This window comes from Salvia hispanica, chromosome 3, assembly GCF_029641045.1.
Source record: "Salvia hispanica isolate PSC_SH4W2 chromosome 3, Shi_PSC_v1, whole genome shotgun sequence".
In the NCBI taxonomy this organism is placed as follows: domain Eukaryota; kingdom Viridiplantae; phylum Streptophyta; class Magnoliopsida; order Lamiales; family Lamiaceae; genus Salvia; species Salvia hispanica.
Window position 1 is genome coordinate 65,310,607 of NC_142694.1, and position 144,179 is coordinate 65,454,785.

The 144,179-nt window shown below is 36.3% G+C and overlaps 9 protein-coding genes and 2 long non-coding RNA genes across 18 annotated transcripts; 5 read left to right on the forward strand and 6 right to left on the reverse strand.

Annotated features, from left to right (window-relative positions):
• The first annotated feature begins 5,790 nt into the window (after positions 1 to 5,790).
• Positions 5,791 to 11,216, forward strand: LOC148931243 (putative phospholipid-transporting ATPase 9). Its single transcript, XM_089068569.1, has 11 exons — positions 5,791 to 6,641; positions 7,049 to 8,394; positions 8,525 to 8,635; positions 8,728 to 9,004; positions 9,102 to 9,190; positions 9,294 to 9,402; positions 9,491 to 9,694; positions 9,772 to 9,897; positions 9,964 to 10,062; positions 10,141 to 10,332; positions 10,401 to 11,216. Exons 1-11 carry the CDS (start codon positions 6,249 to 6,251, stop codon positions 11,031 to 11,033), a joined length of 3,579 nt encoding a protein of 1,192 aa, XP_088924695.1. The 5' UTR covers positions 5,791 to 6,248; the 3' UTR covers positions 11,034 to 11,216.
• A 474-nt stretch (positions 11,217 to 11,690) lies between these two features.
• On the reverse strand, positions 11,691 to 15,681 carry LOC125205341 (proline-rich receptor-like protein kinase PERK9). 2 transcript variants are annotated; one of them, XM_089068370.1, is made up of 10 exons: positions 15,551 to 15,681; positions 15,241 to 15,359; positions 14,099 to 15,146; positions 13,603 to 14,010; positions 13,438 to 13,524; positions 13,009 to 13,079; positions 12,857 to 12,933; positions 12,610 to 12,757; positions 12,191 to 12,352; positions 11,691 to 12,096 (listed from the first exon to the last, which is right to left on the reverse strand). In XM_089068370.1, exons 3-10 carry the CDS (start codon positions 15,108 to 15,110, stop codon positions 11,887 to 11,889), a joined length of 2,175 nt encoding a protein of 724 aa, XP_088924496.1. In that variant the 5' UTR covers positions 15,111 to 15,146; positions 15,241 to 15,359; positions 15,551 to 15,681; the 3' UTR covers positions 11,691 to 11,886. The 2 variants fall into 2 exon arrangements, with proteins under 2 accessions (XP_088924496.1, XP_088924497.1); XM_089068371.1 differs by lacking the exon at positions 15,241 to 15,359 and having other exon boundaries at positions 15,551 to 15,671.
• Positions 15,682 to 35,049: 19,368 nt separating this feature from the next.
• On the reverse strand, positions 35,050 to 35,508 carry LOC125210561 (uncharacterized). The gene has a single exon (XM_048110103.2). It carries the CDS (start codon positions 35,506 to 35,508, stop codon positions 35,050 to 35,052), a length of 459 nt encoding a protein of 152 aa, XP_047966060.2.
• A 54-nt stretch (positions 35,509 to 35,562) lies between these two features.
• LOC148931244 (uncharacterized) lies at positions 35,563 to 36,333 on the reverse strand. The gene is made up of 2 exons (XM_089066765.1): positions 36,304 to 36,333; positions 35,563 to 36,252 (listed from the first exon to the last, which is right to left on the reverse strand). The coding sequence occupies exons 1-2, from the start codon at positions 36,331 to 36,333 to the stop codon at positions 35,563 to 35,565; spliced, it is 720 nt and encodes a 239-aa protein (XP_088922891.1).
• A 4,727-nt stretch (positions 36,334 to 41,060) lies between these two features.
• On the forward strand, positions 41,061 to 41,444 carry LOC125210560 (RING-H2 finger protein ATL80-like). The gene has a single exon (XM_048110101.1). The coding sequence runs from the start codon at positions 41,061 to 41,063 to the stop codon at positions 41,442 to 41,444; it is 384 nt and encodes a 127-aa protein (XP_047966058.1).
• Positions 41,445 to 43,175: 1,731 nt separating this feature from the next.
• On the reverse strand, positions 43,176 to 45,949 carry LOC125211686 (ASC1-like protein). 2 transcript variants are annotated; one of them, XM_048111583.2, is made up of 6 exons: positions 45,624 to 45,949; positions 44,391 to 44,620; positions 44,163 to 44,318; positions 43,901 to 44,086; positions 43,628 to 43,812; positions 43,176 to 43,527 (listed from the first exon to the last, which is right to left on the reverse strand). In XM_048111583.2, exons 1-6 carry the CDS (start codon positions 45,759 to 45,761, stop codon positions 43,496 to 43,498), a joined length of 927 nt encoding a protein of 308 aa, XP_047967540.1. In that variant the 5' UTR covers positions 45,762 to 45,949; the 3' UTR covers positions 43,176 to 43,495. The 2 variants fall into 2 exon arrangements, with proteins under 2 accessions (XP_047967540.1, XP_047967541.1); XM_048111584.2 differs by having other exon boundaries at positions 44,391 to 44,642; positions 45,624 to 45,764.
• Positions 45,950 to 49,179: 3,230 nt separating this feature from the next.
• LOC125215736 (Acyl-CoA N-acyltransferases (NAT) superfamily protein) lies at positions 49,180 to 49,861 on the forward strand. Its single transcript, XM_048117266.2, has one exon. The coding sequence runs from the start codon at positions 49,217 to 49,219 to the stop codon at positions 49,745 to 49,747; it is 531 nt and encodes a 176-aa protein (XP_047973223.1). The 5' UTR covers positions 49,180 to 49,216; the 3' UTR covers positions 49,748 to 49,861.
• Positions 49,862 to 59,045: 9,184 nt separating this feature from the next.
• Positions 59,046 to 65,237, reverse strand: LOC125210639 (ubiquitin carboxyl-terminal hydrolase 15-like). 5 transcript variants are annotated; one of them, XM_048110192.2, is made up of 15 exons: positions 65,105 to 65,237; positions 63,268 to 63,318; positions 62,874 to 63,191; positions 62,265 to 62,682; positions 61,729 to 62,134; positions 61,507 to 61,658; positions 61,252 to 61,340; positions 61,063 to 61,148; positions 60,822 to 60,984; positions 60,566 to 60,689; positions 60,320 to 60,477; positions 60,146 to 60,230; positions 59,845 to 60,057; positions 59,704 to 59,765; positions 59,046 to 59,630 (listed from the first exon to the last, which is right to left on the reverse strand). In XM_048110192.2, exons 3-15 carry the CDS (start codon positions 63,158 to 63,160, stop codon positions 59,210 to 59,212), a joined length of 2,664 nt encoding a protein of 887 aa, XP_047966149.1. In that variant the 5' UTR covers positions 63,161 to 63,191; positions 63,268 to 63,318; positions 65,105 to 65,237; the 3' UTR covers positions 59,046 to 59,209. The 5 variants fall into 5 exon arrangements, with proteins under 5 accessions (XP_047966149.1, XP_088925228.1, XP_088925229.1 ...); XM_089069102.1 differs by having other exon boundaries at positions 65,069 to 65,182; XM_089069103.1 differs by lacking the exon at positions 65,105 to 65,237 and adding an exon at positions 64,807 to 65,049.
• A 10,422-nt stretch (positions 65,238 to 75,659) lies between these two features.
• On the forward strand, positions 75,660 to 78,091 carry LOC125215742 (uncharacterized). Its single transcript, XR_007175299.2, has 3 exons — positions 75,660 to 76,034; positions 76,645 to 76,768; positions 77,820 to 78,091. It is a non-coding gene; the product is annotated as an uncharacterized LOC125215742 (long non-coding RNA).
• A 660-nt stretch (positions 78,092 to 78,751) lies between these two features.
• LOC125215783 (WPP domain-interacting tail-anchored protein 2-like) lies at positions 78,752 to 82,597 on the reverse strand. 2 transcript variants are annotated; one of them, XM_048117326.2, is made up of 5 exons: positions 82,389 to 82,597; positions 81,078 to 81,621; positions 79,873 to 81,005; positions 79,566 to 79,763; positions 78,752 to 79,295 (listed from the first exon to the last, which is right to left on the reverse strand). In XM_048117326.2, exons 2-5 carry the CDS (start codon positions 81,613 to 81,615, stop codon positions 79,092 to 79,094), a joined length of 2,073 nt encoding a protein of 690 aa, XP_047973283.1. In that variant the 5' UTR covers positions 81,616 to 81,621; positions 82,389 to 82,597; the 3' UTR covers positions 78,752 to 79,091. The 2 variants fall into 2 exon arrangements, with proteins under 2 accessions (XP_047973283.1, XP_047973284.1); XM_048117327.2 differs by lacking the exon at positions 82,389 to 82,597 and adding an exon at positions 82,260 to 82,369.
• A 10,242-nt stretch (positions 82,598 to 92,839) lies between these two features.
• On the forward strand, positions 92,840 to 94,435 carry LOC125216098 (uncharacterized). The gene is made up of 2 exons (XR_007175355.2): positions 92,840 to 93,950; positions 94,085 to 94,435. It is a non-coding gene; the product is annotated as an uncharacterized LOC125216098 (long non-coding RNA).
• The last annotated feature ends 49,744 nt before the right edge of the window (positions 94,436 to 144,179 follow it).

Here is a 144,179-nt window from a genome sequence, read left to right on the forward strand (position 1 = left end):
GGTTATCTTATTTTTAAAATAGTAGTATTGCTTAAGCACTTGTTAACTTTGAGAGATCTTGTTTTTAAAAATACATTTAGAAACTTTATTGAATTTGATATATTATAACTTTATAAGTATAAATAACTAATAGGTAACAAATTAAAATAGATTTTTTTGACATTGCAAATATGCAATATGAGACTTTGACAAAATTTGGAAGTAAATTACAGATTCTATTGTGACAAAGTTTAAAAGTAAATTACAATTTCTGTTATTATTAATTAAAAATATAATTGAATTTAAAATTATTTATAGTTTTAACTTTTAACTTTTCATCTACTTTTTTTATTATTATTATTATTATTATTATTGTTATTGTTATTATTATTATTATTATTATTATTATTATTATTATTATTATTATACTCCTATTTAAAAGTAATATATAAATTGTTTAGGCACTTTAAAAGACTTGAACTTTACCTGATCTATATTCTATACTTTAAAAACTTGTCTCCAATAATAAGTGTTTAAAATTAAAATAGTAATTCTTAAGAACCTTATTGACTTTGAGATATAAATTTATAAGTATAATACTCTAATTGATAGTGACACAAATTAAAATGGACTTTTTTTGACATTGATTTAGACAAAATTTAGATATAAATTACAAATTTCTTCCATTGTGACAAAGTTTGAAGTAAATTATAATTTATTCTAATATTAAATAAACATATAATTGAAACTAAAATTGAATTTAATTCAGTTACCGGTTATAACCGACGGTTATCGGTTATAACCGATAACCGTCGGTTATAACCGATAACCGACTTTTAGCAAAACTTAAAACCGGAACCGAACCGATAACCGTAAATGTCGGTTATCGGTTAACCGATAACCGACCGGTTTCAGTTCGATTCTCGGTTAACCGATTAACCGAAAACCGTTAACCCACCCCTAGTTTGTTCCAACTAAGATGACACATTTCCTTTTTTGGTAACTTTCTCTCTTCAATTAATACACTCAACCACTATTTCTCACTCTTATTAAAATATTCATCTTTCTTTATCTCTCTACTTTAATACTTACACCCACCTTCTCTCTCCCCAATTAAACATTTTAACCAACAACTCCTAAAATCCCGTGCCGGCTAAACAATGTGTCATCTTAGCCGGGACGGAGGGAGTAGTATTCATTTAAAATGATATAAGAATTAAAACACAATTAGTAAAGTAAGAGAAAAGTAAAAGAATAATTAAAGTAATGTTACCGGAGAACTCACATTATTATTAGTAGATAAATGGATGTATATGAGTAATGAGTTGGAAACAACTTTCCATACGCATGGAAATGCTCATATTTTTATGGAACAGAAAAAAATAGAAATCACAAATATTTTTATGTGACGAAAAAAAATAGAAAGTGTACATATTTTTATTGGACAAAGGAAGTATTCTTTTATTAATTTTATAAAGAAATTAAGTGAAAATGTAAAATCTATTCACTTAAATATACTAAGAATTAAATGAGAAATGTAACTAATGACCTTTCAAAATGACAAAAAAATATATTTTGCAAATGAATGGATTATAATTCTATAAGGGGCTTCTTGGTATGATGGAATGGAATGTGATTCCTATTTCCATTCTATTCATTTGCTGGGTGTGATGGAATGAATGAGTGAATGGATGAAAATGCAAAGGAATCCAAGGAAATCGACATTTCATTCCTATCTTTATTCCATTCCAACCTCCATACTATTCTACCCTCATTCCATTTCATCATACCAAGCATGCCATAACAGAATTACGTAAATCTAAATATGCATCAATGCATACAACTTACCTGTTCATAGCCATTACCACAAAGCAAATTAATAGCGCCATTATCTGGACATTTCATTAGCATATATATATAGCGATTTTAATGAAAAATTCCATCAAACTTGTGGACTCAAATGGGAGACTATAGATAAGATTATCTAGTATGAGACATAAATTAATGGTAAGCCTAATTCCACCGACCAAAAGCAAGAGATAATTTGGCTCAAAATAAGTGTATTATATTCCCTCCGTCCCAAAATCAATGTTGTTATGGAGTAATAAATTGAATATAATCACATGCAAATAGTGTGGCTTGTTATACATGACTTAGGTTTTTTATTCATATATATTTACATTTTATTTTGGTTAGGAATTTTTGATTGAATTGAGATTACTCATTTTATTGAGTAAGTTGATTGAAAACTAACATAGGATTAGTTAAATAAATAAATTGAACTTATATAATGATCTCAAATTACGTACTAAAGAAATGAACTATTTTTCATGCCCGTAAGAAGGATGTGTGTCTCTATGTATACGTAGTTTTCATTATCGACAACAAAATTATACTTTGATCATCCCAATTAAAATGACATGTTTTTATTTTTGAACTGTCTTAATTACGATGATATATTTTTAATAATACAAACAATACTCTCTATACTACGTACTACCTTTTACTTGAAACATTGAATAATACTTACTATATAAAACTATTTGTGATGAAATTAAAATGATTTCATTTAAATGAAATAAGAAAATAAAATTATTTCATCGAAATGTAGGCATTACATAGATTTGGTAAAAGTATATATACTCATTCATTTTACTTGACACATTAAACATACTATATAAAACTTTTTGTGATGATATTAAAATTATTTCATTTAAATGAAATGAGAAAATAACATTTAATTCATCGAAATGTAGGCATTAAATAGATTTGGTAAAAGTATACACATTTCAAGAATATGTTACTCCACATATTCCATTGAAAATGTTCACAATGTACCATTTTTATAGATTCCACACGAGTGTACTCCCTCCGTCCTATAATAAGACAATTTCCAAGGATAAACCAAAACTTAAAATATGATAGGTAATTAGTTCCAATAATACTCCAAAACAAATTCTATTTTTGGTTTTTAGAAAAAAAATACTTATCTTTAGGTTTACACTAAACTCAAATCCAAAAGTTTTTCAAATTTTGTTTATAAATAAAGCATATTATAGAGAATATTCTTTTAAGTTTGGGTTTAGCGTAAATGGTTGGAGTAAAATCATATTTGATGTGACATTTACACTAAAATACGTTTGAGTTTAGTGTAAATGGTTGGTGATGCTCTAAGAGTCCTATTTTACCATTTCCGTCTGTTCCACAATTATAATCCTATTTTACTTTTACCGTAAATGGTAAGTAGGTCTCACATTCCACCAACTTATTCACTCCTATTTTATTATAAAACTAGTATAGTATATACTACATTCGTCCCATAGAAATAGGCTATTTGGTATAGGCACGAGTTTTAATGCTTAATTGGTAAAATAAGAGAGATGTAGAAAAAGTAGTTGAAATTGTGTAGTGGATACTATTTGTATGGGACGGACGAAAAAATGAAATATGCCCTATTTCTGTGGTACGGAGGGAGTTAAGTGAGACCCACATTTCACTAACTTATTCAACCCATTTTACTTTACATTTTCTAAAATCCGTGTCCATAGGACTTCAATTATGAAATGGACGGAGTAATAAATTAATTTGCCATTTTTGTCAATTCTATGAGAATGTGTCATTTTATTTTCAAACAATTTACCATTTATGTTTTCACTTCTACATTTCGATTTGTTCACGGTAAAATTAAGAACGAGTCGCACTTTTTTTTATGAATAAAGAAATTTGATACTCCCTCGTCCCTAAAAAGTACTATGAACATTTGGTTTGACACGAATTTTAATAAATAATTGGTAAAGTAAGAGAAAGATAGAAAGAAATTTTTTTTAAATATTGTTAATGGGAATAGGTCCCACCTCATTAAAGAGAAAAGAGTTTCTAAAATTAGAAAATTTATACTTTTTAGGATCGAAAAAAAAATAAAGAGTTCATACTTTTCGAGAACGGAGAGAGTGACAAAAAATAAACGTTAAAAGGACAAACTTGGGCACAGTGAGGAAAAAAGGACTAAAGTAGATAGAGTTGGTTAGACATTGATAAGAGCGTCTCCGGTGGCGCCCCTCCCACTAGGACTTCCTACTAGGACTTCCCACAAAACTGCCTGCCACGTCATCACTAGCCCTTCCTATTCCACTGCCACATCACTAGAACTTCCCACTGCACTAGGACTTCCCACTAGGACTTCCCACAACTATTCAATTTACGGACTTATAATTTACGAAATTAAAATGTCGACACGAAATACGGGAAAATTCAAAAACTTCATTAAAAAAATTACATAATTAAAAAAAAATTACATAATTTAAAAAAAATTACATAATTTAAAAATAGGGCTACATAATACCCTCGGCTCTCACTCCTTCTCGTCCTCGTCCCTGTCCTCCTCCCCGTCGCTCGTGCCGCTGCCGCCTCCGACGTGCCCGCCCCCAATCTCGACGCTATAATCATCAATGGGTGGCAATCCTAAATAGCAAATTTAGTTTAATTTTTAGGAATGGAGGAAGTATACAGTAGAATGTAATGTCGGAAAACAAGAAATACAAAAATATTTTCTTAAGATCCAAACTTAATCTTCTAATACGAAGTCACAACAGCTTTCGAGTAATTAAAATACAAAAGATATTTTAGTAAGAAAATGAAGCTAATTATTGAGATTATAATCCATATCCAAATTTCCATAATCTAGATGACGATATGATTTTTAATTATTGAATCGATGAGCAAAGCAAATATGTCACAGCTTAAATATGTGTACCCCAATTATCAGTCAACTTCGTATTACTCAATTCAGTCCAAATATTTTAAAGAAGTTACTCACGTAGTGTCAAAAATGTTGTTACTAGTAATAACTTTCGGTTATAGAAGACTCTAGATAAGATGGTGTTTAATTTGCGTAAGGTAAATATCATACGTTTACTCTTAAATGAAGTAGACAATACTAATCACAATTAATCCCTTCCATTTCTTTCTAGAAGCTCAAGATTCACAACTCCCGCCGAGAATTAGATTTTATAGTAATGAATTACTAAAATTAACTGAATTTAAAATTGAAAAGTCTACTACCTAAATACACCAAATCATTTTCAAGATTTTTTTGCATAATAATACTCCCTCCGTTCTAAAAATAATTTCTAATTTTATTTTTATCCGTTCTATAAAATTTAATTACTCTACTTTTTATGAATTGAGATCATATTCAATTAACAATATTTTAATTATTATTTTTATTTTCTTTTACTAAGTTTTCATAAAAATTTACTCCCTCATGTCTTTATTAAATGTCTCATATTTTCTTATTTGAACGGTCCATTATAAATTTTTACTACAACTTTTAGTAAATGAAACTCACGTCCCACTTACTAATTCTAGTGACAATTATTATAAAAATGAGGTCTACCATTTACATGATTCCAAAAAGTTAGTATAATTTTTTAAATAAGCACGCATTTATTAAATACTCCCTCTATCATATTAAAAATGAAATATTTTCTAAGTTGGAAATAACATTTTCTTTATTTTTTTTCTCTTTTATTTTATTCTCTATTTATTAACTCACAACACTAATATATAAAATCTCGTGTAAAATAACAATATGTTTTATATTTAATAGGACGGATGGATGGAGTATTATTTAACCAGGATTAAAGGAAGTACTTATGTTTGTTCGATTGGAAAGTCTCTATTTTTATAAGATAAAAGGGAGGTGGAATCAACAGAATCGTTGGAAGCTTTATCATTTTAGTTTTTAGACCAAAATACTGAAGACTCATTCGAAAATAAGTAGAAAATGATATCATGGGATTATATTTTATGACCCACTTGTCCTTTTCCATATTTTGTTTTCGGAAAATTTCAAGTTTATGCGCATTGATTACAGAAGCTACTTTCCTGTGGATTTTGTGTATTTAAGGTAGTCAAACTTTCAAATAACTCATTGTCATCTCGGAAATACTCTCAACACTTCTGAGCTATCATTTCTCTTCAAAATCATAGTACTAATATTGTTTCAGCTGATTTCTGGGCCATCTCCATTCTCTGTTATTACTTCAAAGATCGAATCTTTACAAGATAAAAGGTGGAGCTGTCTTTGTTTATTCATCAGATTCTCTGAAATATGTCACTGTTAGAGTCTGCATCCTCTTCTTGTTTGTTTGTTGGGTAAAGTTTTAATACTCCTCTAAAGGTTTTTTGTGATTTGAGGGGCTGAATCTGATTGACAGAAGCCAAAGTTGTGATTTTGAGGTAGAGTGATTGCTTAGCATTGTTAGAAAATGGGAGGAGAGAGAAGGAAGAAGCTGCATCTCAGCCAGATCTACTCATTCAAATGTGGTATAGGAGGATTCAAAGATGAACACTCACAGATTGGGAGGCCTGGTTTTTCAAGAGTGGTTTTTTGCAATGAGCCAGATGGTGCAGACACCAGCATTAGGAGTTATGCCACAAATTATGTGAAAACTACCAAGTATACAGCGGCAAGTTTCTTGCCTAAGTCTCTGTTTGAGCAGTTTAGGAGAGTGGCTAATTTCTACTTCCTTGTCACCGGCTGCTTGTCCTTCACCCCCCTTGCTCCGTATACTGCCTCCAGCGCCATCCTTCCGTTGATTATAGTCATCGGAGCAACCATGGTTAAGGAGGGCATTGAAGATTTTCAACGGAAGAAGCAGGTCAATTTCATTTTGCCACCTACATTTCTTGTTGTTGATGATCTGATTAATGTTCATTCATTTCTGTGTTATGTATCTTTGGAAGCTGGAAATTATTTTAGGAAATATTGTGCTGTAGAAAGTAGATGGCAACTATTTATGGTCATATTGTTTTCTGTTTCATATGCTTGGCCTTGATTTCTTTTCGTCGTTGAAACGAGTAGTAGTGAAGTTAAGGTTTCTTGTTGTTGATGATCTGATTGATGTTCATTCATTTCTGTGTTATGTATCTTAGAATGTAGATGGCAACTATTTATGGTCATATTGTTTTCTGTTTCATATGCTTGATTTCTTTTCGTTGATGAAACAAATAGTAGTGAAGTTTAATGTTTCTTTTTGCTTATGATGGTCTCTTATGGGATTGTTAGGATATTGAGATCAACAATAGGAAGGTAAAGGTGCATCAGGGTGGTGGGATTTTCAAGCAGACTGAATGGCGAAATCTGAGAGTGGGTGATTTAGTGAAGGTGGAGAAGGATCAGTTCTTTCCTGCAGATTTAGTCCTGTTATCTTCAAGCTACGAGGAAGCTATATGCTATGTTGAGACGATGAATCTTGATGGGGAGACAAATTTGAAGCTCAAGCAAGCGTTGGAAGTGACTTCATCGTTGCAGGAGGAGCATGACTTTGGTGATTTTAAGGCCATTGTCAAATGCGAAGACCCTAATGCTAACTTGTACAGCTTTATTGGGAGCATGGAGGTCGAGGATCAGCAATACGCTCTCTCCCCTCTACAGCTTCTACTCAGAGATTCCAAGCTACGAAACACGGATCACATATATGGCGCAGTGATCTTCACTGGCCATGACACAAAGGTGATTCAGAACTCCACGGATCCTCCCTCAAAGAGAAGCAAGATTGAGAAGAAGATGGATACGATCATCTACATTTTATTCGGTGTGCTTTTCTTTTTGGCCTTTGTTGGCTCAGTTTACTTCGGCATTGTTACTAGGGATGACAAGGAAGGTGGGCACCGAAGGTGGTACCTCAGACCTGAGAGAGCTGACATCTTCTTTGATCCTGATAGGGTTCCGATTGCTGCTGTGTATCATTTTCTCACAGCGGTGTTTCTCTACAGCTACTTCATTCCAATCTCATTGTACGTCTCAATAGAGATTGTGAAGGTGCTTCAGAGCATTTTCATCAATCAAGACATACATATGTACTATGAAGAAGGAGATAAGCCAGCTCACGCCCGTACCTCAAATCTAAATGAGGAACTCGGCCAGGTTGATACAATTCTCTCTGATAAGACAGGCACATTGACTTGCAATTCCATGGAGTTCATTAAGTGCTCAATTGCTGGCACTGCGTATGGTTATGGTGAAACGGAGGTGGAACGGTCAATGGCAAACAGAAAAGGGTCGCCTCTGGCTGTGGGTGCAAACCATTCCCTTGAGCAGCACCCTGTAAGCCCTACAAAGTCCTCGGTCAAAGGCTTCAATTTTGATGATGAGAGGATCAGCAATGGGAATTGGGTGAATGAGAGTCAGTCGAACGTGATCCAGAAATTCTTTCGTTTATTGGCAGTCTGTCATACAGCAGTGGCTGATGTGGATGAGAATACTGGGAAAATCGTATATGAGGCCGAATCACCTGATGAGGCTGCCTTTGTCATTGCAGCTAGAGAACTTGGCTTCGAGTTCTTCAAAAGAACACAAACAAGTGTTTTAATCAATGAATTGAACCCCATCACTAGACAACGTGTTGAAAGGTTAGTATCGTATCATTCTATTAGGAAATGTACTTGACATCCATATTGTTAATGTTGGTATATACTTGCTGCAATCATACATTGATCAAGCAATATCTTTGTTTTCTGAAAGAATTAATGTTTTATGCAGATCATACAAGCTCTTAAACATTCTAGAATTCAACAGTGCTAGAAAGAGAATGTCCGTTATAGTAAGAGACGAGGAGGGAAAGCTACTGCTACTTTGCAAAGGGGCTGACAGGTTGGTTTTCACTTTGCTCTGAAGTAAAAAATGTCAATGCCACGAACAATTTTTAAATGTGACTGATTTGCTCATCCTCCTGTTGTATTCAGTGTCATGTTTGAGAGGCTTGCTAATAATGGGAGGCAATATGAAGAGAAAACAAGAGAACATTGTAATGAGTACGCTGATGCGGGCTTGAGGACCTTGATACTTGCCTATAGGGAGCTCAGCGAAGACGAATTTCAAGCGTTTGATTCCAAACTATCAGCTGCCAAAAACTCAGTTACCGCTGATCGCGAGGCGTTGATTGATGACGAGGCTGAAGGTATAGAGAGAGATTTGATACTTCTAGGCGCAACGGCCGTTGAGGACAAGCTCCAACAAGGGGTAAGTGATGAGACCATCATGCACTACTATGCATCCTCTCTCTCTCTCTCTCTCTCTCTCTCAATTTTATTGAGTTTGCTGCTGCTATTCCTTTCAGGTTCCGAAATGCATCGACAAACTAGCTCGTGCAGGAATCAAATTATGGGTTTTGACAGGGGATAAGATGGAAACTGCTATTAACATAGGGTATATGTATAATTAACTATATTCTTGGCCTAATATCTTGAAACTTTAGTTTTGAGCTGTATAATTTCCTATAGATTTCTAACTACAAGAATCAATTTTTCAGTTATGCTTGTAGTTTGCTCAGACAAGGAATGGAGCAAATTATTATCACATTGGAGAGCCCTGGGATCAAAGCTCTGGAGAAAAATGGCGAAAAGAGTGAAATCGCTAAGGTAAATTTTTTATCTTGTCGGATAATTTTTCATGTTAATCTAAAGATGTTTTAATAGGAGATTCTTGCTGCTTCGTTTAATTTATTAGGCTTCGAAGGAAAGTGTTCTTCGACAGATCACCGAAGGAAAGGCTCAGGTTGCTAAGATAACCAATGAGGCATTTGCTTTGATCATTGATGGGAAATCTCTTGCATATGCATTGGAAGACGACGTAAAGAAACTGTTTCTTGAGCTTGCAGTCGGCTGTGCATCCGTTATCTGCTGCCGCTCCTCCCCTAAACAGAAGGCGCTGGTGAGTTTATTTCATCAACATTCTTATCTTGTTCGGGTTTATTCTATCATGTTACTATGTTTTTTGTGATTGTTTAGGTGACAAGGCTTGTCAAGGATGGAACCACGAAGACGACCTTGGCCATTGGTGATGGAGCCAACGATGTCGGGATGCTTCAAGAAGCAGACATCGGAATTGGGATCAGTGGCGTAGAAGGAATGCAGGTAGAAAAAAATCTGATTGCTCATAATCTGATGCAAATAAAATCTGACATACTTCTGCAAATTTAGGCAGTGATGTCCAGCGACATAGCGATAGCTCAGTTCCGATATTTGGAACGCTTGCTTTTGGTGCACGGACACTGGTGCTATAGAAGGATTTCCACAATGGTGATTTTCTTATAAACAACCTCCATTGCAGTTTGTATGAACAAATCTCTAAAAAGGCCTCTTCTTTTTTCAATGCAGATTTGCTACTTCTTCTACAAGAACATCACTTTTGGTATCACGGTCTTCTTGTACGAAGCTTGCACATCATTTTCCGGACAACCTGCATACAATGACTGGTTCCTCTCCTTCTACAACGTGCTCTTCACTTCGTTGCCCGTGATTGCTCTAGGAGTCTTCGACCAAGATGTCTCAGCTAGATTCTGTCTAAAGGTATCAAAATTCACACAGCATCTGTATATAATTCAGATTCATCAATGCTCAAATTTTGGAATATGCAGTTTCCGATGCTGTACCAAGAAGGCGTGCAGAATCTCCTCTTCAGCTGGCACCGCATAACTGGCTGGATGTTCAATGGCCTTGGCAGCGCCGTCATCATCTTCTTCTTCTGCGTAAAGGCGCTGAGCCCTCAGGCGTTCAGCAAAGAGGGCAAGACCATGGATTTCCAAATCTTCGGAGCCACAATGTACACTTGTGTTGTCTGGCTCGTGAACTGCCAGCTGGCACTCGCGATCAGCTACTTCACTCTGCTACACCACATTCTGATTTGGGGGAGCATTGCACTGTGGTACCTTTTCCTCTTGGCGTATGGGGCTCTGTCTCCCACCGCATCCACAACTGCATACCAAGTCTTTGTCGAGACTCTTGCAGCCATGCCCGCCTACTACATTGTCACCATCGTCGCTGTGGTATCTGCCCTGCTGCCCTACTTCATCTACAACGCGATCCAGATGAGATTTTTCCCGTTGTACCATGGAAAGATACAGTGGATAAGGCACGATGGGTGGTACGAGGATCCCGAGTACTGCAACATGGTGAGGCAGAGGTCGATTAGGCCTACAACCGTTGGATACACAGCGCGTTCATTGGCACGAACGAACCCTCTGCAGGGACAAAGCCATGGCCGCTCGTAGCAGCTTGGCATTCTTAATCTGTACAGAAAAAACTTCTTGTGATTGTTGTAAACCCTCATTATTTTTTTATTCTTTTGATTTTACTAACTCTGTATAATTTTCTTGTAGTTAGAAATTAGAATCTTGTTGTAATAATTGAACAAGCTATAATGCAAATAAAGAGAAAGAGAAGGAGATTTTTGTTACTAAAATTCTGCTGTTATAAAAATCTTATTTTGATTTGCATTTGAATGGTTTTATCATGCGTGAAGCTATAAAAATGGTACACTCAGAGTTAGAAGCTAGAAATTAAAATGGACAAATTGTCATATACTAACTATACTGGAATTCCTCAGATAGAAATGAGTCAATTTTTTATATTTGTGATCTTGTTATAGACCTGTAAGATGTGGCTTTTCTAATTGAAAAATTTAAGCTGTCCAAAATCCAAATTTTATAACTTGCACTCTGCATTTCACATGGATTTTTTTTGGAATTATCTCATTTTGTTTTGCAGAATTCTGTTGCTTTTTCAACTTTTTCTTTCACATTTTGTTGCTTCCTGTTGGAATATAATTAGATCTGAAAAAAACAAAAATAGTGAAAACTATGTCCGTTTGAGACCAACTCTGTATATAAAATGAAATTTGCATAAATTGAAGAATGGGGCAAAACTGATTGCACAGAAAAAAAAAACCCTTCTATATACAACAAAAAATTGGTTCTAGAAATAGAATACACAGAAACTACAGAGCCCAAAAACAAAACTAAGGGCATCCACAATGCAGCTGTTACCTCTCATCAGCATCAGTTGCCATTTTCATTTACTTACAAAATAATCGCTTTTGATAGAAAATGGGATCTCAAATTTCCATCAATCTCTCTGGCCACTTTGCCGGTTGTGTTCGCTGCTCCCTCTGTTTTGACTGAAGAAATCAGTACTAAATTCTTGACTTCCAAATGCCATCCTCCGAAACAATCTGATCTCTTCAGATTGTTCAGCAGAGTTGAATATTTCACTTTCCCCGACTCTCATCCCATTTGTCAAATCTGAGGTGACCATGTTGTCGAAAGCCCTCACAACCTTGGTATAAAAACGACATGTTTGAGAGACCCCATCAACTCACCAAAGAGAGCCGAGCATAAATTTAGATCGTAGTATGAGATTAGTTCTTTACCTGTCCCATTGTGGGCCTCTTTGTGGATGAATGGCGAACACAAGCTGCTGCAGCTTGAATTAGTCGGAACATCTCGCCAGCAACAAAATTCCCGGCTAATCTAGGATCTGCTAGTCCCCCAACTTCATCTGTCTCGACCGCGTGACTTAATAAAGGCCGTGCCTGATAGAAGCATAGATAGGGAGAAAATGGTTTTGAACATTAAATGTCATGATGAAACATGTCATATTAGGTTGATCAGCTTTTTATGATTTCCCGGGACAAGCAGTTCGAACTAAGGGTAAATCTAAAGAAGAGCCTTATATTGTTTTGCAAGTGGGAACTTTGATATTGACAAGCTAACAACAATCTAAGTGTAAAATTAGCAATTTGAGTACATGAATCACATCAATGAAGGGATGTCTGGTGAAAGAACTCACCCATTCAACGAGACTCTCATCCCCTAGGGGCTGAGATGTGTCTACAGGCTTTCGTCCAGTTATCAACTCTAGGAGTACAACTCCAAAGGAATACACATCAGATTTTTCTGTCAACTTGCCACTGGATGCATACTCAGGAGCCATGTATCTGAAGAAAGCCGCTATTACAAATTAGACTACGAATAACAAAAATGATTTCTTGATGACTTCATTTAACCCTAAACCATGTTCTCGCCTGACCACTTACCCAAAAGTCCCCATTACGCGTGTGGTGACATGTGTATTCGTATCCATAGCTAATTTAGCTAGTCCGAAATCAGAAACCTGCGGGAGTAGTTGTTATATATGGTGTAAAGAACAAGGAAAAGAGAAATAAAGCTCATTGGATATCCATCATACCCGAGCTTCAAAGTTTTTGTCCAGAAGGATATTTGATGACTTGATATCTCTATGGATAATACGAGGATGGCCTGAAAGATTAACAAAATTAGGAAAGCACATATGCCTCTCTAATGAAAAGCAAATACTCCCTCCGTCCGCCAATACTTGTCACACTTTTAACTACTTTTGATTATGGACCCCACATTCCACTACCTCATTCCCCTCACATTTTATTATAAAACTAATATATAAAAGTAGGACTCACATTCCACTAACTTTTTCAACCCACTTTCTATTACATTTCTTAAAACCCGTGTCGGGTCAAAGTGTGACATTTAATGGCGGACGGAGGGAGTATAATTATCACCATTCAAGTAGTCAACTACACAAATCATGAAACCTGAACAGGTCCAGTTTGGGATGCACATGTAAAAGTAAAGAGCTTACAGTCTTCGTGAAGGTAAGCTATCCCACGAGCTGCACCAACCGCAATCTTAACACGTGTATCCCATTCCAAGACACGCTGGCCTTCAGCTGAGCAGGAAACACTAAACATTAACAACTACCTTCTGGAAAACCAATAGACTCCACATTCGAAAAGCAACAATTTACCATGAAGATGAAAGGAAAGGGTATTATTAGGAAGATAATCTAATACAAGCAGTCTTCTTTCCCCAGAAATGCAATAACCTACAAGTGAGACTAAATGGCGGTGGTGTATGCGACTAATTATCTCGACTTCAGATCTGAATTCCCGCTCACCCTGCCCTCCACCATTCCGTAACTGCTTAATTGCTACTTCTGTACCATCTGGCAGAGTTCCTTTGTACACAGAACCGAAACCACCTTCACCCAAGAGATTCTGGGCTGAAAATCCACTAGTAGCATCAACGAGTTCCTCGTAGGTGAACCAAGACCTTGAGTTCCCCAAACCAGGCTCACGGGGTGAATACATAGTGCCATTTCCAGAACCACTTCCATTATCAGGTGATGATAGTTGTACTTTGAGTAAACTAGTACCTATGCAAAAAAAGGATCACATACATATTGAGTTGGCTCATATACAGGTCCATGCAAAATATAGAATAAGCAAGTGCTAACGGTTTACCAGATTTTGGAGAAGAACCTGAGGTTGGCATAATGTAACCACCATTATGGCCAGAACCCTTTTTCATTCGCTTCCGGCAACACCAGATTATAACTCCAAGTATCCCAAGAAATAGGAGACTACCCACACCAATTGAAATTAAGACTCTGTTGTCAACGCCACTGCCACCACTTGAGGGCTGTGAACTTTGAGGTGCATTATCATTGGAGTGGGTATCACCTGGTGGATTACGCGATGGGGGAGAAACAGAGGGTGGTGACAAGACCGTGGAAGGAGGGGGTGGTGACGTTCCTACTGAAGGCGGTGGCAGTGGTCTTGGAGGAGAAATTGGGGGTGGTGGAGACTGAGATGGTACTGGAGGAGTGGAAGGGCTACGTGGTGGCACAGCTGCTGGTGGTGGTGGTGAATTTTTGGGGGGTTCATTTGATGGTGGAGGAGGGGAACTTGCAGGAGGGTCACGTGATGGTGGTGGTGGTGGTGAATTATTAGGAGGTGGACGTGGAGGAGGAGAACTGCGCGGTGGTGGAGTTGATGGTGGAGGTGGGGGGCTTTTTTCGGGTGCTGGTGGGACCGGGGGCGGATTTGTCGAAGGAGGTGGTGCACTAGGAGGAGGACTAGTTGGTGGTGGATCGGGTGGAGGTGGAGAAGAGGTTGGAGGAGGACTTGATGGCTGAGGAGGAGGAATTGATGGAGGAGGCGCGTTGGCTGATGGAGGAGGAGAAGATGTTGGTGGTTGTGAAGCCATGGGAGTTTCGATCTCGCTGGGGGTTTGCAGTGGTGGTGGTGGTGGTGAGGCGGCAGGTGGAGGTGAATTGGCCTTAGGTGGTGGGGCAGCAGCAATTTGTGATGGTGGTGGTGAGGCCGCGGGTTGAGGTGGTGGGGCAGCAGCAATTTGTGGTGGTGGAGAATTCAATGGAGTAGAAGAAGTCTGAGGAGGAGGAGGAGGAGAGGTGGAGGTTGGTGGCGGCGCAGCAGCAACGGGAGAACTTGGGGAAGGAGATGCAGATGACATATCACCACCCTCCAAATCAATCAAATTCTACCATTCCTACCAAATCAAAACCAGTACATCTAATCAACTACCAACTATTTACATAAATCACCAGAGAAACTGAAACAAGAATCACAAAATCACCATTTACCTCCTCAAAAATCAAATCTAGCAGCAAAAAATTTCCAATCCAGTGCAATTCCAGCAGACAGAAACCTCAGTTACCGGTATCAAATTGCATAACTTTCTCCGACGACAAAACCCACAACCCTAAAATTGCTAATTCTTCACTACTACTCAAAATCTTGACAAAAAGTAAATCAATCCTATTACTCTCGAGTGTTCTACAACTTCAAAACGGCAAAGTTACAACAGAATAAAATAGACAGCAGATGTGTATACAACTCAAAAAGAAACAACTTTTAATTAATGGAAATTGTCCAAAATTGATACATATATACCTGTGATCATCAAATATGGAGACTACAAGTGTAGCCAGCAGATATTGATGAGCGCACAATAGAATAGTACTCGAAAGATTGGGGCTTTTGGAAGTGTTAAAATGTAAACACGGAAAATGGGGTCTCTCAATAATTTCTTTTTTTTTTTTAATTAAATGACAAAATCAGGGTTTAAAACTCATTGTCCCAACCGTTGATATCTGAGTAAAACTGGTTTGGTGGGTCTAAATTATATGCTCAAGAATACTAATCTTGAGTTGAACGTCCAAATCAAAACGTAGGACTAGGAGTATAATTTGTTTTTTATATTCATGTCCCAATCACATATCCGTGTCAATTATGAATAGATATTAAAACAGAATAGTTATCTTGATGTATGGAAAGTAAGTTTATATTCATTAATATACTGCTCCTTCTGTCTCCTTTGAATAGAGCATTCCTAATTCAGATATAAAATATTACTATATATTACTCCCTCCGTCCCAAGAAAGATGACCCCTTCCTTGGGCGGCACGGAATTTTATACAACTTTATTTTGTGTGTAGAGAGAAGAGAGTAAAGTAAGAGAGAGTGAATAAAGTAGAGATAAAGGTGTTTCCATTTTAAGTAATGGGTCATCTTGATTGGGACAAACTAAAAAGGAAAGTGGGTCATCTTTAGTGGGACGGAGGGAGTACTTCTTTCATATACAAAGAACATGAACTTTGAGTTCATCACTGATTTTAATGTAAAATTGATAAAATAAGAGATATATAAAGAAAAAAATAATAATTAAAGTATTATTAGTGGAAAATGGGTCTTACGTCATCAGAGATAAAAGATTTTCTAAAATTAGAAAGTGCATATTCTTATGGGACGAACTAAAATGGAAAGAGTGCATATTCTTATGTGACGGATGGAGTATTATTTTATGAGTAAAGTAGAGAATGTGATGTTCCCGTATATTTAAAATGTGTATTTAGAGTAGACATCCCAAAAAAGAATGTTTGTCGCACTTTCCACCGGGGGCACGGAGGCAGGATTGGGGCAAGTGGGCCCATAGTTCCCCCATTAATTCTTAAAAGAAACTAGGGGTATTTTAATAATATCATATTAAATAGAAATTATAATTATATATTTTATAATACTTCCTCCGTCCCATAATAGATGTCACACTTTCCTTTTTAGTTTGTCCCACAAAAGATATCGCATTTTCTTTTTTGGAAAAAACTCTCTCTCATATTAATATAAATATACTATTTTCTCTCTCCACCTCGCACACAAAACAATTTCACCTAAAATCCCATGCAAATCTCCCCAAGTGTTCCATCTATTATGGGACGGAGGGAGTATTAAAAGTTACCTTTTGAACACAATTTACATGGCGTTTCTCCATAATTTAGCTTTTTCCTTCTGTCGTTCTGCGCCGTAAGTTTGTAACATAAACCTTTATCTCTCGCTCTCTCTCCAACCTCATATCTTGGGTCGAACATCTGAAAAGAAATCTGGTTATCTGGAACTAGATATATTTCAAAATTCAAATACTTCCTATGTCCATCATTTAAAGAACTATTTTGCGATTTTAGATTGTCCATGATTTATAGAACCATTTATTTTATTCCACTTGTGATATGCGGACTACACATTCCACCAACTGGTTACACTCACAATCCAATGTAAAACTAATACTTTAAATGATTCTCATATCTCACAACGTCAAACAATTTCTTAAAATTCGTATCGAGTCAAAATAGCTTTTTAAGTGGTGATGGAGTGAGGAGCAGATCCTCTATTGTGCCATAAATCACAGTCGAAAATGTTGTGCTTAACACGCAAAAGATATCAAATGAAACACGGACAATAAGCGTTATCTGCGGGCGCGATTGGTAGCAATTTTGGGCTTTTACACATTTCCTAGAAAATGTGTTTTACAACAATTCTAGATTATTAATGTGGGCTAAAACGATGTTTGGTTCATCAACTTAATCCATCATTTGGTAGCCCAATGACAATTTACTGGAAAGTCATAGTAAACATTGTGATGCCATTGGCCTTGCTTTTGAATGCAAATGACTCCCTTGTCCTCCGTCGTCCTTGCGTCTCTGCTCATTTGGCGCGGACTATTTGACCATTTCGCGCCATCTTCTTCTCAATGCATCCATATAAGCAGCTGCAACCTGGTTTCCTCTCAACCCACACGCCCCCCCAAAAACCATACTCGTGTTCTAATTGTGCCGATGGGAGGAAACGGTCAGCGTAAGCTCACGTACGAGGGAAGTCCGAGTGGTATCGTTGAACCTCTATAATTCCACAGCTTTGTATTGTGTTAGTACCTACGCTATATGATTTGCTTGCTTTCAGGAGTTGGTCGTGGCCATATCGCCGACAAGGGTAAGAGCGATCGAACCCGGCGGTCCTAGACGAAACATGAGGAGGAGGCTTTGCTGGTGGCTTTCCATGATCTCGTTGCAGGTGGGTGGAAATCCGACAACGGCTTCTGCAATGGTTACGCCACGAGAGTGTTTCAAGTAATGAAACGCGAAATCCCCGATACCCAACTCAAAGTTAATCCACATATCAACTTGAAGATAACAATGTAGAAGCGCGAGTATGGAGCTCTGTGTCTCATCCTAGATCATAGCGGCGGGAGTATGGACTCCGTCTCCTTTCTTTTTCACCGGTTGTCGTTAACCATACTACAACAACACAATGTGAAATCATATGAACCATCAAAGAGGTGAGTTAATCAACAACACAACCACATGGTGATCGTAATCAGCAACATAGTCGAACCTAATAGCCTGATGGAGCGAACTCACAAACTAGGCATCAGACAACATAACCCTATAGCCCCACAAACTAGGTATCAGACAACATAACCCTATAGCCTAATGGAGCGAACTCACAAACTAGGCATTAGGCGAATATCATTAAAACAATCACAGGCATGACATCACATTTTAAACCACCCTTATAACACCATAATCATGTTTTTCAATATAAAAGAGTTTAGGAGAGTAAAGCCCACCTCGACTGCTCAAATTTCAAGTACTTTCTTCCCTTTGCTATCACGCTTTGAGCGCGAGTTATCACCTTTAAATTAATGTGTATCACAAATCAGTCTTAATCAATGACTCGAAATCATGCATGTTCCCCACGTTTCCCTTTTCCCATCAATTTGTTTTTTTTTAACAGTTACAATCAAGACATGCTCTTCATATCAATTTATTCATACTACAACCCCAGATCTATCATCAAATCATGGTCGCGCGTGAGTGTTCTTCAACACACATCACACGCACACGCACGTCGATCCACACACACACATGCATCCCATTTATAAATTGGTTTCCCCTTTTCACTCGATCTATATGCATGAGGGTTCAAGAACACCGATTAATCGGTTAGATGAGAGAGATAGATCAAAATACCTCTTCTTGATAGAAACGATCGGTAGAAACAAAGTCAAATCTTGATTCTTCAATAATCCTTGAGGCTTCAACGTTAATTCTTCTCAGAAGGTGAAGAATTCTTGGAGAAAAATAGAAGAAAAATTGAGAGAGAGTGGGAGGAGTGGGGGCGTGAACTTCAAGAGTGAGGGAGGCATGATTTTGATTTAGGTTTAGGTTTTCTCCCATGTATTTATAGAGTGCAATAATTAAATCCCCAAATAAATAAATAAAAGATTTGGGAAGATTTGATGGGGAGAAGTTAGCGTGAATTAGGGAGAGAAAAATAGGGATTTCAAATTATATGCTATTTAATTAGCATATGATTTAATTTGGTATTTTACGGAGTAGAATAAAATATCACGGAGCAGAATAAAATAATAAATCCCACTATTAAAATAAGAAGTAGGCGATTTCTGCCCATTAAGTTATGCGTAGGATTTATTTAGATTTTCACAGAGCAAGCGATTTCACGGAGCAGAATAAAAATAATAATTCTCCCAATAAAAGTAGGAAAGTGGCGTGATTTTGAGTCTCTCTCACAAGGAATCAAATTCAAATCCTAATTTAAATAGGATATGGCAAGATCTCCTTAGATTTGGTAAGATATGCTAGGATATTTATATTTATTCATGGAAGGGAATAAATAAGGGATCAAATAATATAATAAATAATTCATCCTCTCCATAAATAGGAGATTTTCGAAATCTCCTTGGAAATATCATGGGGATTGATTTTTCTCATAGAGAAATAAAGAATAATTGGGTTTTGGATTTAATTGGATAAATATCCCAAGCGATTAATTAATTTCAAGAAAATAAGATTCCTCTCGAATAAATCATAGTGGTCGAAAATTCCAATAAAATGGGTGGAATAATTATGGATGAACCTATTCAATCTCACTCACCCTTAGGAAAATAATTCATCACAATATATTTCACCTCGCATCAAAATATTCACACAATCATGTCGCAAATTTCAACCATTTTGACTATTCCACCTCCACGTCACATTTTCAATGACATTGAGCATTCCACGACCATGTCACATTTTCAACAATATTAACTATTCAACAACCACGTCATATACTCAACAAATTTGACTATTCAAATCAATCTCAACTCCAAATTGCAACTAGGTCACAAAGAAATCATGCAATTAATTCACTCATCATTTAATCCACATACTTCATAGCATTAAAAGCATTTAATGCAAAAATTGTATGGTTCGAAAAGTGGGGCGTTACACGGTTAGAGATGCCCAAGGTTTTCGGTTCCGGTGGTTAACCGCGAAACCGGAACCGGAACAAAAATCTTGAACCGGAACCGTCATAATTTGAACCGCGGGCCGGTTCCGGTTCCAAATTTAATGAACCGAAACCGTCACCGAACCGCCGGTTAACCGACGGTTTCACGGTTCCGGCGAGGTTTTCGAGGCGGCCAGCTTTTGGCAGGCATGGGTCGGTTGTTTCAAGCGGTTTTCAGGCGGTTTTTGACCAAAACCGGCGGTTAACCGTGAAAACCAGCGGTTTCCGGTTTTGGTGCGGAACACAAGGCTGACACGTTGCAGGTTCGATGGGATGGTTGAGTGCAGGTGGTCAGACGGTTTGTTGACCAAATCGGCGGTTTCGGGTGTAAAACCGGCGGTTCTGCCGGTTTTTTACCGTTTTTCAAATTTTGTTTATTTTTTTTTTAAATTCGAATTTTGAATTCAATTTCAGATTTCCCCCCAATTTTTATTTATAAATACCCCCCTCTATCCTCACTTACATTTACCCCACTCTTGTGTTAATAAGAGTTTCTCTCTTCAATCTCCCAATTCTCTCTCTTTGTCTCCCATTTCTCATTGTGCTATTTGTGCTTACATTTGAATTATTCAAGTGCTACTCTTATATTACGCATTGTTATACTTGATCTATAGTTCTATAAGTTGTCTTTCTCAATTACTAAAACAAAAACTATAATTCCATATTTCTACTATAATTCCATATTTCTACTATAATTCCATAAACTATCAAGATGTCTTCATCCCGAGAAGGTCGTATTGATAAGGGAAAAGGAAGTCCAAGAGGCCAAGTCGAAAATCCGTTATTGATGAGATTTCTCAAAGGAACATGGATATGTGGCAGGTTAATATTTATTATATACTAATATTATTAATTATGAATTACATTACATTATTGTTCATAATGTTATTTGATATTTACACTACAAATATTATTTTGTAGAATCGAGAAGAGCAAGACATGGCCAATGCTATTGCTCTCTCCCGCGCTCAATCCCAAGGCGGATATGGATATGGAGGCGATGCTTACGTTGGTAGTGGCAGTGGTGCTCCCGGTCCCGGTGCCTATTCTCAACAAATTCCAACCCCGGTGAATTTTGATGACGATGATGATGATGACGAGGAGGAAGAGGAGGAGGAGGCGGAAGAGGAACAACAACAAGAAATGCCACCCCCACCACCACCAAGGAGTCGTCGTGGTGGTGGTCGTGGTCATGGACACCCTCCTCAACCTCCTAAACCAGTTGAAAGGACTTTAACCTCATATATCATGGTCAAACATTTCAAGAAGGTACGAGATAGTACCGATCCGAACACTTTTAATGTGTATTGCAACTATTGTGAAAACGTATACACATTACGAAAGAGTGGAGGATATGGTACATTTACCCGTCACATGGAGAAAGCGCATCCGGTCGAGTTTGGTATCGCTCCAACCCAAACTCAACTCAACTTTCAACATGGAGGCGGGACTGGGAGTGGGACGGGTTCATCCCAAACATCAGGTATGTGTAGCAATACTCTTTTAAAATATGATCATAAAAATGCTCTTAATGTGATGTCTAGATTTGCTGTGATGAAACATTTTCCATTCAATGCTTTTGATAACGATGCTTTTGAGTCGAGTATGAAACAAGTTTATAATGCCGCTGCAAGAAAATTGAGTCGAACTTCTATGACTCGAGCTGTTGTTAGACCATGCATGGAAAAGAATGTGCAATTAGGTACGTTTATTGTTAACTTGGGCCATAAAGTTTCGATTTGCTCTGATGTGTGGACTGATTGTTTTTGCAAAAATTCATATATGGGCATTACTGTGCATTTCATTGATCACAGTTGGACTTTGAACAAACGTTTGATTGCATTTCGGGAATTTCCGCACCACACACTGCACAAGCAATTGCTCAATTGATCATTCAAGTTTTGAATGAATTTCAGTTGATCAATAAAAAATTTTCTGTTGGTTTTGATAATGCAAGTGCTAACACTGCTAGTATAGATGATCTCATCAGTGCATGTTCTCCTGTTATTGATGGCAAATATTTTCATGTGAGATGTATTGCTCATATTTTGAATTTGTGTGTTCAAGATGCGATCGGTTTGTGGCAAAAGTATGTTGATCCTATTAGAACTGCTGTTAAATTGATTCATAACAAAGCTCCTATTGGTAGAGCTTGGAAGAAATATTGTCATAGCAAGCAGTGCAGGTACACCAATTTTCATTTGGATGTTTCAACTCGTTGGAACTCGACGTACGATATGTTGGAGTCGACTTTGAACCACATTGAGTATTTATGTGATTTTTTTAGAACTTGCCCGCATGTTCCTTCTGATTTGCTTTTGATACCCTCTTGTTGGGACCACAACATGGATTTGTTTCGATTATTCCAAGCTTTCAAAAATGTCACTGTTGAGTTATCCGGTGTTTATTATCCTACTTTTGTGCGCGTTTTGGAACATTGCATGTATGTGGCAATTGGTTTTAAGACATGTGTGAAAAATACTCAATTCATTGAGTTGAAGGCTATTTTGTTTTATATGGTTGATAAATGGTTGAAATATTTTGCGCGTATTCCAAATGTGTTTTTGATTGCAAAATGCTTGGATCCAAAGTGAAAGTTGCACGGTGTGCATAAAATTTTAGACATGTACTATGGTTGTTTGCACGATTTGGATTTTTCTCAACTTCGTGAAATGGGCTTGACAAGAGGAGAAAGCTTCGAACTAAATCTTCCGAATGTTGAAGAAATTAAACTAAGGTTAGATAGTGCGCTTCGTGCTCTCTACGGGGAATATGAAATGCGATATAACACCATTCACCAGGTACGTGCTCCTCCTAGTCCTTCGACATTTGATTTTGGTGGCGGGAATTATAGCAATGTCATGATTGATCCCGACGTAGTATCACAATTGCAATATCTATACGGTGCTACAACCAATAGGACTAGAGCTACTAGTGAGTTAGATATATATTTGGAATCGCGCTCTATTTTTCAAAATGCAGGTCCCCCTACTCAACAAATTGACGTCCTTGATTGGTGGGGAACACATGACAAAGAGTTTCCGATACTCTCGATAATGGCTAAGGAGATTTTCGCCGTTCCCGCTTCCACCGTCGCCGTGGAGCAAGCTTTTAGTGTCGGCGGTTGTGTCCTAGACGACAAAATGAGCAATCTCTCCGCCAAAAACATGGAAGCCACTATGTTACTTGATGATTGGGCAAAGGCGGACATGAGAGCACAAGAGCCGGATTTCGACTTCCGTGTAGAGAGTGATGGTGAAGAGTTTTCCACCGATGACGAGGTCGGAAGCGAAGGCGCTCAACAATATCAATGACGGGGGGCGGTGAACGGCGAGCACGGCCGGCCAAAAAGGTAAGCAAGGTAAGAGAACTACGTGGGCTTTGATTCCTCAATAAAATTGTGGATACATAGGCAACTCAACTTAAATTTGAAAAGTTTTAACTTTGAAAGTTTAAGTTGAGCTCAAGCCCTTTTCAATTTTTTTCTTTTTCCCCCCATTTCATGGTTTTTTTTATTTATGTTCTGACGACACTTGTAAATTATATCACATTGTTGTATTATTGTAATGTATTGACAATTGTATTATTGTAATGTATTGTTGTCCGTTACAAGTTACAACTCAAATTCAATATAATTGATATGATTTTCACCTTATTCGTCTTATTTCAATTTAAATTATCCATTGTCTTGTTCCAATTTATTGTATAAATCCAAAATTCCAAATTATATAGCAAAAAAAAAAAAAAAACAAACAAACCGCCGGAACCGCCAAACCGAACCGGAACCGTGAGGAACCGTACGAAAACCGGCGGTCCGGAACCGCCGGTTTTCGAACTGGAACCGGAACCGTCAAAAAGCCTCACGGTTCAGTTCCGGTTCCACATTTCGCGAAACCGGAACCGGAACCGCCGGTTTACGAACCGTGGGCAACACTATACACGGTGGTACACAGCAGCAACTCAAAAACGAACCCCAAACCCCATGAATTTTCGATTTCCCCAAGTGTGTGTAGAAGTGTGTGAAAGTGAGCTAAGAGCAGAATTGTGTGAGATCCTCTCATGTGTGTTGAGTGCTCTCTATTTATAGATGTGGAGGTGATCTTCTAGAATCTTCGCTTGAATTCTCTTCTTTGCCCTCCATCTAGCGATCTCCTCCGTCTGGTAATTTTTTTCCTTTCTGCTCACTTTCTTGCCAAACTCCTTATCACGCAGCCCTAATCTTGGCAAAGTCAAAATAATTAACTTAAGGAAATTCAGTATTTGATTGAACTAATTTTTGGCTTTTCCATAATTGGATGGAATTTTAAAGGAATATTCTCTCTAATATCCGTTCATGTTTTATTTTATGTCTTTGTTGAAATTGTCTTTATTTTAATTGGCGGTTTGTGGATTTATTTCCTAGAAGTATACCTTGGCAAAAGACATAAGTCTTTTCAATTATTTAAAGGCTTTAAAATTTCAAAAATTATATGTTAATAATTGGATGAATTTTAATTGGAATTCAAATCCTAGATTAAAAATTTTAATTTTATCTTTAATTTGATGAAGGTGAATTTTATTTCATCTAGAGAATGTCAATTTAATTTAAAGATGTTAGAAATTCATTTGGCATTGTCATGCCTCAATTATTAAAGTTTGAAATAATTAATTGGATTTTTATTTGAATTCAATTCCTAGATTAAAATTTTAGTTATATATTTTATTTTGATGAAGGTGAATTTGTTTCATCTAAAGAACGTCAAATTTAAATTAAAGGTACGAGAAATTCTATAGCATTAATTTGCTATTAAAATCCTTAATTATTAATTTAAGTTGAATTTTGTCTTTAATCTTTGATGAAGGTGAATTTTATTTCATATAGAGAACATCATTATAAATTAAAGATGCAATCAAATTCTTCTTATCATGTGATTTTATGAAAGCTATGATAATTTTAATTTTCGAATTTAATTGGTGTTTTTAAATGGATTTAGTCTTAATTGGATAAGTGCGGATTTATATATTCAAGTAGGCATTATCTTATTAAATTAAAGACGTGACTAATCTTTAATGATATATACCTAGACATTAATTTAGGATAATGATGGATTATTTCTATCTAAGTGAATTCTAAGTATATTAAAAGGTACTAATAATCAACAACGTTGTTTTAATTAATAATGTACTCCCTCCATTCCTTCATAGTTGAGTCATTTTTCTATTTCGGGAAGTTCCCTCATAGTTGAGTCATTTCCATATATAGTAACTTATTTCTCTCTCTTACTTTACTCTCTCTTACTTTATTCTCTCTACTTTATTCTCTCTACCTTTTTCTCTTTCTTACTTTTTTATCTATTTATTTAACACACTCAATATTCATTTCTTAAACTCCGTGCCGAAAAGTTCTGCCTCAACTATGAGGGAATGGAGGGAGTATGATTATTTAAGATTAGACTTTAGGTCTATATAATCTTGTTTATGCAACGGTTGAATTTTAATTTATTTTTATTTTTATTTTTATAATAAAAAACACCCATATTGGGCGGGGGGTTTAGGCAGACCCCCAACCCCAACCCGTGAATAGATTCAAAACATAATGTTCCCCGACCTTAGCCCAAAAGTGACTAGGGTCGAAAACAAAAACATGAAGAAAAAAAAACTGAAGTTCATACATACCAGAATATTTTGTGCTATTAAAACTAAACTAGGAACCAAATGGACAAAAGGAAGAAATAAACTAAATAGAACAACCATAAACCCACCATCAATCCATATCTCTGCATCAGAAAAGAAAGTTAGGATATCCCAACTGGTCCATCCTAACAAGCGCCTTCAGGTAACGAGGTGCAGAGACTGAATCATAATATGTTATAGTAGGGGTCTGAACCCCCCTACCTTCAAGGAAATCGGCAGCACGGTTTCCTTCTATATAGATGTGTGAGAATCGAACCTGCCGTTGAGAAGTCATTCTACGGATCAGAGCCATATGATGTCTAAAATCCGCAGAACCAGGTTGTCCAGATGACAGTAACGTAACCAGACCCATTGAGTCAAGCTCTATACAAATGTGTGCAGAAAAATCCATGGCCATCTGCAAGCCTCGAATAAGAGCCATAAGCTCCGCCTCAAAGCTTGACGACGCATCCACTGGAGAACAGAAGGCCCGCAGTAGACCTCCATCAGTACCACAAACCAGTCCTCCCTCTCCCGCCTCCAATGTCGCTGAAGAGAAGGCACCATCTGTATTCAGCTTCACCCAAGGGGCATCTGGGGGATGCCAAAGGACCATCTACATTAGATGCTTAATTAAATAATCAAGTTTAGTCATTATGTTTATATAAACTATTTGTAAGTGTGTTTACATATTCTATGATGATTGATATATTTAATTGTTTGAGTTAGTGTTTTTATTTGTTAAAATCTAGTTTAACTTAAGCATCACCAATGTATTTGTTGTATGCGATGGTTAATTTGCTTTCAATACCTTAGAAACTTGCATGCAAAGCTAACATGTTTAGTTATCCTTTGAATGTGGATGCTTGCCAGATCAGCTTAAATGATAATTGAACAATAAAACCTCAAACTCCAAAATATAAAACGATAATTACAATATGTTTATATATGACCTCCATAAAATTGATTTAAGTACAAAATAGTGACTGACCTGTCTTTATGGGGAGAAACATTACCAGTTTATATGTTTAGATTTCTCTAAATTAAGGTTATTAAAATCGGTAAGAGCATCCACAATGGATGCCCGATCTCACGCCCGATCGGTTGAGATCGGGCTCGGGCATGATCGGGCATCCATTGCAAGTCTCGGGCATGCCCGAGGACGACCGAGAGTTCGTTCGTGCCCCATCTCTCGCCCGATCCATCGGGCGTGAGATCGGGCACCCATTGCAGGCCGATGCCCGAGCTCGAACCCGATCATTTTCCGTTTTTTTTTTTAATTTTAAATTATTTAAACCCTAATTAAAAACACTATAAATACTCCATTTTTCTTCACTTTTCACACACCAAATTTAGATGACTAGCTTGATTTTTTTTTTAATTTAGTATTTTAATTTTAATGTAGTTTTTTTTTAGTTAAGTATGATGTAGTTTCACTTATAAATTAAGCAATGTAGTTTTTTTTTTTTTTTGCATTTGTAGTGTTTAATATAATATATTTTGGTATTTTAGTTTAATTAAAAAAAAATTAAAATAATGATTTAAAATTGAAATGAAAAGTGAATAAGAGATAGGACATCCACTAGGGCTCCACCATGTGGATGCTGTAGAATAAAAATTTTGGACTACACGATTTAAATAAAATACAAGTATCTTAGCATAAATAAAATCAATTAAATTATACTAGGATCTTTGTCTTGTGGAAAAAAGAATAAATAAGCTACATGCGTTTTTCTCCTTTCTCCCATGATCTGCAATCTTTATTCCAAAATTAAACCACTTACCAAAATAAATCATCAATCAAATGTCAATTAAGCGGTATATTAATCTCAATACCCTAATCTCTCAAACTCTGCAGTCGCTCTCAATTCACTTTTGAATCATCAGAAAAGAGTTGATCATTCTTCCCACCTAATCCTAATTCCTCACAAGACAGAAATCGGGATCCAAATTCAGAGGTCACGAGCCGTTTACTACTCGTCAGTGAAGGTACACACTTCTCCCACCCAATTCCAATATCATTCACACATCTGAAACCATCTAATAATCGGCTACTTGAAACAAAACCGGATAAAAAGATTGAACTTTTAACGAATCGGAATCAAGTTTAAGAACTTTTAGCAGCATCGATTCTCTGTTCTTGCTCTTTTTGTGAGAGAAATCGGGAAGGAGAGAGATGAATTTAGGGATTTTTGTTTTGATGGTTTTGAGTTTGAGAATGGAGGTATTTGATTTATTTTCTGTTTTATACTTTAAATCCCTATTTTAGTGGTTGATGTGTAAATTAAAGTGTACGACTTCTGCCTCTGTTATTTTAAAATTCTTATGCAAACACTTTACTCTTTATTTTATAAAGTGGAATGGCAGTGTATTCGTTACTTATTTTGGAAAAGGGAGTATTTTAATTTTATTTGTTAATATTCTTTTGATTTAATTTTATTTGTTAATACTCTTTTAATTTTGAGTATTTGATTCGAAGCAAAGTGAGGGTGTACGAGTGGTTTAAAAATGGCAGTACACTGTTTTTCTTACGTTTCTTCTTTGGTCAATATCTTATTTAAATTGGGCTTGGGAGTTTAGTCATATTAATTGTTGGACTAGTTGGTGTGTATTTCCTTGGGCTAATATTTTTTATTAAGTTGGGCTACCTTATTTTATTTCTTTGGGCCACTGGAAGTAATTGTTTTGTGCTATGGAGTTAATTAAATCCTTGTGGGTCGACTTATCTAAAAATGTTGGGGACGTGAGCGGCCGGCCGGCATCGCCGCGACGCCTTGGGCGGCCAAAATTAATCGAAATAAGAAATATCTAATTGGAAAAATTTGTAATGTTATTGATAAAAATAATCGAAGCCCTAGGATGCATGCATCATATATATTACTTGATTATTTGTGTTGATAAAAATAATCGAAGCCTTAGGATGCATGTATCATATTTATTTACTTGATTCCTTGTGTTGATCTATGCATTATTTTAAATTCGAAATGTGATATCTCGCAAGTGAATTGTTATCGTAAAGGAAAGAATATAATTTCAGATTAAGCACTCGAGGTGATATCTCTCAATTATGTTTTGAACCTCATTTACTCTTGGATTATTAACTATGATAACTATTGACTTTTAGATTAAATTATTAAGCATTAGTCTGATTATTACCTTCGTTATTCGAATATTATTTATTTTTTTCAAACTGTTATTGAAACCTTAGAATATTTCTCTTTTTAAAAGTCTCATTAGTCGGACCGCCCGCATTTATTAACTCTCAAAAAGGGCAGTCATGACAACATTGCTTCCTAGCCGAAGACCATTTGTGCTTGATTTTTATGGATGTAAGATGTATTAATTGTTTTGTGGTTACATGCAATTTTATGATATATTACATGTTTGTATTAGCAGTGTTTATTCTCAGTTTGAACGAAATGTGCTTATAGCTTGGAATATTTATAGTGTCATTCTTAAATCAAAGGAATATGATTCTAATGTATATGTGGAATGAAAAAATAGACTCGATACTCACTGGTTGGGTGGTGATATGAAATTGATCCTCACTAAGGATCATCGTTGTGCTTTTCATTCATCAGACAAGGATAGAGAAGCTTATGATCGGTGGAATGCTGCAAGTAGTCATGTCAAGCAATTAATGTTGGCCTTGGTCGGCAATGCTCGTGGCTAGATTGACAAGCCCGACCAACCGTTGATACAAGAGACCAATGGTTTGCTAGGGTGTCCACCAAGTGTCTTATGAGATCGGTAGTGAACATACTGGGGAAAATTGTTTTGAAAGAAGACAGTTTAATTCAAGTTGGAATTCAACTCTTTTGAGATCATGGTGGTGAACACATTTAATTCAATGGAATTCAACTCTTCTGGTCTTCCTTCAAGACAATATTCTTCAATGTGTTCACCACTATCTCATAAGAAACTTGTTGGACACACTATCATACCATTTGGGCTCTTGTATCAATGGTCGGTCCGGCTTGTCAATCCAGCCAAGAGCATTGCCGACCAAGGCCAAAAAATACTGCTTGACATAACTACTCGCAGCATGCCACCGATCATAAGCTTCTCTATCCTTGTCTGATGGATGAAAGACCGAAGGATGATCCTTAGTGGTGATCAATTTTAAATCACCAGCCAACTGATCAGTATTGAGTCTCTTTTTCCATTCGACATATGTATCAGAATCATGTTCTTTTGATTTAAGAATGACACTACATATGTCTCAAGTTGTAAGTACATTTCATTCAAGTTGAGAACAAACACCAATAATATAAACATGTAAAATATCATGAAATTGTAAATAACAACAAAACAATTCATACATTTTATATCCACAAAAATCAAGCACAAACGGTCTACAACTAGGAAGCAATGTCATATTCATGCAAGAAATTTATTAGGTTTACTAGCCACAATATCGACAGATTGTCTAGATACCACTAAAAATGGCATACCTGACTAATATTGCTTAAGCGTTTTTTAACCATAAAATTAAACACTAACAATTCCTTACTTATGTTTGAACTGGAGTGCGTTATATTACTTACTTTCCTTTAAATGACTAACTACAACTAAATGATATGCATTAGATCTCCAAATCAAAGGCCAAGATCATTCAAATCCGAATATCAATACATTGTAAAAAAATGTCAGTAAGGTTATTAATGTCAATTAACAACAAATTAGTTATAACTAACTTCTGAATAATATCACAAAACTTTAAATGTGTATACCTATCACAATTTAAATTATTTTTGCACACAACATATATCAAATTAAAGATAATTTTATAAGGATTCCAACGATATCTCGATTGCATATGTTTCGATGACAAAATTTGAAAAAAATTTCATGAATTTTCGTTTTTTTGACAAACAGATAATGTCAACATAGCAATCAAAATCAAAATATGTCAATGTAATACATATACAATATGAATGCTAAATTGTAATGACATATTAAAGGAATCGTATTGATATTTTTTATACACTAAATTGACAATTTTTTTCAAAACCCTAAATTTGGTGATTCTAATCTTTTTAAATTTAAATAGTAATAAAATAAAATTACACATGGCCGTTTATAAACCATTGGATTTCTACAAATCTTATAGTTTCAGATTAGTTATAGTTAGCAATTAATTAAGGGATGAGTTAGCAATTGATCATACCCCTGCGTGAACTCCTCTAAAGAAATGTCGAATCGGGCTAGCAATTTCTCCTATAGCTCTTTAAGCATTATTAAAATACAAGTCATTATAATTCTGCAACAATATTGCTCCTGTAAAGACCAGTCGCGATATTAATGAAAAACTGACCGTAGCATACAACAAGTACATAGGCGATGCTTAAGTTAAACTAGATTTTAACAAATAAAATCACAACTCAAACAATAAAATATCCATTCATCATCATAAAATATGTAAACACACTTACAAGTAGTTCACATAAACATAATGATGAAACTTGATTATTTAATTAAACATCTAATATAGATAGAATTAAAATTTTACCTTCACATAAACAATATTATTTAGACCTAAAGTCTAATCTTAAATAATCATACATTATTAATTAAAACAATGTATCTTGATTATTAGTAATTTTAAATATACTTAAAACAATGTATCTTGATTATTAGTAACTTTTAATATACTTAGGATTTACTAGAAATAATTTGTCTCCTAAATTAATGTCTAGGTGTATATAGTAAAAGATTAGCCAATTCTTTAATTTAATAACGTAATGCCCACTTGGATTTATAATTCCACACTTATCTAATTAAGACTAAATCTATTTAAAACACCAATCAAATTCCACACTTATCTAATTAAGACTAAATCTATTTAAAACACCAATCAGACTTTTGCAAGTAACGTTTAAGCAAGCACTAGTGTGCTTGCTATTGTTATTAACGAACATCTTGTTTTATATATTGAGCTAGCACTAGAGGTGTAACGACCCGCCCATTTAGGGTATAATAAATGCGGCGTTCGCTAACTGGGTAGACTTAAAAGCATCAAAGATCATAGGCTAGGGTTTCATTTAAAAGGGATTTGACCAAAGCATTTAAGGAACAACTAAGTATAGGAAGAATAATGCCTTAGCAAAGGAATCCATCAAAAGATTTATTGAAATAAAAGCTTAACCAAGTTCTTAAAAAAAAAATATTTCTAACTGTTCATATTCCAAAACATACCCACGAAAATAAAAGTATTTATCCCAACAAAAGATCATAAGTTTTCATAAAAATAGCGGAAGCGACCAAGAAGGAAGTGAGGCTATGTATGAAGACACAACAACACTTTAAGTACCATCAGTTCATCTTTATTAGTTCCTACTCAACAACGCCGCCCGCTCGTCACCACTCAACCTGCACATAAGGAAAACACATGCAGGGCTGAGTACGATAATCATACTCAATGGGCTCATTGCCGAAAACAGTTTTATCACAAATATAGTTATTATCATGCCATTTTCAAGTGTCCGTCGGGGTTTTAACTTTAGAAAGACCCGAGGCACCAAAATATCTTCTTTCTCAAATATCACGGTCGCGCAACCATTTTTCTCATAGACGTTTACCATATCCTCATTCTACATGACAAGGAATGCGGCCGCAATCCAGGTCACTAGACCGGCCAACCCGTACGCTGACTCTCGGTCTAACATTGGTGTACACTAACCCAAGTAGAGTTTGCGGCTCTACAAGGATCCGAATTTGATTAAATCAATAGTGGCATAGCCACGAGGGATAGGCACGACAAAACAAATCAAGGCATGATAACACATATCTCATTCTCATCAATATCAGTTTAGGACAATGTCCTTATTTTAAAAGAAAGCCCACCTTGTCGGCTTAGCTCGAAAGTGTTCTCTTCTCCTCGTTTATCACGCTGAGAGCGCGAAGTATCACCTTTAAATTAGACGTATCACAAATCAGTTTCAATCATGGATCAATATTATGCATGATCTCACGTTTTCCCTTTTTCCCCTCGATTATTTTCAAAATCATTACTATCAAAATCAAAGTATGATTAACATACCATTTTTATTTAAATAAACATTCCAAAATCACCAATAATTCGTATCACGCATGAGTGTTCCACACACACAACACATGCACACGAACACAACAATTGTGCACGCCGATCGAGGCGTGCACACACACACACTCTCGGCCACACACACACACACATCCATGCATCGCAAAAATCACCAATTAAAACCCCTTTCACTCGTTCTAGATGCATGTGGATTCAAGAACACCGATTGATCGGTAGAAGAAGAGAAGATCAATATTTAAAGTACCTTTTCCAAAAGAACGAACGGTAGAAACAAGGAATTAGTCTTGATTCTTCAATAATCTCTTGAATTTCACTTGAATTCTTCTCAATTGATGAAGAAATCTTGAAGAAAACTTGAAGAAAATATGGAGAGAGTGGGGAGAAGATTTTCGAAAATATTGGGGAGAGTGGGCGCCGGTTTTGTGATCTCTAGGGTTAGGGTTTCTCTCCTATTTATAGAGTCACAAATAATAATATCCCATAATTAAATAAATTAGAGATTTGAGAAGATATGGAGAGATTTGAGGAGATTGGCGTTAACTTGGTTGAGAAACATGGGGATTTCGAAAATTATAGGCTATTTAATTAGCCTATAATTTAAATTCAAATATTTCACGGAGTAGAATAATATATCACGGAGCAAGAATAAATAATTAAATCTCCCCAAGTATAGCCAAAAGTGGCGTGATTTTCCAATCTTCAAAAGGAATTCAAAATCAAATCCTAATTTAATTAGGATATGCAATATCTTCTTAGATTTGGCAAGATATGCTAGGATATTTTAGCATATTTATATTTATTCATGGAAGAGAATAAATAAGGGATCAAATAATTAAATAATTCCCTCTTCTCCAATATATGAGATTTTCGAAAATCTCATGGGAAAAATCAAAGTGGAGTTCGAAAATTCCATGTAGGAATTATAGAGTAATTGGACTTTGGATTTAATTTTGATAATTATCCCAAACAAATAATTAAATCCAAGAAAAATAGGATTTCTTCTCCAAATATTATAATGGCTGAAAATTCCACATGATTTAAGAAATGCTCCTATTATTTTTCTCACTCATCCCTTAGCAAAATAAATAATAATTCCCCCACAATTATATTTCTCCGCATCAAATATTCACATATTCAGATCAATCATCTCTTCACTTCCACTCCATTTTCTCAACGTATTGACCTTTCAACGGCCACATCATTTTTCCACATCTTTGACTATTCAATAGCCACGTCAACATTTCAACAAGTTGACTATTCAACTCAATCAAAATTCTCATACGCAATTAGGTCACATAGACACTATGCAATTAATCACTCATCAATTAATTCACATATCATAGCATTTAAGGCATTTAATGCAAAAATTTTATAACCCGAAAGTTAGGGTTTGAAAAAATGGGGCGTTACAAGAGGTGTTTACTAGTGTATATTTGTAATTTTGAAGCTGCGTCGTATCCCAACTTATTGGTTAGAAAGTAGGTTGGTATCATTGATTTGGCAACGTGTAGTTACTCAACATTATTAAATAATGTTGATAGTGATGGTCCAAAATAAATGAATAGAAATGAAAGAAACATGTGGTGTGCTCGAATTATTTAATTAATACATACACATTTCTATAGTATTAAAATTAGAATGTCTGATCTATTTGGGATTCGTGTCGATTTAGAAAGCTTTATTAAATATGAAGTTAATGTCAATTCCATACTGCAGTCGTTTCGCTTGATGGAATCAAGGCGCACGCATAAATTTGTTTTGTCAGAGCATTGGCAATGTTGGACCCTCCCATAGGGTCCTCCCATTCAACGTCATCATTTGTCCAAAGTACCTATTTCTCTGCAATAGAAGGACTCTCCTATTTCATTTCATTTCCACATCATCACCATTTTATTTTAATTTTTTCACACTTTTATATTTATTATGCTATCAAATTAAATAAATAAGAACCAAAAATATTAATACGCAAATCTTTGTTGTATTACAAAATTGGAAAATAGAATACAACGAGAAACAAGTTTTACATAAATCTAAAAATAAAAATAAAGCATCAGCGCCTACCCCTCTGTCCCCAAATTTCTTCAATCATATCGTGTTGTAGACGATTGTGGACCTCTTTTTGGCGCATATCAACAAATACCCAAAGACAGTCGGCGAATCCGTGAGGGACACCCTGCCGATGGGACTCTCTAGCGACACCGTGGCTGGAGCCTGCAATGTCTTCGACGGGGACGTCGGCGACATCTTCATCTTTACTCTCCACTATCATGTTATGCAATACGATAGCGGCGTAGATGATATCAGTGATATCACCCTTGTAGAAGAATCGCGTCGGACCTTTGACCAATGCAAAACACGATTGGAGCACACCGAAAGCTCGCTCCACATCCTTTCGCGCCGCCTCTTGCCGTTGGGCAAAATAACTCCTTTTCTCTTCAGTTGGACAACTAATCGTCTTCACGAAAATGGGCCATTTTGGGTATATGCCGTCCGCCAAGTAATACCCCATCTGATGCTGGTTGCCGTTCGCGGCGAAGTTAACCAAGGGGCCTATTCCCTGGCACTAGTCGTTGAACAGAGGCGAGGTTTGCAGAACATTAAGGTCGTTGTTCGACCCGGCCACACCGAAGTAGGCACGCCAAATCCATAGGCGCTGATCGGCAACGGCTTCCAGAATGATGGTTGGGTGTGTGCCCTTGAACCCGCTCGTAAATTGGCCTCTCCAAGCGGTCGGACAGTTCTTCCACTGCCAATGCATACAATCTATACTTCCCAACATACCCGGGAAGTCGTGCACCCTCCAGTGCAAATCAAGCACGAGCTGGCAATCTTGTGCGGTCGGCTTCCGTAGATAGGTGGGGCCGAAAGTCTTAATCATGCCTTTACAAAACTTCTTCAGACAATCACAACCAGTTGTGTCGGCGACGTGAAGATATTCGTCGAACATGTCGGCGCAACCTCCGTATGCCAACTGCCTAATTGCAGTCGTGCACTTTTGTAGAGGTGACAACCCAAGCTTTCCGGTGGCGTCCCAACGCTGTTGGAAGTCCGGGTAACGCGCCGACAACCCGTTAACGATGCGCAAGAATAGCTCTCGCCGCATTCTGAAATGCCGACGGAAAACCGCTGGGCCGCACCGTGGGTCATCGGCAAAGTAATCCGCGTAGAGCCGGTTGTGAGCTTCAGTGTGGTCACGGTCGACAGATTGACGGCGATGGATTGGCCTTGGAATTGCCTCCTGGTTCGCTTCTTCCTAACGTCGAGCTGCCCTTGCAAGGACTCGCTGCACCACTCGGTTTATGACTTCAACGTCGAAATCGCTACCGGAAGACATTGATTAAATGTGTTTAGAGAGAGAAAATGTATTGAAATAGAGAGAAGATTTAAGATGTTGGTGTGGAAAAGTGAAGAATGGTAGGTTTATTTATAGTGTAAGAAATGGAATAAAAAACAAAATAAAAAAAATGAAAAAAATAAAAATAAATAAATATTAGGTGAGAGGGCCGACCGACGACCCTTCCTCCACAATGGAGGGCCGATCGGAGGGCCCTTCTCAATGGCTAGGGCCGATACATCGGCCATATGGGGGAGAGAGGGAGGGGGCGCTCGGCGGCCCCTTTTCCACTATGGGGGGCCGATGGGGAAGGTCCTCCCATCGGCCCTCCATTGCTAGTGCTCTTAAGGCTAGAATTCAATTCTAAATTTTAAGCATATAGTAGTTACATATTAGTAAATTTAACACGATTGATAGAAACTTTTGCATAATAATTAATACAAAATATGATAGGATAAACCTCCTATCGGGCTGATCGGCATCCGTGGATTGACAATTAATAAATGCCTGTCGCGGGAAAAGATGTCCGTCAAACAAGACGGTTGTCTCACTTTGGAGAAGAGATTGAATGATAATATTGATATTCTTGATTGATTTCTTAAATGATTACAATAGCTCCTATTTATAATGCTAATAACTAACTTAATGAACAAGAGAACAAAGATATGAAAAGATATGCAAATCCTAATTTATCTAACTAATAATGCTCGTATCAAAATACTACTCCCTCCGTCTCAGCTAATATGACACATTTCTCGGCCGGCACGAGATTTTAGGAATTATTGGTTAAAGTGTTTAATTAGAGAGAGAAAAGGTGGCTGTAAATATTAAAATAGAGAGAGAAAGAAAGATGAATATTTTAATAGGAGTGATAAAATGTGGTTGGGTGTATTAATTGGAGAGAGAGAAAGTTTTTATAAAAAAAAAATGTGTCATCTTAGTTGGGACAAACTAAAAAAGAAACGTGTCATCTTAAGAGGACGATGAGAGTAGTAAAATTTAATGATATTGTGTCAATGAAAATAATATTTTTTTAATTGAGTAGTAGCTATAAGCCCCTTATCAATTCCATGAGGTTCCACCATTGGATATAACAAGCATATACCAAGCTTGTCTCTCTATTTGGAGATTACAGGGATCCGCGTTCTGCCGTCTCACTCGTTTAGTGAGACTGATAGAGTAGCCTTTGTTTATACTGTTTGAAATACATCTGAAGCTACTCTTATCTTTCTTGCATTGCTTTATATATTTATAATATACAATGTTATATCGTACTCCCTCCGTCCCATTGAAGATGATCCACTTTTCTTTTTAGTTTGTCCCAACTAAAATAACTTATTACTTAAAATGGAAACACCTTTATCTCTACATTATTCTCTCTTTTACTTTACTCTCTCATCTCAACACACAAAATAAATTTGCATAAAATCTCGTGCCGCCTAAGAAAATGGTCATCTTCCTTGGGACGGAGGGAGCACATTGTAATTATCTCTCCCTCTAGCTCCCTTGTTTGTCCTAGATTTATATTTTGGTTAGTTCGTTATTAATTGTTCTACTTTTCTTTTTACTACTTTTAATAATAGACATCATATTTCATTAAATCATTTTAATCACATAATTTTTCAACTCACTTTACATAAATTTCTTAAAATCCGTGTTGAATAAAGTGGAACACATATTTGGAGACAAGAATAGTACTCCCTCCATCCCAAATTACTTGAGGAATTCCTTTTTGGGTTGTCCCAAGTTACTTGAGTCATTTCTCTTTTTGGCTAAAAACAAAACATCTATTCTCACCTATTTTATTCTTTCTTTTACTTTACTCTCTCTTCTTTCTCTTACTTTATTTAATTCACTTAACACAATATTCTTAAATCTTATGCCGAAAAGAAATACCTTAAGTAACATGGGACGGAGGGAGTAATTAGAAATTGCAACCAAAATTTGGTTTACAGGTTATTTTAATTTCTGTATTCAATGTGGGAGCCTTCTGTAATAGCAAAAAATACGCTTTGACAAAAGTAACAAATTAGCTTTAGAAATTCATTTCGTAAATTTGGATAGATTACTAAAAATACTGATATAAGTTTTCCCTACCATTCACTAGTGAATATTCCTTTTTTAACAAAACTGATCAAGAAATCATCCCCTAATTTAAAATGGGTGACAAATGGACGAATGATAATCATTCAACTAGTCAATATTTTTATAACAAAAGAGATCTAGAAATCATCCCCTAATTTAAAATGGGTGACCAATGGACGATTAATAATTTAGTACATACTTTGTATACGAAAGGTGATCAGAACTACTTTTTATTAAATAGATAATGAGATACGCTTTAATAACATGGGACGCCCTAAGCGACGTCCTATGCACCGCCACGTCAGCATTTTATCTTCCTCCTATTTCATCTGCAGTGGGGCGAACTATAGCCCGTCCTAAGTGACGCCCTAAGCATTTTATCTATTATTTGAATATTTAAATACTTCAAAATTTGGGAAAATAACTCCATTTCATTAAAATTCAAACATTACAATACGAAATAAAAAAACTACAATATCTCAACGGCGGCGGTTGCGGTTCCAAACTTCTTCAATCATGTCGGTCATGAGCTGAGTATGGTCTTGTTGGTTGCACATTGAGGCCTGTCGCTGTAGAACCGCACCGAAGCCAGTCGGTAATCCTCGAGTGACAGGCGAGGTCGTCGTGCTGGAGTTAGATCCGACTTCATCATCCACCCAATTGGTGACATGTCCACGTTATTATTCGACTATCATGTTATGCATGATGATGCACGCATCCATGACGTCGACGATGACTTCCTTGTACCAGAAACGCGTCGGACCTTTCACGATTGCCCACCGCGATTGGAGCACCCCAAAAGCCCGCTCCACATCCTTCCGCGCGGACTCCTGCTTTGCCACAAACAAGACTCTCATCTCACCAATTGGGCAGCTGATCGTCTTCAAAAAAACAGGCCACCTTGGGTATATGCCATCGGCCAAGTAGTACCCCATATGATGTGTGCGGCTGTTGGCAGTGAATTGAATGGCCGGACCGCGACCCCTGCACTGATCGGCGAATAGGGTGGACGAGTTGAGGACATTGATGTCGTTGTTCGACCCGACTACACCAAAGTAGGCATGCCAGATCCAGAGGTGGTGGTCAGCGACGGCTTCTAGGATCATCGTCGGGTGGCTGCTCTTGTAGCCGCTAGTAAATTGGCCTCTCCAGGTCGTCGGGCAGTTCTTCCACTGCCAATGCATACAGTCGATGCTCCCTAGCATCCCAGGGAAGCCGTGCACCGTCTCGTGCATCCGCATCATGCTTTGGCAATCATCAGCAGTCGGGCGTCGCAAATATGTGTCGCCAAAAGCCTCCACAACTAATTTACAAAATTTCTTGAGACATTCGCGGCCAGTTGTATCCCCGACGTAAAGGTACTCGTCGAACATATCCGATGTTGTGCCATAGGCCAACTGACGGATCGCAACCGTGCACTTCTGCAACGACGTAAGTCCAGGTCTGCCGATCCCGTCTTCCCGATACTGGAAGTACTCATCACGTCCCTCCAACGTGTGCACAATGCAGAGAAAAAATCTCGGCTCATTCTAAAACGTCGGTGAAAAACATTCGGGCCCCACCTTGGATTCTCGGCAAAATAATCTGCTCCCGCCGTCGCCTGCTCCCGCTGCATTTGTGCCAAGCATTCTGCCCTTGGCTTCATTAACGGCATCGAACAAGGCTCAAGTCAAGGCCCGTCTGCAACCATCCGTTGTACTCAAATCGTAGTCGTCGGGATTCATTTTTGAGACGATGAGAGAGAATAATTGAAGAGAAATTGAAGAGATGTGAAATTGGAGTGTGTGAAATGGTAGAGAATTGTAGTGTTTAAATAAGAAATTTTTTTTGAAAAAATTAAAAAAAAAACCAAACGCGTGACCATCGTCCGTCGCATCATCCGCGTTCCGACGGACGATGGGTATCCTCCGCGCATCGTCCACGGTGTTGGTAACCCATCGTCCGCGATGCTGCAGTGGCGGACGATGCATCGTCCGTCGCATCGTCCGCCCCATTGCGGATGCCCTTATTTCTTTTAAAACTCAGCATCGACTTTTTGAATTTCCGGATCCGTCGTTGGCCCGAACCATTCGGATAAGTGAGGCTGTGAGGGGAATTGAATTAGTATATAAGTGATATCAGTCTCTAATTAGTTTGAGACTTTTTTAGAGTGACCCAAGAATAAATCCGTGCGCGACTTGATCTAAAGCGGACAATATCAAACTAATGTTGCATTCGACGATCCTAACACTAACTACGTCCGTGGCACCTCCTCTGCCTTCCAATTATTAATGTTGGCGACAAACATTTTGGCTACAAACTCCACAAATTATGAATCAGAACTCCATCGCTGATCGTATACACAAACCACCTTGGTGGTGTCGGACACAAAGTTTTCTAAAAATGTTGGCCATCAAAATTCACATGAGAAGTTTCCACGTGCAACTATTTAATCAATATTGTATAAACATTTAATAATTATTGTGGAACATTACTGTTGAATAAATTTGCAATTGAAGCATGAACTTTCCCAAAGTTGTCAACATAATATGTATAGTAAAATAGAGTGGCGGGCCTCATCCGTAAGTATATAAGAAGGAGACTACCAAAAAATGTTACTATGAATTGAAGTTGTGAAATTATTAAATATGATGTCTATCACTATGAAATGGTTTGATTTCATAATCTCTCACGTGAAAGAGGTCCAAGATGTCCTTGTCCAGCCGCACCAGCTGCGCCTCATCGACTCACACACTGTGAGGGAAACTGTATGCAGCTCCGATCCCGATCCCGATCGCGACGCTGAATGTGCGGTGTGTCTGTGTGGGATTGAGGCCGGAGACCAAATCCGACGGCTGAGGTGCAGCCACGTGTTCCATGCGGCCTGCTTCGACCGGTGGGTCGGATGTGGGGGTTGGACCTGTCCGCTCTGCCGGAATCACCTCACCAATATACCGGGAAGCGACGATACTCGTCGAGAAATCGTGCTCTCCGGTTTTGCACACGTTGGATCGTCGGGAAATAAGGATAATTGGTGGCTGCGCTAGACAACATGCTATGTAGGGCTTTTAGAGCTATTTGAGAACTACTCATTATTGTGCAATACAAACTTTAATACATGGGTGTATGCGAAAAACATTAGTGAAATATGAATTTTATTTTGATATATTCATTTTAAAATTAAATTCGAGTAAAATAAGTTTGTAAAATATGTCAAATAAATATAGTAAAAGTGAAACCAGATTTAAATGATTTTTCCTTTGTTAATTGGTCTCTCATTTCTTTGTTTGATTTTGAAGTAATGATCCATCGGTCTAATAAGGAATATTGGTTATTGAGGCAAATTACAAAGAAATTAACCGTAAAAAGGAAATGATGAAATGTGAGAAGCTTGAAATTGCAGAAGAAAAAAGCTTCAAAGCTCGGAATTGTTTAGCTGCGGAAGAAAAGAGAAAAGCGTTGAATGGGATAGTGATAAGTGTATTTCCCTTATTACGATGCCGGAGACGATAAACAAGATAAAAGAGAAGTCCCGCGAGGCGGAATCATGTCGACAACTCAAGTTTAAAACAAAGTGCGTAAAGTAAAATAGAAAGAGACGTAAATTCATATATTCATCATTCGTTGAATGAAAAGAATAACAATGACACCAATTTATAATGTTAAATACCATAACTTAAAGAACAAGAAAATATCCTAAACATATATGGAAAAGATATGACAAATCACTAATTAACTAATTAATAAAAATATGGAGATCTTCATATAGATATGCACGTATCAGATAGCCCCAACCTTGCATTTGAAGATCCCAACTTTTGTACTCCCTTTGTACCCACCATAAGCGAGTCACTTTCCTTTTCTGAATATTATACTATAAGTGAGTCATTTCCATTTTAGGTAAAAAAATCACTCCCCTTACTTTATTTTTCACATATTTTTTTTCTTTTCAGCTCTCTACTTTTCACTCTCATACTTTATTCTCTCCACTTTAACTTTTTAAATGTCAATTTCTTAAATCTTGCGCTAAAAGAAGTGGCTCACTTATGGTGGGACGGAGGGAGTAACTTTTTCCAAATTAATTGCCCTCGGTTTTCAACTTATTTTCCAAAATGACTTTTTTAAAAAGAGGAATTTATATATTTTGCAAATGCACACATTTTTTTCTTCTTCGAAATGTATTTGAATTCAGAGAATAGTTATAATAAATTCAGATTATTTTGAGGTAAGTAATTTGAATGTGTATTAATGGAGAGTTATATCGACTTTGATTTTCGTAAAATGGAACATTTTTCTAATATGCATTTTAAATGTAAGAGTAAAAGTTAATTTTGGTTCAAAATACGAATTTGTTTAAAAACATTCACTTTTTGAAAAACATGTGCATAAGAAATGAAATTTCTATCAACAACATTTTTATTTGTTATATACATGTTTATAAAAAAAAGTGAATGTTTTAGATCAAATTCGTATTTTGGTCATATATTTAGGACTAAAATTGCATTTTAACTAATATTGACTAAATGCAATTTTGAAATTTATAGTTTCATATAACTGAAGTCAGATTAATTAATTTAGTAAAATTAAGAGGGGATTTTTGTTTTCATTGCTCCATAATGTGTTTTACATAATAATTACTTGACCGAATAAAGGAGGGAGTTTTTACCTCCATTTACAAACTGAAACTCTCTGTAAAATATTCAACACAACATAATTTAACCAAATTTTATAATTAGTGTGACTATTTGTCACTTTTTATACATTTTCATATTTGAAAGTTAAAACCTTCCAATTAGAACTCATTTATTAGTAACTCATTTTACAAAACATATTTGACTAGTTTTTCCGAGATTACAAATTCAGTGTATAAAATGATGAAAATTTAAATTTACTCTATACATGTAGTATTATAAGAAACACACAAATCCAAAATTCACAAATTGTGAATCATATAAGCCTCCTCTTTCAAGTAGTGCTCATTTTATACCACTCGATTCTTGAATCATGGACAAGAACAAAAGCCAACTTAGCAATAGCAGCAGCAATTGAAAAGAGAGTGCCTACTTCCATTGTATATCGGTCTCTGACTTTCTCGACTTCAGTCCTCGTGTGGATCTTCATCCTCCGAATCTGCAGAACGAGACAAGACATCCCGTGCTTGTATATCATTTGAGAAATCAACAAAACCAGAAAACTGGGACGGGATAAGTGGTTGTCAAGATAAGTTTACCAGATCGAACATCATCACTTACTGCACCGCCTGCCTTGATTTGGGCGACTAGCATCCGGAACATCAGAACCCACCAGTAGACATGAAGGACGAGAAGGTAGAAAAGAAGCGTGTTGAAGACATAGTAATAGATTGGCCCTTCGCCTTTTAGAGTCTCCTTATCTAAGTACTCGATAAGTTCATAACTGCCACGATATAATCACCAACAACATCAATATGCAGAATTATCGAGACGAAGAAAAGCAAAACACAAAATCATTCAGAGAGAGTGACCTTGTGCTCCATAGAATCCAGAAGGGATAGTAAATGAGACGAAGAATGATCCAGAGAAGGACAAACATAACGAACGAGCAGCTTGCTAATGCTTCTGCGCCACTGTATTTGGACATCTTGCCTATTTCCAAGAAAACATCAGTGGCATCATGAAGAGCTAAAACCATCGAACCAACTCGCCCGAACCTGCAGAAAGAATATCCAAAAACGTTATTGTGAATCTACAATAATAACTCATGCTCAGCTTCTAAGAAAAACATACCTCAGTATATAAGATAATACGATGAGAGTGGATGATACGACGTGGTGGCCCATAGAAACCCAAAAATCAGAGCGTCGCATCTCCCAAAATATCAAAGCGAATATAGAGTAAACATAGAAGCCGCCAGTGTACATATAAAGGCCTTTCAATTTCAACCTGTCGAGTGTGATACAAATCTATAACTACCTCCAATCAAAACTAGAATGGTGAAAAGGAATGGAGCCTTACTTATACTTTTGTTTGGGCCAGGTCTGATTTCCGGGTCCTTCCCAGAAGTGCTTTGTCTTTGTGAACCACGGCTCGTTGTAGGTCACAGAAAGTGCCAAGATCTCAGCTGAAAGAAAATATACACATTTCCACGCTGACTCCTTGAACTTACGTATCTTCTTTTTTCGCTCATTGCTTTCGTTTTCCACCACTTCCATTCCCTTCCCAAATACCAATCGTCTTCCCACCCACTGCACCGTATAAACGAAGGCACTAAGCAACAAAAAAAATACTTAGAAAGATCATTCATATGCTGATTAACAGATCAAATAGCCAATGAGATCACTAACAAAATGAAGCATCAGTTTTCAGTATAGAATTTTTGCTCCAATCACAAAAGGTAGCATCTTGCTTACCGTAACTGCATCAGTGAAGCAAAACCTAATCATACTTCTCTAACATAATCTTTGCTTCAGAGTTAAAACACTAATCAAATTCGTATTAGACCAAATTCAAACTCAAATCCAATTGTGAAAACTCCATAGCCATCACTTTCAGCTTCCAGATTTTGAGATTCACAACTCAATCCTTGCTACCAAATAAGCATTCCCCGGAATCTACTACTTGATTTAATAATGTTGGGATGAAACTGACGGGTACAAACATTGGAGGCAGTATATATGTGTTGTCCAATCCCAATTGGTTTAAGGCCTTTTGGGAGTGACCCAAAAAACAAATACGTGCTGGTTTGACCCAAAGCGGACAATATCAAACTAATTTGCATTCAACGATTCTAACAAGTGGGTCAAGCCTGGATGAGCCCCAGTTAGGGTCGCCCAGGTGGCTTTGGATCAGGCGTTTGTTGGGTACAAACCCATCACACATCGGATGAGTAGGGGAAGTTGCTTCACCCCAGCGCATAATATCAAACTAATTCACAGTTGACGACCCTAACAGAAATTCGAAGTTGCTTCACCCCAGCAGCAGATAATATCAAACTAATGTGCAGTCGACGATCCTAATAGAAATTCCAAATCCGTGCGGGCTTGACCTAAAGCGAATAACATCAAACTAAATGTGCAGTCGACGATCCTACCAGAAATTCTTGAAAAGTTCCAACTTGAACCAGTACAGTGACATGAAACAATCCGAAAAGCACTAAATTCCAACAAGGGTCATCGAGAAATACATAAAAAAGTACAGATACAAAACGATTAAAATGTGCATGATCACAATATTAAGGAAAAGAAATACCTCAAATACAAATCTGTCCAGTAAAAACCTCAGAATTGGGAAAAAGACAGCAAAAAGAGGGAGCACGATGAAGTCTTCATATTGAGGGTAGGATTCGTGCTCCCAGTCCATGGAACTCGCAATTTCAAGCAAACCCATTTGTCCAAAACGCTTCAATTTACATAATTATGGTCCAAAAAAGAAGTTTCTTAAAGTTCTGGATAACTTTGTTATCACAGTTCTTGGTAAAGAAGCAAGTTTTGGTGGCTGCTTATTTGGTGGATTGCAAAAAAGATTTTTGTAGGAGTTGAAAACAGAGTAATGATTGACTTGGGTCTCCTTTGTCACGCGGCATCTCCCAATAAAAAGCTGGTGTTACATTTATATTAATCTTACTATAAGAAATTCAAGTATTTTATTAATTTAGTTCAGAAGTGGCGCTGAAGAATTTTGGGGAACAGAGAAAAATAGTAAATTTCCAATAGCTCTACAAAATTCGGAACGGTTGCAAGCTCAAAAATTACAAACCGTAAGCATCGAAGGTTACTAAAGGTTAATTTTTTTTAGTTTGTCTCAATTAACAATACATTACTAAATTTAAAGAAATATATTTTTTCCGTTTCATATTATTTGAGGCGTTTCTTTTCGGTATGAGATTTAAGAAAATTGTATTTAGTGAGTTAAACAATGTAGAAGAGGGAATAAAATAAGAGAGAAGAGAAAGGCTAAAGTAAAAGGAAGAATGAAGAAAATGTGATTATATATTTTGTTTTTAGCTAAAAAAGAAATGACTAAAGTAATTTGGGACAACTCAAAAAGGAATACGACTCAAGTAACTTGGGACGGAGGAAGTATATTTTTATATTATATTACCTCCGTTTTTTAAAAATAGCAACTCTTTCATTTTTAGTCCGTTCTTTAAAAATAACAACTTTCAAACTTTCCACTTTAGGAAATTTTTACACCCCTAATAAAGTGGACCCCATCATCAACTAACATTAATTTCATTACTTTTTGCTCTCCCTCTCTGTTACTTTACCAATTTTTCTCTCCATCTCTCTTACTTTACCAAATTATGATTAAAACTCGTGTCGTTTCAAACCTCCCTATTTTAAAAAAATGGAGATAGTATTATATTTTTTATTTTATTCTCTTCATCTAATATGTAAAATAAAATTGCATAAAATCTCGTACCACCTAAAAAGTGATCAACTTCCTTAGAACAAAGAAAGTGCAATTTATGTAAATTACGATGATCTTCCTAGGAATGGAAGAAGTACAACTTATGTAAATTACGATAATGAACAAGTGCGTTTATATTGCTTCTCGTGTCCTTCAAAATTAGCATTTTCTTTACTTTTTACTATACAATGTTATTTAATGTATTCATTTAACGGAAGGAGTATTTGTTTACACGACACGAAAACGGCACAGACTTAATTTACACAATTAAACATGATTATTGAACCTGATTTACACGATTATAACTTTACTTACACGCATCTAGAGAATAAAACTAAAGTATATTTTTTAAAAAGGAAAAAATAATCAAAATAATAATATTATTTTTAATGGGTTACTAGAACTCAATCTAACCCAACCAAACTCGAAATTATCAGGTTTCTAATGGGTCGATCCGATAAAGACATGAACCAAATAATGTTTGACCAAAACCCATTACTTTTGTGCGTGTTCATATTAGCCATTAGGTTGTCATGTCGTGAAAAATGGTTGGCCCTATATTTATGTCTGGATGTGCATGAAAAGTCTAAAAATCGAAATCTTCTAACACCTTAGGAGTCGCAACGAGGGACAGAGCTAGTGTAGAATGAGAAAGGGCAAATGCCCCACCTCAATTTTTCATAGCTATATAAAAATAAGCATCTATACTAGTATATTTTTTTAATATTCATAAATTCACACTATTTGCTCCATTATATTTAAAAATAAATAAATATTATTTGTCCGTCGCCTAAGATACACACCACTTTACACCTTTACTCTTAGGAGAAAAATAAATAAATATTATTTGCCCGTCGTCTAAGATACACACCACTTTACACCTTTACTCTTAGGAGAGGGGCAATGTTTAATGCGTGAGTTTTTCCCAACATTTTTGTGCTATGCAAGAAATATATTGAGAAGTGAAAACATGTTTTTCCTATGTTAGTTTTTGTGAGAAACATCAAATGAATGACCTTAGTTATATGAGACTAATGAAGGATACTTTAGGATGTCCATGATTTCAATAGACTTAGACATTGTTGTTACATGGTAGGAGTAATATTTTCATACTCTGTCCTGCCCATAAAATAGTCTCCCTCTTTATTTGTTCAATTCCACTCAATCAGCCACTTTTTACATTCGGTGTATAAGTTTTTCTTTTTTTTATTAAGTGAATCTCAATCTCTACTAACAATACTCTAATTATTTTCTAATTTTGCATAAAATACATGTCATCCATCCTTGAAATCAATATTTTTATGAGCCGGATGGAGTAGTAAAAAATTGAGCAAAGTATCCTTCATTAGTCTCAGTGGAGCTGCTGAACTCGGGTTCAATTAAAGTACTACTCCCTCCGTCCCAGATAATTCGTCCCAGTTCATTTTTCACACTCATTTTGCAAATATAATAATAAATAGGTAAAGTTGAGAGAAAGTAAAATAAGAGAAACAATAATGTAGATAAGACTATTCTCTACATTATTCTCTCTTTTACTTTACTTTCTCTCCACTTTAACTATTTATTATTATTTTTGCAAAATGAGTGTAAAAGAGGAACTGGGACGAATTATCTGGGACGGAGGGAGTATATTTTTCGTCCCCCAAGAAATATGCACTTTTTCCTTTTTAGTCTGTTCTAAAAGAATATGCAATTTCTAATTTTGAAACTCTTTTATCTCTAATAAGGTGGGATCCATTCTCCATTAATAATACTTTATTTACTTTTTCTCTCTATCTCTTTCTTACATTAACAATTTTTTACTTTACCAATTTTTGCATTAAAGTCCTTGTCAAACCTAAAGTGCATATTCTTTAAAGAGTGAGGGAGTATTAAATAATGTGTTGAATATTTTTACAGGGAGTTTCAGAGTTTGTAAATGGAGGTAAAAATTCCCTCCTTACGTAAATGCCCTCCTTTTAATTTTGTTAAATGAATTAGTCTGACTTACTTCAAATATATTCACGTTCAAAATGCATATTAAAAAAATATTTCCATTTACAAAAACAAAGTAGTTATCACACTCCAATATTTTTACAAAAATATTTAGTAAAGTATCCTTCATTAGTGATGTGCATCTTCAGTTGCGAAGAATTATATTTTTCTTTACCGGCATTTTATTCTGAAAAATGAGTATGTTGAATACCTAATGAGATTCCTTAAACAATTAGATAAAATCGTGCAATTGAGTTTTAAGCTAGAATACTCTTTCGAGTTGTTGGTATAATGATATTCTGTAGTTCCATATTTAAATATTATCATAAGCTTTTTTTTATAATGCAAAAGTTTAGAAAGAGAGGTGGCAATATGAAAACCACAAGTTGTAAAAACTCATTTATCTACATATATCTATCTATATCTTATCCATCAAAAGTTTAGAAGAAGAAGAAGAAATGCTCCTCCACCATCACATCCTACCACTCCGGCTGCCGAGCAGCCGCAAACGGGCAGCGACAACGGGAAGCTTCTCGTTGTCGGACGAGTCGCTTTCCTCCCGCGGGTTCACGTTCCACCGCAGCGCAGAGAATCTGAACCTTGAGCAGCTGAACTCAGTGTTCGCAGCGGTGGGATTCCCGCGTCGCGACCCGGAAAAGATCCGGGTGGCGCTGGAGCACACGGAGCCGCTGGTGTGGGTGGAGTACGAGAAGACGAAGAGGCCGGTGGCGTTCGCGAGAGCGACGGGCGACGGCGTGTTCAACGCGATCATATGGGACGTGGTGGTGGACCCCAGCTTCCAAGGCTTCGGCCTCGGGAAGGCTGTGATGGAGAGGATCCTCACAGCCCTGTTAGACAAGGGTATTACCAACATCGCCTTGTATTCGGAGCCTCGGGTTCTCGGGTTCTACCGCCCGCTCGGGTTTGTTGCCGACCCGGATGGCATCCGTGGAATGGTCTACTCTAGGAAGAACAAATCAAAAACTTAATTATTATGAAATCAATTCTTCATTCATACCAACCTACAGCCTTTTCCTTTATTGAATTTGTAAAGAAATACTTAGAATAAAATTTGTTATGTAATATTAGGATAATGTTATTTATTTGAATTTTATTTTAAAAATAGAAAATATATTTGTTAAAAATTTTATTTGAATTTCTCTTTAATTAATAGAGTAAAATGCCGCTTAATGGGTGAAGCGTATCTTGAACTAAAAAAAAGTTTAAAAGTCCATCTAGCGATATTAAATCAAAGTACGTGTGCTGATATTTTTAAGGTGTGTAGCGCGTTTGGTACCAATCAATAGTATAATTATGAAAAATATAGTTCACTATTACATTAAATTATATTTAGAATTTAATTAAATTGTAATCGTAAAATAAGCCATAATCATAGTTACTCTCTCTGTCACATAAAATTATGCACTTTTGGTTGAACACGAGTTTTAATACACAATTGATAAAATAAGAGAGTTAGAAAGAAAAAGTAATTAAAGTATTAATGTTGGAGAGAATGAGTCTCATCACATTAAAAGAAAAAAAGTTTCTAAATTTAGAAATTGCATATTCTTGTGGAACAGATTTAAAAGAAAAGAGTGCATATTCATATTGTATTGGATGGAGAGAGTAATTTAATCACTTTTTTTTCTCCGAATTATATAGATCCATAAGTGTGTAGTTTTATGGAGCACATATTTTTTTTAGTTCTCATTGAAATTTGCATTATTCATACTGACAAATATTAATCCATTATTTTGGAATTAAAAGTTATAAACCAAAACACAAGAAAGAAGAAAAATAAAAGAGGAAGTACAAGATTCAGGAAAAAAGGTACAATTCTATCGAAAAGGAGAAAACATAAATAAGATTAAAGGAAAAAAAAAAGTAACCTACTTTCTGTGCATGAGGAATGAGTGGAAAAGTAACGGACTTGCTTACTTATGAGGTGAATAATTTTAACATTTGTGTTCATGTTTAAGAGACTATTATTATTGGTGAACTATGAATGTGCAGAAATTAGTTGTGAAAAGTTGAGATATAGATCATTTCTGTATGATCTTGTTAGAAAAATACTATTGTTAGTGACAATATTTCGCAGGATATGACAAAGCTTTCTTGAAAATGTTCTTTGTACTTGCAACTAGAGCCTAGAGCTTATGTAAAAGAAAAATTTGTGTTGCTACGTTAATAATATACTCCCTTCGTCTCCAAAGAATATGCACTTTGAGTTCAACACGAATTTTAATGTAAATTTGATTAAGTAAGATAGAGGTAGAGAGAAAACGTAATTTAAGGTATTGTTAATGGAGAATGAGTCTCACCTCATTAGAGAGAAAAGAGTTTTCAAAATTAGAAAGTGCATATTCTTATAGGACGAACAAAAAATGAAATAGTGCATATACTTGTAGGACGGATGGAGTATTTGTTATTCTTTTGTTAAAGATCGGTGGAATATTTCATTCTTCTATTCACTGATAAAAATGTACAGAAATTACAGATCTTATATAGGCTAGACATTCTCTACATATGGTAACCTAATTTACATTAATTGATATTCTATCTGTGGTATAATATAATACATTTTCAATCACGTATCATATTCTTGATCTCGTGTGATTTCTTTCCAACATCTTTGATAGATGCAGATAGGTTTAGTAGCAAGTAGCAACACCACAAAATTAATTGGGTTTAGTAGCGATGTGAAACAAAGTTCCATTTTGTGATTGATTTACTATATACTACAACTTTTTACTACAACAAAAGTTGTAGTAGTTGATTTTGTAAACTTGCGCAATTTAAAATTGGCACAACCAATTGTGTCTTGATAAAGTAGCTCGGCCGGTCTGGACATTGAGACTGTTGGAATAAAAGAAAATAAACTAGATTGTTTTATTTAAATTCATATATTAGGTGGTTGAATTCTCTAGAAATATGTATTAGAATGTCCATGTTAGATGATTGTCATTGCTGAGCAGAAATGAGAGCTGAATCAGCAGCTCAAGTCAAAGAGGAAGAATTAAGAGAAGAATGACTTGTTCTTTAGCTGTGACAAGCAGTAGCCGTTGGATTAGTTTTGATGCTAAGATTAGATCTGAGCCGTCAGATCAGACTCAGTTTTTCCTATTCTTTTAGTCGATTGCTCTTATTCTTTTTCCCCAATTTTTTTTAATCACTCTCACTGATATTGGAATAACAAGATTCACTTTCTCTCACAAAAATCTAGTTCTCTCTCGTTCTTGATTGTAGATTCAAGCTCAGAAGCTAACAATTGGCGCCGTCCGGTGGGAATCGAATCTACGATCAAATATTTGCAGCGTTCATCATGACATCGCGATTGGAAGCTGAGAAATTCACGGGCAAAAATGACTACGGCTTGTGGAAGATGAAAATGTGTGCAGTTCTCATTCAACAAGGGCTTGATGCGGTCTTGACTCAAAATGAAAAGGGGAAAGAAGCGGCGCTTGATGAGAAAGCACAAGCGAAGCTTGATGAGATGCAGATGAAGGGGCATAGTGCGGTCATCTTATGTCTCGGCGACAAAGTTTTGAGGGAAGTTCAAGAAGAGACCACCGCGGCTGGGATTTTGAAGAAATTGGATGAATTATACTTGGCAAAATCGCTAGCCAACAGACTCTACCTGAAGAAGAGGTTGTATGCGTATAGTTTTGCTACGGATAAATCCATCATTGAGCTATTGGAGGATTTTAACAAGATCATAGATGATCTTGGATCTGTTGATGTCAAAATCACAGATGAAGACAAAGCCATTCTAGCCCTAAATGCATTGCCGAGCTCGTATGACCAGCTGAGTGACGCCATCATCTATGGGAGAGATAAGCCGATTACCTACTCCGAAGTTCATGCTGCTTTGATGGAAAAGGAGATGCAAAAGGGAGCAGTTAGAGGCTTGGATCAACAGGCCGAGAGTCTTAATGTCAAGAAGTTCAAGAAATTTAAGAAGAAGCCTGATGGTGCAAAGCTCTCTAGCTCCGAAATGAAGGAAACTCGGTCTTGCCACTGGTGCAAGAAGCCGGGGCATCTCAAGAAAGATTTCTTCGCGTGGAAGCGGAAGCAGGCCGCTGATGGTGGAAAGGCTGTTAATACAACTGAATGTGGTGAAGAGAGTGAAGAGTCTCTTGTTTTAAATGTCATGGAAAGAAGTGATTGTGGACTCTGGATCATGGATTCAGGGGCTAGTTTCCATATGACCTCAACTCTGAGTTGGTTTGAGGAGATTGCTGAGACAAATGGTTCTGTGATTCTTGGAAACAATCAGGTTTGCTCTGTTCGAGGGATTGGCACAGTGAGGATGAGATTGAATGATGGCAGTGTGAGACTATTCAATGAAGTAAGATACATTCCTGAGGTGAAGAGGAATTTGATCTCATTGGGTGTGCTTGAGAAGAAAGGGTGTATGATTGTTTTTGTAGATGGAAAAATGGTTGTCAGTAGGGGAGGCAAGGCATTATTGCAGGCTGAGAGGAATGGGAGTTTGTATTATATGAAGGCTTCTGTTGAAAAGAAGAATTTCAGTGAGATACTCTCTGTGACTGATGATAGCTTCAAAGCCTGGCATGCACGTTTGGGCCACCCAGCTGCTGGCAGTGTTAAGGAACTAGTGAAGATGGGAGTGCTGCGAGGAGTGGGCGCAGATGATCAGTATCCTTGCGAGGAGTGTGTTCTTGGAAAAGCCAAGAAATTGCCCTATCCCAAAGGTAAGCACACTTCCTCAAAACCTTTAGATTATGCCCATACTGATTTGTGGGGACCAGCTCAAGAAAAATCTATTGGAGGGGGGAAGTACTACATGACTGTGGTAGACGATTTCTCTAGAAAAATGTGGTTATACATTCTTAAAGAAAAATCAGAGGCTTTTAGTAAGTTTCAGGAATGGTGCTCTGAAGTTGAGAGGGAAAAAAGGTGTGCGTTGGGTTGTTTGAGAACAGATAATGGCATTGAATTTCTGTCAAGAGAGTTTGATGTTTTCTGTAAGACCAAAGGGATAAAGAGACATCGAACGGTTCCACTTAATCCCCAACAAAATGGGGTGGCTGAGAGAGCAAACCGAACGATAGTTGAAAGGGTTAGATGTATGCTATTGGCTGCTGGTATGGAGAAAAGATTTTGGGCCGAAGCAGCAGCCACAGCGGTAAAGCTACTCAATAAATGTCCATCTTCAAGTATAGGTGGAAAGACCCCTGATTTTCTATGGTATGGGAGTCATGCAGATTACTCAAAGTTGAAGATTTTTGGATGTAAAGCTTTTGCACACATTAAGCAAGGAAAACTGGAAGCTCGAACCTTGAAATGTGTCATGCTAGGCTATCAATCAGGAGTGAAAGGGTATAGATTGTGGTGCATTGAGCCAGGAAATGCAAAGATCATCATTAGCAGAGATGTAATTTTTTGGGAGAATGAACTGCCATTCAAGACCAAGGCTGATGTTTCTGTGAAAGAAAATGTTACTTCTGGAGTTGAGGTGGAGCCTCGGGAACAAGAAGTGGAACATCAGGAAGTTAGTGCTAGTGAATCTACTGGTTTGCAGGAGGCTCAGCATGATGCATCAGAGGATCTTAGTGACTATATGCTTGCAAGAGACAGGGTCAGGAGAGTTGTGAAACCCTACTCAAAGTATTCTGACAGTGAGATGCTATACTTTGCTCTATTTGTAGCTGAAGATGTGGATTATGCAGAGCCTTCTTCATACAAGGAAGCTATGCAGTCTAAGGAAAGTGATAAGTGGATGAGGGCTATGATAGAGGAGATAGAATCTCTACTGAAAAATGGAACTTGGGTTCTGGTTGAAAGAGTTCCAGGAAGAAGAGTTGTCACTTGTAAGTGGATATTCAAGAAGAAAATTGAAGGTGGGGAAGCAGATAAAGTCAGGTTTAAGGCCAGACTAGTGGCTAGAGGTTTCACTCAAGAAAAGGGTGTAGACTTCAATGAGGTTTTCTCACCGGTTGTTAAGCACACATCCATTCGAATATTGCTAGCCATAGTGGCTGAAAGGAATTGAGAACTCGAGCAATTAGATGTAAAAACTGCATTTTTACATGGTGACTTGGAAGAGACGATATACATGTCCCAACCCGAAGGTTTCATCAAAGCTGGACAGGAGAATAAAGTATGTCTGTTAAAAAGAAGTTTGTATGGACTCAAGCAGGCAAGTAGGCAATGGCATAGAAAGTTTGATATGCACATGTTACAGAATGGTTTTGTGAGATCCAAATTTGATGAGTGTGTCTATATTAAGAGTGAAGGTGGAGCTCCTGTAGCATACCTTATACTCTATGTAGACGATATGTTGATTGCTGGGAAGTGCAAGAAAGTTGTACAGAAAGTTAAAGATGATCTTGGGGTGGCTTTTGATATGAAGGATCTGGGGCCAGCAAGAAGAATTCTTGGCATGACAATAATCAGAGATAGAGAGAAAGGAAGTATTTGGCTGTCACAATCAGATTATGTGTCAAGAGTTCTTGATAAGTTCAAGATGAATAATGTAAAGGAAGTAGGAGTACCAATGGGGCAGCACTACAAGTTGTCTGTTCAGCAGAGTCCCAAGAATACTGCAGAGGAACAAGAGATGCAAAGCATTCCCTATGCTAACATAATTGGGAGTGTGATGTATGCTATGATTAGCACACGCCCGGATATTGCTCAAGCTGTGTCTGTAACTAGCAGGTTCATGATGAATCATGGAAGAGAACATTGGTCTGCACTAAAATGGTTGCTAAAGTACTTAAAGGGAGCTGCTGATGTTGGAATTTTGTTTAGAGGCAGCGAAGGATATGAGGGAGATCCATTAAAAGGTTTCTCTGATTCAGATTTTGCAGGAAATGTAGATAATCGCAGATCTCAATCAGGCTATATTTTCACCCTTTATGGATCAGTCATCAGCTGGAGATCTAGCCTTCAGAGTGTTGTGGCATTATCAACGACTGAAGCAGAATTCATGGCACTAACAGCTGCTGTAAAAGAAAGTGCTTGGTTGAAGGGAATTCTGAATGACTTTGGTGTACAGCAAGACACTGTAGCTATTGGATGTGATAATAGCAGTGCTCTATGTTTGGCAAAACACCAGGTTTATCACGAGAGAAGTAAGCACATTGACGTGCGAATGCATTTTATCAGAGAAAAGATAGAAGAGGGGGAAGTAAAGGTGTTTAAGGTTCATACATCAGAGAACCCTGCTGATATGTTGACAAAACCGCTGCAGAAAGGGAAGCTTGAAGTTTGTATGAATCTGATCAATCTTTGCAAACCAAGTTTAGACAGCAAGTGATCAATCAAGGTGGAGATTTGTTAGATGATTGTCATTGTTGAGCAGAAATGAGAGCTGAATCAGCAGCTCAAGTCAAAGAGGAAGAATTAAGAGAAGAATGACTTGTTCTTTAGCTGTGACAAGCAGTAGCCATTGGATTAGTTTTGATGCTAAGATTAGATCTGAGCCGTCAGATCAGACTCAGTTTTTCCTATTCTTTTAGTCGATTGCTCTTATTCTTTTTCCCCAATTTTTTTTAATCACTCTCACTGATATTGGAATAACAAGATTCACTTTCTCTCACAAAAATCTAGTTCTCTCTCGTTCTTGATTGTAGATTCAAGCTCAGAAGCTAACAGTCCAAATACTTTTAGTAGAATTATCTAAATGTACAATTCTCTAGATATAGATATTAATTGATAAAATATCATATTTTTATAGAGAAAAATCTAAATATATAAAATAAAAGAATTGAGTATGAAAATCTAGAATATGTGAGTAGTAAGTATATACATGGGTGTGTGGTACCCCCTCTGTTCCTTGTTAATGGAGGCATATCTTATCAGCACGGAGTTTAAGAATGGTGTGTTAAATTAATGCTGAAAAAAATAGGAGAGATAAAGAGAGAATAAAGTAAAAAGGAGAATTACTTTTTGCCAAAAATAGAAATACTCAATTAACTTGAATCTTTCCAAAATAGAAGTTGAGAAGTTGAAAACTAAAGTGTTTCTTAATTTGCCAAAATCACCGAATCTCCTAAGTCATTTTCTATTCATTCGACCCCATTATACTCTTAAATATTTCCTAAAAACTATATTAATCTTTCCACATATCTATTATATTCCGACATGGACTTATAAGTGCATCGGCTACTCTGTTCCCTTCCTTATGGATGTGTTACACAAAGCCTCCAAATGTGTTGCAAATGGCCCAAGACTCGCTTCCACGCCACCTTATACTTCTCAGCCACGTTCGCAGATCGAGAATACAATAGCTCGATGACTCGTGTGCAGTTAGATACCGGCCGTAGTTCGTTCCATCCTTTATCACTCGACATAATGACTGCATTAATGCATGCAATGAGTTCTGCCTCGAATGCAATCCCCTCTCCCAGTTTAATGGAGAAGCAAACATCACGTTCCCTTTGCGACCGAACCAAGCGATAGTGGGTTAGACGGAAGCATTAAGGGCACTGACAAGTTAGAGTAAGATGGGGATGGAAGGTTTAATATGAAAAATATGAACATAAAATATACTCCCTCCGTCCCATTGAAGATGACCCACTTTCCTTTTTGGTTTGTCCCAACCAAGATGACCAATTACTTAAAATGGAAACATTTTTATCTCTACTTTATTCCCTCTCTCTTACTTTACTCTCTCCTCTTAACACACAAAATATAACTGCATAAAATCCGGTGCCGCCCTAGGAAGGGGTCATCTTCTTTGGGACGGAGGGAGTATTTGATATATAAATTGGAAGAAAAAAAAAGATAATTCTTTTGCGAGGCTACTCCTCTCACGAGGCCCTACCCGGGGCGAATCCACTTGAGGACAAAGGGTACCAAAAACAAATAGTGCATGTCATTTAACATTTATCGTGGGTTCGAATCTCGGCCAGTGCATGATTTTGTATCATTTAACATTTACCTTCTTATTTTCAGTTTTTTAAAGCATTTATGGATTCTAAATCATTTGTCATTTATAAATCAGTTATCTCTCCACTAATTATTATACATTTATGGAGTACATCTATTTGTTTAGCTCATCAGCGTCTAATATATTTCATTCTTATATATTATATTTTTATTTTTTTTCTAGTACAATTCATTTTTTTTTTCATTTCTCATTTTCTTATGAATTAATTTAATTATCGTCTAATACATTTAATTTCTTATCATTTGAGTTAGTAGCATTTAAAATTTTAATCTTATTATTTTTTTTAGAACAATAGAAGTGCTTTCAATTCCTAACACATTTAACTTTATCCAAGAAAAATTATTTTAAATAATGAAAGTGTTCACACTCATTGGATACTCAATTGGAGAAAAGGATGTCAAGTTCGAGGGGATTGCAACTGAGATGCAGACAAGAATCGGCCACGAAAACAACAACATTGGTTTGCCATTTGTACATGTTGATAATCACCCGTGTTATAAATTATAACATAGTTTGTTAATCAGTTTTTGCAAATACTACTATCTCTATCCACCAAAAATAGACTAGTTTTACTATTTCAGAGACCAATTTCTAAATATAGAAAGTTATAAACATTAAAATACTATTCCCTCCGTTCCATAGTAATATGGTCATTTTTTGCCATTTTGGTACGTTCCATAGTAATAGAGTCATTTCCTTTCTTAGTAAAAGTCAACACATTTTTCCACACCTACTTTACTCTCTTTTACTTTATTCTCTTTTCATCTCTCTACTTTTTTCATTTTCCACTTTATTCTCCCTTTACTTAACTCACCTAACACAGTTTTTCTTAATCTTCGTGCCGAAAAGAAACGCCTCCGTTACTATGGAATGGAGGGAGTACTAATAATGTGGATCCCACAATCCACCAACACTACTTCTCACTTATTTTTTCACAATCTCTCTTACTTTACCAATTGCACATTAAACTTGTATCATACGCAACTATGTTTATTTTTGGACGACGGAACTAGTAATATTGATTTCTGCTCTTAGATACGTTCTCTCTTTTGCAATAAGATGGATGTTTTGGCAAATAATATTGCATGTTTTTCTTGGAAAGTCATTGTATTCATAATTTGGCATGAGGAGAATATGAAAATTACTTAAAATTTGGCATGTAAAATTTTGTAGGCAATGATAAACATAATATATTTAGAGAATCTTAAAATCCTAATAATATCATAATTCATAATCATACCATCCAAGATTCGGTAAAAAGGTATGCTGATCACAACAATGATTTTTAATCAACATTCAGATATCCATTTTTAGCAGTGGGCATGGCATGTTTTCCTGCAAAGGAAATATGTATATTTTTCCCATAAAAATAAATAATTTGCATGTCCATGGTTAGAATTAATTGATAATTAATCATATCCAGCCTCTGCCCCATGCCAATATTGGAAACCAAAAATATGAGGCATCCATCCTGTCAAACTAGCTACTTTTAGCAAATTCAGAAGATTATTAAAAATCCTAGGTACCTTCTTCATCACCATATCCTACAATCAGCAGAAGAAGTTTGAGGAACTCCTCCTTTCCACTCCCCACTACCATAACTTACACTTGAAAGGGCATTGCTGCACGAGACAGTCCTCCTCGATGGCGAATCCACTGGGTACATCGACTGGAAGATGGATGAGAACGCCAAGTCCCCGTGGTCTACCGAGTCCCTTGTGCTCTCCGTTGTGAACGATGAGTCGTCGGAGCTCGTGAACACGGACCAGTCGCTCGACGTAGCATCCGAGAACTCCATGTAGTTACTCAGACTCGACGCCCTGCTTCTGATTTCTCTTATCAGCACCCCATTTGCCTCCCTTCCAACGAGGTTGTTTGGTTGGCCCTTCGACAGGCCATTGCAAGCCGCCTGATGCTGGCTGGACTTGCCACTTCTAGCAGGGCGCGGATTCGATCTGCAGAAAAATGTGGTATCGTATCTGTTTCTTTATCACAATCTCAGAAATCATCGTTCTTTTCAATGCTTACCTCATGTAGAACAGAATATATGCTCCTTCAGACATGACATGACTCAGTTCGACTGGTTGAACCTACGTATAGAGAGACAACAATTGTGACAAAGGGTGGTGAAGACGAACAGATGTTGAGTGAATGAGGGTTGATTTCTACCTCAGTGTCGTCAACCCTGAACCAGTTACCCTGCAGATCTTTCACGTACGAGATGTAGTGACCAGAGAACGATGCGTTGGATGTGTCCAGGTGGACAACGACAGCATAGAGCATGTAGAGTGGGGGAATGTCATCCGTGCCGGTCATGAATGGAATCATATCCAGCATTTCAGGAAAAGTTATGCACTTATTTATCTTGCCATAGTTCCCTTCCTATATTTTTTGAAAAAATCAAGTTTAGAACAACATACAACGAATAAATTTAGTGCATGCACACCAGCACAATGGTCATAAACAATACCTGAAATCTCTTCAATACTATAGTGAGGATATTTGGAGCCTCTTTTATGTGTAGTTGCTTCTGAGCGTGAACGTACGTAGCACACCTTTTATTCAATTATAGGAACAATAACACGTAAGATGCATCATTATAAAATTTGTATATTCAAAAAATGTGATGATGAAATAAGTATACCTTGCACATCTATACATATTGTCCCCATCAAGATCTTCTGAGCTGGTATACTGCGTTAGTGCATCCTCCAACGACTTGACCCAACCAAATATCTCCAGCGTAAGATCCATCATATTCTCGTACCTCTCAGATTCATGTTGACATCTCAAACATTTTACCTATTTTGTAAGGGATGCTAAGTTATCGAACGGGAAAGGGGCATCTAGAGAAATAAATTTCTGGTAGTATGTAAGCGAGACCAAGCACCTTTGATCTGAGACTTCCACCAAATGTATGTTGTATGAAAGTTGTATCCTGCAGCCTGGGATCAACAGCCTTTTCCCCACCAAAACCCTCGAGACATATTGTTTGCATCGAGGCCACGAGAAACCTGAGTATGCACAGCATTGACAAGTTGGCTTTAAAGGAAATGCACAAGTTTTTCTTTCACAGCGAAAGTTGTTTAACTGAAATACCTATAGCAGTTAGGATATACGAGAATTTTAGTTAAATGATAAAAGACCTTAAAAATTCATGAGCGTCTTCCTGACTTCCATCACCAATCTGGGCATTAAGACTTCTAATATACATAAGAATATTTACGGGCGATAGAGGACCCCCATTTTGTCTCAGCATCATTACGAGCCGCTCAAGCTCACAGGTGAGACACCAATCTTTGGCACATCCTGACATGCGGAAAGGACATCAACAGATTATTACGAAAGAGTCTCATTTAGCAACTTCATGATACAGAAAATACATACCTGCTCTGGAATGTGTTTGATGAAGAAGGTAAATGATAAGTGGCTTTGTGAATGTTAGACACTGCAATACAGCATTCGCATAACAGCTGCAGAAGAATAAAGATGACCATCAGTTTGTAGCACTCGCTTTCACATATTAGTATTTTCCAAGTGTTCATTTTGTAGGAGAGCGCAAAACATATATTTTACCTATTCCCACAATTTAGAAGCCCTCTAGGACTCACGTTGAACGTTTCATACTGAAAGCACTTCACAAATTCTTCATAGGGGAAAATCATCTGGAAATTAAGAGAATCCCGACATGAAAAAATTGATTGTCAACGTCTATATATGATACATCTTTCATTAATAAAGGCAGCTGGGATCAAACAGAATCGATCCCATATCGAACCTTAGTGAACAGTTGCCTTATAATTCTAGCAAAAAACTTTTATGTGAACTCACGTTAACTTTTCTTTTCTTAATTGTGCTATCTTCTAATTGTTGATGATTGTCAACTTTTGCTGACTTCTTCATACCCTTTGTCCTCGTCAAGTCCATGTTTGCTACTCGGTTACTTTCCTGCAAGGGGAAGTTGTCCTTTGTAGTGGTAGCTCCTGCGTCAAAAACACCATGGTAAAGGGAAGAGCAAATGGTGCCTGTGACGAGAATAGTATATCAACCTACCTGACTCCCTTGCAGTTTGAGTTTTTGGTTCTGCATCTGAAGACAGTTGTTCTTTCGATACAGTCATTCTTGATTTTTGATATTTAAGCTGCTCGATTCCGTTAGAATGTGAAACTACTTTAGATTTGCAACTCCTTTTCATTGTAGTCCTTTCAGAAGAGCAATTCAAGCCTTTGGTCTCATCAGTGCAGGGGATCTTTCTCTGAGATGGGTATTTATCTTGTCTCAAGGTCATTTGAGCTTGAGTCTCATGAGTCTTTGTGCCACTAATTGCCACGGTTGACGAGTTCACTATCCCACCATCTAATGCATTTCCACATTCTATTTCTACCCTATCAGCTCCATCCTTGGGTGCACGAGGACTGTTAGCATGACATTCTGAGAGGGAAAAGTTACCTTCTCTCAGCTGCAACAAACAGTAATCGAACTTTTCAGATAATAAGTGTTCCAACATATTGCATCTGATTTCCAGTCTATATGTACACAAAGATATACACACACACAAGTATCAGAAAAGACGGAGTAAAGCTTCTTACATAAGGATCTTCTGATGGCTGAGAAAAAATAGGGAGAGTGAAACTACTGCCACAGACTTCACCGCCGCCTACTGTTTTCGAGGAGTCTATCTGGCCAGTAAGAAATGCGCCAATTACTTCAGATCGTTGATTAATGATAGATTTCTCAGATACACTTAGTCCCATGCCTGACGTAGTTGGAGGAGCCAGTGCAGTTAGAGGATGCAACACAAAGTCCTTTGAAGAGGCACCATTAATGCTAGGAAGCGGGACTTTGTATTGGGAGGCACATTGTTCGGTAGTTTCACCACACAACACCCTCGCACGAGATACTTCCTCCGCACCACACTTAAGGGATGATCTAAGACAGTCTTTTCCCAATTGCTGGCACTCAAGCTTGTGAACATTCCTCCAATGATCGATCTGACACCTTCCGGAACTGCAGAGACATTTGAGTTAGTAACGGCATAGTGATAATCCAGCTGACTATTGATGTAAAATAGAAAAGTGTCCCTGAGTCTCCCGGAAGCTTTTGAATTTTTTTGATGAATAAGTTAATATTATAAGCAAAATTGTTGAAAACTTCTAGTAGTATTCATGAATTCATGTTGCAGTCAAGAAATTGCATACCAATACCAAACAGACTTGCATTGTGAGCAACGGGTCCCAGCTGGGCCGAAGCATCTTGCACATTGATGAATCACACTGTTTGGCATATGTACTGCAGGCATAATACTACCAACAGCCATATGGTCGACTTGCAGAGCTTCCTCAGCTGCTCCACTAGCAATCAAACTTATCATCTCCTTTCTTCTGGATGTCTCACTACATTTTCCTAGTATGAAATAGGTAAGCAGGGGAAGGAGAACAAAGACGAGAAACAAAGCCGGTATATCAGTTTCCCTTGGCTCAAGCATGTCCTATCAATCATACTCATGTCCAGTGTAACTGCAACAAATGGTGTTCTTCAAACAACGAAATTCCTTAGCTACAACTCAGTCCCTTTAAAGATCAGGTTGATTACCCACGATATGTAGCACGAATAACCATCTGTTAAGCTTCAATGTAGGAACTCCTTCAAAAAAAAAGGTTAACTCATGAATGAATAACGAAACAGGAAAAAAATCCAAAACATAAGCTAAACAAACTGCATCTTAGATTTGCAATTTTGAAAGCAAGATTCTTTATTTTCATTATGTAGACGACCAATCAACATGGTCAAAAAATTCACTCCATCATAATACATAAAAGATGTAAAATGAATAAAATTACACGTAAGCAAAAATGTTGCATAATAGCACTAAAAACCAAGTGTTTAGATAAAAAGTTTTCTCAGAGGATTCATCGTAATCATTCAGAAACATGGAAAGGTAGCACATTCCTAAGTAATGATGTGTCACGAAGCCATTCCGTTGCAAGACAAAGCAGCAGTTTATATGTACTTATTGCATACAATACATTGTTTCCCCATCATGGTATTAAAAAGCTCGAGCCGCAAAGATAAGGTTACGTCCCAAAAGGAACCATCATTATCCAATAAATTTACGATTCAGAAACTAGTGTTGCCACCATGTATAGAGAAAAACAAGACATGCATCATCATTTATGGACCTCTGTGGATCTTGAAAGACAGAATGCATCAAATAAATCCTTCTAGAGGTACGACAAGGGGTGCGACGAGATTCCCCAGATTATCGAAGCAGATAAAGAAAAATCACACAAAAATGATTAATATGACAACTAGATATCTGCCTCCAAAGCATGCCTTACACGTGTCTCTCCAGATGCACACGTAGATAAAGTTACTATTTTAGTTCATTCGTAGGAACACATAATGGGTAGAAGTAACTCATTTCCACTGCATTTGTTGATACTTTTGTTTTGGCTTTTGGAGTATTTCATACCATATTCATCTAATACTCATTTTGTTATAAATAGAAAGATCAGTGTACAGAAAACATGAAGAGTTCATGAAGATTTTTAGCATTTTTGCCTAGGCTTCAAAAGTAAGTGAGGACGGAAGACGTATCTCCATATGGCTAGAACGAACAAACAACAGTGTAGCCTTTTCTAATTTCTACAACAGTAACTTGTTCGAAAAATGTTATTAAGAAAAGCGTGTGATAAGATATTACTTCAGGCTCATTTTGGTAAGTGGATCGATCATCTAATGCATCTTCCTTAGCTGCACACATTTTATTTTACCAGAGCCAATACTTCATTAATGACTTAAGAAAGTTTGTACTTCTATTAAAATAAATTCTATATTCCAATGACAAAATGTCGATGATTCAAACATAAGAGGTTGGTCAAGAAATAAGTTCAGGGTCACATTTGACTGTAGAAAAGCAAATAACAGCTAGAGTTTGCAAAACAAAAAAAGAAGCAATTATAATCTGCCATAGAAATCTAAATGAGAAGACAAGAGTTTCAGGTGAACAAAAAATAAAAACAAAAAAACGAAGTTGCATAACAAAACAATTATTCCAGTGTGAACAACCATGTAAGAGGAAATAAACAAACAATAGAAACTCATCAACTTCAAAATGCTAAACTGAATTACCACATTAAACCTTAAACAGAGAATTCAGAGATATTCTCTTTCATGGGAAGCTCCTAGCAACGAATTAAACCCAAGAAATGTATTTCCTCTTAAAGGTTCAATTTTTTTCCCACATAACGCCATTAAAGTTTCAATCTTGGGGCAGATTTCATGAAAACAAAGAAAACCCACATTACAATAGAATTCAATTTAAAGATTTAGTCACATAAAATGTAAATGCAGGCACATAAATGTAAGAATGAATACAGAAAAGAAAGTTAACCTAGCTTTGGAAAAATGAGAGGTGAAGAAACGATACCATTTCTTCGGTTCTCAATTTGTAGGAAAAGAATAAAATATCAGAGTTAAATGAGTCTTTCTTTCATAGCAGCAAACCAGTTTCTCACTTGAGCCTTGTTCAGTTGTTCTTTCTTTGTTAAATTTTTAAGGCAGGGAAATGATTCCATGTGCATCCTCACAGTGCACCCGAGCCCTTTCATGGGCTCGAAAGTTGCGAAGGTGGGTCCAGCTTCGGTACTCACGAAATCGCATAAATACCTTTTTACAATTGCAGAAAAATAACATTAATTCCTCAATAGTCAATACTCTACTTTTGTTTAATTATAATACTCCTCCGTCCCCCAAATTTTGTCACCATTTGATCCGATACGAGTTTTAAAAAAGAGTGAACTATAAAAATGGTGTCTGGACTATGGGTTTATCTCGCCCATAGTCCCTAGACTTTAAAAATATCGTCAGTAGTTCCTGGACTAAGGATTTATCTCGAAATTGGTCCTTTTGGCTTTTTTCCCTTTGATATTATTTTGGGGGGTTTCGGCAACTTAGTCTTTTTACACTTTTAACATTTTAAATCTGATATTATTTTAGTTATGTACTAACTTTGATATTATTTCAAATTTATCATCCTTCACTTTGTTTCTTTATTTCAATATTAGATTTAATTTTACAAAATTTTAAATTTTAATTTTTAAATATCAATAAATTTTTTTAATTATAAAAATTATTAAATAGCAAAAATTAATAGTTATAATCAATATTTGATAGTGTATAGTACTATGTAATCAATAAGGTATGACAACGCCTTAGTTTTAATCAATTTAATACTCCATCTGTCTCACGTTACTTGAGTCATTTCTTTTTTGCACTCGTTTTGGAAAAATAATAATAAATAGTTAAAATGGAGAGAAAAAAAGTAAGAGAGAGAATAATGTAGAGAAGAGTATTAACTATATTAATTTTTTTTTACTTTATTTTCTCTTCACTTTAATTATTTATTATTATTTTTTCAAAATGAGTGCAAAAAAAAAGTGACTCAAGTAACGTGGGACGGAGGGAGTAGCTTTAATCATAAATAGATTATATAACACAATTTATTCTGAAATAAATATGCATCTAATGTAAGACTAATATAATTTTCGTTTATTAATTTGAAAACAATCAAAATTTACTAGAAAATTTCAACAAAAATACTCCTATATAAAATTTTAAGTAGGATCAAAATTTTAGTCAACTCATATTTAATCACAAGCAATTATAACAACCGAACGAGGCTAAATAGAATAACTGTTACTTTTCCATCATGATTAATATTATTTTTCTGTACTTCTTCAATTCAATTGAATATTATATTAAATAACAAAAATTAATAGTTTTAATCAATATTTATAGTGTCCATAAATTAATAGTTTTCATTAAAAAAATTTATTGATATTTAAAAATCTAAATATTAAATTTAATTTTATAAAATTAAATCTAATATTGAAATAAAAAAAAAACAAATTCAGTGAAGGATAACAAAATGGAAGAAGAATGATAAATTTGAAATAATATCAAAGTTAGTACATAACTAAAATAATATCAGATTTAAAATGTTAAAAGTGTAAAAAGACCAAATTGCCCAAACCTCCCAAAATAATATCAAAGGGTATTTTCGTACCAAAAAAAGCCAAAAGGACCAATTTCGAGATAAACCCTTAGTCCAGGGATTACTGACGATATTTTTAAAGTCCAGGGACTACGGGCGAGATAAACCCATAGTCCAGGGACCATTTTTGTAGTTCACTCTTTAAAAAATATAATAGAAAGTGGGTTGAAAAAGTTAGTGGCATGTGGATCCTACTTTTATATATTAGTTTTAAAATAAAATATGAGTGAGAATGGGTTAGTGGAATGTAGCTACTAAAAATGGTAAAATTGAAAGGTGACAAATTTTTAGGGACAAACGTAAAAAGAAATACTCCCTCCGTCCCAAGGAAGATGACCCCTTTCTTGGATGGCACGGGATTTTATGCAGTTATATTTTGTGTGGTAAGAGGAGAGAGTAAAGTAAGAGACAGAGAATAAAGTAGAGATAAAAATGTTTCCATTTTAAGTAATGGGTCATCTTGATTGGGACAAATTAAAAAGGAAAGTGGGTCATCTTCAATGGGACGGAGGGAGTAGATGACAAATTTTCAGGGAACGGATGGAGTATTACATTTATAATCATATGTTATTTTAAGTAATATTACCCATCACTTTTTCTCATTTTCGTATACATTCTCCTTTTTTTTTCTCATTTATTCTACCATATTGTTAATGAAGACAGTAGTAAATTTACTTACCAACTAGATATGGAAAGATAAATATCTTTGGACTTGTTTACTCAAATTTATCCATAGACTTTAAATCCAGCCTTTATATCAATTAGGACTTCATTTTTCAGTTATCAGATAACAATAGTTTCAATTTCATGATTAAAATCTCAGATCATTATGCATGCAAAATGAATTTAAAAAATTTTATGCCTAAAATTCATAAATTATACTACTACTTCCGTCTACTAAAAATAGACATAGTTGTGTTAGACGTGAGTTTTAATGTGCAATTGGTAAAGTAAGAGAGAGTGGAAAAAATAAGATAGAAATATTGTTAGTGGATTGTGGGATCCATATTATTAATATATTTAAATGTTTAAAACTTTCCATATTTGAAAATTGATCTAATTTTGGTGGACGGCCAAAATAGTAACTTATTTATTTTTTGTGCAAAATTATTATTCTATGGTAGGAGTGGGTAGGTACGGTATACCTTACCGAAATCACGATACTGTATACTTTACCGTAAATTTGGTAGTCGAAAAAAATCATACTTTTACCTTACCAAAATTTTTGATATACCGAACTTCGGTATACCTTATTCTCAGTATGGCGAAATTCCATACCAATACTGTACCTCATTTTCGGTATACCGCAGCGAAGTCCGGTATACCGAAAATTCGGTATTTTCGGCATTTTTTTGGTACGATAAGACCGGTATTTCGGATTCCGGTATATTTCCCCAACCCTACTATTGGGACCTTAGGTAAAAACATTGATGTTTGATGTAGGAATTTTGATTAAGTTCATTATGATTTGTTTAAGTCGTATTGATATTTTAATATATGTTACTCCATTTATTCCTCATTAATTGTCCACTTTGTTTCAGCACGGGTTTTAAGAAAGGTAAAGGAAAGCTAGAATTTAGCCTTTGAATCAAAGCCCCCTTTTCGTTCAACTGCTTAACGCAGTCTTGCAGCATCAGTTTCAGTTCTTCTTCCCTCTTATTCGTGCTGGAAACATTTGGATCGAAAAATTGAAGTTTCAACATCAAACGTGTACTTTATTAAACACTTCGGCTACAAACTAATACGTGAAAATACTCATTTGTTATGCCACGCACGTATGCGTATTTGTTTAAATGTTACTATAACCTTAGTCTATCAAGAAACAAAATTTATAAATATGTATGTATGTAAAGTACGTACATGAATAGTACTCCATATAATCCAATTTACACATGCACACTTTACAAACATTCACACTTAACAACACATGCATACACATTTATATTAATTATTTAATATATATAAAAGAAATTTATAATTATATAGAATATATATTTATCTATAAAAAAAATTATAATAAATCGAAACTATCTATTTATTCAACTGTAATGATTGATTGTAACACTAAATATATCCTCTGTGACACACATTTAATATGTCTATAATAAAAATGACAATATAATATATAATGCATATTTTTCGGTTACGGATGTCACAGTTATTGTCCATAAATAGAATTTTAGTAAATAAAGTTATTATTATTAATGGTTAATAGTCTCATTTAATGTTCAAATAATTTTGCACTCCTATCCGTTCTATTCAATTATAGTTACTTTTTCAATTCTTTTATTTGATTTTTATGTTTCTGTTTTTATAATCATTCATTATTTAGTTTATTAATAATTTATAATATTACATATTCTTATTTTTATTTGTTTTACAATTTTTTTTATATATTGTAGTAGTAAATTATTTATATATTCTCATTTTATTTTACTATTTTATTTTTATTTTGATTTATCGGATGGATCTTATTGGTGACTTACCTAGGAATATTTCAACTTAGGGGATTGAAGTTACGATAATTTTTAAATATAATCAAAATTTAATTATATAATGAATTCATATTTTCTAAAAAATATAGATATTTCATCATTAATATTAATGAAAATAACGAAAATTTAGTATATTTTTTGCACTCTAAAATTATTACCATTTGTAATTAAGTAAAAATAGATCGTTTTGTATGTAAGTACTAAAGTTAAGCAAATATGATCACATATCGTTTAGAATATATATTTTTAAAATAACTATAAATAAATTACTATTATAAATCAATTTTACAGATATAAAAATAAGTTTATTATTATAATTATTAATTCTTAATGGGAGAATGAATAATAAATTATATTTTAATTCATTTATTTAAATAAATTCATTGTACCCATATTTAGTGCATATTTAGTGGAGTGTATAACTCAAGCAGGGATGTTAATCAGGCTAACTCGTTCGGGTTCGGGCTAACCCACTCGGGTTGCCGAGCTATTTGGATGCGGGCTATTCGGAAATTTTTCGGGTCATAAATTTTCAACCCTAACCGTACCCCCCCAAATTTCGAGCTAACCCATTAGGCTATTCGGGCCTAAAAACTTTGAAAAATAATTTCTTGTAATCAAATTTTCCTCATTAAAATGATTTTAAATTTTTTATTTTTTTTTCTTCTTAGTGATATAATCATATAAAATCTTCAAATTTTTCATAGTTTTTCTCAATAATAGTTGGAAAGAAGTCTTTCATCTCAATCAACTATAGTCTAAACAAAGTTAAATCAAAGTTAAATCAATTAATTTCAATTAAAGCTTGTGTAAGTCTCATTATTTTGGCATTGTTCATAATTAATTTTTTAAAAATTAAAAATCATATCTTACGTGAATCACTATTAAAATGATAAATATATTGAGATTTTGATGGGTTAATTTTTAATTTTGTATTGATTAGCATTGGTGATAGTAAGACAATAGTGACACATGATAAGACAGTGGAATAATGAGTTGAGGTGGAACTTGAAAGTTGATAGTATGAGATTGAGTGGATATGTGTAGAATATAGATTGAAAAAGACGTTATTGTGCCACGTGAAATTCAAAAATACAAAAAATTCCTAAAACTCAATATTTTTTAATTAAAAGTTGCAACCCGTCGGGTCAACCCGCAACCTGTTCGGGCCAACCCGTTTGACCCATCAGCCCATTCGGGCCAACCTGTTTAGCCCATTCTGTATTCGGGTTATAAAATTATAGCCCTAACCGACTCATTTTACCGGGCTATTCGGGCCGGCCCACGAGTTTCGGGTTGAATTGACATCTCTAAAATCAAGTAACTAAAACGTCTATTTTAATAAATTTATTAAATAGACACTAAATTTATTCGACTTAGAAAATTTAATTAATTAATGTTATTTTTTTGTAATAATTTGTTTAAATCTTATTGATATTTTAATTTTTGTTATTTATTTTCTGAATTGTAAATTTAAAAAAATATGAAAAATGGTGAAATAAAGTACTAACTAAAAATGAGATTATCTTATTGCAAGTATTGTGTTTGAATTAAAAGTACTGATATTATAGTTGAAAATGAGACTGATTTTCAGGATATTACTGTGGATATCCTATTTGGGCACTAAGATATAAGGGAATAATTGGTGTTGAACAGTATACAAGTCAAACATTGTCTTATATCGAGAACATGCCCAGGTGTGGGTCCAAACATATGTTTTCTACTTTTTATTATTGTTGAAATAATTGCTTGATCACGTTTTTTATTTCCTAATATAAATTCACCATACATATTGCAGTATTGATGCGGTTATGGATCCTAGTATAACATGTGGTCTATCTCATAATTTTATTACTATTTCAAAAAAAATAATTCATGTCACATTTTTGGGACCATCATTGGGTAATGAACCTTAGATGAGCAATAATAATTATTAATGATGGGATCTAAAAGATATTGAAATAAGTAGAAGAAATAGCATTAGTGTCTGATGAATGAATGACAGAAACATGCAATAATAGGGAGCATATTATGAATAAGGAGCATTATTAATAACCAAAGTAAAAGACATGGACATGTCCTAATAAATTTATTTTTGGTCTTCAATTAATTTTATTCGTTATCATATTCTATTGGTAGCAAATGAGTTATAACTTATTTTGATAGTTGAGTTATGAAAACTAGTCTTCTCCAACAAACTCATTCTTGTACAAGTAGCCATACTAAGTAAGTGCATAAATAGAATATTTTTATATAACATTAATTTATATTGTGAGGATGTAAAATTTAATTAGTTGAACATTAGTGGATCTACGAAAGGCCAGGTACCAATTTTCTTCGTTCGTACCTAGCTAGGTAGCCAAGTGATGTACTTCCCTTATTCAAATAATTTCCACTTTAGGAAAATTATTTTATTTTAAGTTATTAATTCTAGTACTAAATAAAAATGTTTAGCTCATGACCAAATCTTGCCGTTTTGATGGGACCATTTTGACCTTGGAGAAATCTTATATTCAAAATTATTGCCATTATATTCTCCTCAACAAATATATACTTCAATAAGAATCTATTAAGATTTTTTTTGGGTATTAGAATACGTAATCTACTCCTTTTACTAGACAATTTTAGTTCTTAGTCATCATCATTTTGCTTTATCCAATTATTCTACTCGTGCCCATCCTTTTCTTTCTCAAATACTTCCACAATTATAATGAGTGAACTGAAAAGCAACCCGTATAATATATAAAGAAGCCAATTTACTCTTTTAGTTTATTTGGAATTCAAATTTAGAACATTATATCATAATTTATCATCGAATTATGTATTTAATGAGTGAACTGAAAGCAACCCACCAAGAGCATCTCCAACAATATTGCAAAACCTAAACTGCAGTAGGAAAATCTCTCCAACAGTACTGCAAAACCAATCCCATTATTGATTTTTGAAGAAAAAATACCTATATATAGGTTTGCACTAAAAGTATACCAAAACACTTTTCATAGTTTGAGTTATTGCATTCAAGTCCAAATCAATTCATATTTATCAAAATAGAAGAAGTAAAGGATAGAAGAAGAGAAGGAAGAGAAATTAAAATACAGAGAAAAAAAAACTTACAGAGCATAAAGCGGCGTGGAGAAGATAATACTGTGAATTAACCTAATCTAATCTTATTAATATTTGATTTAGTTATTAAATAGTGGGCTGGCCCATATTAATATTATATTATTCAATATATTGGAAAAAAGTATTTTATTATTTATAATCTAACGGTACATATAACAAAAATAGTTAACATTAGTAATTAAAACAATGCATAATATAGAAATTCTAAAATAGAGAAACATAAGCAGTAAGCCAAATACATAAAATAAAAATAGAAGACTGATAATTAAAATTGCAACAACTAATAAAACCATAATCTAATAATAATCCGGTAAATTAGAATCAGATCCTCCAATATTGTTGAGCAAAGAAGAGTAGGTTCCAGCCACATAGTCATTTGGTTGATCTTGAACTTCAAAATGCACTAGTTGACCATTTGTTGGAACAATATGCAAATTTCGAACATTGAGTTTTAGTTATTTTATCGTAGTATGTTTTATGTACTTGTGGTATTTTTAAATGAATTTTAATTTGAGTTTTAGTTATTTTATGAGTACGTTGTAACTTTTTTATAGTATTTTTATTGTATTTAAAATTTATAAATTTTGTAATTTATTATTTAATGAATACTAGATTTCATATTTAGTTGTATTAATTAATAAATCTTATATTATATTATTTAATTAATTTAAGATATTAACAAAGTGTCATGGGGTTAGTGTGTAATTTAGATAAAACATACAGGTATGATTGAAAAGTATAAAAAGTTGGTCGGAACAAAATCAATATTTAATGTGAGATTTTCACTAAAATAGATTTGAGTTTAGTAAAATGGTTGGAGATGGTCTAATACTACATTTTGCAGTTTACGAATAATAGCGCTTAATTCAAGATCAAGGGTTTCATCATCAACTTTTAGTGTACAACAGTTTTAAGTTATTAGAGGTGTCCCATTCTTTTGTGGTGTCTTAAATAAAAAGAAAAGAAGATTGTCTGTTTTTTTTTTAATAAAAAACACTCATTTTGGGCGGTGGATTTAGGCATACTCTTAATCCGTAAATAGATTCAAAATATATCATCCTTAAACATGATTCAAATCCAAAGTGACATCAATCCAAAACCATACAAAGAACTAATAAACTGGAAGGAGCCCTACAAGTTGGGTACTCCATTCCTTCAATAAAAGATTGTCTCTCTCTATTTTTTCAAATTATCCTACTAAAGCCGTCATACTTTCATTTCTAGAAAATATTCTCTCACATTAACAAAAAGTTATATAGTTTTGATATTGTGTTTATAATCAAATCCCATGTTAACGATCATTTATATGATAACCGTGGATTTGAATATGCTAAGAATAATAGTGAAACGGACTAAAAAGAATAAAGAAATAGATGTTGAAACACTTGACTCGAGTGGTATTTGTCTTGTAAGGGTACTCGGTCCAAGTGCAAATGCAAGGCTAATGCACTGTTCCCTCTCCAAGAAATCACAGTTATACTATGTAGCCCATGACCCACTGTTGTATCACATTCTATAACATTTTAGAAGTTAAGTCCATGACGCATTATTGTATCACATTCGATAAATTTTAGCATTACTTTCTAATTTATACAAATAAACACGGACCTGTGTTTGGTTTGAGTCATTCTAACTAGGGCCAGGAAAAAAATCGAAATACCGGACTTGTCATATCGAAAAAAATAATAAAAATATTAAATTTTTGGTATACCGTGATTTTCGGTACGGTGTGATACCTAACCGAAAGATTTCAGGTAAGGTAACAGTATGAATTTTCATATACCGTGACATGCCGAAATTCGGGATATACAGTAAAATATAAATATAATTATATATAAAATATAAAATATAATTATATATAAAAGATACTATTTAATAGTATTTTTTTGTATTATAAAATATAAATAATATTGTTTAAACCAAATATTCTTGCAAGTCATGTATAACGTAAGAAGAGCAAGATATACCGAATTTTGGTACAGTATACCGAAAATGAGGTACAGTATTGGTATGAAAATTTGTCATGCTGAAAATAAGGTATATCGAAGTTCGGTACGCCGAAAATTTTGGTTTTAAAGTTATGATTTTTTGCATACCGAATTTTCGGTAAAACATACGGTATGATGGTTTCGGTAAGGTATACTGAACCTACCCACCCGTAATTCTGACCACAGGGCATATCAAGGGTATTCAATACAATAAAACATACTCCCTCCGACCCACAAGAATATGCATTCTTTATCTTTTAGTTCATCCCACAAAGAATATGCACTTTTTAATTTTAGAAAGTCTTTTCTCTCTAGTGAGGTGGAGCTCATTATCCACTAATAATACTTCACTACAAAAAAGGTGCTCTTTGCTACCAAAGGTGGTGCTCACAAATTACGAAATATTTTCTAGCACATTTGCGAGCATAAATGGAAAAAATGACCATTTTTTGAAATATTGAATGGTATTTCGAGCACTGCTACGTGCTAGAAAAATTGTGAGCAACTGATGCTAACAAATTTACCAACTAGTCAAATTTCCTTCCGTTTGCGAGCGGGAGTAACCTGCACACAATAGCCGATAATGGCCGAGACATATCCAGCCATGCTCGCACATGGGGGCCGACACATATATGGTGGCCGAGCCATGCTTGCCTATGGTGCCGAGCCATGCCCGCACATGGTGGCCGAGAGCCGGGTAGGTGTCGTTACAAGTTTGGTATCAGAGCTCAGGTTTAGCCGTTCCTAGGTACATGGTTTATATGGAAATATGTTCGTCCTACAAGGACTATATGGATCTCGCCTTGTACGGGCTATATGTTGCCCATTAAATGGGCTATATGGAAACATGATGTTTGTCCTATGAGGACTATATGGATTTCGCCCTATACTGGTTATATGTTGCCCACTATGCAGGCGGCCGTGTTGGGCGGGGGGCGACGTGTGCCGATTGGCGCCCGGTGCACCCGTGCCTCTTCGGCAGGCCGTGCTCGGCAGCTTGGTGCTGGCAGTCGGGTCTGGGCGCGGGGGACGGCGATTGGCGCGCACAGTCTTGTTTCTCCTCGGCGCCCCGCTCTTGGAGGTTTGGTGCGGGAAGCTGGGCTAAGGCGCGGGGCGACAGGTGGGCTGAGGCACGGGGCAGCGGGTGCCTGTTGGCGCCCCCATGCCTGGATGGGCTGGTGGTGCTAGGCGGTTGGGTGCATGCGGTCAGGTTGTAGGCGGGGGCGACCGGCGGGAGTCCATAATTTCTTTGTTACAAGTCCTTTTTGACCACTTCAACTGGCATCAGAATTCATTTTAGATGGGAAACAGTAGGGTATGGTCAAAATCCCGGTGAGGAACACTGGAAAACTGTTAATACTATTCTTAAGTACTTTAGACGGACTAAAGAATACTTCTTAGTCTATGGTGGACAGACAGTAAATGTGCGAGCACAAGTAGAGGTGCTAGCAAAATCTTTAGTTCTTTCTTCGTCCTAATCTTTATCCATTCCCAAATTATCGTTCTTCACATTTTCGCTGCATTAATTTGTCTAACTTAATCATTTCTCCTAATTCCCTTGATTCCTCCCAATTCTCATTCAATACCCCTCTTCGCCGCCAGCCTCCAGCCACCGATCAATTCTCTCCGCCGCCAACCACCAGCCAGTCGCTCTCTCTAAAATTCAGGAACAACAGTTTCAGTGAAGATCGCTAGAAAGTAAGATCGCAAAAAATTCAACAGCTATGTCTTCCTCTTCTTTTTTTTGAAATTCTATCTGTTCGATTGCATCAGAATTGAGCAATGTATGCTATATTTTAGCTCATCTACCAATGCATGCTATTGTTTTAATAATCGGACTGATTTGGATAGTTAGGGACAATGGTGTCAATTTTACTGTTTCAATTTCGTGGAGAGCTAAATCAGGTGTTATTGAGTCACTTTTGCTTTGTAATTATATTTCTGCACACCTCTACTATTGTGTTGCTGCTTTGTGTGTTGACCAGCTACACCTTAAAATTCAAGTTGGCAATGAGAGTGATAGACATTAGGCTCTTATTTGATCATATATTGTGAAAGAGGATCTTGACTTCTATGTTCTTTTTTGTTCTTATATATATGACATTTTATGTTTGAAGTCTTGTGTTGTTCATGACAAACATGTCAACAGAGACATAATAACCTCTCTTATACATAAAAAGGTACTCCTACTAACAAACCTCTCTTATGCTTTGAGTTTTTTACTTTGAATTTATTGCAATGTTTAAGATGTATTGATAAATTTTTTTGTTATGTGTTTATAGTTTTGAACTTATTTGCAATCTTGTAGAATTATTTGAGAAGCATAGAAGAACTGACCCCTGGTCTTGCATAAGCTGGAGCTTTGGTCAAGATTCTATTTGCATAGTCTACGACAGAATAATTTAGTTGATAAAGATTGAAGCATTTGATAGGTTGGTGAGAATTTTGGTGTGTATTTGTGCAATCATTTTTATCAGTTTCTCAATGCCTCTTTCCTGCTTTGCGAATCCCAACTGAAACTAAATAATGCTATTACATATTTTGCCTGCGTGGGATATTCTGTCTCGGTTTATCAAATTCATTTCCAATGAGTAGTGTTTTGAGTCGTATCCTCTTTTTCCATGGTCTTTTTCACTAGCTATCATAAGTAATCATATATTCCATCATCACTCAACTGGCTGTAGCATGAGAAATTCAAACTTCATCTACATGTTTGCAGTACTTGATGCCAACCGGTGTATTTCATAGTTAGGAAGGGGAAGTGGGGCAACAAGTGTTGTAACAAGAAGAATAATAAGTAACAGAAATTTTGATATTTTTGTTTAGCTATTTTTACTCTTAGACTAATGTTGTTTATGGTTATCTCCTCGTGGCATCTTGTTTAATCAGCTGCCTTAAACTTGCTCCTCTTGGTTACATTGCTTGTATTGCATATATCAAATGATTTGAGAACAAGTATTTGCCTTTGGAAGTATTCAGCTAGAATAATTAGACTTGTACGATTGTTGGTGTTTGGAATATGTTGAAGTTAAGAAAAGTCAGAACTTAAATGTATTGCCAAAAGAGGGGTACTGATTTTGAGGTTTAACTCTGCCTGATTTTGCTTAAATTGAAGTTAGAAGATGACTCTCTTTCATAGCTACTGTCTGAAGAAGTTGATAGGAATAACTAAACACACTCCAACTGTTAACTTGCATCCCTGATATGATACTTAGTTTTATGAGATTGTGTTTGTTTATATATAGATCAAAGGATATTTTCAATGTGGACTAGAAAAGCATATTTATTTCTCGACCTTGTAATTGTTTGTTCAGTTTGAGTCCCTCTATTTAGAAACTTATTGTGATGCCTGTTTGATCAAATGCATAGATGTTACTTCAGTAAGTTTCTGGCTTATATAGACAGGATGGCTCCCAACATGAATACGCATTCCTAACATAAAGGTGATAGTATGTCTTATGGTGAAGAATGGTGTTCTTGTAGGGTGGGAGAGGTACAAGCAATGCAAGAGCAAGTCACTATCAAGGTGTGCGAGGACTTGGAGAAGCAAAATGAGGCTTCGCCCATCGAGTTGGAGAGGCAAAATGCAGCATCTCGCGCTGAGTTAGTGAGGCAAAATGCGGAGTTGAGCGCATATTTTGAGAAAAAGTGAGAGGTTGTTAGAAAAGATTATGAACCTTGGTGAACAAGTTAACGAAATGAGAAAAAGTGTAAAACAATATTATTACTTTTATGTAATTTTTGAGTTTTTATTATTTTTTATTTTATTGCATTACAATTTTATTTAATGTATTATCCACATAATAATTTGTAAAAATAATAATATTAAAAATTATAATAAAATACTGATTTGCGAGCACAAAAGTGCTAGCAAAAGAGGTGAAACTCCAAGCAAGGCAAAATTTCTAGCACAATGGAGGTACACGCAAAACTTTTAGCACAATGGAGGTACTCGCAAACTTTCTAGCACAATGGAGGTACTCGCAAATTTGCGAGCACAACATAGCAAGGTCCTGACTTCGCCTTCTTGTGCTCGCAAAATCCCACGCAACTTTGCGACGAGCGTTATAGCTAGCACACAAGTGCTCGAAGTGTGCTAGCAAATTGAACTGTTGTGAGCACGTTTGAAAGCTTTTTGCTAGCACGAGAGTGCTAGCAAATGGCCGCATTTATTGTAGTGCTTTAATTATTTTTTTTCTCTTTACATCTTTCTTATTTTACCAATTTTACATTAAAACTCGTGTCAAACCCAAAATGCATATTCTTTGGGGACGAAGGGAGTAATGTTGACTTTTTCAAATACCATGGTATAATTTTTTATTTAAATCCAATGTCCTTGGTCATTCTGAACTACTTCTATCGTTGCTAAATGTGCTTTTTGCAAAGTAGATATTGAGCTTTTCTCACTTCATAACTAACATAAAACCTCCCACTTCATTAGTAAAAATGACTTTGAACCAAAAATTCATGCATCAAACCCACACATGTTGCACAAAGAAATACAGTACATTTGCTATGATAAGAAATAAAAGGATCTCTGTCTGAACCTACCTAAAAAAAATACAATGAAAGAATTGCAGTTGATTGAGGCTAGAATTAGTTTGCATATTCACACTCACTTTCCATATTCATAATACAATCATGCCTACATCTGATGGGATCCAAGTTTAGCAGTATCACAGTAAGTCCCGAGCATCCGAGCGCATCATCTCACAGCTCGAAGAATCAACAATCAATGGGTCCGAAGGCAACAAATCATTCATGGAACAAAAGCGCTGCCAAAATGGGTACCAACACAACAAGAGTTGTCATGACTAGATACACTTTTCGAGATCTATGTTCCGAAACCAAGCTCTCAGCCTCCACGTCGAGAACTGAACTTGTGCTTTTGTCAGCCAAACTGGACAACCCCGCCCCACTCTCATCAAGGGAAGAAGAACTCGTGTTCGCCTTTTCCACCTGGATTTAAGGCACATTATAATCACTAGTAACAAAATGGGAACACCTTAACGAAACAAAAGCATAAACTATTTCCTTTTTAATCCATCACTGTGAGACCCATTCTTTACCAACGATACTTTAGTTACTTTTCATTCTCTCTCTCTCTCTTACTTTACCAATTATGCATTATAACTCGTGCCGAACTAAATGTTCAAACTTTTAAGGTCGGAGGGAGTATAAATTAATGAGGATTAGTTTTGATTTCAACTGCAAAAAAAGAGAACTTGCCTCAAAATTTTCTAATGTAGTCTCTGTGGCCTTATCTGGAGAATTCTCTGCATATTCTACATTACCCGAATCAAGCCCCGAAGACAGTGATTCTCGATCATCATAACTTTTTTCGTCTTGCAGGATAAGAGGTGCGATCTTTGCTTGATTCCGTAGTGTTCCTCTCAACAATTTGTTTTCCTTCATCAAGGAGGCTAACTGCATTAGATTACGCGATTCAGATTCAGTGTTTCGTTTATTCATATTCACTATCAGATACAGAAAGACAAGTTAAGGAGGAACAATAACAAGCAAAGAAACACTAGACCTGTTTGTGTATACGTTCCCTCTCTACTGCTAACTGCATAACCATATCCATGATTACACTACTTTTGATGTTGATGTCTTTAGCAATCGATCTTTTCTGAAGAGCAGCTTTGTCCAAAGATGCCTCCATGAATCCCAATTTAGATCGTCGAAAGTCTAGTTCTTTGTTCAGGTCCGAATTCACTTCAGACAAAATGACACGCTGCTCCTCAGAAATCATAGTCTTACTTTCAGCTTCTGTGACCTTTTGTTTCAGCTCATCGATTAATGTTTCCATATCCCAGATAGCAGTATATAACATGTTCTGCTGTTCTTGGCTTGCTTCTGAGGATGCCCTAGCATGCTGCAGTTGGATATCTAAATCCCTTAACTGCTTCTCGAGTAAGCTAATCTTCTTCGTGTTGCTACCATTGCTACCTTTGAGAAAGTCGACCTCTTCTGTCAACTCCAGATTTGAGTCCGTTAATTGCGAAACTTTTTCCTCTGCACTTTCAGCCCTAGTTTCTGCAGCATACATGGTTTCCTTTACAGACTCGATTTCATCGTCCCTTATTTTGAGTTCCTGCTGAATCCTTTCGCTCGAAAGGTTAGCTTCTGCAAGTCGGGATTCAGTTTGCCTCAGCTTTCCCTCGAGCGTTTGAACTCTTTCTCTAAGAGCTGTCACTTCGGCATTATCAGCTGCATGTCGTGCGTTGCTAGAATTTAGCTTTTGAATCAAAGCCCCCTTTTCGTTCAATTGCTTAACGCAGTCTTGCAGCTTCAGTTTCAGTTCTTCTTCCCTTTTGTTCGTGCTGGAAACATTTGGATCAAAAAATTGAAGTTTCAACATCATTTCTTTTGAAATTCCCATCAGCACTTCAGCTCTGTTATCTGCCTCCAAGAAGCTGCCCCAAGCGGCCTCCGCTGCCTCCTCCATCGCGACAGCAACTTGCTCTCTTAAGCATATCTTCGATTTGAAATCTTCTTCGTTTTGTCTGACCTCCATCAGCTTCTTTTCGAGCTCCACCTCTCTCGCAAGAGAGATTTCCAGCATTCTGAGAACACGTCTCTGTTCAACAATCCGCATTTGAGGTTTCCATTCGGCCGTTGCAAGATGAAGTTCTTCCTTGACACCCAAATCCCAGTCATGCTTATCTGTTAAACAACAATTCATTACTCAAAACCGAAAAAACACATCATAAACAAGTCACATTTGGTGAGACTTACATTCGCTTTTGTTGAAAACGAACGATGTCAACTGCAACTTAGCTAATTGAATCTTGATCCGCAGAACACGATCTTGGAATCGTTTTAGTACATTCTCAGAACCGTGCAATTTTCCTGCCACTTCCGCTGAATGTTCGCTAGAAGACATCTTATTAAGGGCGTCAACGGTGAGATCTTGAAGACCAGCCATTACATGGTCAAGCCCTCTCAGTTCAAAATTCAGTATGGCATAAAGCAGATCAAATGTGAAAGCCTTTTCAACGAATTCAGCAGAGATGTTATCATCCCGGAAATTGACATCACCGATATCAACTTCCGCAGCTAAGAGACGCAGTAGAAGATTCTCCAAGTTTGCTAACTTCTCCGAAGAGTATGCTAAGCTCGTATCCACTTCAGACGACACCATCATGGCATTCTGAAACGCCCCGTCATCCTCAGGCGTGTTCGGGAGGCCTTTGTGCAAGAACTTTTGCACGACTGGATCAGCGATATCAGATGTTAAATCCGCCATGCCATTCGTAACCATTCTATAGCTCATTCGAGGCTGCAACGATTATGCAAGAAATGTTACCAATATTCATGTAATTTAAGCATCTGGTGAAGAAACATACACATTGTACCTCTGTTTTTTCAGTTCATCAAACAGAAATAGGGCTATCAATTACCACATCTAATATTTGACATTTGACTTAAATATAGTACAAAATTAACTTCCAAAATTTAAATTAACCGAACAATTGAAACTACAAAGTCTTCAACTGATAAAACGAAATTAGTATCATTTCACATATAACTAAAACTATGCCATTTGAAAAGCTATCGCCAAAGAAGCAACCTATGTTTGTCATGAATCTTAGCTCCCAAATGCAGAAACATATACCAAAATCTATGTCTCATTTTTCATTTATTTCGAACAGATTTCCAAACCCTAGGTATTGAAAATTGCGATAACCAAAATAATTAAATAAATAGCAGTAATAACCAACCCCAAAAACACACACACAGAGAGAGAGAGAGCACAAACATACTAAAACTAGTATAATTTCAACAAAATATGCAGAGCATCATAATTCATAAACACCAAAATCCCTTACAATTACTAAAATTAGAAAAAAAAAATAAAAATCGAAGAGAAGTTAATTCAGTTGTAAAACTTAGCAAATACAAGCTCAAAGTCAACACCTCTCATCAGAAGAGAAGAGAAGAGTAGAGAAGAAATCTTCAGTTTCCGTCCATTTGTTTTTTTAATTATTTCAAGTGAATTACTGAATTTGTGCCTAAAATAAAGAAAATTAAAGTAGATGATGATACCTTTGCCGAAATCAATGAGTGAGTGGGTCTCCTAGAATTCCTCCTTTCGCATTTAATTTAATGATTGTCGAAATTTATCGACAACCGTTGGTAATTGGTATAGAGACTTGAGCGCACGGGCATCTCCGGAGACTCGTGGATCTGCTAACATGCGCCGTGGACCTGACTTGAGCAATTGTTGGTGGAGCACAGTTGCTTCGATATTAGCAGCTGCCAAAATATATTCTTACAGCTGTTGTTAACTTTGGAGTTTTATTACCGCGGGAGGATTCACAACAATTTAAAAACAACACCACATTTATTTATATTGCATGGCTATTTTTCACAATTGATAACATAAAATATTTAGGCTAAAATTTATTCTTCATTACTCCAATTCTATATATATATAATAATTAGCCAATATAAAAGAAATTGTCACTAATCTTTAAAATCTTAAAACACAATCTTAACGATTAAAATAAAGGATGACGTATGTTGTTTTAACTATCTAGTAAACACATATTTTGTGTTTTGATCAAATTAAAGCTATAGTAAACATATACTAGTAAGCGCTCCTTTTGTTTTTGTTTTATGATAGTGGAAGTGTTCTTTAAAAAATTGTGTTAGGTGAGTTAAGTAAATGAATAATAAAGTAAGAAATGAAAAAGGTGGAGAGAATAAAGTAAGATAGAGTAGAGTAAGTAAAAAAAAATGTATTGACTTTTACTAAAAAAAGAAATGACTCTGTTAATATGAAATATATACTAAAATGGCAAATGACTCCATTAATGTGAAATAGAAAGAGTACTATATAATGATTGTCATTGCACACGTGAAGAAATTATGATAATGTGATCGATCAATTTGTTCTAAGTTGTCATTACAATCTTTCAATTTTAATTAGATCAAAAGTAGATTATTTAATACGGAGTATCAAATTTGTACTACATGAGTTCATGATTTTTGTGACTAAATTTTAAGTTTTAGGCAATATTAGATATCAGTCTAAGTTTTTGATTTTAGGGACTAATGCTCAAAACTTAGTTTTCATACCATAAAATTTGAAAAAATGTTTTGACAAGAGACGAAAAAATAATACTTCATGCGTTCTATTATAATTGTGTCATTTTATTATCTCTTTTATGTTATTTATCTTATTTTATTATCTTTTCATATAATATAATAAATATATTTTAAAATTTTTGTAGTAAAAAAGATGCTTCAATTAGAGCAGAACTAGAAGTATTATTTCGAAATAGTCAGAGATGTACTATATTGTTAATTTAAATGAGTACTAGTATTATATGTACTCTACTATGATAGTAATTGATGTTGATATAGGTAGGAAGCACGAGTTACTAATTTGCGTGTGATAAAGTATTAATTATTTCTAATTAATAGCGTCGTGTTAGGGGTGAATGTATGGAGATAATTAATGAGTAAATTAGCTGCTAAAATTGAATACCGAATTCTTTATGAGGATTGTGCCATATTAATGGGATATAGCCATATAGGGATTAGTGGCCAGCCAATTATTAACACAACACTACTATTACCAAAAAAGGTGGGGGCAACGTCATGCCCCCAACGGCTAAAATTTACAGTAATAGCTTCCCTTAACTGTAATGTTACTCTACTAATTCCATATTTGCATAAGCTTTCTCGGGAAAGATACAAGCAGGGGTGTCGAAACGGGTAGCGGGTATTGGGTACCCGCACACCCGACCCGATACTCGTCGGGTATCGGGTACTCGCTACCCGACGGAAACGGGAAACGGGTCGGGATTGGGTAATCATATTTTTGGTTTTGCGGGTATCGGTATACCCGATACCCGCTCGGGATACCCGATAATCCCGAAAATTACCCGATTTTAGTTAAGTATGTTGTAATCATTAATATTAATATAATTTTTAAATTATCCAGGTCACACTCAGATTTCTACATATAATTTTTGTTGTCTTTTTTTCCTCTATTAAAGAGCATACAAACACCAATCTTATATAGCATATAGTAGCATATGTGATATTGATACAATAGCTACACAAATACAGTAGGATATGTGATATGTGATATGTGATATGTATACAGTAGCTACACAAATACAGTAGCATATACATATAATCTAATCACTAATGATTATGGATACTTTTATGTGCTTTTAGGATGCACCAAAATACTAACAAAAAATAAATAAAACAACAAAAAAAATTTATAAAAATCGGGTCGGGTCGGGTACCCGTTGTGTCGGGTGCGGGATACCCGAGTCGGGTATCGGGTAATACCCGACATAGTGCGGGACGGGTATCGGGACAACAATTTCGGCTGAAATCGGGTGCGGGTACCCGCGGGTACCCGTTTCGACACCCCTAGATATAAGTGTGGTGCATGGTATTAATCAATTTCGATTATTTTGCAAATTATCGCAAAAATATTCAAAAGATTGAAACCCCAACCCCAAGTAGACCTGCCCCACGGTTCATGAACCGGCGGTTTCGGTTTGAAACCGTCGATTCCGGTTTTGGAAAAAATGGAACCGGAACCGAACCGTGAGACTGTTTCATGGTTTTTTGTTTCGATTCAAAAACCGACGGTTTCAGTTTCTGTTTCGGTTCCGAACCGCCAGTTTCGGACGGTTCGTAGCAGTTTAGGTTCGGTTTCACGGTTTTTTTCCTTGTTATAAAATAAATTAGAACAAAGAAATGGATAGTTTAATTTTAATTAAGACGAGTGAGATGAAAATGATATCAAATTTACAATTTACACAAGAATGGGGTGAGTGTAAATGAGGATAGAGGGGTGAGTGTAAGTGAGGATAGAAGGGAGTATTTATAGATGAAAAAAAGGGGGAAAGGGATCCAATTTGAATTTAAAATCAACATTTAAATAAATAAATAAATAAATAAATAAAAATAAAAGAAATGGTGTTTTGTGCAATCAATTTTGAATAGTGCAGCCATCACCCACCGCCAACCAATCAATTTTGAAGACTCTAAGTAATCAATTTTGAAGACTACCGGTTCACTAATCAATGTTAATTAGAGTATTATGTTTTATTTAAAGTAATCAATTCTTCTAAGTTTTATTAAACAATGTTGATAAATATTTATAAATAATGATTCATACTCCATAGACTCTATACGTAAAAAACTGTGTTAATTAATAAAATCGGAAATAGTATTATAAAGTTATTACCACAATGGAATATAGTTTTAATATAAGGATTAACTATGTTTAAATTTATCTTTGCATTGGCGATATGGAACCGTGAAACGCGGTTAATCGGTGGTTCGGAATCGTCCGGAACTGGCAGTTCGGTCGCGGTTTCGGTTCGAAAAATTTGAAACTTGAACCGAACCGCAGTTCTAAAATTCACGTCTTCGGTTCGGCATATTTCTCGCGGTTTCGGTTCGAAACCGTAACCGGCAGTTATAGTTTCGGTTTTAACTGCCGGTACGTTAACCTTGGGCATCTCTAACCCCAAGGGCCTCCCACATCTTGGCTCGACAATATTGTAAGAAGTGTTCAATCAGGGTTACAGATAGGCCTATCAAGGGGAAGAGCCATTAACCCACTGTACTGCCAGAAGCCCACCTCCCAAGGCCTCACACTTGTGCCTGAGAGATATTGCAACTACACAACAATAGTGGAAATCAATCCTTGCCCATTCTTGCAACTCTTCCATCTGGAACCAACTGCGCTACCCCCGCGGGCGCAATTTCGATTGTTCCTACTCTATATCGTGGGTTTCAACATGATTTGAAGCTTCAATTTGGTTCTAGAATGGCAACTAGAAGGGTTTCACCTAGTGGTGGCTACGGTTCGAAAACCGCCGGTTCCGGTTCGTCAAAATCATGAACCGTAACCGGCCCGGATACCGGTTATCCGGTTCCGGTTTAACCACCGGTTACCGCCGGTTCCGGTTCCGGTTACTAACCGCCAGTTTTTCACCGGTTCCGGCGGTTCCGGGCCGGTTCCGGTTCGATATTTTTTTTTTTTTTTTTTTTAAAAAAATCTTAGAGTTATAACTTTTATTGCAATTCTATAGTAAAATCCAAAGAGAATCGATAACGATAAATAATTGCAATTTTATTGATTTGAAACTTTGAATGTAAATTTCTACAATACAATATTACAATTACAAGTTACAAAATACAACAATACTACAACTATACACTTGAATTTAAAATTTAAATACAAAATTACAATTTAAAAAAAACATATTAAAAGTAAAGTTGAAACAATTAGAAAAAAAAAGAAATAAAAGGAAAAGGACTTGAGCTCAACTTAAATTTAAAATTTAAGTTGAGGTGCCTACGTATCCTTAATGCTCAATTGCATTGAGGAATCAAAGTCCACGTAGTTCTCTTACCTTGCTTACCTTGTTGGTTGGCGGTTGACGACGGTTGGCCTTCATTCTCCACCTTCATCCTCGGTGTCGGTGAAGGTTTCCTCACTCTCTTCACGAGCATCCCAATCTGGTTCTTGCGCTCTCCTTGCAGCTTTTCCCCAATCATCAAGTAACATCACAGCTTCCATATTTCTCGCGGAGAGTTTGCTTCTTCTCACGTCCAAGACACATGCTCTAACACTGAAAGCGGACTCGACGGCTACAGTGGAAGCCGGGACTGCAAAGATCTCCTTAGCCATTGACGCAAGTATGGGATAATCTTTCTCGTGTGTTCCCTACCACTCTAGGACGTCGATTTGGGCGGGGTCGGACCTGCATCACTAAAAGTATGGTGGCGTGCTTCCAAAAAAAAATCTAACTCGCTTACCGATCCCATTGAGGTGGACCTTGAACTTGAGCTTGTGCCGTAGCCGTATAAGTCGGCTAATTGTGATTGAGCATCGGGGTCATCATAAGCAAAACCAAAACCGCCGTATTGCTGCGGTTGAGGAGCATGTTGTGTACGTGGATGAATTTGGTGGGTACGGTTATACTTTTCTTCATAGTCGGCAAAGAGAATACGCAAACTACTTTCAAATTGAGCTTGAACAAGTGATCTATCAGGAATGGTTAGTTCAAAAACTCTCGAGGTTTCATTATCATCAAAAGGCAAATTTTGAAGTGGACTAAGATCAATAGAACGCAAATTTTGATAATAGAAATCTAAGATCTTAGTTGTGCCAGCTAATTTCCATTTCGGATCCAAGCACTTAGCAATTAAAAACACAGTTGGAATTTCACTAAAATACTTCAACCATTTTTCAATCATATAAAATAAAACACACATTAACTCACGAGATCTAGCATTTTTCATGCATGTTTTAAAACCAAGTGCTATCTATATACATGCAATGCTCTAACACACGAACAGATGTGCAATAGTAAACACCCGATAATTCAACGGTAGCACTTTTGAAAGCTTTAAACAATTGACATAAACTCATGCTTTGGTCCCAACAATTAGGCGTAAGAACTATATCACCATAGGGATTAGTTCTAAAAAAATCGCACAAAGCATCTCTATGCTCCAAAGTAGAATTGAGGCAATCATATGTAGAGTTCCATCTAGTAGACACATCCATTATAAAGGTTGTATACCTGATGTTCCTGTTACGGCAATATTTTTTCCAAGCCTTGCCAAGCTTGAAATGGATCGCTCTAACTGCATTTCTAATCGGATCAACATGCTTTTGCCATGAAGAAAGCGCATCTTGTACACATAAGTTCAAAATATGACATACACATCTTTGATGAAAATACTTACCATCGATAATCGGAGAGCACGCATCAATCAAGTCGCTAATACTTGCAGTATTAGCAGTTGCATTATCAAAAGCAATAGAAAACACCTTATTGCATAATTGATATTCATTCAAAACTTGAATAATTAAAAAAGCAATTGCATTTGCAGTGTGTGGTGTAGGAAAATCTCTAAAAGCAATTAAACGTTTGTTCAAAGACCAACTATTGTCCATAAAGTGAACCGTAATTCCCATGTATGCATGCTTTTGGAAAGCGTCAGTCCATACATCAGAGCAAATATTCACTTTGTGTCCCAAGTTACTCAAATATCGTGATAAATCTTTTTTCATTTCAGTATATTGATTTTTGGTAGATAGTTGAATACTAGTTCTAGGTAGTCTTTTTGAGTTCAAATTATAACACTCTTTCATCGAATCTTCATAATCTTGATTATCATAAATACCAAAAGGAAGATGATGCATGGCAGCAAATTTAGCCATAACGTCAGTAGTATGCTTATGATCATATCTTAAAAGAGCGGAGGACGGCGTACCTGTTTGAGACGAACCGGAGGCGGAGCCATGGGCACTCGCACTTTGGAAGTTGAGTTGGGTTTGGCTAGCGGTATGCCCATATAGTTCGGGATGAATCGTCTGCATGTGACGGATGAGAGAGCCATATCCCCCGGACTTCTTGAATTTGTATTTTTTGGTGCAGTAGTTACAATATGCCATAAAAAATACCGGCACTTCATTAGCGGAAGAAACTATTGGGACCTTTTTGAAATGTTTCACAAATATATCAGATTTATATTTAGTTTTTTCTCCGCGGCCGTCTTGTGAAGGGGGGGGGGCATTTCCTCATTTTCGTGGTCACCACCGTCACTGTCCTCATTATCATCGTTCAGATTAACATTAACATCATCAATATCGTAATCATCGACCGAGATGTAATTATCAGCATCGGATTCGGCGCCAACCGCGCCATGACCACCCAATTGGGATAGTGCAATGGCTGCAGCTGCACGACGATCTTCTTCCATCTACAAATAGTATACGTAGTATGTACGAATTAGAATTTAGAAGATGATGAACATAGAAAAATCATGAACTCAAACTTATTAAGTTATGACTTTATGTATAAAAAAAATAATATGCAAAATATTTTATAACTTACTTGTAAGCGAACAGCCTCAGCATGAGAAACCTCCTCCAAAATTTCTCGACGAGTAGGTCGTCGTGATTTTCTCGGACGGGTAGATTGATCTTCTGCAATTCCTTTGCCCCGTCGATCACGGTCACCACCACCACGAGAAGAAGACATATGTTTTTTTATAGTAATGTAGTTGAACAAGTTGTAAGTTGTAACTAATATGAAGTGCAAATTATGAAAAGTGATGAACAACTTAAGTAAACAAGTAGAGAGCAAATTGAGAGAATGAGATAGAGAATAGAGAATTGGAGATTGAGAGAGAAATCCTTGTTAACACAAGAATGGGGTGAGTAGAAGTGATGAAGAAGGGGGTATTTATAGATAAAAATGGGGGGAAAATCTGATATTAAAAAAAAAAAAAAAAAAAAAAAAAAATTGAAATTCAAAATTTGAAACGGTCGGAAACCGCCGGTTTTCGGTCAGAAACCGGCGGTTTTCTGACACAAACCGGCGTTTCCGACCCCTTTTCAGACCCTACGCCTGAACCCTAGACCCTACGCCTGAACCGGCGGGAACCGGCGGTTTTGTGTCAGGAACCGCCGGTTTTCTGACACAAACCGCCGGTTTCCGACACAAACCGGCGGTTAACCGTGCTTTTTCAGACCTACCCCCTGCAACCCTACAAACCTATCGGCGAACGGCTATTTTTCCGATTAACCGGCGGTTCCGAACCGGCGGTTAACCGCCGGTTCCGGTTGCATATTTCTTGAACCGTAACCGAACCGTAAAAACCGTGTAACCGGATTTCGAACCGGAACCGTCGTCCGGTTCCGGTTCCGGTTCCGAACCGCCGGTTAGAAACCGGCGGTTAACCGGCGGTCCGGTTTGGTTTGGCCATGTCTAGTTTCACCGTAGCGATGACATTTAATTAGGATTTAAATTAGATTTAGTATTTTCGTAGTTGGGGAGGGAAACAACATCGTATGAATATAAATTTTGCCGATTGTCCACACAAATTTTTCTATTGTTCACATAATCGACAATATGACGAAGCGTTTTAATAACTAGGTGAACACAGATAATTGTCGGATATTAATGTATTTATACTTTGTCATGATTAAAGTTTACGACTAAATATATAGTTCAATTCTAGAAATAGGGCAATATTTTTATTTTAGTTTATAGAACTTTTCTATTTTAATTAGTATTGCAATTGGATATGATATGATTATGAAACTAGTTGAAATTATAAAAAAAAAAACATATCCCAAAGATTTGTAATCTATCTTAAAGAATAGATAAAATAAATTAAAAAATAAAAATAAAAATAAAAAAATAAAAAAATTAGATTATACAAAAAGAAACTAAACAGATAATAGATAAAAAATATGTCATACACCCCTAGCATATAACATCATCACGAATGAGATTTTTTGGCCATTTTTAGGAACGAAACGCTTCAGATCTTGAAGGGCAGTTTAGTTAATGATCTCATAATTCTAGTTACAATATTTAATTATTAATCGGTCATTTTACAACACTTAATAATAAAGAAATACAAGTATGCAAATACCATTTTTATTTTATAATATATAATAAAATACTTCTTAAATTTTAAATGAATAAGACTGTATATTCTGAATTCCAAAATTGATAAAATAAAAAAAAGTAATTTTTTTTTAAATTTACCGTTCTAACTTCTGGCATAGAGATTTATTATTTGACAAACTTAATTATTCTCAGAAGTATTATTAATTAAAGTAAGTTGTATAACTTTCACAATAAATTTAAATTAGAGTAAAGGAATATATTAGTAATACTTGGATTGACAATCGAGTAAGAATATTCATTTAAGTATCTAAGCAAAAGAAAATAGAACTAAAAAATCTAAACAAAGGGTGTGGTTGAACGGCATGAGATTCGTTCATCCTTAACCAAATGGTCAGGGGATAGATCTCTGCCTTTGGGTATTGAGCAGTTTTAAATCCTTGGGCCATCCCACCCATTGAGGTGCCTACAAATTAGCACGGGAAATAGTCACTGGGCAATGAGCCCGTCGGTGGATACCCTTGGTAATTACCAAAAAAATCCAAGGAGTGTGGTCGAGTGGCATGGGACTCATCCATCCTTAACCAAATGTCAGGGGAGCAAGTCAGAGCAAGTCACTGGGAAGTGGGTCCGTCGGTGAATACCCTTGGTAATTACTAAAAAAATCTAAGGGGTGTGGTCGAGTGGCATGAGACTCGTCCATCCTTAACCAAATGTCAGGGGAGCAGCTTTAAATCCTTGGGCCAGCTGTCCCACCCATTGAGGTGCCTACAAATCAGCACGAGAAATAGTATCTGGGCCCGCCGGTGGATACCTTAAGGTATTTATCAAAAAAAAGAAAAAGAAAATAGAACTAAAAGCCGGAACAATGAATATAGTGATTGCCAAAAATGCCATTCAGGGGTTGGGGTGTTTTAGACCCAAAAGGACCTAACTCGTGATTAAGTTACTCCCTTCATCCACTAATAAACGTCTCATTTTTTCAATTTCGTCTGTCCACTAATAAATGTCTCATTTGCTTTTTACTCCCTCTGTCCGTGAATAGGAGTCCCGTTTTTCCATTTCAGTCCGTCCGCGAATAGGAGTCCCGGTTCACTTTTACCATAAATGGTAATAGGGTCCCACCTTCCACTAACTCATCTCACTCACATTTCATTTAAAACTAATATATACAAGTGGGACCCCTATTCCACTAACTTTTTTCCATCCACTTTTCTTAACATTTCTTAAAACCCGCGCCGCCCATAAATGGGACTCCTAATGGCGGACGGAGGGAGTACTATTTTTGGTAATGGACCAACCATTCCACTAACTTTATCTCACTCATATTTTATTATAAAACGAAAATATATTAAAGTATGACCCAACTTCCACTCACTTTTTTTCCATCCACTTTCTACTCATTTCTTAAATCCCGTGTCATGTCAAATGTGGACTTGTAATTGTTGGAAGAATATCCACCACATCAGTAATTTGATTTGGTTATTAGTGATTTTATTGTATTGCCTTACATAAAATATTCTCTAGCATAATTGGTTCTTACCATGTAGAGTGTATTCTTGGCCTATATTAGCCCTGTAAATTCCTAATATCATTAACCTAATGAAGTATATACAATTCCTCCAAATGTTCGATCCTTTTATCAGTAATCATAGACGGATGGAGTAAATGTTAGGAGTGAATGACGATATTTTTTTGTTAGGGATGTGTGGTGTGAGATCCACAAACCTAAGGACTAAACATGTACTCCCTCTCTCCACGAAAATTCGTCCCGGTTTGACCGGGCACTGGTTTTAAGAAATGTAATGGAAAGTGAGTTGAAAAAGTAGTGGATTGTGGATCCTACTTTTAAAGTATTAGTTTTATAATAAAATGTGAGTAAGAATGAGTTAGTGGAATATGTGGTCCACTACAAAAAATGGTAAAAGTGAAATGGGACAAATTTTGGGGGATGGACGAAAATGAAAAATTGGGACAAATTTTCGTGGACGGAGGGAGTGAATGTTAGGGGTGAATGAAGATATTTTTTGTTAGGGATGTGTGGTCTGACTTCTGGGAACCACAAACAAGACTAAACATGTAGTTCACTCTCTTAAAATACTCTGAATTTGGCCAAAATTCATGTCCTCTCTCTTTCTCTCTCTCTCCTCTTCATTGTTTTCAAAATGGAATATTTTCTTTGCTTTTGTCCCTTTATAGTTCCTCTTCACCATGTATTTACTAGGATCCCCTTTTCTTTTTCCATAGGGTTTTTTCTTAAAAAGAGTAAATGAGGGTGTATTTATAATGCTCAATTGGATGTTTCTGCTTCTATTGACTGAGTATTTATAATGTTTCAATTAGCTCCTATGCATTAATAGAGTTTTTAGTTCTTTAATTGCAGATAAAAATAGCATTGGGAACAGTAGTTATCATTGTTGTGATTGGCTGTATATGGTGTTTGTTTCTCTTCAATTGACTGTGGTGTTTTTTGTTGGGCTCGCTTGTCGAGTTTCATCATAATTTCCTGAATACTATATGGTTAAATTTTGTGAGAATTCCTGGAATTTGTTGACCTTAATAGGACACTTCTCTAATTTGAGATGCATTTTTCTTGTTATATTTGAAGGAGTGTGGTTAGTCCTCTTGCTTGATGGTTTCTTATCTCTCTCTCTAGCTATGGATGTTGCTGGAAAAAGATGCTAGTGTTCAGCCTTGTAACGCAAATGATAATTCCTTAAACTACTTCTCACCTAATATGGTTGCAGAGTTAAAGTTAGTGGAAATAATTTAACTAACCTATCTATTGGGATAATGTCTCTCTGCAATTCAATGGTGGAGATGGTGCATTCCTTTTGCCATCCAGTTTGCGACCATTCAATAAATGAATAGAAATTTAGCAGTTCGGGTAACCTTGGTTCCGTGAGGGCTGATTTGAGTTGGAATCCGAGGAGATATGTTCCGGCTGCCCTTTAGTGGAGGGAATTTCGGTGAAATGATGAGTTCGTTCTCTCGAGGCTCTGGGGTGGTTCACTCGCATTCGCAAAGGCATGAAATTAATGTGGTTGAGCTATCCAAAGAGAAGTGAAAGGATATGTGATCCTATCAGACGGAATAGCACCGATTTCTTAGGAAAATTCAAGACAAGTCTCCCAGCAAGAGGCTAGGTTTTTTGAACGTGAGATTGGGATTTATTTCTTTAATTCTCAAGGTAGATTAATACTCCTTCTATCTCATTATAAGTGAGGCGTATTTCTTATTGAAAGTGAGACATTTTCTTTTATATCATAAAACCAACACCCTATCTCTTTCTTACTTTATCCTCTATTCTACATTTTCTCTCAGCGAAAGAACTACGTAGGGCCAAGCCCCCCACGCCAGCGGGGGCTTGGCCTACACCGGACCCTGACCTCGCCTTATACCTCGATCTCCGACTGATCTCCGCTCCAGATTAAGCCCTGCACTTCAACCGTCTAGTCTCCGGGGAATCTGCCAGCGCCACTGCTAATTCTGTGAAATTGAAAAATTGTTGGAGAAGATTAGACTTGGACTTATAAGTTTTGGGTCATTTATATAATTGTTCGACTACTTTTAATTTTTTGCTATAATAAACGAATGATGCCCTTGACATAATTAGCCGATGTGTATGTAAATGTTTACAATTTAATCAAATAAAATAATCTTTAAGTGCATCAATACGTCTCATGTTTTTTATAAATTTTGTTTGCTCCCGTGCCTCCTAATTTACTCAGTACTTGGATTTAGATCACTTGGTGGTTTGGTAGAATTAGAATATGCTGATAACACAACTAAGAAAGCACAAGATCGAGAACTCAAGAAGAAGAACAAGAACATAATGTCTAACGTGGTTTGGCTCACGCTTACATCTACGGGTGAAATTATGTGGCTCCTTTACTGATCTGATCTCAAATGAAAAAGATTACAAGCACTCACACTCACTCTCGATTACTAGATGATTCACTCAACTCTCCAAGAACAAAGACTATGAAAAAACTCGATTCAAAGCTCTCTGTTTTACACGGTTGAACAACTCCTTCTCATCTCTAATCACTCTGTGTTTGCGTTTTCTCGAGCACCTTATATGCATGTTGAACATAGCTAACTGATCCATAACAAGATAACTTCCTTCTCCGAGTTAGTTACTAACCGCCAATGCCTACTTCACTCAATCTTGAAATATCTTCAGCTACTCCAACGGTCATATACTCAAGGCTCGGCTTTGAGCTGTGTTTGCTCAGCCAAAAACCTAGCAAATCCTCCACCTGGTTGATCAGACCAGCTCCCAGTCACTTCACCAAATTTACTCTTACTTCAAAACTTTCGAACAAGACTCACCAAATCTAAGCAATATCCGAACTTGGATGTTGGTAGTGCCTTTGTGAGTGTATCTGCTGCATTGTGATCAGTACTCACTTTCTCTATCCTCACCTTCCCTTTATCCACTTCATCTCGTATGAAATGCAGCCTCACATCCATGTGTTTACTTCGCTCATGGAATGTCTGATGTTTTGCCAAACATATCGCACTGCTACTATCACACTTTAAAGCAACACTTCCTTGCTACAGGCCAAAATCTCCAATGATTCCCTTGAGCCAAAAGCTCTCTTTCACAGCTTCAGTGAGTGCCATATACTCAGCTTTGGTAGTTGACAAAGCTACTACGGATTGTAGCCCTGACTTCCAACTTATTGCTGCGCCAAACAAAGTAAACACATAGCCAAATTGTGACCTTCGGTCGTCAAGATTTTCCGCATAGTCTGAGTCACAAAAACCAACTAAAGCATCCTCATTGACTTCTCTCTTGCCTTGATCAAAATCTCAGATCACCATGCCCCTTTAAGTATTTTAAAATCCCCCTTTAGAGCCAACCAATGCTGCTTCCCTGGACATCCCATGTACCTAATTTTTACACTGATTGCATGGGCAATATCTGGCCTGGTGCAGACCATGGTGTACATTACACTCCCCAAAATATTAGCATAAATAATTCGGCTCATCTCTTTAACCTCGGCCTCATTTCTTGGACATTGATCCTTGCACAATTTCATCTGCTGTGAGATGGGAATGGACACACTTTTGCTATTCTCTACCTGAAACTTCTTTATAACCTTGCTGATATAGTTTTCTTGAGATAACCACAGAGTCCCCTTTCCTCTGTCTTACTATATCCATCCCCAATATCCTCTGAGCCTTGCCCAGATCCTTTATTTCAAAACCCTCTGCCAGCTGCTTCTTTACTCTCTGCAAACTCTTTCATGTCAGGTCCAGAAATGAGGATATTATCAACATATAGCAGTAGATAAGTCATTGCTGTTCCATCTCCTCCTCTAAAGTATACACAACTGTCATACTCAGATTTTTGGAAGCCTATCTTCTCCATATGCTCATCAAATTTTATGTGCCATTGCATACTAGCCTGCTTCCAACCATACAGACTTTTCTTCAACAAACACACCTTACTTTCACTTCCATGCACTAGAAAACCCTCTGACTGATCCATATATATAGTCTCATCTAGTTCTCCATGTAAGAATGTTGTCTTCACTTCAAGTTGTTCTAACTCCCAATTGTTTTGAGCAGCCACTGCAAGCAGAATTCTAATTGAGGCATGCTTTACCACAGGTGAGAAAACCTCGTTGTAATCAATGCCTTCTTCCTGTGTGAAGCCCCTTGCCACGAGTCTAGCCTTGAATCTGATCTTATTCCCAGCCTCCACCTTCTTCTTGTACACCCACTTACAGCTAACTGGCCTCTGAGTAGTTGGCCTTTCTACTAGTATCCAGGTTCTGTTCTTCATTAAGGACTCTATCTCCTCCATCATGGCCTTCATCCATTGCTTACTTTAATTTGAGGCCATAGCTTCCTTGAAGTTTGAGGGCTCTGAATATTCAATTTTCTCTGCAATACACAGAGCATACAAGACATACTCAACATCACTATACCTTGATGAGGGCCTAACATTTCTTCTGACCCTATCCCTGGCTAGCACATAATCCCTCAAATCATTTCCTGAATCTGAATTTTCTTGCCCCGGAACATTTTCTACTTCTGCTCCAACATCTTCATCCTTAGGTGGTGCTGCAATTTCTGCAGAGTCTTCTTCTCTGACTCCACTCTCCACCTCGACATGAACCAGCTTCTCTGATTCCTTTTCCTTCTGTTTGGAACCAGCCTCAAGAAAAGACGTCCTATTCTCTTCAAACTGAACATCTCGGCTGATTATGATTTTCTGCTTATTTGGCTCTATGCAACACAACCTGTAGCTCTTCACTCCCCTTTGATAGCCAACCATGACATATCTGAGAGCTCTGGCTTCTAACTTGCTTTGCCTTATGTGAGCATAGGCCATGCACCCAAAAACTCTTAAGTTGGAATAGTCATCATTCGTTCCACACTGCTGCCATAGCTACAGCTTCCCCCCCGAACCTTTTAGGCAAGCCAAGACTGAAAAGCATGCACCTTACTCGCTCTAGAATGGTTCTATTTATCCTCTCAGCCACCCCGTTCTGCTGTGGATTACATGGCACGGTTCTATGCCTCCTTATAGGTTTTCTCCCAGCAGTATAGATCAAACTCTTGGCTCAGAAACTCAAGGCCGTTATCAGTTCTCAGATACTTCACTGACCTTTCCTTCTCAACCTCAACTTCCTTGCACCAATCTCTAAACCTTGAGAAAGTGTCTGATTTCTCCTTCAGAATGTGGACCTACTGTCTCCTCGACTAATCATCAATTATAGAAAGAAAGTATTAACCTCCTCCAATAGTTATGGTGTGGCTCGACCCCCTAGATCACTATGAACATAGTCTAGTGGGGATGAGGAAGTGTGAACTCCTTTAGGATACACCAACTTTTTGCTTTTACCCAGAATACACTCCTCACAGACACCCAAACTTTCTGACTCATTTGCAGGTTGCATCAGTTGTTTCTTGATCAGCTCCTTCATCCCATTTTAACCAAGATGTCCCAACCTTAAATGCCATCTCCTGAGATAAACCCTTTGCACAACATTCACACTATCAGAGACCACTTCAGCCTTAAGATAATATAGGCTGCTGCTCTTTCTTTCTACCATCATAACTACTTCTCCATTCTTGATGACTTTCATTACTCCACCACGAGAAAGAAAAGAACATCCCCTAGACTCCAATACCCCAAGTGAAATTAAATTCCTCTTTATTCCACTTTGTTTCCTGCCTCCTCTGCTTGCTTCCTTATACACTCGGATTTTGCAATGTTTTAAGGCCATTATTTGGTCCGTTTTTGATGTCAAAGTCACTCTACGTCCATTATTTGCATTTTTATCTATTTTGATATTTTGACGTGTTTTGTGAGAAATGTGCATAATTGAATTGAAAAAGGGAGTCAAAATGCGAAGTCTGGAAATCTGGAGTCAGACGGCGACCGGTGACCGCCGCGAAGTTGTACGGCGACCGTCAGCGCCTGGCGGTCAGAGCAGTGCAGCAGTCCGCCTCGTAAAATTACACTTGGAAGAGAGTCTCACCCGACGACCGTCGGAAGTCGTGCGGCGGTCCGCCGCCGGAGGAACAGAGACTCTGGACTCCAACGCGGCGACAGCCGGCCAAGGTGCGGCGGCCCGCCGGAGAAAGGCAGCGAATCCGAATTGCCCTAGATCTGCTCCAAGATTTACCATAGTTTGAAGATCTTTTCCTTCTACAATGAGGATTGGATTTCCCCTGTAAATAAGACCTCAAGCTTCTTCAAATTAGAGAGCTTCTACTTGCAACATAAAATTTCCAGAGATTAAAAGCTAGAGTACGTCTTTGTGCAAGGAGTTGGATAAGGATTTCAAGAACATCAATAACGACAAGGATTCAACCTACGGGTTTTATTTGCTTTAGTTTTATGTTCAAGTTGTCTTCCCTTCAATCTATGTGTTTAGCTTATTTCATTATGTGTAACTAAACTAATAGGATTCTAGGGATGTGTTAGTAACGACTTTGGTTATACAATTCCTTTTTCTATTTAATATCCGTTTTGTTTATACTTTGTTTCTTCCCTAAGTAATCCTGATGTTTCACGATTGAGTGACACAATTGTGTATGATTTTAATATAACTTGCTTCATAACTGTGAGAGAGTTCTAGCGAGTTAGATTCACTTATTAGACGCTACAGTTAGCTTCCTTTAAAACGTCACTGATTGAGAGTGAGGACTTTTCAAGGGTCTTAGGAGCTTTTTGGAGTTACGTGTTAGGATTGACAACCTTAATATTGTAATCAACGTTTGTATCGCATGAGCATAAGCTAGGCGACTCATCCTATCAAAGTAATAACTATGCTAGGGTATTGTAGTTTGGAATTTGTATAACCATAACTGTGAACGCACATCCCTGGGATTCCCTTATCTCTATCATTTGTCTCCGTGTTTTATTTGAATCAGTTGTTAATTGTTTTCCAATTGTTTTTAGTTTTCAAAAAGTTTTCAAAACCTTCCGTTCTCCCAGATAGTAATTGAGTCTTTGTAGAAGATAGACAGTCTGTGTTTGCCTTCCCCGTGTTCGATATCCGGTACTGACCTTTAGCTATACTATATATACTCTGTATACTTGCAGTTTTATTTAGTGCTAAAAAATAGTGCATCAAGTTTTTGGCGCCGTTGCCGGGGAAGACAATTTACTTTGGAGTGATATCTTCAAACGGATAATTTTACTACTTTGGATTTTAATTGCTCTCTATTTTTATTTTTAGTTTTAATTTGTTTTTGTTATTGAATCTTGCAGGTTTTGTATGCGAACGTGCTCTGGGAAGAACAACCTAGAACCGCTAGGAGAATAAGGAGTGAAAAAGGATCAGGATCGATGGGTGACAAAACGAATCTCGAAAAATTACAGGAGATGGTCCAGATGTTGATAGACGAGAGAGATGCGGAAAAGGCAGCCCGAGAGGCGCTGGAAAAGAAGAACAAAGAAATACTACCCGTGATGAACATGTTCAATCATGGGAATACGATATACTTTTCCCGAAGGTCCTCGTATTGATGCTAACAATTTCGAGTTATGCATGACCCTTGTTCAAAAGGGTCGAGCAAACTCCTTTTGCAGGAAGAGCCGCAGAGGACGCCAACCGCCATCTCTCCAAATTTATGGAAATCTCAAACACACTCAATTTAAATGGTGTCGACGACGATGCCATAAGGGTAAGACTCTTTCCCTTTTTATTAACTGATTATGCTAAAGAGTGGTTTGAGTGCATGCCACTAGAGAAGGTCTCGACATGGAAGGACATCGTAGCAGCCTTCCTCGATAAATACTATCCGCCAGGCACCATCTTAAAGCTAAAAAGCGAGATCTTCCAGTTCATTCAAGGCCATGACGAGCCCCTCTACGAGGCGTTTGCTCGTTTCAAAGCTCTCCTCCCGAAGTGCCCTAACCACGGTTTCACCGTGGACCATCAGGTAGGAATCCTTTATAATGGATTTAACGAAAAAATTTGTGCTGTTATGGATTCAGGGGCAATCGGAGGCTTCTTGAGAAGGTCGGGTAAAGATGCCATGGAAGTAATCAAGGAATTCGCCACCAATAGCAGGGGGTGGTCGAAAGAAAGGCACAACATGAAGAGGATAGCTGCAATCGAAGAGGCCGAGGAAAGTTCTTTTGCAAAGGAATTGGCCGAACTCAGAGTCAGGGTTGACCAAATGGACACATCAGGTAGGAGGATCCGATTCCACCAACCTCCATCATAGCGGTCTCTAAACCCAAAACCCCTGCCCTGATAGTGGAGGAGATCAACTACATGCAAGGAGGCGGTTCCAACAGAAATTACAAAAATAATTATCGCCCTAATCAGGGGGGCGGTTATTTCAACAATTATAATGGAAACCGACCTCATCCAAACCTTTCCTATTCTAACAATAATTTCTTGCAACCCCCTGTAGAATTTTACGTTGGCAAAGGAGGAGTAGTTGAACCAATCAAAAAGGAGGACAAGTATGACCAAGGAATCACAAGGATCTTGGAAGTGATTACACAAGACATGAAAGTTAATGATACCAAGATCGGAGTGGTTGAAGCTAGAATACACAACCTCGAGCAAGGAATGAACACGATCTCAGCTGCCATAGCAAACATCAACACTCAAATGGAGCAAATCCAAAAGAAGTTAGATGAGGACAAGGGGCCGCACGAGTGGACAACATCAACAAGAAGTGGGTGGCGAAGCAGAAATATGGGGACTGCCCAGTCGCCGGCGGACCACCGCCACCACTGCAGCGGGCCTCCACACAAGCGCAGCGAATGTAATCTGCCCATCCACCGGCGGACCGCCGCGCACCCCGCAGCGGGCTGCCGCGGACAAGGCAGAACCATCCACCAAAGAAGGACTCGTGCGGCATAACGGGAGTGTGCTACCTTTCCAACCAAAGAGGAAGTTTAAGCTCGAAGAGCAGTTCAAACATTTTTTTAACATGTTTTGTAAGGTCCATACTAACTTTCCTCTAGTTGAATCGTTGCAGGAAATACCCAAGTATGCAAAGCTACTAAGGGAGGCTGTGATGAGGAAGAAAAAGCCGACTAAAGCTGACCTTAAGCTACCGCATCATTGCTGGGAGATCATCCAAAAAGAAAGGGCAGTGAAGCAGAGAGATCCGGGAAAGTTGACAAGGCCCTGTGCGATCTAGGATCATCCATCAATCTAATGCCACTGAAGTACTACGAAAAGCTCAACATCGGGCCGCTCAAAACTTCAAACATGACACTAAGGTTGGCCGATAACTCGTCCATCAAAACAGTAGGTATGATTGAGGATGTCTTAGTTAAGGTTGATAATTTTATTTTCCCCGCCGACTTTATTGTGCTTGACATGAAAGTAGATAAGAATGTCGCTCTAATCTTGGGGAGAGATTTTCTTACCACTTGCAAAGCTTTGATTGATGTAGGTCGTGGCGAGATCACAATTAGTGACAACTATAGTCGCTCCACCTATAAGATCGAGAGCGAGATGCTCAAGTTTGAGGAGGCAAAGCGGATGAAGATGGAACGGCAGTGCAGGGCAGTCATGGTCACGGATTTGACCAAGCACCGAGACCCATATGAAGCGGAAGATCCTTCTACCTCCACTATCTACATTGTCAACAAGGTATGACGTTCTCCCAAAAAGGACGATCTTAACTCCTCTACCTCTGTTCCGCAGAAGAAGAAGCAAAAGAAGAAGAAAGGACCCAAGGAGGACCCCGAGGTATATGTTATCAAAATTAATAAGGGGATATACAAGTGGTGGAAGAAGCTAGGGACCAAATTGCTCCCTATGTCAATTTTCAACACTCGGGTCGCTGATCCGCCCAATTAGTGGGCCACTTCAAGTCGAGCTAACGACTAAAAACAAAAGTGCTTGTTGGGAGGCAACCCAGTTTCTTTTATTTTTTAATTTTTGTTCTTTTCATAAATTTCGTTTTTCTTTTCTCTAAAACAAAATAAAAAAATTTGACAAGTGACGGTCGCCGCACTTAACACGGTGGTCGCCACACGTGTGTTCACATGTACAGGATAGGTAGGGCCTAGGGCGGGCCGGAGAGACCGTTGTATGGGCCGCAGTGGCCCGCCAGGAAGCGCCGTTTTACGAAGGCCCATGTGGCGGCCCGCCACTAAGCACGCGGCGATCGCCACACGCAGTCCAGAAACGGGAATGGCTCAATATAAGGTATGTTTTCCATTCCTTTTCCCATTCCTTCTCAAATTCCTTCCTTGCACACAACCTCCACCTTTATAAATCACCAAATTCACACACCCACACTCTCATTCTCTCAGTTCTCTCCAAGTTTAGAGTTCTTCTCCTACAATTCTCATCAACACAAGGTATGAATCCTAACTCAATTTATGAGCTTTGCTTCAATTCTTTCATGGATTTTGGTATGTATTGGATGATTTGTTCGGTTGAAACTCTTATTCTATGATATAGATGATTGTGTGTGCTTATTTTTTATTTTCCATGGTTACTTTGTGCTATGGTGGTGATTTCAAGCTTGGTGAATAGTGACTCCCTCTGGTTTATACTTGATAATATGTTGTAATGATGTTCATAGCATTGTGAGGCTATTATTACTTCTATGAATTGCAATACTTGTGAATTTCTAAGAGATTGTTGATTAGTATTAATTTATTGTTGATACGTCTCTGCATGGGGGATGAGTTCACGTTGGGGGATGGATTTTTGTGTCCTAGTTTGGTTGATTATGCTCTACATGTTTACATGCTACCATCTAGGATGCTATGATACACAAACTTGCACATGATTTTTGATTCTTGGTTTTTGGTTATATTGAGTGCAAGTTTGGGGGACCCTTTGATTGCCTATTTGTTGGTATTCTTTTTAAGAATATATATTTTCTTTTGTAGGATAATGGGATCAAAGGGAAAACCAGAGAATGCGAAGAACTATGACATTAGCCTTGCCACGGATGAGCAAAAGGCTATGTGGAAGAAGGTGTCGGCGAGAGAGACGGCGCCCTCGAGATACCCTTACGATCTCCCTCTCCAAACTTTGGGGATCGCGGAGGACTTTTGGGCGTTGTGTGACATAGGTAACGGGAACGGTCTTGGCTATATGTTCGAGAGGAAGTGGCCGTCGTTTAGGATGTATACTCTTGAGTTTCTTAGCTCATTGAAGGTCACCAAGGATCACCGTCAAAATGTCCCGCTTAGCATCGACTTCCGCTTTGGCAACCGTTGACACTCGCTTACCATGGACGAGCTTAGTGGAGTGTTCCATTGCTTCGACCCCAACCCCAAGGAAGACAATGACTACGATTTCGACGAGGTTTGGGGTGCGATGACGAATGAGCACGAGCACGCCGCGGGTTATGCCAAGTCTTCTTCGATTCGCAACCCCGTTTTGAGAAACCTCCACTGCGCTATGAACCAACTCATGTTTGCTAGGGTCGATGGGGGAATTGTCTCCCAAACGGAGCTCAACGTGATTTGGTGTCTTCTCAACAAGAAGGGATTCGACTATGGAACCCTCTTCACTCTCTATGTGGACCGGATTATGAAGAAAGATGGAGGCGTTATATGTTGTGGAGGCTTGATCACGGTGATTTCCGAACACTTGGACATATCTTTCGCCGGATTGACGAAAGATGGCGAGGAGCACTTTATTACTTATGAGGTGCTCTTCTCGGTGAGGTTATTGAAGACCGACTATTGGAGTCAAGGATTTTTCCTACAAGTGGCGGGGGATCACTTCCCCGTTCCAATCCGGCAGTTGACCAAGGTCGATGTTTGGGCAAACAAAGTCAATTAGAAGCTCGACACTCAAGCCCACCGAAGAGCCATTGAGGCCAACCCCATCAATGGGGAGTTTAGGAAGATAAATATTCCAGCCCGTATCCTCGTCTTTGAGGCCGAGGATGACTACACTTATGAGGCCATTGATCACTATAATGAGGAAGGGGAGCGCTCGCATGCCAAAGATAGTGAAGTGCCGCCGCCATCGTCGCCCCAACATCGCCAAGAAGAAGAAGAAAAGGAAGTGGAGGGCCATCGCCACCGGACTCGAGCAAACCGTCGCCGCGGAAGGCCAAATCCCAATTATGAGTTCCAAGCGAACACCTCTGCCCAACTAGGAGACATCTACTCTTACATGCAAAATGTGTCCAACACTTGGGACACCCGTTGGGCGGAGCAACAAAGAGAGAACGCCTACAACCGCCAACGATGGACGGCTCAAGGCGATTGGCGCACGGCGGAGCAACAAAAGGAGAACGCCTACAACCACCAAGGATGGACGGCTCAAGGCGATTGGCGCACGGCGGAGCAACAATTTTTGGAGAAACAACGATAGGAAGACGTGCATCGCCGTCAACAAATTGAAGAGCTCCAAAGGATGGCTGCCGAGGCTCGACAAGAACGCCAAACCATGAGTGGCGACATCGCCTATCTTATTGGTGCATTCGACGACCTCAACGCCCGTTTCCCTCCTCCTCCTCAAGAATGAAGAATGAAGAAGTCAAGCTCAATGACTTTAAATGAGCATTTGTACCATGTTTTTGGATGTTTAAAACAATTTCTTTTTATGTTTTTGACAATTTTTGCTTTAATTTTTAAGTATTTTTGGTTTTGGTTTAATTTTCTGCTTTGAAATATTTTTCGCAGGTTCTGACCTCGACGTGGCGACCGCCGCAAGCGCTGCGGCAGTCCGCCACCTGAACGCTGGAACTTTCTGACGATGTGCGGCGCGGACCGCCACCAGGGCACAGTCTCCAGCGCGATTTTTCGATTTTTTATAATTTTCAGCCAGTCAAGCCTCTACGCGAAATTTTTCAAGGTATGTTTTCTTTTTAGTAGTAGTAGTTCACTCACGTCCCTACCGACTCTACAAACTTATTTTACACTTTGTTGTAAATAAGTTTGGGGGGATGAAGTGGTGGACCGTGAGTTTAGGTTTTTGTTTTAGGGTTTTCTTTTTGTTTTAAAGTTTTTTCTTTTGTTTTTCAAAACCCCGTAGGAGAATTTTTGTGTTCTAAAAATGTTTTCTTGAATCCATGTCATGAACTTAACATGAAGAACTTAGAAACACGCATGCTTAGGGACACACTTTAGATCGAGTTGTTGATGATATTACATTCCATCCATGTTTAAGTGTGGCTTAACGTTTTGATTTGATGGTTTGGTGAAAAGGTGCATAATTAGTGAATTTCTTGTTCGCCTTGAATCATGCCTTATACCTTGTGAGATTTGAGCTTAAATTCTTTCTTGTGTGATTTATCTACATGCATGTATATGTTTCTAGAACTTGCTCCTAGTCTTGCCTAAGTTTACATAGTGTTTAAGTTGATTTAGGATGATGATTGACCATCTTTTCTTGCCTACTTTTATCCAAAATTTTCGACCCTCTCAAAATTTTCAAAATTTTTCCCTTTGGAGCCAATTTTGAGCCTTTAAGCCTTTTCTTTGGAAGCCAAATAGATGGAAGCCGTTCTCCCAGATAGTAATTGAGTCTTAGTAGAAGATAGACAGTCTGTGTTTGCCTTCCCCGTGTTCGATATCCGGTACTCACCTTTAGCTATACTATATATACTCTGTATACTTGCAGTTTTATTTAGTGCTGAAAAATAGTGCATCACTTCCTTTTCCATGAGAAGCAATTCTTCTTTAAGTGGCCAGATTTCTTGCAATAGTGAAAGGATCTTGTTTCTTTCTCGGCTTCTTGGCTTCCCTTTTGGTGTTGAGGTTGCTTCTGACCTTGAAAGGGCTTCTTCTTCTTTCCCTTATTGTACCCTTCAGAGCATGGTTTGGAACATGATCTTGATTTGAGCTTGCCTTCCTGAGCTCCTGAGCTCCTTAGATTTAAGTGCACACTGCACCTCCTCAAGAGTGATGGTCTTCTCTCTGCCATAGAGCATGGCATCTCTCAAATGATCAAAACTCTTCGGCAGAGCACTCAAGAGGATAATAGCCTTGTCTTCATCCTCCAATTTGTCATCGATGTTTTCAAGATCATCCACCGATTTGTTGAACTCCTCCAATTACTCCCCAATCGATTTTTCCTCCACGAACTTGAAGGAGTACAACTTCTGCTTCATGTACAATCTGTTAGCCAAAGACTTGGTCATGTACAACGACGCAAGCCTAGACCAGATCCCAGCCGCGGTGGTTTCCCTCGACACTTCTCGGAGCACATTGTCGGCAAGGCAAAGGATGAGAACACTATGAGCCTTCTCCAGCATTTCTTGCTTCTTCAAGACCTCCTTCTCATCGGTAGGCTTGGCCTCTTTTCCCTTCTCCGCTCCATCCTTGATCGCATCACCCAAGCCTTATTGAATGAGCATTGCACGCATCGTGGTGCGCCACAATCCGAAGTCATTTTTGCCTGTGAATTTCTCAACATCAAGCCTTATTGAGCCCATCTTCTCCACCCCGATTTGGAACGATTCGATCGCTGAAAACTCCGATTAAGAAACGCGACCCTCCGTTCCCACAGACGGCGCCACGTTGTTGATAACACAACCAAGAAAGCACAAGATCGAGAACTCAAGAAGAAGAACAAGAACACCGTGTTTAACGTGGTTCAGCTCACGCTTATATCCACGGGCAAAATTATGTGACTCCTTTACTGATCTGATCTCAAACGAAGAAGATTACAAGCACTCACACTCACTCTCGATTACTAGATGATTCACTCAACTATCCAAGAACAAAGACTATGAAAAAACTCGATTCAAAGCTCTCTGTTTTACACAGTTGAACAACTCCTTCTCATCTCTAATCACTCTGTGTTTGCGTTTTCTCGAGCACCTTATATGCATGTTGAACATAGCTAACTGATCCATAACAAGATAACTCCCTTCTCCGAGTTAGTTACTAACCGCCAACGCCTACTTCACTCAATCTTGAAATATCTTCAGCTACTCCAACGGTCATATACTCAAGGCTCGGCTTTGAGCTATACTCCTAGGAAAAGCTCGAACGACTTTTAAACAAAAAGGTACCTGTACCCGAAACTGACACAAGTGGGTAGGTAGAGAATACCTAGGGGCGTGAGATAACTCTCTCTAAGGAACTCGGCAAAATAGCCCCGTAACTTCGGGGGAAGGGGTGCCTCCTCACAAAGGGGGTCGCAGTGACCAGGCCCGGGCGACTGTTTACCAAAAATACAATACTCCGCAAAGTCGTAAGACCATGTATGGGGGCTGACGCCTGCCCAGTGCCGGAAGGTCAAGGAAGTTGGTGACCTGATGACAGGAGAGCCGGCGATCGAAGCCCCGGTGAACGGCGGCCGTAACTATAACGGTCCTAAGGTAGCGAAATTCCTTGTGCGTTTGCTCAGCCAAAAACCTAACAGAATCAATAGTATGTGCAAGTATTTTGCAAGTAGTAGTTAATAAATTTATTAGTATGTGAAACTTATTTAAGACATATTTGTGAAACTTAGGCGATTTCAAGATATAACGACTTGTCGCTCTCTCTGCGAATAGGAGTCTGGTTTTTCCATTTTGGTCTGTGCGCAAATAGGAGCACAGTTCATAACTACTATAAATGGAAAAACGACATACATTCCACTAACACAGTCCAATAACATTTTATTTAAAACTAATATATACAAGTGAAATCCATATTCTACTAATTTTCTTCCACCCACTTTTCTTAATATTTTCTAAAACCCGTGCCGGAAAGAAATGAGACTCCTAGTCGCAGACGAAGGGAGTATCATCTACTGTGTCGTAAAAAATGTACAGACATTATATGTTAAGTTAAATATTTTAATATTATTAGTACTATTTTAAAAATTTCAGCCTCGACTTATTTAATTTCCTGATTCCGTCACTATTTTCTCTCTACTTTTTTCTCACTCCTACTTTATTCTCTCTTCATTAATAACTTAACATAGCTACCTAAAAACTTATGCTCATAAAAAAAGTGTCATATGTAATGGGACTCAAAAATCAGATTTTTGCTATCACTTTCGTACTTGTAATATCATAATATAACTCTGATTGCATACTTTCGAAGTCAATTTACACAAATTCATTAAAACTATAAAATTCCAAATTTCACGATACCTAAATTTAGACTTTTCACAACCTGGAGTTAAAAGTTATTTTTATGATTAAACCAGGCTAGAGTTTTCAATCCATAAATTCAATTTAAAATTCTAAAAATCAAGATATAGGTAAAACCGTGATGTTCAACTATCACTTTAACCACAAATTGAGAAGAACTCTTCTCAAAACTTCACAAATACTAGCTTAGCTCTAGGTGTAGCGACTCATCTTTTTGGTGCCTTGATTTTCGTTATAACGTGGCAATTTATTTATTATGTGATTATTTTCCATTTATTTGGAAAATGTGTGTTACTTGATTTATTATGGCTTTTGCGTAATTTAATTGTGGAAAATTGTGAGAATTTTGTGAAGAAAAGGTATTTGATTCGGTATTCTTGAACTCCCATGCATATAGATCTAGTTTCAGAAAGGATTTGGTATAAAAATATGATCTTGAACATAAGTGTGTGTATGCGTGTGGATGTGTGTGAAGTATATGTATGTTGAGAAAGTATGATTTTTATGCTTGATTATAAACGCGTGCTTGTGGATCTGAAATTGTATGTATTGTTTTCATATGAATTGTGCTTGATTATGAACGCGCACATGTTTGAAAAGCATCTATATATTTTGGTAACCTTTATGAGTTTATCGGAGCACTCGTATAAGTCTTGTACCAACCCATGAATTGTGCTTGATTATGAACGCGCACATGTTTGAAAAGCATCTATATATTTTGGTAACCTTTATGAGTTTATCGGAGCACTCGTATAAGTCTTGTACCAACCCATGGATCCAGTGTCAGGGTCACGTTGGACGAGGTAATAGGCTGCATACCGCGGGGGTGGGTTGTGCATGCGATGTGGCGTGCATTTTTTGGCACGGGAGGCGAAGCCAAGAATTCATATAAGAAGGTGCAAATTTTAAGGTTTGAAGGAGAGGTATTTAGTAAAAAATCTCCGTCCTCTTTGACCGGGCACGAGTTTTAAGAAATGTAAAGAAAAGTTGGTTGAAAAAGTTAGTGGAATGTGAGATTTATTTTTTTATATTTGTTTTATAATAAAATGTGAGTGAAATGAGTTGGTGGAATGTGTGACATATTTACCATTTATGGTAAAAATGAAGTGTGACAATTATTGTGGAACGTATCGAAATGAAAAAGAGTGACATTTAATCGAGGACGGAGAGAGTGACAAATATATGAGCAGAGGGGCATTTTACCTTAGCTTAGTGTTACGATTCACATAGTTACGTGATTGTATTCTAGAATCTAGATTATATGTATATTACATCATAGGGTTGTGTTAGCGTGCTAACTAATTAACAGTAATAACTAATAACTTTTAATTCTGTGTATTAAAATTATCAACACAAAGGCATAAGTTTATCAACACAAGAATATTGATAAATTTATATCTTTGTGTTGATATTTTTAACATGCAATATTGATATTAGTTATTAGTTATTACTATAAATTAGTTAGTATTTGATCACACCCCTTACATCATAAATTCAAATTTGAAACATGATTTTAAATATTAAAGAATTTAAGACATTACAAAAAAAAAAAGGAAAAAACATCAATTAGTAGAATAACATATCGATTTTATTTCAAGAAATTCTCACCATTTACATCATTATTCCAAGAAAAAGTGCAATACTTATAAATTTATTTATATAAGATGATAAAAATCAAGACGAGGGACAAACAGGAAGCGGGACTCCACAGTTGGCGAGAAGATTCTTGGCATTGGTTGGATCTTGAATAAAGTGCTTCAATGATGGATCGTTCTGAAATGTGCAGAAGCATGATCCTTGCTCCTTTAGCTTACTACAACATTCCGCTGTTGGTTTTACTTTTCCACCACTAACAAACGACGGGTAACATGACTGCAGCTCATTGACGTTACACGTCCTGGCCGTTGTTTCATGAACCTGCGCCGCCACCATAATCAACACGCACAATGTGAATAACAAACGCTTCATCATTACAACAAATATGCTTTTAATGTTTTACTAAGTCTGTATATTCTAATTGAGAAAAAATACTGCTCTATTTATAATACTTACTACTTTTTAAAGTTTATTTTATAAGTTGACTCTCTATAATAACGGAAAATTAATTTTTGATATTTGAGTTGATTTCATCTATGTAAATGTCCATCTAATCTTGATAACGTAATGTTAAAACAAAAAAAACTAGGCAAGAACACTTTTAATATATTTAATACTAATATTTAACATGAGTTTAAAGGAAATTATAATCAATTATTACGCCTTTCTTTCTATCTATCTATCTATTTATAAATACATCTTTCTATCTTTCTATTTATTATTACACCTTTCTATCTATCTATTTATCTACTAATTGTATCTAACTTCCTATATTCGATATAGGAAGTTAATTTATTCCTAATAATACTATTAATGAATATGACGTTTATTTATTTAAAACTGTATTAGTGGGATTTAGTATAATATAATAATGGACAAATCAAAATTAAGTTTGTCGTTGCAAATAAAGAAATAATAGATACAATTCTTAATTATATAGTATGATTATGTTTTTACCTATTTAAGAAAGTTCATATATATAATTCACCTTCCTCAATAATCCACAAATTAAAAGAGAAGATAAGAATGTGGGTGAAATTTAGGAGTATATTTGTTTTTATTTTTTTAGCCATAATATTTTAATAAATTTTCGTTCTTTTTGCGTGTTGAATATCTATTTTATTTAGTAATTTTATTTTGAATTACAAGGTTAGATCCTACCTCCGTCCACCAAAATTTGTCCCATTTTTTCATTTCCATCCGTCCCCCAAAATTTGTCCATTTCACTTTTACCATTTTTGGTAATGGACCTCATATTCCACTAAGTTATTCCTACTCACATTTTATTATAAAACTAATATATAAAAGTATGATCCATAATTCACTAACTTTTTCAACTCACTTTCCATTACATTTCTTAAAACCCGTGTCGGGTCAAAGTGGGACAAATTTTGGTGGACGGAGGTAGTATTTACCATGAAATTGTAATTCAATTTAAATATTCTACTCCACTTTTATTTTTATTTTTACTTTTATCAAATTGAATTACAACATATTTTTGCATTATAAAAATGTGTTAAATATATTTTTTTGGATATGTTCTTATTGTTGTGCATTTTTCTGGTATAAAGAACGATTGGGGAAATCGTCTAAAAAAACAGAAATACTCATGGTGTCGTATGATTGGGAATATTAAGATTCATAGGATGTATGTTTTTCATTTGGCCTTGCAAGATTTAATGTTATCTAAGGACTTCAATTTGTTTATTATTTGAAAAATATTCGTTTGCACAATTCTATATTTGGATTTTGTTATGCATGGTGACTGAGAATAGCTACCGAGGGTGCATGGTGCATGGGAAGAAGCCATGGGAAGCATGTAGCATATCAAGAAGAGTTCAAAAGTTAGTTAGGAAGACTAGCCATTGTAGACGGTTATCCCCTCTCTTGTAATAGATTTTGTGAAGTTTCTTTCACTCTATCTCTAGTATAAGTAGTGTAAAGTTTTGTCTTTTGTAGAGATACATTTCAGTTGTAAACTCTTCAAGAATCCTTCAATAAAAGTTTCTCACTTTCAAGATTCATTCTGGTTCATCTTCTACATCCTAACCCTTTTCTTGCTCGATCATATTGGTTGCTTACTTTCAGCAATTGGCGTCGTCCGATGGGAATTCTTGATCTATCAATGGCTGCAATGGCCGTGCGTCTAGAGGCAGAAAAGTTCAAGGGTAAAAATGATTACGGATTATGGAAGATGAATATGAGGGCAGTTCTTATTCAGCAAGGATTGGCCGCTGCGCTCACCTCTGCAGATGCCAATGTCAAAGAGAAAGCGCCCGCGCTTGATGAGAAGGCACATGCGAAGTTATTGAAAAAGCTAGATGAGGTGTACATGTCAAAATCCCTTGCAAACCGCCTCTATATGAAGAGGAGACTATATTCCTACAACTTTGCAGAGGATAGATCTATTTTGAGCAGTTAGAGGACTTCAGCAAATCGATTGATGATCTTGAGGCAGTCGATGTGAAGATCAGTGATGAAGACAGGGCGATTTTAGTCTTGAATGCCTTGCCTAATTCATATGATCAGATGCGGGATGCGATTCTCTATGGGCGTGACAAGCCTATTACATTAGCTGAAGTTCACTCTGCTCTCATGGCAAAGGAGCTGCAAAAGGGATCTGTAAAGCGTCAAGATCCTCAGCCTGAATACCTTATTATCAAGAAGTTCCACAAGAAAAAGTTCAAAAAGAAAGTGGAGGATTCAAAGGGTGAAGGATCTGGTATGAAGGAGACCCGTTCTTGTCATTGGTGCAAGAAACCCAGGCACTTGAAGAAGGTTTGTTATGGTTGGATGAAGAAACAATCTTCTAAAAATCCCCCACAACAATGTTATCAGCAGTGAAGGTGATGAGCCTGCTGAGGTAATGAATGTAATAGAAAGAGGGGAGAAAAGCTTATGGATCATGGACTCTGGCTGCTCTTTCCATATGTGTCCAAATAGGGGTTGGTTTCTTGATCTTGAGGAGTGCAATGGATCTGTGTTATTGGGCAACAACAACACTTGTGCTATCAGAGGGATTGGGAGCATTAAGCAGAGAATGTATGATGGCTCGGTTAGAATCCTATCTGATGTGAGATTTATTCTTGAGGTCAAGAGGAACCTCATTTCTTCAGGAACTCTGGAGAGAAAAGGATTTCTGTTTATTTCATAAAATGGAGAAATGAAGGTTTGCAAAGGAGGTGAAGTTAAGATGGTGGCCAAGAGAATGGGCAGTCTATACTATCTGCAGGCAACAACTATCTCAGGAGAGTCTCATTTAGCAACCAAGAGTGATCTAAGAAGCTAGCATTATAAGTTGGGACACCCAGCTAAAGGCACCTTGAAGGTACTGGTCCAGTAGAAACTCATCCATGTAGCAGATGGTGAAGTGATGGGGCCATGTGAGGATTGCATATTGGGAAATTCAAGAAGCTATCCTTCCCAAAAGGTATACACTCTTCAACCTCTCCACTGGATTATATACATTCAGACTTGTGGGGACCTGCTCCAGGGAAGAGCTTGGGTGGAGGAAGGTACTATATGTCCATAATTGATGATTTCTCTATGAAAGTGTGGGTTTATATCTTGAAAGAGAAATCAGAGGCCTTCACTACCTTCAAGAATTGGTGTAAGGAGATGGAGAATGAGAAGGGAAGATCTCCAAAAGTGCTCAGGACTGACAATGGTTTGGAATACTTATCCAGAGAGTTTGATGGTTTTTGCCAAGATAGGGGTATCAAAAGACACAAGATTATTCCAGCTAGCCCCCAACAAAATGGGGTGGTTGAGCGGATGAATAGAACAATGCTAGAAAGAGTTAGGTGTCTACTGTCATCTTCTGGTGCAGGGAAGCAGTTCGGGGCAGAGGCTGTCTCTACTGCAGCTTTCTTGATCAACAAATGTCCATCTTCTGGCATAGGTGGCTCTATACCAGATGAGATGTGGTATGGTTCTAGTCCTGACTATTCAAGATTGAAGCCATTTGAGTGCAAAGTATTTGCACATCAGAAATTAGGCAAGCTCAATGCAAGAGCAATACAGTGTGTTATGCTGGGATATTAGAGGGGTGTAAAGGGCTACAGGCTATGGTGTGTTGAGCCTGGGAATCAAAAGATTGTTGTGAGTAGGGATGTGGTTTTCATTGAGGACCAAATGCCTCTTTTGGTGAAGAAGCCTGTAGAAAAATTTGGTATGGAAACACATGCTGAAGCTGGTTTTGAGGTGGAGTCTGTGGGTCCTTCTGATCAGCAACATGTACAAACTGAAAATGTGGATGGTGTATTGGAGGATAATCAGGAGATATCAATGCCCCCACAGGATCAGCAGCCCCCTACTCAAGAATATCAAATTGGCAAAGATAGGCCAAGGAGGACCAATGTGAAGCCACCAGAGGTACACTGATTATGAGATGGTGTTTTATGCTCTTCACATAGCTGAGCAGATAGAATTATCTGAGCCAAGTTCCTACACAGAAGCTATCAATGGGCTAGAGAAAGTGCAGTGGTTAAAGGCTATGAAGGAAGAAATTCAATCTTTATTGAACAATAAAACCTGGATTCTAGTGGACAAAACTGAGTTCAGGAAGATCATTGGCTGCAAATGGGTATTCAAAAAGAAGGTTGAGACTGCATAATCTCAAACCATCAGGTTCAAGGCTAGGCTTGTTGCAAAAGGTTTTAATCAGGAGGAGGGTGTAGACTTTAATGAAGTATATTCTCCTGTGGTCAAGTACAATTCTATCAGAGTGCTACTAGCAATAGCAGCTAAAAGGAATTGGGAACTAGAGCAGATGGATGTGAAAACAGTCTTCCTAAATGGAGATTTGGAAGAGTCTATTTACATGGCTCAGCCTGGAGGCTTTGTAATACCTGGTGAAGAGGAAAAAGTTTGCCTCCTCAAGATGAGCATTTATGGTTTGAAGCAAAGTAGCAGGCAGTGGTACCTAAAATTTGGTGAAAGTTTAGCAAGATTGGGGCTCTGCAGATCCCTCTATGATAGCTGTGTTTTTGTGAAGAAGGAAAAAGGTAGAGCAGCTACATACTTGTTGTTATATGTAGATGACATGCTCATCTCAGGACCAGATGTTGAAGAGGTCAGAAAGATTAAGGCTCCGCTGAAATTGGAGATTGAGACGAAGGATCTAGGAATTGCTAAAAGAATACTTGGTATGGATATTGTTAGAGATAGAAGCAAAACTAAGTTGTGGCTATTTCAGACTGACTATATTCAGAAATCATTGAAGAAGTTCAAAGTTCAGAACATGAGGAGTACCTCAACTCCATTGGCAATTCATTTCAAGCTCTAGAAAAATCAGAGAGCAGAAAGTTCTCAGAGGAGAAGAAGGAGATGCAGTTGATCCCCTACTCCAACATTGTTGGGAGTTTAATGTACATGATGATTTGTACAAGGCCTGATATAGCCCATGCTATCAGCACTACCAGCAGGTACATGGCAGGATATGGCAGAATATGGCAAGCAGCATTGGAATGCCTTGAAGTGGAGCTGATAAGTTAGCCATTTTGTTCACTGATCAAGGTGGAGATAGTGAAGAAGCTCTGGTTGGTTTATGTGATTCGGACTATGCTGCTAATCTGGACACAAGAAGGTCTCAAACTGGATACATTTTCACTTTGTATGGTTCTGCTATATGCTGGAAGTCTGGCTTGCAAAATATGGTGGCCTTGTCTACTACAGAAGCTGAGTACATGGCACTCACCTCAGCTGTAAAAGAGAGTAAGTGGTTGCTTGGACTAATATCAGAATTTGGGATAGATCAGCAAAGTGTTGCAGTTCATTGTGACAGTAATGGAGCTTTGTGCTTGGCAAGACATCAGATGTTTCACGAAAGATCCAAGCACATTGATGTCAAGTTGCACTTCATCAGAGATGAGGTGGAGTGTGGCAAGGTTAGGCTGGTGAAGATTGACACAACACACAACCCGACTGACTGATATGCTCACAAAGCCATTGAGCAAGGAAAATTTTGATTACTGTTGCAGGCTAGTAGGCTTGCTTCCCATAGATATCTGATTGCTTGCTATGTCTCTGACAAGGTGGAGATTGTTATGCATAGTGACTGAGAATAGCTACTGACGGTGCATGGGAAGAAGCCATAGGAAGCAGTGTAGCATATCAAGAAGAGTTCAAAAGTTAGTTAGGAAGACTAGCCGTTGTGGACGGTTATATCCTCTCTTGTAACAGATTTTGTGAAGTCTCTTTCACTCTATCTCTAGTATAAGAAGTGTAAAGTTTTGTCATTTGTATAGATAGATTTCAGGTGTAAACTCTTCAAGAATCCTTCAATAAAAGTTTCTCACTTTCAAGATTCATTCTAGTTCATCTTCTACATCCTAACCCTTTTCTTGCTTGATCATATTAGTTGCTTACTTTCAACAGATTCATTTGATCATCTCTATGGGTAGAAAGTAGAATTGATCATATTTTGAACATCCGTTATTTTTCATTTGCATGGTCAGTAAAATCTTTAACATTATTAGTGATGTTATTTATTCAATGCATTTTTTATATTGCAATTCTCGAAAAACTTATGAATCCTAATATTCTTGATCATTGAGCAAATTAATTTGGCTATTGTAGTTTAGTTACTGCAAGGGGACCTCATGTCTATGGCTTCGTCTATATGACATACATGTTCCTTGTAAAATTCTATCACTGCTATTGCCTCCTTTAGTCATCAACAGTGCCATCAACTTATGCATTGTAATAAGCCAACGAAGTGCAGTTCAGTTAGTAACACAATTTCCATCCATCCAAATCCAATAAGTCAGAATTCGAGTCATCATGGGGGAAAATTCCTCTAAATAAAACTTGTGCATAGTAATAACTACTACCATCATATTTGCAAGCACTTGATCAAGTTAAGGTGCATATGTGGCCTCATTTTTTCTTTCATGTCACATGTATTGCTCATAAGAAATGGCATGTTTCAAACCACCCCTAGAAGAAAGACTTGATGTAAGGCAAATTAAGAGTAAACATTTGCTCGCACATGTCAACTAAAAACTCTTGGTACTCTTTCGCCTTCGTCTCAACCATGATGCGCCTCCTCCCGGGAATATAATACTATTTCCTAACCCCATTGCTCGCATCATTTTTTGCGGCCGCCTCCGCCCCTGGTTTATCCTCGAGTTTTAATTTTTTATTTTATTAATTATAATTTCTTTCCAAAATCATGTTTTCCCAAATACTCCCTCCGTTCACGAAAAATAGTCAAGATTGTGAATGACACAGGTTTTAATGTATTATTGATACAGTAAGAAAGAGATAGGAAAAAGTAAGTGGGAGGGAGAGAAAAGGTAGTGGAATGAATGTTAATGGACTGTGGGATCCACATTTAGAATGATGGGTAGGGTTAGTATTAGTTGAAAATTTTTCTTTTTGAACTTTGTCTATTATTCGTGGATGGACCAAATGTCAAAACTTGTATATTTTTCGTGGACGGAGGGAATAGTATTTAAGAATCATGTTGCAGTTAGTACTCACTCTGTCCTCAAAAAATAGATAAACTTGTAAGTGAACGCATTTTAATGTGCAATTAGTAAATGGACGGGTTTAGTGGTGTGTAGTTGGTTATAAACTTTTCATATTTAGACTTAGTCTAGTTTTAAAGCACGAACGAAAATGGTAAAACTAGTCTATTTTTTTTAAGACAAATGGAGTGTGAAGTTTGGAGAATCAAAATACATAGAAAAACTATTGAGGAAAAATGAAGAAACCGACATGGTAGATTGAAGAAACCGTCAGACTGAGAGAGAGAGGAGAAAAGTGGGAAATATCTTTATTGACTACATTGTGAAAAAAGTTAATGCAAAATACAATAGACAGCCCCTTGTATAGGCACAAGATAACAAATAATAAATCCTAAACTAATTCTTAATGTATATTTTTATTTCAATTCTAATATGGAGTACTAATTATTAGTCCCAAATATTCGATGCACATAATAACCATTATCAATATTAAAATAACATTATTTACTTATAGTAATTTGTCTTTTTTTTTGTGTGCAAAAAGGTGCAACACTAAGTATGCGAACGTGATTAACAAACATATCATGGAGAACAAATTTAATGGTCCGTCCATACCACTGTGGCATTATGAGGTGGTGTGTCCAGCCAATTACTTTTTGACAAATGGTAAAATAAAGGGATCCACCTCCAACTAGACAAACATTTATTAGGAAACATTCATTATACCACTATTATGAAAAAATACATAATCTTAAATATGAAAATTACTACTATACATTACATTGCATATTTATATATGCACATAATCTTTTAAAATATCTTATATTTACCGACAATAAAAATAATATGAAAAATTGCATAATCTAAATATGTATTTTCGCCTCTTATATGTAGTGGATATTTATACATGCTAATATAGGGTAGTGATAAAATGCAAACTTATATATTGTACAAACTCAAAACTCATCAACACAGCTTCAACACAGTTTCAATACAATATCAACATAGTGTAAAATTTTAAGATTTTAATGTCAACACAATATCAACACAGCATCAATCATTGACTACCGTTGAAATTCTGTTGACATTTTCCTGTTGATGCTTTTTTGTGATCTGTTGATATTTTTCAATTGTCCAGATCATAGTTTTGAGTTTGTACAATATTTAGAGTTTTCATTTGATCAAATTCATGCTAATATAAATATAACTATCAATAAAAAAACATATAATCATATCACACTTGTCAGAATTGTTTTATGGGTATGATTTCTTTTTCACATAAATTAAATTTTTTATATAAAAACGATTACACGATCTTAATTTTACATAAATTAAAAAAATATGACCATAATTAATTTTTTTTAAATATAGACGTTTATATATTTACTCAATAGCTTAATTTGCAAATAAAAATTAAATAATAGTATATATAGTCTATATATGTATACTAGGACCCACGGTCATATTCTAATGCTTATAGCATCCTAATCCAAAATCAAGACCAAATCTCCACCCTTATATTTTAAAATGAGTGGATGAGATTAAATCTTACGAATCTTAATAAATAGTAGACAAAATATCAACAAAATGGTAATATCGTCATTATGTTATCATATGATAATTTTCGTGAATGTTTCTTATATCAACATAGTGTATTACAAATATCAACAATATGACATAAGAATATCAACACTAGTACAAGAAAATATCAACACATATTTATAGAGATTTTTACATGGTTTTATTGATATTTTTACATGGTTTTATTGAGATTTTTTGATGTATTTGTTGATAAAAATCTGGTATCAACATTTACGAAAACTGAAATAAAAATATCAAATTTCATCATCTGAACGTCGTCGGAACATATGCAATTGAGATCTCATTGGAATCCTTATAAATAATTTGATATATTTTTTGCAAAAAAATAATTTAAATCGAGAGAGTTACATAAATTTAAAGTTTTAAGATGATCTTAATGAGAGGGAATTGACATTAATACCCTCTAATTTTATTTATTAATTTTCTTAATTAAAAATATAATTTATGTGGCATTATTTCAACCACTGGATCTTCTAATCTAATGGCTAAGATTTAGTCTTAGTTTGGGATTGCTAATTAGTTAGCAATTGATCACTCCCCCTAGAGATAGGTTAGGTAGATGATACAAGCAATTCTATCCGTGCAACATGCTCGAAATATGCTTTTCAGTATATCAATCCTAGCAATCTCCCACTTATACTCAAAATCATGCTTTCGAGTATACCCACTGCCAAAACTCTCCCACTTATACTCTAAGCAGGTCTCGGACCATGATACATCGAACTACCATACTCTTCACCTTATGTGTAAAACATGTTTCCATATAGGCATTTTGTGAAAAATTCTGCCAGGTTGTTCTCTGATGATATCTTGGTATCCTTAATTAATTTCATACTTCCTCTCTATGTGACAACTTTTATAGATGTCATTATCGTGGAGTACCAAGAATACCATATATAGTGCACTTTCAACTTTCTTGTACTTGTAGCTCTGTTTAAGGGCACTTGTTAAATTCAAAACATTTGACAAAATTAATGAAACACATATTCTATGATTTAGATACTTGCCTAAGACCATAAAGGTCTAAATAAGCTTCCAAATCACGTGTTTCTTGCCCTTCATTACATAACCATTAAGATGTTCCATGCAGATGATCTCTTCAAGACTTATACTAAAGAAAACTGTTTTGACAATCATAATGCATACATCCTAATTTATGTAGGCTACAATAGACAATATACAGATCGACTTAGGCAAAATGACAGCAGAGAATATGATTCTCTCTGGGTATAACCCTTTGCCATTATTCTTGCCTTTTGGGATCCATGTTTATACTTGCGGATCCACTAGCTGCCACTGGCTGAAATAGTCTATTGGTAGTATCGCAAGTCTTGCAAACATTCTTATCTATCTTAGATTATTATTCAAAATCTATCATTTTATCAAGAATGATTATCTGAATGATTCAATGCGTCTTTGTAGTTACATGGATTAGGTTCAAGTTGATCTAAGACTGAGTCTAAAGACTCTCTTAGGCCTGAAGGTACTAGAGTAGACGTGCGGTGCTATGTGATATATGTCACTCGATCTAACAGGTCCAGAGGATTCGACTAGACTTCAGAGGCTAGAAGATCATGAAACTATCAGAAAGGGGTCGTTGGATGCACTCTATTTCTTCAAAAACCTCAACCCACTATACTACAACTTAGCACAGGGAAGTAAAGGATCGATCCCACGAGGACGAAGGTGTTACGAAACTGCATTTGAAGATTTTTTGGGAAAAGGGTTTGGCTGCTGCCACGCAATTTTGTGGGTCGAGAACTTAAACTACTGGGTCTGAGAGATAGAAAAACTTTACTCTACCTACTGGGTCTAAGAAACGAGAGCGTACGGAACATGCATGACTTAGAGAAACTGAGATATTTTAAAGTTCTAAGACAACTGGAGTTAACTTAACTAGACGGACTTTCCTAATTTGGACAGACAAGCATAAAGCGAAAAGTAAAGACAAGTTTCCTTAAACTACCAGGGTCTGGAAAAGCATGCAGAAAAGTAAAAGGACAAAGCAGATCGTACTGACAGGGTCTGGAGGACAATGCAAAAAGTACAGTACATGCTGAAAAAGTACTGACATAAAGCAGATCTGGCTCTAACTACCAACAACTTCATCTTCTTCGGGAATCAAACGAGAATAGCAGATAAAACAGAGTATTAAACACCATGAAAACAGAGCAAGCTTCAGATCTAAACTTAAAATGAGAAATTAAAGCCTAAATTAACAGATCTACGCTACTAGACCTATGTTAGGTTTGGTACACTGAAAAGCATGTTTCGAGCAAGTTTCGCGCGAATAGAATCTTGCTTGTATACATAAAACTCTACAATCCATTTTTAACCCGATTCAGTATTATTCGAGCAGTCTCGCACGAATAGAATCACTATTATTATTACATTGTGTTTGCTTGTGCATTTATAAGATGTTTTACAAACATTTAAATGCATAAGAAGTAAACAAAGTCTAAGTCTTTTGCTTAGTAGACCGGTTGTGGGCGTTGTTCACTTTAAGGTAACACGGTCAGATCTATGCAATGCTTTGCAAAAGAAAAAGAAGAATCTCACAACCTAGATAGGCTTTGGCTACCTATTGTAAAAGGTTGTAATGTCAGTCCACATATTTCTAAGCCTTACTGAAATAAGATGACATTGGTGTGGTATAGCACTGAACGGATCTAACAGCAAGACGTGTCTTTATGCTATCTACTGAAGACTAGGTGTTGATAAAATACTACTCCCTCTGTCCCATTAGAAATAAAACGTTTTCCTTTTTAGGTTGTCCCAATAAAAATGAAACGTTTCCTAAAATAGAAACAACACTCTCTCTACTTTTTCTTCTCTCTTACTTTACTCTCTCTTCATTAACTCACAAATCACCACTGCATAAAATCTTGTGCCGAAAAGCAAATGTTGCATATTTATTAGGACGGAGGGAGTATTTCTTAATCTACATATGTTAGCAATGAGCATACGGTATTGATTATGCACTACTTTGACTTATCAAATGGTGCGGGTTTTTCGCAACCCAATAATCCTGATATATTGGGTAGTGGTGATTAATATCTAGCGGTGCTAGGATTGCTATTATGTTGAATCGTGCACGAGGTGAGTCTCATTTGATAATATCCTCAAGAGGAGCTCGAACAAGGTTTTATTATTCGGAAAACTGGCCAGTTGGAGTTTTACTCTATGAATAATAAATAAATGTTTCTTGCTAAGTCCACTCTTGAAATTAATAAGATATTAATTAATTAAGTCCATAGCAGACATTAATTAATTAATGGACATTTATATCTTAAGCGCGGGAAATAAATAATAAACAAAGTGGAAACTCGGATTACTTGTAATTTCGAAATTGGATGGGGAGAGTTCAATATTACTTCTGTAGTGGCTGCTCGTAATATTCCAATATAAGCTTGTATTAAATTGTGGGTTCAATTTAATTAGTAAAAAGCTAATTGGGGGAGCCCATATCCAAAACCTTCCATAGATCCATGTCTGGGCCCAAAAGGAGACAAAATTCATTCATTATTATTATTCATAATTTTCGTCCCCCTCAACCTAGAGGAGTTCGAATTTCTCTCCTAATTGGAGAAGGATTTATTCTGTCTTCTTTATTCGAGTCCTAGTATTTTGATAAGATCAGCCCACCCTGATATCGAGATACAGTTCGGGAACCAGAGAGAAGATTTGTGGTCCAGTATTGAAGATCATCACGTGGAGAAGGCGCGAGCAATCGACGATTCTTTGGAGAATCAAATCGGTAACTCTAAACCGTAGAAATCATGTTTAGGATTTATATTTTCTATGCATGAATTATTTGCGTTCTAGCACGCAATTATCTGTTTAACATGTGAATTGATTAATCGCATAATCGGTTAAATAGATCCGTGTCTGATTTATTTGTTTTGTACAAGTCTTCCGCTGTGCAAGGGGCTCCTAACGCCATCAACCTAAAGGATGCAGAAACAGAAAGTGAACAACCATAATCATGCACGACGTAAACAGCAAACACCAGATACACGAAACTCGAACTCAAACACACCACGATTCAATAAATCCAGAAATCTCCATATGCAAATCCCCAACCTCCATCAACAAACCAACAGATCTCAGCTCCAAACATCCAACAATGAACAAGAACGTAAGTTAAAAGCAAGAAATAAACATCAACTCAGCAATATCCAACAGAAACCGACATAAACTTCCATAATAAAGAGAAATAGGTTTGAATCCAGTAGATCAAAGCAAGAACTAGAGTTATGAAACTTAAAACCAACAAGTAATAAACAAAAGCAAGTAAATATTGTTTCTTCGCCTTCACAAGGCGGTGTTACACAACAGCAAAATAACAATGATGAGAACCACGGTGGCCAGAATCCTCCATCTCCAAGTGCGCAGCAAACGAAATGAGAAATTTGAAGTGTGGAACTAAGGAATGGAACGAGAGCTTAAGCTAAAGTGCGAGTAGAAGTCCTGTCTTATTCTTCAAGGTTGAGCTCTTTATATATGTGAGGCTCTGATCCCTAGGGTATCCCTCTGGTAATTGGACGTTTTTGCCCTTGAATAAGACTCTCAAAAATAATCTGCTCTTGTTCCATTCTACTCATGTCGCCAACTTTTGATTCTCCCAGGTCCGAATTTTTACTTCAATTCCATCTCTTTTGCATCTGCCAGTTCAAGTAACAGCAACTCCTAGGTCCAGCAGATTTACTACGCACCTGAACTCATAAACGCACATTAGCGCCCCAAATGCATAGAATTTTAACCCTAAACCAATGCATGAAACGAGCCTTATCAAGGCCCATGAACTTATTATGTTCACAAAGAACGCTCCCACTACGACCATGACTCTTACAATGTTAGTACAACATTGATTTTCTAAATGCATAAGTGTCTACATCAAAGAATCTAGTATTTGTGTAAACAAACATTTATCTTGCCTTGAAGATTATAGAACCTATACATTTTCTATCAATTGGGACAACCTTAAAAAATACCTCAGTACACAACTCCAATTACTTGGATACCTTTTCCAAAACATATGTTGGAATAACTCCACACCTTGAAGAGATGTGCTGGACTAGACTTACCTCTAGTCCACAACTCGTGTGTTGTAGAAGGTACTGGTGTTATGGTAGTTTCTTTAAGATATAACTCGTTGTTTCCAACGTATATCCCATCAATGATAAGGTGTTATTGAGTGAAACTGTTCCCATATCGAATTTGTCTTTGAGAGACTTCGATATCTTCTTATATGACTATCCCATTCTTTAGAAGAATGCATGGAGTATTCAACTAGGATTTAATTCCCACTACTGATCTTAACTCATTGCTCGTCTCCCATGGTGTAGACCATTGAGACTTGCTAGTCTTTCTATGTTGCATCTCTGTAAGTATTCTGAATCCCTTGAACCACCAAAGGATCCTTACTTATAGTGCATCAACCAGACTTACTTGACTTTCGAGCTATTTAACAAGCAAGTTGTTAAAATCTCGATAGTCACTTGAGTTAGACAAAATCAGTTTGAACAATTACTAAGTACTTTCTTGGCCTTATGTCGAAGTGCCATAAATACTTTATCATTCATTGTATAAGAAGTTGAACTGTTGTTCGAAACTCAATCTTGTTGCATTTATATTGTTTAGATACTATGCTGTATAATTTGTTTTTCTATGGTACTATATAGATATTCGAATCACATTTCTTAATAATGCACGCATTATAAAATGACATCGAACATCGCTTAATCATAAACAAGTTTAGAAACTAAAACTGAATTCTTTCTAAATTAAACTGTACCAAAAAAACAAAACTCTAACATCAAAACAAAACAATTAAGTGAGCATAAATAAATTACTCCCACTATAACAACTGCCCAACTGGATTAAGATCTTTCCTTTAGAAGTTGCATTGTTATCTAAGTCATTGTCCTTCTTTAGAAGAGGTCAATCCGACTTACAATGCATCTTCACTCTGCCTTTTCACCTGATTTATCTTGCCTTTCATGCTTTCAGCAGGCATTGATGACAATTCAGGTCTTCCCTCTTTCCATAGCTTTAACGAATTTGTCATCTATCATGTTATCTTCCTCTATTAGTAATAAAGCGAATATCATGTAGAAGGCTTCCAAATTTTAAGTAACAACCTTCATACTATCACTTCCTATTACATTTGACGAAGAACTGAGTGTAGAAACTATTTGAGTAACTGAATCAGAAGATTCTTCAAAATATTTTATCTCTCGTGGATATTCCAATAGAATCTAGACATCTTCCTTATTGGATATTCCTGTTTCATCAATATAAACCAAGACGTGTCTTACTACTTAAAAGAAATTAGTTTGACCTTCTATCTCAAAGAACTTGTCAAGTACATGCATAAAATGCATTCTTGAACTTTAAGTTTTCGGCAATGCTAATTTTATCCATTTACATTTCCAGTCTACATAATTTTGGCCTTCGAGTTTGATTTCTTTAAGTTCGTAGACATTATTAAGAATTTGGCTGAAAAGAAATAACACTATTAATCACATACTATGCTTGATACATAATTGCAAACAACCACAAAACAATTTATGTATCTCGCAACTGCCAAAACCAAAATAAGTACGCCTATAGGGAGGTCATACAAATTCGGATTCCAACAATTTCCTAGTCACAATACCGACGAATAGTCCAGAGACCACTAAGGTGGCATGGCCGCCAAATATTTCCTAAGCTTTAACCATAAATATTTGCATCTAGGAATTTCATTTCTGTTTTGATACTACTTCTAGGGAAGGTCGTACGCCACTAACAAATTCCATAGCTATCTCATAAATATGTTTAAACATACGAACTTGCAATTTCACAGGATTATGGCTCTCACTAGGGTGGGTTGCGATAATATTAGAAACACGCTTCTGGTTTAAACAATTTACTATTAAGAAGTCTAATCTTATGAACTTGCTATTTCGTAGGATTATTGCTCCCACTAAGGTGGGTCGCAATAATATTAGAAACTGCTTCATATATAGACCAATTTATAGAGACCATATACAACGCACTGTTGTAATTATCGCTTAGTTATTTTGAACATGGTTTTTGCATAATTATCACATAAGCAGATAAGGCAGATTAATCCACTTATAATAGATAATCACCAAATAAATAGACAAATCCATTTACTTCATGGTAATTAATCACACTGGATAATTATTGAAATTATTTAATAAATCTAGGGAGATTTAATTAAATAATTAATTCCTTATCTTATTCCGAATAAAAATTTCAGAAGATAAATTTATCTTGGATTATGGTTATCCAATTTAATTTAGGATTTACCTAGATACAATTTAATCAGTCTAAATCCTCTTAGGATTATTCTAGATTTTACATGGATAAAATCAAATCCTGAAACTTAAGATAAGACTGACCATGGATTATGATTATCTAAAACACACCAGGATATTTCAGGATATAAACAAATTTATCCAAATCCATAAGATGAAGATAAAATCCAAACATTCCAAGATTTAAAAAAAAAATCTTAGATTATTTAGAATAAGAAACTAGAATATATCATATCTATTACGATTTATTCTAGATAAAATTAATTTTATCAAAATCCAATTAGATAAGGATTATATTGTATTATCTTTATCCAAATTTATCTAGGATGTTATCTAAATAGAAATAAATCTATTTATATCCATAAAATTAGGATAAACTAGAATTAATATTAATTCAACTAGGATTTAAGTAGATAGAATTAAATCTATCTTAAATCCAAATGATAATACATTACTGGATTAATAATTATCTAAATCTACTAAGATATATTCTAGATAGATATAAATCTATCAATATCTATAAGACAGAGACAAAATTTAATTATCTAAATCTACTAGGATATTTTGTAAATAGAATTAATTCTATAAATATCCACAAGATAAAGATAAACATGGATTTTAACTATCCAAATCAACTAAGATATATTCTAGATAGAATTAAATCTATCTATATCTACAAGATATGGATAAACATAATTAATATTTGGAAAATGTTTTAGAGACATAATGTCTCCAAGCCATAATGTCTCCAAGCCATAATCCCATATTGAGGTTAAAATAGTCATTTTATATTTTTATTTAAATTTATGTTTTATACATATACCATACTACCCTTATGCATATAAAATATTTATTTGTATTTAAGAATTAATGCTCTAACTTCATTATTTCTCTCTCATCTCTACCATTTCTCTTTACAAAATTGATGCTCTAGATCTCATTCTTTTCTTTTTTCCATCTCTACCATATTTTGCAGCTTTTGAATTCGGATTTCAATGGAGACATGGAGTAGTAGCCTGAACTCAGTGGCGGACACAGTAAGGAGGAAGGAAGGGCTTAAGGCTTAAGCCCCTCCCAAGAACTTTTTTTTGTGTTTTGTCCTACTTCAATTTTTTGAAAAAAATTCGCGAACACTCTTTAGCCCTTCCCAAGTTGATATTATTGAAGAGTAAATCATCAGGATTAGAATGGTAGAAGGGACTGAACTTTGAAATCAAAAAATTGCAAAGGTGAAATCACAGAGATAAAAATAGCTGCTTGTTTGAAGGAATGAGAAGATGCTCTTTTTAAATAAAATTAATAATATAATATTATTTTAATGTAAAAGTTTCCTCTATGAATAGTGTTGAATATGTGGACTAGATGAGCTTTAAGTAACTACCGTGTCAATATATGCATTCAAATTCAAAGTACAATTAACTTAAGTAAATATATACTCAAATCTTCAAATAAAAGTATTGACTTTAATTTTACTTTTTATTTAGGAAGTGTACATAAATTTTGAAATTTTAATTACTCCAATAATACTAAATTTTGAATTATCTTTATTTTTTGTCTAGGAAGTGTACATAGACTTCAATCACGTAATATTAGTTTATTTAAATAAAATTTAATATAATAAATTAACCTTTATTTAAATAATACTATACAATATTTTTAAAATTCTAAACTTATAGGTGATTTAATAGTTAATTTTAATTTTATTTTTACAAAATATTATTGAATCTGGAATTTATATTTATAAAAGTAACAAATTAATTTAACTGCATGAATTCTTAGAGCATCAAAATTAAGATTTGACTTTAACGATTTAGAACTTTAATGATTATTTAAGAATAAAATAATTGGATGCGAACAAATACTACTATTTAATTGGGTAATAACACTAAAAATAATTTAGAATGATAACAAGTACGGTATTTTACAATTTAGAATTTTAAATATTATTTAATAAAAAAATAATTTGATGTGAATAACTATACTATTTTGTTTGACGATAACACTAAGAAATTAAGTATATAAATGCATGTATTCGTTTTTTTGACTTAGAACATTAATAATTATTTAATACTAATAAAATAATTTGATGCGAATAACACTAAGAAATTAAGTATGTATTTGCATGTAATACTTAGACGACGAGTTACGTGTTGCAATAGAAAACCCTGCTAGCTTCGCATAATCTCGATAGGTTGTCTTAAGGCTCTCTTTTGAATCATATTCCGTTCCCTTCATAGGAGCCATATTGGCTATAAGATCTTCACCCGAAACATCATCATCATCGTCGCCGTCTACACCATTAGAATCTAGGATCTCATTAGCTGTTTCCTCTCTGTTTTTATTTTCATTCTCGTCTTCTTTTATCCAATCATCTCCTTCTTCATCATTGTTGTTATCTTCCTCTTCCACTGTCACATCATATACTTCTTCACCATTGTTGTTACTCTCTTCCGATAACTCATGATTGTCGCCAAAAACTTCCTCAAATATCTCGTTCATCATAGACGTATGTGTATTCATCATACACGAACACAGGATGGAAATGTAACTAAAAATAATTGCAGAAAAATGGGACTAATTAGTTTTCAGCTAATTGCAGAAAAATGGGAAATGTAACTAAAAATAATTGCAGTCGCGAAATTCAAAAATTCAATGGAAGCAAGGACAATATGATAGTTGACTGATAAGTATGGATCTAAAAATTCAACTCCCACACCCAATAGTTTAAAGCATTACAGCTATCTTCCATTTGGAATTAACAGTGCCTAATTGTCTAATTCATTATTCAGTATTTGCATAGTTAAATGGCCTCAGTTTTAAATCCATCATCGTACCTAACACGGTATAACATTGGATACTACTACGATCCCTTATTTAATGATATTTCATATTTGCTCTCATAAATTTTTGTTTGGAGTATTCAAATAAATTAACATACACTCGTTTGAGACCAATTCTTTATTCACAGTTTCTCCAGATATTTACAAAATTTTTATGCATGACCCACCATTTTTAAGTTTCCACACACCATAGCTAATAAAAAAGTTTCCAGATATTTACAAATTTATTATGCATGACGCTTTCAACACACTATACCTAACAAAATGGGCATTCTTCTCCACTTGCAATATAATTTGCTTAATATCTATGTAGTCCCAAATTGCAAAAATCGTGAGATGTGATAATCTAGTTATATGTGAAAAATGTACAACATCCCAAAAATCTCACAAAAAACCCCATGTATATTTTAATGAACATGTATAGGAGGCCTAAAACACGTATAAATAAGAGAAAAGAGTGGTACCTTTGATGTTTTTTTATATCGTGGCAGCAATGATTTGGATGAACAAGGCTGAAGATGCGGCAACCTGTGACGCGGAGGGCCGGACGGCGGAGGCTGATCGACGGAGGGAGGAATGAAGATATTTCTGCCGTGACAATATCTTTATTTGTGATTGCATACATTTAAAGTAAAAGATTGTAATTTGATATGAGTTTGACTTTTATATTTAGATAAAAGATATTAATATGATATGATTATCTTTCCTTTTATATTAATTGATATATATTCATTTATTTAATTATTATTTAATTCAAAATAAGGGTATAGTAGTCCATATAATAATTTAGATTATGGCAAAGTGACATAATACCCTTATGGCTTGGAGACATCATGTCTCTAAATCACTACCCTTAAAATTATCTTAGTCTATTTAGGATTTATTCACATAGAATTAAATCTATATAAATCCATAAGACAATAAAATTAATTATTATCTAAATTTATCTAGGATTTAAAACGCTAAACACCAAACACATCATTATAAAACAACGCGGAGTTCATTACAACTTTATTTGTAGTTCATTATAGGGATTCAAAGATTTAAAAACAATGACATCATCTAGCATAATTCAAAAATCTGAAGTTCATTATAAGTTTTTTATTAGTTCATTGTAATGAACTCCACGTTGTCTTATAATGATGTTATCCGGCGTTTAAGGTTTAAGACTGGTTTGGTATTGATCACAGTCCGATGATAATTAATTGTTAAAGTTGAATGAAAGTAAAGTAAGAGAGAGAATAATGTAGAAATGACTCTTATTACATTAATCTCTCTCTTACTTTACTTTCCCTCCACTTTAACTTTTTATTTCATTTCGTAAAACAACGTCCGAAAAGAAACTATTCAGTTGTAGTGGGACGAAGGGAGTATAATTAAAGAAGTCTCGTGTACCCCACAATTGCATTTAAGCTCCATTGCACAAGCACACAAACCACATAATCACGTATTAATATTTATTTGTTAAACACATTAAATTTTAGAATATGCATACACTATCTGTACACACCAACAAAACTCCATCTAGTTATTTACTCCAAGATCTTGTCATTTCCTTTGTTACTTGCACTTGAGCCCGGTCGTCTATTTTTAGATAAACACACATATCTTAAATACATAAATACTTTTAAACACTAAAATACAAATCAATACCAACTATTATCTCTCTTTTACTTTTTTATTAAACTTCAATTTTTGAGCTTTCATTAACTCGTAACATCAATTTACCATTTATGCTATTTCATTTATATACAAAAATAATGTCATTGCATCACATACACTCCCTCAGTCTCATTATAAGTGATGTGTTTTCCTTTTTAAATCGTCCAATTATAAGTGATACGTTTCCTTTTATAGAAAAAAAAATATTATATCTTTCACTTACTTTTTGAGCGGACGGAACATTCACATAGTTACAAGGTTGTATTCTAGAATCTAGATAGTATTTATATTTACGTCATAAATTCAAATTTGAAACATGATTTTAAATATTAAAGAATTTAAAACCTTACCAAAAAAAAAGGAAAAAACATCAATTAGTAGAATAACATATCGATTTTATTTCAAGAAATTCTCACCATTTACATCATTATTCCAAGAAAAAGTGCAATACTTATAAATTTATTTAAGTAAGATGATAAAAATCAAGACTAGGCACAAACAGGAAGCGGGACTCCACAGTTGGCGAGAAGATTCTTGGCATTGGTTGGATCTTGAATAAAGTGCTTCAATGATGGATCGTTCTGAAATGTGCAGAAGCATGATCCTTGCTCCCTTAGCTTACTACAACATTCCGCTGTCGGTTTTACTTTTCCACCACTAACAAACGATGGGTAACATGACTGCAGCTCATTGACATTACACGTCCTGGCCGTTGTTTCATGAACCTGCGCTGCCACCATAATCAACATGCACAATGTGAATAACAAACCCTTCATCATTACAACAAATATACTTTTAATGTTTTACTAAGTTTGTGTATTCTAATTGAGAAAAAATACTGCTATATTTATAATAGAGTACTTACTAATTTTTAAAGTTTATTTTATAAGTTGACTCTTTATAATAACTGAAAATTAATTCTTGATATTGAGTTGATTTTATCTATGTAAATGTCAATCTAATCTCGATAGCGTAATGTTAAACCAAAAAAAACTAGGCAAGAACACTTTTAATATTTTTAATACTAATATTTAACATGTGTTTAAAGGAAATTATAATCAATTATTACAACTTTCTTTCTACCTATCTATCTATTTATAAATACATCTTTCTATCTTTCTATCTATCTATTTATTATTATACCTTTCTATCTATCTATTTATCTACTAATCTATCTATCTATCTATCTATTATTACACCTTTCTATCTATCTATCTATCTATTTATCTACTTATCTATCTATCTACACATTATAAAAGCCGAGCTTTGGCATTAATTTCAAATATTTAAGAGTTTTGGGTATAAATTTGGTTATTTATAAGTTTTTGGCAAATTTATGCAAAACATGTGTGCATTTTATAATTGGCAAATGATGTAACTGTTGGTCATTAAATTTTAATAATTATTAAAATTTTACGATATGGAATTTTTTAGTAACTCTGTGTTGTATCTAATTCATATACATGATCAAAAAGTCATGGAACCACCAATTCATGGAACAAATTATGTTACCGCCAATTGTATCTAACTTCCTATATTCGATATAGGAAGTTAATTTATTCCTAATAATACTATTAATGAATATGACGTTTATTTTTTAAAACTGTATTAATGGGATATAGTATAATATAATAATGGACAAATCAAAATTAAGTTTGTCTTTGCAAATAAAGAAATAATAGATACAATTCTTAGTTATATAGTATGATTATGTTTTTACCTATTTAAGATAGTTCATATATATAATTCACCTTCCTCAATAATCCACAAATTACAAACCATTGAAAGTTTGACTAATTTAATATGGGAAGAAGAGATAAGAACGTGGGTGAAATTTAGGAGTATATTTGTTTTTATATTTTTAGCCATAATATTTTAATAAATTTTCGTTCTTTTTGCGCATTGATTATCTATTTTATTTAGTAATTTTATTTTGAATTACAATGTTAGAAATTTACCATGAAATTGTAATTCAATTTAAATATTCAACTCCACTAGATTATTTTAGTTTTGTTTTTAATTTTATCAAATTGAATAACAACATATTTTTGCATTATAAAAATGTGTTAATATATTTTTGGATATGTTCTTATTGTTGTGCATTTTTCTGGTATGAAGAACGATCGGGGAAATCGTCTAAAATAAAAAAAAAAACCCCGAAATACTCGTGTTGTTGTATGATTGGGAATATTAAGATTCCTAAGATGCATGTTTTTCATTCGGTCTTGCAAGATTTAATGTTATCTAAGGACTTCATATGTGTTTATTATTTGAAAAATATTCAAAATTGATAATCTTTTAATATTGTTAGTGATATTATTTATTTAATGAATTTTTTATATTGTAATTCTCGAAAAACTTATGAATCATAATATTCTTGATCAATTGAGCAAATTAATGTGGCTATTGTAGTTTAGTTACTGCAAGGCGGCCTCATGTGTATGGCTTCGCCTATATGACATACATGTTCCTTGTAAAATTCTATCTCTGCCATTGCCTCCTCTAGTCATCTATAGTGCCATCAACTTATGCATTGTAATAAGCTAACGAAGTGCAGCACAATTGGTAATACTATTCCAATCCATCCAAATCCAATAAGTTAGAATTCGATTCATCATGGGGTAAATTCCTTTAAATTAAACTTATGCATAGTATTAACTACCATCATATTTGCAAGCACTAGATCAAGGTAAGGTGCATATGTGTCACATGTATTGCTCATAAGAAATGGCAACCCTCAATGGCTCAAACCACCCCTAGAAGAAAGACACATGTCAACTAAAAACTCTTGGTACTCTTTCGCCTCCGTCTCAACGATGATGCGCCTCCTCCTGAGAATATAATACTATTTCCTAACCCCATTGCTCGCACCATTTTCTGCGGCCGCCTCCGCCCCTGGTTTATCCTTGAGTTTTAATTTTTTATTTTATTAATTGTAATTTCTTTCCAAAATCATGTTTTCCCAAATACTTCCTCCGTCCATAAAAAATAGACAAGATTGTGAATGACACGGGTTTTAATTTATTATTGATAAAGTAAGAGAGAGGGAAGGAAAAGGTAGTGGAATGAATGTTAATGGATTGTGGGTTCCACATTTAGAATGATGTGTATTGTTAGTATTGGTTGAGAACTTTCCTTTTTTAACTTTGTCTATTTTTCGTGGATGGACCAAAATGTCAAAACTTGTATATTTTTCGTGGACGGAGGGAGTAGTATTTAAAAATCATGTTGCATTAATTAGTACTCACTCCGTCCTCAAAAAAATAGATAAACTTGTAAATGGACGCGTCTAAATGTGCAATTGGTAAATGGACGGGTTTTAGTGGTGTGTAGTTGGTAATAAACTTTTCATATTTAGACTTAGTCTAGTTTTGAAGCACGATCTAAAATGGTAAAACTAGTCTATTTTTTTAAGACAAATGGAGTGTGAAGTTTGGAGAATCAAAATACATAGAAAAACTATTGTGAAAAAATGAAGAAACCGACTTGGTAGATTGAAGAAACCGTCAGACCGAGAGAAAGAGGAGAAAAGAGGGAAAATATCTTTGTTGACTACATTGTGAAAAAAGTTAATGCAAAATACAATAGACAGCCCCTTGTATAGGCACAAGATAACGAATAATAAATCCTAAACTAATTCCTAATGTATATTTTTATTTCAATTCTAATATGAAGTACTAATTATTAGTCCCTAATATTCGATGCATATAAACTAATTCCTAATGTATATTTTTATTTTCAATTCTAATATGAAGTACTAATTATTAGTCCCTAATATTCGATGCATATAATAACCATTGTAAATATTAAAATAACATTATTTACTTATAGTAATTTGTTTTTTTATTTTGTGCGTAAAAAGGTGCAACACTAAGTATGTGGACGTGATTAATAAACATATCATGACCTTCTAGAGAGAGGTTAGGTAGATGATGTTCTGTCACGCGCCAGGACCACATCGTGAAGCCCACTCACGAGTTTGTTAGTGGACTTTGTTTAATCTAGTATTTCCTCCGTCTCACCTAAGAGGACACATTTGTTAGTCGACACATAATTTTAGGAATTGTTGGTTAATGTGGTTGATTGAAGAGAGAAGAAGTGTGTGAAAGTATTAAATGGAGAGAAAAAGAGAGTTAAATATTTAATTAGAAAGAGAAAAAAAGTAGTTGAATGCATTAATTGGAGAAAAAAAGTTGTCAAAATTAGAAATATGTCATCTTGGTTTGGACAAGCAAAAAAGAAAAATGTGTTAGCTTAAGTGGGACAAATGAAGTATTTAATTATTATTATTTTTAAATCGATAATACTTTCTTCGTCACGCCATAAACGAAGCGTTTATTTTGGGAACAAAATTTATGAAAATGATGTTTACAGAGTTAAGTGGAGAGAGAATAAAGTAGAAGAGTGAAGAGAGAATAAATTAGTAGAGTAATTATGTTATATTTTGTCAATAAAATGGTTCACTTTAGTCGGAACGTCTATGATTCGTTTATAGTGGGACTGGGAGAGTAAAATCTTTTAACTCAAAATTTACACACTATTCATTTTTTATTTTTTTTAGCCTCCAATGTCTTTCCTCAACAATAAATATCACACTGAATAATCCCTCCGTCACCATAAAAAACAAGAACATTAGGGACGGCACGAGAATTAATGTATAATTGGTAAAGTAAGAGGAGATGAAGAGAATAATAGTTAAAATTATGTTACTGAATAGCGGGGCCCACATTTTGATGATTTACTCTTCCGCAACAGTACTAGTATGGGAAGGGCTAACCCTAGTATTTGAAATTTAAGAAAAAAAAATTGAAATAGAAAATAACATAAATAAAACTTTTGGAAAGGGCTTAAGCCCTCATCTCAACTCTCCTGTGTCCGCCAATGAATATACTCAACTTGCCAGATGTCCTCCTGTTGATTTTTGCTATGGAAGATTTACAGTTTTAATAAAACAAAACAAAACAAAATCTATTTTGTAATGCACCACTTTTTCGAATCCTAATTTTTGAGTTATAAAATTTTTGCATTAAATGCTTTTAATGCTATGGAGTATGTGGATTAATTGATGAGTGATTTAATTGCGTGATTTCTTTGTGACCTAATTGCGATTTGGAGTTGAGATTGATTGAATAGTCAAAGATGTGGAAATTATGACGTGGCCGTTGAAAGGTCAATGTGTTGAGAATATGAGGTGGAAGCAGTGTTTTAAAAACCGGACCGGACCGGCCGGTCCGACCGGTTCGGCCGTGAACCGTTGCCTTGTCCGGTCCGATTCACCCTATAAAACCGTTCATCAATTAGACCGTTTTGAACCGGATGAGCCGGGTGGTTCGACCGGAAACCGGAAATCGGTCCGACCGATCAGAGTAAATTTTCCTCAGTTTTTCCTCCTTCCAGCAACTCCTTCACGGCTCTCACGAAGCTGCCGGACTGCACCTCCTGTCGGCGTGTGCCAACTCCTCCTTCGTGGCTCCTACTATATTGCTCTGCTGCACTCTACCGCACCGCTTCCAGCGGCTGTGCAGTCCCACTCTGTTTCAAATTTTGGCTAAGTTCTTTCCATTTCAAAATCCTTATGTTTCTTGATTTTGGAGAGTGGAGAGTACGAGTAATGGAGTATTTGAATAGCCCTTCCCATTTCACTGCCACATCACTAGCCCTTCCCACTAGCCCTTCCCACAATTAAATTAATTCACAATTAAAATTAAAATTGACGGAATTAAAATTCGTCACGAATAGGAACGGGAAATACGAAAATTACATTACATAATTAAAAAAAATTACATAATTTAAAAAAAACATAGTTTAAAAATAAAATTACATAATACCCTCGACTCTCACTCCTCGTCCTCGTCCTCGTCCCCATCGCCCGTGCCGCTGCCGCATCCGACGTCCCCGCCCCTGATCTCGACGCCATAATCATCAATGGGTGGCAGCCTTAAATCGCGCCGACATTGGTCGACCACCTCCTTGCACAGCCTTTTCAACACTGGATCCTGCGCGTTATACCACTTCATAGTGCTCTGCATCAGGGTCTTCGTTTGTTGCGCGCGGGCGAGGACGTCGTCCTCTGGGCCTCCTGGGGCCTCCGATTCGACCTCGTAGGACCCGCTGCCGCTGCCGCTTCCCCTCGCCATCCGCTGCGCAGCCTGTTGCCCCATCGGGCGCCGACGACGGCGAGAGTCTGTTCGTGGTAGCGGGGCCTCTTCCTCAGCTTCGGGGAGCTCGTGCGAACCAGCACTGCTGTTGTACTCACCGGAAGAGTTGATCTTCGTCCGCTTCCAGCCTGATTCTACACCAAGCGCAAAATTTTGCGAATCCTTGACCACGAGAAAGGCCTCCCACTGGTCAAACTCTTTGATGTTCAAATCTCGGTTGGGGTACTGGGCCAAGGTTTGTCGCCTCACATCATCCTCAGACATGCCGCTGCTTACCATGCGCATGTTGTTTTGGTAGAGGGCGGCAAAACGACTGAGCTTAGACCTCAACCGAAGCCACTGTTTCCGGCATTGCTCGGGTATGCGAGGCTTCGCCCCAGGCGGTTTGACGTTGCGGTAGGCGGCACTAATGCGATGCCACATTCGGTCAACATACTTGTTCGCCCCGACATAGGGATCCTCTACAACACCGATCCATGCCTTCGCAAGCGCGGCATTTTCCCACACAGACCAGATCGTCCTCCTCTCAGTCTCATCCTCGCCCTCCTCCTCCTCTGCCCCCGTGTGCGATGAAGAGCTCGGGACTTTGCCCTTGCCCTTGCCCCTACCCCCGCCTCTGGCCTTGCCCTTGCCTTTGCTCCTGCCCCTTGCAGCTGGCTCCGCCTCATCGGGAGTCTCACGGATCGGCGATATCCCCAGATCCTCAAAAGAGAAAATCTCGATGCCGGCGTACTGAGTCTCCGGAACAGTACTAGGGGAATCATCGGCCAACAAATCTATATATGGCCGATACACAGATTCCCTAGGCGTCCTCGGGCTCCGCCTCTCCATCGACCCACCCACCGACATATTTGGCGGCGTACCGCCCATCCCCACTGCCCCGGGCATCATCCCTCCCACCCCCGCCATATTTGGCGGCATACCGCCCATCCTCGCTGCCCCTGGCATCGTCCCACCCATCCCCGACATATTTGCCTGCATACCCGCTGCCCCTGGCATCATCTGACCCATCTGACTCATCCAAGTGTACTTAGTGTAGAACATTTGGGGAGTCATCACCGGCATACCGCCCATCCCCGCCATCCCCGCCATGTGGGGATTCATCCCCGCCGTCCCCGCCATTTGGGGATTCATCCCCGCAAAATTTCCCTCCGATCCGATGGGAATCGAGGGTGTGTTTCCTCCGCTCGTGGTGGGTGAGTTTCTATTGTACTTCATTGTAGTAGAAATGAAATTTGTAGATTTAGAGAGAGAAACTTGTCAACACAAGTGGTGTGAATGAAATGAAGTTAGGGGAGCCCTATTTATAGAGTTTTTTTTTTTTTTTAAATTAAAAATTAAAAATGTCGGACGTCCGACCTTCGCCACAGTGGCGGACGTCCGGTTGGACGTTGACGCGAGGGGCGAGCCCATCGCAGGGGCACTCGGGACGGGCGTGGGCGGATGTCCTGCTCACTACGGCGGACGTCCGGTCGCCCGTCGCCGACGGGCGAAGGGGAAGGGCGACGGTGGAGACACCCTTATAGGCTTATTGCTGTGAATTAGAAAATAGGTTGCATTGGTATTGCAAAAAGTTTTTTGGAATTCGAGCATATGGATATGCGTGTAAATTGGAAGGAGAATATCAATTAAGTACTCCCTCCGTCCCACAAAAGATGTCACACTTGTGGGACGGCACGGGATTTTAGGAAGTTTTGTTTTGTGTGTTAAATAGAGAGAGAAAATATAATTTTTATATTCATGTGAGAGGAAACTTTTTCCAAAAAGGGAAATGTGACATCTTTTGTGAGACAAACTAAAAAGGAAAGTGTGACATCTTTTGTGGGACGGAGGGAGTACTATATTTCTTAATAACTAAATTAATTTAGCGTCTAATGTGCGATTGTCACCACTCACGGTATACTTAATTTTGTATATTTGGTTTTTTATGTCTGTTTTAATATATTTATTTAATATTTGTTGTTAAATATATATTTATTATATTTTATTTATATATATACAGTATTCCGGTTCGACCAGTGGTTCGACCGGTCTGACCAGTTGAATCGTGAACCAGTAACCTCACCGGTTCGCTTATCGGTCCGGTTTTTAAAACATTGGGTGGAAGTAAAAATGGCTGATTTTGTGAAATGATTGTGTGAATATTTGATGCGGGGTGAAATATATTGTGGCGAATTATTTTCCAAGGGATGAGTGAGACTAAATAGGATTTTCATAAATATCCTACACATTTTATTTGAATTTTCGACCCCTATTATTATTGTAGAAGAAATCCTATTTTTCTTGGATTTAATTATTTGCTTGGGATATTTATCCAAATTAAATCCAAAGTCCAAATATTCTCTAATTCCTCCATGGAATTTTCGACCCCTATGCCTTACAGCAAGGAGATTTCGAAAATCTCCTATTTATAGGAGAAAGAATTATTTTATTATATTATTTGATCCCTTATTTATTCCCTTCCATGAATAAATATAAATATCCTAACAAATCTTACCATATCTAAGGAGATCTTGCCATATTCTATTTAAATTAGGATTTGAATTTTAAATCTTAGGCATAAAATCGCCTACTCCATATTTATTAGGAGGATTTGTTATTTTATTCTGCCCCGTGATATTTTATTCTACTCCTTGAAATATCAAATTAAATCATATGCTAATTAAATAGCATAGAATTCGAAAATCCCTTTTATTCTCTCCAGATTTCACGCCAACTACACTCTTCCAAATCTTCTCAAATCTTTATTTTTTTAATTAAAGAAATTATATTTTTGCACTCTATAAATAAGAGTGAAACCCTAAACCTAAATCTCAAAATTCACGCCTCCCTCTCTCCCAAGTTCACGCCACTTTCTCTCCCACTCTCTCTCAATTTTTCTTCTATTTTTCTCCAAGAGTTCTTTATCTTTTGAGAAGAATTCAAGTTGAAGCCTCAAGAATTATGAAGAATCAAGATTTTACTTTGTTTCTACTGATTGTTTTTTTTTATCAAGAAGAGGTATTTTGATTTATCTTTCTCATCTAACCTATTAATCGGTGTTCTTGAACCCTCATGCATATAGATCGAGTGAAAAGTGGAAACCAATTGATGAATGAGATGCATGTGCGTGCGTGTGTGTTTGTGTGTGTGCGTGTGATGTGTGTTGTAAAACACTCATGCGTGACATGTTTTGATGAAGATCTGGAGTTGTAGTGCGAATAAAAGGTGATATGATAATCATGTCTTGATTTTGAATGGTGATATTAAAACGAATTGATGGGAAAAAGGGAAACGTTGGGGACATGCATGATTTTTGAATCAATGATTGAAACTGATTTGTGATACACATAATTTAAAGGTGATAACTCGCGCTCACAACGTGATAGCAAAGGAAAGAGAATACTTGCGATCTAAGCTGTCGAGGTGGGCTTTTCTTTTAAAATAAGGACATCGTCCTAAATCTTTATTGATGAGAATGAGATCTTTATTGGAACTGATTTGTGATACACATAATTTGTTTTGTGGTGCCTATCCCTTGTGGCTATGCCACTATTGATTTAATCGAATTCGCATCCTTGTAGAGCCGCAAACTCTAATTGGGTTAGTGTACACCAATGTTAGACCGTGTGCCAGCGTACGGGTTGGCCGGTCTAGTGACCAGGATTGCAGGCGCATTCCTTGTCATGTAGAATGAGGATATGGTAAACGTCGATGAGAAAAATGGTTGCGCGACCGTGATTTTGGATAAAAGGAATATTTTGGTGCCTCGAGCATTTCTAAAGATAAAACCCCAATGAGCACTTGAAAATGGCATGATAATTAATATTTTGATAAAACTGTTTTCGGCACTAGTCCACTGAGTATGTTTATAGTACTCAGTCATGCATGTGTTTTCCTTATGTGCAGGTTGAGCGGCGACGAGCGGTTGGCGGTGTTGAGCAAGTTAATCGAATAATATGATCATTTTGAAACTCCGAGTATAGTTTTGTCTTCATACATGGCTTCACCCTTCTTTTGGATGCTTCCGCTGAAACATGAAACTTATTATCGTTTGGTTGAGTTTGAACTATTTCATTTGGTTAGAATATTGAAACATGATACGGTTTGGATTATCTTGAAACCTTGTCATTTTGAATACTAATTGTGATAGCCCTTTTATCATTGAATTTCATTGCTAAGGCATTATTCTTCTCTTACTTAACTGTTCATGAATTACCTTGGTCAAACTCCCTTTAAATGAAACCCTAGCCTATATTCTTTGTTGCATTTAAGTCCGCCTAGGTAGCGATCGCTGTATTTATTATACCCTAGAAGGGCGGGTCGTTGCATATTTAGTTTGATTGAAAGATTTACATCTAAACGTGATTTTATTAGATTGTAAACCAGAAATATTTTCATAAGCATATAATCACAGATCATACTGAATATATGTAATTAAATACAACGTACCGAAAGAATTCAAGTGTTGAATTCTATCACCTTCTTCAATTGATCTCAACCATAGATTTTCTGATCTGTTCCCTTTAACTTGGAATTGACCTTTGTGTGGGTAAAGCTTGTCAAATCCTCAAAAGCCGGAGAAAAATTGAATATAGAAATATGTAGGGAAGAGGACCCTAAAAATCAGTATTTTCACTCTTTCTATGATTGCAGAGAACGAAAAATAATATGTAGAATTAATTCTATCTTCTCATCTAATAACTTTTATATAGAGTTAATAATTTGGGACACACCAGGGATATGCGGAGGATTAAATTAAAACTAATTTAATTCAAGCCAAAACTTAAATATTATTATCATTGACTATAGAGATAATATTGACTACCCGTCAAACCAAAATTATGAATATTCTGGGACTTTCTCTTTAATTAAATCATTTCCCATGTTAAAGATCTAAATATCCGTTAATTAAGTTCAAGTCTGCTATCTGACTTTTATTAATTAATTTCTTTTTCCAAGAGTGGTCTAGTTTAGAAACCTTATTTATTATTCATGGAATAAATTCTAACTAGCAGTTTTCTGAATAATAAAACATTTTTCTAAACACCTCTTGAGTATCTTATCATAATAGTCTCTCCCTACACACGATTCATTGCAATAGCTATACGAGCACCAATTTGATATTAATGATCACCACCCAATATATAAGGGTTTTTGGGCAACGAAATACCCTCACCATTTGATAGGTCAAAGTTGTTTTCAATTAATATCATATACTCGATGTTATGTCAACAAAGATTAAGAAACGCCAATTACCGAGACCTCGTCTCTCATGAAATAGCCAAGAAAGATTTCTCTCACTGTTTGATCATTTCAGTGCTACACCACACCGACGCCGTTCATTTTCTTAGGTGATGAAACTTTCAGACTGACGTCACAACCTTTCATAATAGGTAGTCTAAGCCTAGTTACCTACTATGGTCTATGAACGTCGTTCATAACTATTCTACTATGCAGAGGACTTAGACTTGTTTGGTTCTTATGTATTTAATATGTTAAATTAAAACATCTCATACATGCAAAAACAAACACATTATAACAAATATTCTTTCTCATTAAATGGTAAAAATGGATAAAAGAGTTATTAAGCATTCGAAAGATTCGTTTAGTATATACTAAACTCTAACACCTCCCATTTTCGGCATTGAAGGAGTTAGGTCTCTAATTTAATTATACTCCATTTGTCCAATAGAAATAGGCCATATTTCCTTTTTCGCAAGTCCTACACAAATAGTCCATATCCATTTATGATCACTTTTTTCTCCTTCTTTTGTACTTTATCATTTATGGGCTCCACCATCCATTATACAATTTCAACTACTTTTTCTCCTACTCTCTTATTTACAAATTACACATTAAAACTCGTTCTAAACCCAAATGGCCTATTCCTATGGTACGGAGGAAGTATAACTTATAAAAACATAAAATACTTAAACACTCAATACAAATCAATACTAACTATTATAAATACATAAAATTGCATATCATAAATACACATATCATAAACACATAGTTGGAGTTTGTATTTTATGCTCCAGATCATAGTTGGAGTTTGTACAACACACCTATCATAAATACATAAAATACTTAAACACTCAATACAAATCAAAACTAACTATTATCTCTCTTTTACTTTTTTTTATTAAACTTCAGTTTTTTGAACTTTCATTAACTTATAACATCAATTTACCATTTATGCTATTTCATTTATATACAAAAATAATGTCATTGCATCACATATGCTCCCTCAGTCCCACTATATATAAGTAAGGTGATTCCTCTTTGGACCGTCCTATTATAAGTGACACATTTATATCTCTCTCTTATTTTTTGAGCAGCGGGTATCTTCCCCTAGCTTAGTGCTAGAGATTCACATAGTTACATGTTTGTATTCTAGAATCTAGATTTTATATATATAGATAGAGAGTCCTATTAACCACAAATCCACCCTTAACGACCGAACTAGAGACCAAATTAGGGCCACTCATTTTTCTTAATATTATGGTTATGATTAATTTACAATTAATTTAATATTTTATTAAATAAAAATGTTTTTTTTTAGATTTTTTTAATTTTTTTTTAATTTTTTTTCTATTTTTTTTAAATTTTTTATAAATTTTTTATTTTGTTTTATTCGATAAAAACTTGCTGGAGTAAATAATGAACTATATTCACTACATAATGAACTAAATGAGTGTATGTTATGAACTTATTACTTCATTCCGTTAGTTTATTACTTCATTTATTCATGCTATTACTTCATTCTATTACTTCATTCCGTTAGTTTATTACTTTATTCAGTCATGCTATTACTTCATTCCATTAGTTTATTACTTCATAACGTGTTATGACATAATTATCTTTCAGTTGGGTTTAGGGTTATTACTTCATTCCGTTAGTTTATTACTTCATTGAGTCATGTTATTACTTCATTCCCTTAGTTTATTACTTCATTCAGTCATGTTATTGTTATGAGCTTATTACTTCATTCAGTCGTGCTATTACTTTATTCTGTTAGTTTATTACTTCATTTATTCATGCTATTACTTCATTCTGTTAGTTTACTACTTCCTTCCGTTAGTTTATTACTTCATTCAGTTATGTTATTACTTCATTCCATTAGTTTATTACTTCATAATGTGTTATGACATAATTATCTTTCTGTTGGGTTTAGGGTTATTACTCCATTCCGTTAGTTTATCACTTCATTCAGTCATGTTATTACTTCATTCTATTAGTTTAGTACTTCATTCCGTTAGTTTATTACT

Coding starts and splice junctions, on each gene's coding strand:
- LOC125211686 (XM_048111583.2), bottom strand. CDS start 45,761: ATGGGTTTGCTTGAAATTGCGAGTTCCATGGACTGGGAGCACGAATCC. Junction 44,319..44,390: donor TGGCCCAAACAAAAGTATAA/GTAAGGCTCCAT, acceptor CACACTCGACAG/GTTGAAATTGAAAGGCCTTT. Junction 43,813..43,900: donor TGGATTCTATGGAGCACAAG/GTCACTCTCTCT, acceptor ATATCGTGGCAG/TTATGAACTTATCGAGTACT.
- LOC148931244 (XM_089066765.1), bottom strand. CDS start 36,333: ATGTCTTCCGGTAGCGATTTCGACGTTGAA. Junction 36,253..36,303: donor GTAGCGATTTCGACGTTGAA/GTCATAAACCGA, acceptor GCTCGACGTTAG/GAAGAAGCGAACCAGGAGGC.
- LOC125205341 (XM_089068370.1), bottom strand. CDS start 15,110: ATGTCATCTGCATCTCCTTCCCCAAGTTCTCCCGTTGCTGCTGCGCCG. Junction 12,353..12,609: donor ATGAGAGTCTCGTTGAATGG/GTGAGTTCTTTC, acceptor TGCTTCTATCAG/GCACGGCCTTTATTAAGTCA. Junction 12,097..12,190: donor AGAGGCCCACAATGGGACAG/GTAAAGAACTAA, acceptor TTTTATACCAAG/GTTGTGAGGGCTTTCGACAA.
- LOC148931243 (XM_089068569.1), top strand. CDS start 6,249: ATGGGAGGAGAGAGAAGGAAGAAGCTGCATCTCAGCCAGATCTACTCA. Junction 9,898..9,963: donor GTGGCGTAGAAGGAATGCAG/GTAGAAAAAAAT, acceptor CTGCAAATTTAG/GCAGTGATGTCCAGCGACAT. Junction 10,333..10,400: donor CAGCTAGATTCTGTCTAAAG/GTATCAAAATTC, acceptor TGGAATATGCAG/TTTCCGATGCTGTACCAAGA.
- LOC125210561 (XM_048110103.2), bottom strand. CDS start 35,508: ATGGGGTATTACTTGGCGGACGGCATATACCCAAAATGGCCCATTTTC.
- LOC125210560 (XM_048110101.1), top strand. CDS start 41,061: ATGAAATGGTTTGATTTCATAATCTCTCACGTGAAAGAGGTCCAAGAT.
- LOC125215736 (XM_048117266.2), top strand. CDS start 49,217: ATGCTCCTCCACCATCACATCCTACCACTCCGGCTGCCGAGCAGCCGC.
- LOC125210639 (XM_048110192.2), bottom strand. CDS start 63,160: ATGCTTGAGCCAAGGGAAACTGATATACCGGCTTTGTTTCTCGTCTTT. Junction 60,231..60,319: donor AATATGTATAGATGTGCAAG/GTATACTTATTT, acceptor ATTGAATAAAAG/GTGTGCTACGTACGTTCACG. Junction 59,766..59,844: donor TCAGGGTTGACGACACTGAG/GTAGAAATCAAC, acceptor CTCTATACGTAG/GTTCAACCAGTCGAACTGAG.
- LOC125215783 (XM_048117326.2), bottom strand. CDS start 81,615: ATGAGCTATAGAATGGTTACGAATGGCATGGCGGATTTAACATCTGAT. Junction 81,006..81,077: donor CGTTTTCAACAAAAGCGAAT/GTAAGTCTCACC, acceptor GTTGTTTAACAG/ATAAGCATGACTGGGATTTG. Junction 79,764..79,872: donor GGGAACGTATACACAAACAG/GTCTAGTGTTTC, acceptor AATCTAATGCAG/TTAGCCTCCTTGATGAAGGA.